The following is a 115,729-nucleotide window of genomic DNA, read 5'->3' as shown; positions in this document are numbered from 1 at the left end:
ACAATGGAAGGACTGAAAATTAGATACCTGCTTCTTTCATGCACAAAAAATATTGAGTATCACTATGTTTGTTATGAAATGGGTCATGAACCTTTCTCTGCCTTTCCCCAAAGCAAGCAGGCATGCCCTACCCATGAGAGCACAAAGTCTGTTCTTCTGGGTACAAAAGCATGCCTTTAAAACAGAACACATTTGGGAGGGATTATTCAAGAGGTAGACTACATATCTGGGTAATCTGATATTATAAATAATAGTAATAAAAACGCCTGTCAGCCAAAACCCTTCTCAGACCAAGCATGAACTGTGTGAGGGCTGGAGCCATTGTGCAAGACATCAGTGTGGTTATAGGGACCTAGTGCCTCTGTCAGTTTAAGGGGAAAGGCTCTAGATACCGTATGGGATTCAGGAATGGTTTTATGATAAGTGTATTAGAGGCTACATGACAGTTATTTAGGGATGCATTTAGGGACCACCGGGTGCAAGAGATATTTTTACCGAGTTCACGTGCCTTTGCTAGGAGCCTTTTAAAACTGGTGTTGCACGCTGGAATTTGCAAACAATCAGAAAAGTAAAAGCCACGTAACTGAAGCAGCCTGTGCAGGCTGCACATTTTCCACGAGGGCTGAAGAAAAGCCCCGTGTGTGTGTGTGTGTGTGTGTGTGTGTGTGTGTGTGTGTGTGTGTGTGTGCGCGCCCTGCGGTGCGGGTCCGGCTGCAGGTGAGAGCCGCGGGGCTGACACCAGAGGGGGGCAATTCGGGGCGGCGGCGAGGAGGAAACTTTTCCCCGACGGGGACAGCCCAGAGGCGGAGGTTGCCGATCCCTGCGCAGCCCGGAGGTCGCAGAGGAGCGGGGTACCGGGGGGGGCGGCCAGCCCCGCGGGGCAGCGGAGGGGCAGGGCGGGCCGGGGCGGCACAGGGGGTGGGAGCCGCTTTGTGCTCCGCAGACGGGTGCGAGGGGGCACCGCACCGAGCAGCATAAATACCCGGCGGCGGAGGACAGCGAGGCACAGCCGGGCTCCGCTCGCCGTGCCCAGCAGCGAGCACGACCCCAAAGACGGAGACCACCCCCCCCCAACCAGACCCGGACCTTGCTCCCACCCAGCGGGTCGCCCCCGGGGGGCTGCGGCACCCCCATCCCCGACACGACCCGAGCCCCCCCGCCCCGATCCGGGGCTGGGTCCCGCCGCCGCCCCGCTCGTTCCCCGCCCCGCCGCGCTCCCGCCCCGCCGCCGCCGCCAGCCCCGGCTCCCCCGGCGCCGAAGATGCTGCGGCTCTGCCTGCTCGCCGCGCACGGTAAGCGGCGGCCGGGCAGGGGGCTGGGGGGCGCTGCCCACGGTGGGGGGGGGGGGAGCGGAGCCCGAGCCCCCCCCCACCACCACAACCACCCCCCGAGCCGGCCGTGCCGTGACCGGGGCTGGCTTTGTCCCTTTGCAGCTCTGCGGCTGGCCGGGGCCGCCCTGCTGTCGCCCGGGTCGTGCGCCTTTGAGGACAGCGCCTGTGGATACGAATGGGACTTCGCGCATCTGCCCTGGGCGCTGCACGGCGAAGGTAAGGGCGCCGCCGGCACCCCGGCTCGCTGACACACCCCTCGGGGCGCTGCAGACCCCTCGCTGACGGTGCCAGAGCGGGGAAGCCCCCCCGGGGAAGCCCCGGGTCCCCGCTCGCCCCCGAGCGCGCTCCCGCTCGCCCCGTGTCGCCGTGCGCCCCGCGCAGGTCCCGCCGCCGCTCTCCGCGGGATGCCTCTGGAACAGCCCTGCCTCGGCTCTCGGTCCCTGCCGGGAACAGGAGGCTTATCAAAGACCAAAAAAACTCCCCCCCCAAAAAACAAAATACAAAACACCGCTGCCACCACCAAACCCCACGCATCTGTCAAATTCCTACTGAGCAGCACTGCTTTTCCCTGAGCGTATGTTGGGCTCTGCTCTACGAGTGGGTGCATTTTCAGGGCAGAAGACAACCTGTGTGAAGAGTATCTTCGCAGTATTAAGGCTTTAATCCAGTCTATGGAACCCACAGTTCAACAGAAAACACATGCATTACCATTTGAAGTTGTATTAGACTTTATTGAGACTGACTGCCATTCAAAGGAACAAAATTCAGTCAATATTCAGAATTTCCTTGCAACTGTAGCCCCTACCTGATAAGTTTTTAGTGTAGGCTCTTATTTTTGATAGAATCAATGTGAGCAGACAAGGCACTAGACAAATACAGACACAAAGTGGTTATAACTGGGCACTGTATTTTTAATTGCTTTTGATTTTATGGCCTTAATGTCATTCATAAAGTGAAAGTTGTTTTCACACAGTAAAAGGAGCTGTAGGCTTCAGATGTTCCTAAGCTCCAAAAGGGGCACCAAGAACAATGAAGAGGTGAGTACAGATACAAAAGAGGTCAAGACCCTTCATCATTGCTCATCAGTGCACCATTCAAAGCAGGATGGTCCAGATTGGTCGTTCTACCTGCCACTCAGCTTATAATGAGTTTTTTGTTTGTTTGTTTGTTTTGTACCCAGTTCCCACATATGCAAAGCAAGTCACCTTAACTATTAGTCCTTAGTGCTTGGGAATGGCCAGAGAGTGCCAACTTAGAACAGGCTGTGAAGATGTCTTGATTTGCCATTAAAATAATCCTTGTCTTCTTCTCATTTACTTAAGGATACATAGGTTTTCCTGCACTTTTGAGGATACTACTGAAAATTCGGTGCCCATCTCTGCTTTCCCTGCTGTTCCTGTTAACTTTATGCTCCTTCAAGCTGCCCAGCTTGGCAGCAGCACCGCTCATGATTAATGGGAAACCACACAGTCGTGGTACTGGTTCAGCTCCACGGGGCTGTGGGATGCTGGGAGCAGTACCTACACAGATGAGTGAGCACAGTGTTGTGCCCATTCATGCCACAGTGCTTCAGAAAACAGGGAAATTTTGTCAGAGGTTTGGATCATCAACTGCTGGCATTTTTTGGCCCGCAGAACCGTACTTTGGTTGTTGTAGTTTGCTTCTTGTGTCTGACCTCAGCATACCACTGCTAAGCTTCTGTCACTGTAGATCTTGTTTTTCAGAGAGATGAACTGTCATGCTCTGGGCGGACATGTGGTGTACCAGCACTTGTAATCGGTATAGTTCAGTCAGTGTTTCCATTATAAACCTTTTTTTCTGCAGTCTGATATTTAATATGTCATTTAATATTTCATATTTAGTATGTCATTCCATGCAAACCTTTGGCACACAAAGTATTAGCCTCTTTGGAAATGCATTCACATAACTCTAAACTCAAATGATGCAGATCTATGTGGCAGGTGTGCAAACCAAGTTTCTTTTTTACTTAGTAAAACTGTTTCTTTTGGTAGTGTCAGGCTCTGGTATTTGCAGGTCAGTGTATGTGCGTGTGGCAATCTGCTGGTACAACAGAGGAAGTTGAGGATAGGAGGGGCAGCTTAGCTTTGAATTGTTCCACGTCTCCTTGCATTGCTTCAACATTGTTTTATAATTTTAAAATATGATTTGGAATACAGTTATATGCAGCAAATTTCTTCTGGGGATTATCTGACTTGCAGTGTAAATTCTTTCATCTTATAAATCTCTCAGTATTGTGGTCCCATGCCAAACTGTCAAGATGATGTAAATATAACTAAAATCCTGCCCAGAAATTTCCACTCCATACTTGAAAGCTTTTTGCCTCATTGCCGAGGAAGCCAACATATTGTGAACGGCCAGGTACAGATAGGAAATAGGAGGCCGAATTTTGCTTTTGTTTGCAGCTGTGCATTCCCACTAAAACCAGCAGGTTTCTAAGGTTTTACTGTTTTTTTTATAAATATCTCTGGCTTCTCTTTAATATTCTGGTAGTAATGGGGAAAGAGACCTTTTTTTGTTTAACAGTATAGTTTATATAATTGGAAAGATTTTTTTTTAAATGTGTTATTTATTTATTTTTAGATGAAGCTTTGACACCTGTAGTTGACTGAGTTTTAAGGGTCCATTTTCGTGTAAGTGCAAAAAGAAAACCAAAACAAAAATGCTCAGTGCTAAAATGGATAGCTCTTCTGCTTTACTCAAAACTGTTGAATTGGGCCCTAACAAAGGGGATGTCTGTAGGATACCAGCTACACAAGAAATGATTATGACATCTTCCCTTAATATCTGTCCAATGGATATCTTCTCTTAATACCTGTTCCATAAACTCCTGCTTCACTGAAACCCTCTGTAAGCTCATGCTTTCTCATGTGGCTCTGAATTCAGGAAAAGGGCCTTCAAGTCTGACCATCAAGATACTGTCCTTAGCTGTTAGCTTTTTGAGTCAGTCATCTGCCAACATCTCTGGTGTTCACATTTTACAATGATAAAGGTTTTTAGCAGACAATCACTGTGCAAAGGAAAATGTAAAAAATTAGAAATAGCTGAGGATACAGATTTCTTGCAAGCTTATCTATGACTGAGAGGCATGCCCAGCTGAGGTCTGGAGCATGGGCTGGGTAAATATAGCACCATGCTCGTGGCATCTTGTTTCCTAATGTGCTAGTTCTGCTTTCAGTGTACGCTGTGGGAAGAATGGGGAAATCCCATGCAAACATGGTGTGCTTCATGAGGGGGTTTTGTAGGATACCAGCTACACAAGAAGCACGCTGATGTGGCTGCTCTGGAAAAGGGCTGCATCACATAAAGCATGGAACTGAAACCTGATGAGCAGCAGACGAACATGTGCATGTATGATGGATGGAGCAATAAACTCTGAAGACTTCAAGTCACTTGGTAGTATAGATAAACCAAGATGTCAATGGCCCACTTTAGCTTCAGAGAAGTAAGTATGATCCCATTCTAGCATAAATATTTCTTCATTCATGAGTCCTCTGAACAGGAAGTTTATGTACCAAAAACCAACCCAAAAAAATAATAACAGTAATAAAGTATAAGACAGTGAAAGAACTCATTGGAGTAAATTAAATGATGAGAAACTTAGAAAGCAGATCTGCATTCATCACCACTGTGCTATTTTAGGACAGCTGGAATAACATGCCACTCACCACAAACATCCATGGGTAAATTTAGCCCGAGTTCGTGCCCAGTTATGCTGGGGCATAGAGCTTTGCAGAAGCACAGTGGCCAGCTTCCACAGACACTTCTGTGTCAGCAGTGGATGTGTCAGAATTAGAGATGAGTTGTGAGGGGAAGACATAGTTAATTTTAATGCATCGTGTAAAACTTCATGTGGTAGGATATCATCACATGATCTTGAGATTTTGTTTAACCAGGTCAGGTACCATTTCAGAATGGAATTTATCCTTTGTGAATGTAATGTTCCTCTTCACCAAGCATAAGACTACTTTCTTTCATTGTGCTTTAAAACAAAGGAAGATAACATATGTAAAAGGCAATAAACCAGAGCAGAGCCGTAAGTAAAGCTGCTCAGCTCCACTTGAAATGGGAGCAGGAAACACAGTCTCCAGCCTGTCCCAGCCATTCTGCAGGGCTGGGTTTGACCTTTTTTACTTTCCTCCCACCTCTGTCCAGCACAGAGCAAGCCATAACCTGACTGTAAGTACATCCTGCTCACAGCAACATTGTAAATAAGTTTCATTAGACACAATAACCATGGCACATTTCTTTTGTGACTCTGGACAGTCTGTTTACATTTTTGCCAAGAATAGCTGTGCAGTATTTTGTGTGCCTGTGTCTGTGGGTATATTTTGTTCTCAATTTTCCCTTATTTTAATGGGGAACATTTTAATAGTGCAAGAATTAATTTGGACTGTCAGCTCAAATTTGCCCTCAGAGAGGTTGTTGTGCTACATCTGTTTGCCGGGATTTAAGCATTAGATAAGAAATGTGTCTATTACCCCTGCAAACTACAGGGAAGAGAGCTTTTTTATCCCAGCAAAGTGCTCTGAAAAGCAGGTGATCTTTGTCAAATGTGCCCCTGCACTGCCAGCTGCAGCGGACCTGGAGCTATTTTAGTAGTAGCGTCAGTAGTTTTTGTACAGTTGTCTCCTTATCACCTTTGCTCTTCTGCGGAGTGTTGTCAAACAGCTTTCACTGTTGATGTATAGTGAGCTATGTGGCACTGAGCCACTGAGGCTGTGACTGGTAGTTGATATAACCATAATTCATCTCTTAGACTCATTGACTACTCTAAATAGACATTGGTGTGTGTGTGTTGCTTTCCTTTCTAAATTCTGGAAGCGTAAATTACTTCAAATCTCATGTTTCCATGGACATATTTTTAATAACATGCACTTCAGAGTTTTGGAATAACATTTTCTCCTTCTGCAGTACTCCAAAGGGGGGTCCCATCCCTAAAAGAAAAGTTTTCATTCAGAAAAGTGTTGTAATAAATTACAATGTACTTAAAAATAGCCTGGTTTTCTTCTCCATAAATGGTCCCTGCATTTTGCTGCACCAGTCCAAGGCTCTGTTTCTGTGGTATACTTTAAATGTCAGGTAATGGTTTACAGTAAGCAGGTAAGCTAGCAACATCTCAAGCAACAGTATCAGGAAAGTGACACTGCCTTTTGGGACATACTTGTCATTTAGATACACTTTTAAATGGTTTTGAGATAGTGAATAATTTCAAGCAGCAGACCACTCTTCCAGGGCATCAAGTAACCCAGGCACGAGAGCAGCAGTGTACAGAATCTCTAATCCAAACACGGCATGCATACCATTTAAATACCTTGCATTCACAGCTGTGCCATAGGACTTAAAACTGACCTTTACTGACCTAAGCTCTGTTATCCTGAATGCCAGCTCGCTTGGATGCAACACGTGGAGTAATGAAGCAGGTCATCATTAGTGATCCTAATTGTTGTTGCACAGCAAACACAATTCATGTCTGATAAGTGCTACCTCTCGCTCAGCTACAAACCCAGTGGCAGATGCATTGGCACATCAGTAGTCTCAGTTTTCTCTACATCCACCTGCAGTACTTTCCTGTACATGGGACAGCATGAAATTTTAAGGTGTCTCTGTAATATCTCTGCCTTTATGCAACACTCAGATGAGACAAGTGGTCTCACGTGTTCATGATAACTGTAACTGTGAGGAAAGCAGGGTAATTTAGGGAGACTTGCACCAGCTTGTACCTAGCTGCAGCAACACCAGGATGGCATACCTTATGCTAGCTCACTGGCAAGGTTTTCAGCTGGTAAATCCACCCTGCCATGTGAGCTTGTTGTTTTGGGTCCCCATACATGTAGCCTGGATATCTCTTATCTCTTCACTGAATCACTGAATACTACTTTGCAGAGTGGAGAAGCTCAAAGACCTGGCACATGGTCTGTTTTCCCTTGACCTGATAATTAAAATGTTTGTCTTTATGGCCAAAATAATTTCATTTTGAGTGACAACCTTCCTTCCCAGTCAGTCTTGAGGGGAAAAAAAAAAAAAAAAAAAAAAAAAGGACACTCTCACATACTTCTGGCACACTCAGACTCTTCCATTCTTCTTATTTCTTCTTTACCTCTGGTGCTGTGTTTCCTGTTCATTCCACGTTGACTGCTCAGCTGCTACTCTTCTCTTAACAGCTCTCTCTCTCTCCTTTTTTTTTTTTTTTTTTTCTTTCCAATTTTCTTGCTCAGTCTGTCAACAGCAGATTAATAGTACTATATGTGAGTAGGATTCAGCCTTGTTCCAGCCTCACCCTTGTCTTGCAGACATGAGTGGGACATCTGACATTTTGCTCACCCAGGTATAACTTCCTGTCCCAGGCTTCTGAGTAACAGCATTTATGTTGGACTGTGTCCAAATAATGGTTATTAGTATACTTTTTGCTTGTCTTGTGGAAATAGATGGCCAAGTGTACTTCACATTCATGGAGGTCTTCATCAGCAGCTGGCTGTTCATGAGACTTTTGATAAGTTTTGGCTTTCCATTTTCATGGGAGAACAAACAAATCCTAAGTTGTTATCAGTGAATCACTGCATGAAAGATGAGTTTCAAAGCATTCCTCCTCCTCCACAGGACAGAAATGTCTTCAGAAGTGTATTTTTGCTTACAGCTGTTAGTGATTCAGCACTCAGAGAATCAACGAACTATTTTGGTGCATTTTACACCAGGCTGTGGAGGACAAGACAGGGAGGACAGCTGTTAAAAAGATCTTGTTTACTGAATATACCTGCAAATGCTGACAACGGGCTAGACTTTACTTAGCTTGGAAACAACTGAAAATAGGTAAAATATAACACTAGAATTTGGAAAAAAAAATAGAAACAGAAAACTGGATGAGGTCAAAAGAATGTTTAGGAGAGGTGATGTAGGCCAAAGCTACTCTGCCAAAAAATAATTGGCATGCAAACCCATAGAAAAACTGATTCCCTCTGAGTAAAAAGGTTTGTAATTCACTACTAGGATGGGACAGTTGGTATAGTTCTCTACCATTAGGACAGGACAACTTGTATGGTTCTCTACCACCAATGCAGCAACATAAACCACAAATATTACAAACTGCATTGTATCTTCTCATGTTTGAACAGTGAAGATAGACATGAAAAACTAGTCCCATGACTGCACAGCAGACACTTCAAATGTGACCAGCTCATTCGGACATTACCTGGGCTAGCTTTATGTTATCATGCAAGTTGCGTGTGTCGGTTGCACAACCTGCCCAGACAGACTGGTGTCACAGCACTTCAGCTTGTGTGTGTAGGCAAGGTGACCATACCCAGAGTTTATGCTAAGGGCTGCAGGGTCTGGGCTTGTCTCAGTTGAACATTGGAGGGTGAGGCATGACTTCCTGCCTGAAATCACAGCTGCTGTGGCTGACTGATGGGGAAGGACAGAGACCAGTATTAGGAAATTCATCTACCTTTGTGTGTTTTTGTTCTCCATTACTAAGAATATTCAATCTTTCTATATTAATAAAATATATTAATAAAATATAATGTCAATGCTTAAATATAGTATAATATAATATAATGTTAAAATATTTAAACAATATATTTTCAGATTCTGTAATAAGCTGGATATGAAATAGAAAGACCTGGGGGTCCTGGTGGATGACAGGTTGACCATGAGCCAGCACTGTGCCCTGGTGTCCAAGAAGGCCAATGGGATCCTGGCATGCATTAAAAGGAGCCTGGCCAGCAGGTCAAGGGAGGTGATCTTCCCCCTCTTCTCTGCCCTGGTCAGGCCTCACCTGGAGTACTGTGTCCACTTCTGGGCTCCCCGGTACAAAAAAAAGACAGGGATCTCCTGGAAAGAGTCCAGCGGAGGGCCACAAAGATGATACAGGGCCTGGAGCATCTTCCCTATGAAGAAAGGCTGAGAGACCTGGCTCTGTTCAGCCTGGAGAAAAGAAGAATGAGAAGGGATCTTATCAGTGTTCACTTAGTATCCTAAGTGTGGGAGACAGAGGGATTTGACCAGCCTCTTTTCAGTGGTTTGTGGGGACAGGACAAGTGGTAATGGCCACAAAATAGAGCACGGGAACTTCTGCACCAACATGCAAAAGAACTTCTTCACGGTGAGGGTGACAGAGCACTGGAACAAGCTGCCCAGGGAGGCTGTGGAGTCTCCTTCTCTGGAGATATTCAAGGCCCCTCTGGACACCTACCTGGGCAGCCTGCTCTAAGGAACCTACTTTGGCAGGGGGGTTGGACCTGATGATCTCTGGAGGTCCCCTACAGTTCTGTGATTCTGTGAAACTGGATGGATATTGACCCTGTACATATTGTTGAAACTGACAAAATACATACACAAATCTATAAAATCACTTGCCAAAAACAGCTAGAAATGTTTTCAGTTTTCTGAAAAAATGCATGATTTAAGCAATTTGAACTAAAGTTTCTTTCTAGCAGTTTTAGGGTGCATGTATGGCATGAGTTTTTATATACAGGCAATCAGTGAAACTGCTGACAGGCAGTATAAACCACTTTGTGGTCATTGAACTTATTACTCTACATAGGTAATTGTCTTGAAAAAGAAGAGAAAAGCCAACCATTTGCCAGTTCATTTTTTTTGTACGGAAAGGGAAGTATTTTCAGAACTCTCAAATTCCACAATAAATTATGGAGTCAACATGGGTCAAGATCTGTAGTGAGTGAGGAAAAAAGTTTGTACTTGCATGGACGAGTTACCACAGATTTTTCAGAAGCGTTTCTACTAGGAACAACAACAACAACAAAAATGTTCATTTTGTGTATGGCTTAGATTCTGTGCAGAATTGTAACAGAATCATCCTGAGAATGTTCTAATAGTCATATATGGAATGCTATTGAGTGGGAAACTTAAAAAATTGTTGAAAAAAATAAGCCAAATGCAGTGACAATTACTTGTCTTGTGTTCCCCTTCCATTCTTCCTTCCTTCCTACATCCCCTCTTCCTTCAATCATCTTTCCTTTTCCTTTCCTTTCCTTTCCTTTCCTTTCCTTTCCTTTCCTTTCCTTTCCTTTCCTTTCCTTTCCTTTCCTTTCCTTTCCTTTCCTTTCCTTTCCTTTCCTTTCCTTTCCTTTCCTTTCCTTTCCTTTCCTTTCCTTTCCTTTCCTTTCCTTTCCTTTCCTTTCCTTTCCTTTCCTTTCCTTTCCTTTCCTTTCCTTTCCTTTCCTTTCCTTTCCTTTCCCTTTCCTTTCCTTTCCTTTCCTTTCCTTTCCTTTCCTTTCCTTTCCTTTCCTTTCCTTTCCTTTCCTTTCCTTTCCTTTCCTTTCCTTTCCTTTCCTTTCCTTTCCTTTCCTTTCCTTTCCTTTCCTTTCCTTTCCTTTCCTTGTTCTGTAGTATTATGTTCCGAGATTTTTCATCCTCAGCCACCATTTGCAAGAGCAGTACAGGCAATGCTGTTTGGATGACTGATTAAATTTATCAAACAAGGTCAAACCTTCTGAAGTAGGTTACGTCTGAAGAATATATACTTAAAAAGGGATATTTTCCTTTAATCTTTTTGTTTTTATTGTCTTAATATAACTTTGTAACAGTAGTGTAACGGAAGGCCAGATAAAAGGGCAGTGTAGTCATCTGTGTAACTTCATACAATGCTTTGATTGCTTCGAAGCCTCTGTATTGTTCGAACATATTTTATTACTCTCATTTAAGAGAGTGAGCATCATTTGCCCTGTATCTCCCAATGGTTCCAGTCAGCCAAAGATTCAAGCCGGATTATTATAGCTCTTGCCTGAATGATAATAAAGCCAAAGATCCCTGAAATATTACATAACAATATAGTGCATGCCACCTTAAAAGTGTTCTTTAATAAACAGGTTATTTCTCCCTACACTGTATAGCTGTTCCTACAACACATTTTCTTTTGGCAGACACGGCTCAAGGTCAGCTTATTAGACAACTCCTGTAATTTGGGTAATTGTGTTGGTGTACTTTGGAAGCTGTTTTAAATAGATGTATTCTCTGATAAAGTGTGAGCTGCATGCTACTAACATGTTGTTCTGTTCTGAAAACCTTACAAGTCCTAGTATGAAAAGATCCATGAATCATAGTAATTAGATTTCCATTTGAAATCAGTCAAAGACTTTTAGAAAATACAGACTTCCCAGTTTTTAATTAGCAAACTATTAAAATACTTAAAGAAGATCTATTATGACTGTAGGTGTTTCTTCACATTTGCTGGACCTTAAACGGTATTTCATATTAAAAATTTTGGAAGAGCTTCAGAAAAGGGCAGATTACATCTGTTGTACAGAAACCCATAGTGAGATGTAGTTTTCAATGGAAGTTATTCTCCACCAATTGATTCTCAATTTTTTGCTGTTACATCATAACAATTGACCAAAACTGATCTGAAGGTACAACTGCTGCCTTGTGTAGTGCTCAGGTTGGACAAAGGTCAAAGCAAACTTCTGTGTGACAATGGTGTCGCAGTGTGAATGATATCACATTCAGTTTTGAAGGAGATGTATTTGTGGTAAAAAGTCATGTCTAGAAGGCCAGGAGGCCAGATAGTCCTCCTACCCACTCTGTGAATAAGCAGGATATTTCACTGTTTTCTGATAATAACTCTAAAGATCATGTTTTAATACACTGTATCTAAGAACAAAGTTTAGATTAACTATGTAAACAGTTCAATAAAGCTCTAAGTACTTCAAAAAGCTTTTAAGAGCACTTAGTCATGAAGAACACTTACTCATCTCTACATCAGATGTAGAGATGGATAAACTAAATTGTCCAGTGTCACTCTCTGATTCACTAGTAGATCTTGCGATGAGAATGTGTCTCCTTTCATAGGTCCATTTTACAGTTGCTGAGCCATATTTCTTCCAGCCTGGAACATATAGAGTTTTTTGTTGTTTTGTTTTGTTTTATTTTTCCATTTCAGTAGCTATCATGAACATGATTTGAGAAACACACTGAATACGGTTGTTGTCAGCAGGTAGGATTAATACTATTTGGAATAGGGGGCCATGAAATATGGAAAGGATGCCATTGTGATTTTATGGCTCTCTCTTCACTCCTGAGGCAGATGACGAGGTTTGTGCCTGGCTATGAGAATCCAGGCTAGTCTCATTTTCATATAGATAGCCATAAAACAAAGTCACTACTGAGTTAGAATAGAATCATAGAATCATAGAATATCCTGAGCTGGAAGGGACCCTTAAGGATCATCAAGTCCAACTCTTGACACCGCACAGGTCTACCCAAAAGTTCAGACCATGTGACTAAGTGCACAGTCCAATCTCTTCTTAAATTCAGACAGGCTCGGTGCAGTGACCACTTCCCTGGGGAGCCTGTTCCAGTGTGCAACCACCCTCTCTGTGAAGAACCCCCTCCTGATGTCAAGCCTAAATTTCCCCTGCCTCAGCTTAACCCCGTTCCCGCGGGTCCTGTCACTGGTGTTAATGGAGAAAAGGTCTCCTGCCTCTCGACACCCCCTTACGAGGAAGTTGTAGACTGCGATGAGGTCTCCCCTCAGCCTCCTCTTCTCCAGGCTGAACAGGCCCAGTGCCCTCAGCCGTTCCTCGTACGTCTTCCCCTCCAGGCCTTTCACCATCTTCGTAGCCCTCCTCTGGACACTCTCCAACAGTTTCATGTCCTTTTTATACTGTGGTGCCCAGAACTGCACACAGTACTCGAGGTGAGGCCGCACCAGCGCAGAGTAGAGCGGGACAATCACCTCCCTCGACCTACTAGCGATGCCGTGCTTGATGCACCCCAGGACACGGTTGGCCCTCCTGGCTGCCAGGGCACACTGCCGGCTCATATTCAACTTGCTGTCTACCACGACCCCCAGATCCCTCTCTTCTAGGCTGCTCTCCAGCGTCTCATCGCCCAGTCTGTACGTGCAGCCAGGGTTTCCCCGTCCCAGGTGCAGGACCCGGCACTTGCTCTTATTGAACTTCATGCGGTTGGTGATCGCCCAGCTCTCCAACCTATCCAGATCCCTCTGCAAGGCCTTTCCACCCTCAACAGAGTCCACAACTCCTCCAAGTTTGGTGTCATCAGCAAACTTGCTCAAAATACCTTCTATTCCTACATCCAGATCGTTTATAAAAATATTGAAAAGTACCGGCCCTAAAATGGAGCCTTGAGGGACCCCACTGGTGACCGCCCGCCAGCCTGACACAGCCCCATTTACCATAACCCTTTGGGCCCTGCCCATTAGCCAATTGCTCACCCATCGTATGATGTTTTTATTTAGCTGTATGGTGGACATTTTGTCCAGTAGGATCCTATGGGAAACCGTGTCAAAAGCCTTGCTGAAGTCCAAAAAAATCACATCAGCTGGTTTCCCTTGGTCCACCATACGGGTGATCTTATCATAAAAGGAAATCAGGTTAGTTAGGCAGGACCTACCCTTCACAAACCCATGCTGGCTGGGACCAATGACTGCTTTGTCCCCCAGGTGCGCCTCAATAAGTTCGAGAACCATCTTCTCCATGATTTTACCAGGCACTGACGTGAGACTGACAGGCCTGTAATTGCTAGGGTCTTCTTTCTGACCCTTCTTGAAAATCGCCACAACATTTGCCAGCTTCCAGTCTACCGGGACCTCTCCAGATTCCCAGGATCGTTGAAAGATAATTGAGAGAGGTTCCGCGATGACGTCCGCCAGCCCCTCTGATTCTAGCGTACCATCCCTTAGGTCTTCACCGGCGTGCCTGGTTTTGGCCCCTTCCCCCTTCGATTCTAGTTTAAAGTTAAAATCTTCATGGGTATTGGGAACACTGGGAAGTCCTTTGGGAACATATTTCAAGTTTTTTGTGCTGCGATAAACTGAACTACTCTAATTATTTTCCAGTGTGTTGCAGAGGAGTCATCAGCTCTTCTGGGCATAATCTGAGAATAGCAGGGTGGAAGGAAACCGTAAACCCAGGAGCTATAAAGGGAGGAACACAAACTCTTCATTGCATGAGATGGGGATAAGATATATTTGGGAAATAATGTGGAAAGTCTGAGTGGACAATAGATTTTTTTCTCTGTTTATGTGGCTATCGTGCCATACCACTAAACCTCACGGGAATCTCCTCCCCTCAGGAGAGAGAATGTTCCTGAGCCTGTCAGATTTACATGTAAAACCCATGAGTTCTGCCTTATTTTTTCCTTTCTTTATATATGTATATATTGCAAAAGAATGATAAAGTTTGTGGCATATTTTCTTTGGAAATCAATAATGCTGACTTTCTTGGGGAGTTATAAATAACATTCTGACTTTTCCCTGACTCTGTTTCCTGTTTCAGATGTTGGCAGATCTTGGAGGGCACAGCTTTATTGCTATGACTGGGTATAACATCATCCCAGCCAGAAAACTTTGGCTAGCATTTGGATTTTTGACCTGTTGCTGATATGCCTTTTCTGTTTCAGAAATATCTTGGTTTGCTTTAATTCATATACATGCTGTAGAGAAAATGCATATGTACAGAGTGGGGTATTAAGGGTTTATCTAGAAAATCTGAATGGAGGAAAATACAACAAGAAAAGACAGCAGGAAAATCTGCTTCATTTTCCTTTAAAGAAATGTACCCTCTCGAAAGGGAGGGTAGAACTAATCATTGTGTTCTGTATTTAAAACTCTGAGGCAACAGAGATTACTATTATTGTTTTTAGTACTGTTGATATTTGCAAGACTATGTTCTTAGAGGTGTAGTTGCTTTAGGGAAATAGTTGAATCACAATCCTTGGAGGGGTTCAAAAACATATAGATGTGGTACTTAGGGACACAGTTTAGTAGTAGACTTGGGAGCACTAGGTTAATGGTTGGACTTGATCTTAGAGCTCTTCTTCCAAACTGAATGATTCTGTAATTCAATAATTCTACATTATGGGGAAGGCCACAAGAGCTGCAGCCACGGTGTGGGGGATGTAAAAATAGATTTGCCTTGTGGCATGGCTGCTCTTCCACTGTGTGTGTGCTGCAGGTGAACAGTAGAAATGGCCAAAGGAATACTTCACAGTTTTTTTCAAAGTGGAGAAAAATTATTTTTCTCCCGGTGTACTAATGAACTTTAGTTGTAACCAGTTTAGAAATACAAAGTCCTGGCTTTTTTTGGTGATGAATTAACTAGAAACTTAGCTGCTGAGGCTGTGGCATTCTATGCAATGAGAAACTGGAGAACAGGGAAAGAGGGCTTCCAGTCTTCATTTGATACATTTTGAATACTTTTAGCACCTACTGCATATTTTTGCTCCAGGAAGTTCTGTGGTATTTAGTTTGTTTGTTTTGTTGCTGCTGTTGTTTGACTTTAAGTATCTTCACAGTTCTTCACAGAGGATTTCTTCACAGAGAAGCTGATGAAGTATGGGTTGGGTGAGCAGAAAGTAAGGTGGATTGAAAACTGGCTGAATGGCCAAGCCCAGAGGGTGGTGGTCAGTGGCACAAAGTCCACTTGGGGGCCAGTAACTGGAGCTATACCTGAGGGGTCAATACTGGGACTGCCTTAGTTGGCTTCATTAATGATCTGAATGATGAGGTAGAGTGCACCCTGAACAAGCGTGCTGATGACGCAAAACTGGGAGGAGTGGATGATATGTGAGAGGGTTTTGATACCTTCCACAGGGACCTTTACAGTCTGGAGAGATGGGCTGACAAGAATCTCATGAGGTTCCATAAGGGGAACTTCGTGCACATGGGGAGGAACAACTCCAGGCACCAGTACATGTCACTACTGACAAGCTGGAAGATAGCTTTGCAGAAAAGGGGCTGGTATTCCTGCTGTATTACACCAAGTTGACCATGAGCCAGCAGTGTGTCCTTGTGGCAAAAAAAAAAAAAAAAAAAAAAAGAAGCCAATGGTATTTTGGGCAGCATTAAGAGGAATGCTACCAGGATGTTGAGGGAAATGATCTCAGCACTGGTGAGGCCTTGGCTGAAGTACTGCACCCAGTTCTGGGCTCCCTACCACAAGAAAGACATAGACACACTGAAGAGACTCCAGTGATGGGCTACAGAGTTGATGAGTGTACTGGAGCATCTCACATGTGAGGAAAGGCTGAGAGATATGGGACTGTTCAGCCTGGAAAAGTGAAGGCTCAGGGCAGAGTTTTTTAATGTATAGAAATACATGAAGGGAGAATGCCTAGAAGATGGAGCTAGGTACTTTCTAGTGGTGCCTATGGACAGCACACAATGGGCATAAGCTGAAACATGTGAGCTTTCATATGAACATCAGGAAAGACTTTACTATGTAGGTGACTGAGAACTGGAACAGGTTTCCCAGAGAGACTGGATTTTCCCTCCTTGGAGATCTTCAAAAGCTACCTGGACATGGTCCTGGGCAACAGAGATCCCTCCCAGCCTTTATCATTACGTGACTCTGTGTTATTCTCACTTTTTCAAGTAAAAGATAAGAAAAGCCCTTCTGTAGTCATGTTTTGAGTGCAGAGATCTCCACACATATCAGGGAACATGAGAATTTCTGGTATTTAAAGGTAAGAACTAAACAGAGTATATGTACATGTGTATAAACTATGCACCCTCATTTGAGAGAGAATTAAAGTTCTTTGCAGGTACCCTGTTAGATAAGAGATCTCTCAATTGTTACTAACAGGATGTGGAGAATTTTTTCCTCATTGGTATTTTTCAGGATTGATTATCACGTAGCTGAGTTTTTCTAATGCACGACTGTAAGATTTCATGGGAAACAGATACGTTAAATGCAGCATTCTGCTGCATTTTGCAGAAGGGTCTGTTCATCATTTCCAACTTTTTAATAATTTCCATTTGAAGACTTCTTGGTCTTTGTTGCGTGCTGTTTTAGACATAGTTGTTATGCTGAGGAAGGTTTAGCAAAATACTTCTGTTGCATATCATCAGTCTTTGTAGATCATTCTGTAAATGAATCTCCTTGACTGAAAGTGCAATCTCATAGCTGTTTAGTCAAAGTGAGCTGAGTTCATTTAAGGACACACAACAAAAAATCAGAATTCAGACCATATGACTGAGAGCATAGTCCAAACACTTAAACTCTGACAGGCTTGGTGCTGTGACTATGACCCTGGACATTAATTGGCGTCTATGTTCAGTGGATGCAGCAGGGAGACAGATGAATGGGTGGGTAGGAGCTATGGGTTGCTCCCAGCAGATAAGCAAGTGACAAAGCAGATGTAGCTGTCTGTGCTGTCTGTCTTGCATCTGCTCTGGAAATAGAGGCCTTTATTCTCCACGGCCATCTATCGCCAAGCTAATTTGCATTATCAGTATTTATTTATTATCATTATTTATCACAGTTGTCTGCTTTTAGCGAGTCTGTTCTTTTCTCTTTCCCCCACATGCCAGATGCCAAGCGTACAGAGAGTATATTTCCTGCCTTAAATGTGTACACACTTCTGTCAAGCAGTCACAAAAACTTTTAAGGGGGGACTCAAAAAAGAAGACCAGAGGGGCTTAAAGACAAAAGCCTCAAGCCATGCTTCACTAACTTAGTGTTCTAGAGACTGAGACGTCCATCTCATCCAAGGAAAATCATAGCTGATTGCCCAGATGTCAGGTGGTAGGCAGTCTTGTTCTGCATGATTACAGCTGAAAAACAGCGGAAATTTGTACCAGAGCTGGGATAATGCTATTGTTTTTATCTCTTGCCTCTACTTAACACTAAGTGTCATTGGACAACCCACCTAGAGTACTGCATTCAGCTCTGAGGCCCCAGTGTAAGCAAGACACAGACTTGCTGGAGTTGGTGCAGTAGAGGGACATGAGGATGATCAAGGGGATGGAGTATCTCTCCTATGAACACAGGCTGAGAGAGCTAGGGTTGTTCAGCCCAGAGAAGAGAAGGCCCCAGAGATAATGAAGAGATCCTTTACTGTGACGGTGGTGAGTCACTGGAACAGGTTACCCAGAGAAACTGTGGACGTCCCATCCCTGGAGATGTTCAAGGCCAGGCTGGATGGGGCTTTGGGCAACCTGGTCTGGTGGGAGGTGTCCCTGCCCATGGGACGGGGATTGGAACTGTGTGGTCTTTAAAGTCCATTCCTACCCAAACTGTTCTATGACTCTATGACTCTATGATTTTCTATTCTAGAGCCCTGTAATTTCATGCCCTCCTTAAGAGTTCAGTGGAGAAGTTATTCAAAGCAGGCAGCAAGAAAATGTGGAGCTTTTAGTACTGCTCAGGCTTTGGGCCATGGCTTGTGCAACAGTGTAATTCTATTGCTGTTAACAAATTTGAGCCCACCCAGTAAGCAGAAGATCTATGGTTACAGTCTTCCTAAGTGCAAAACTCATCTCTGGTTGTTTAAATTCCTAAGTCTTCATAAGGGGAGGAAAAGGCTGCCTTGAGTGCAAGTGTGCATAAAGATACACAAATGCAAACTGGGAATACAAGCATCTAGGTTCATAGATTTTTAAAGCATACTTAACACAGCAACAATAAATATATTCAAGAAAAAAAACAGTTCACTTGATCTTTATCCACTAGAGATATGCCTTGGAGACAAGAAAAGGCCCAGGGCATATACAATGATAAACTCTGTCAGTGTGAGGAATAATGTCTATTTACAGGTCTGTGCCAGTTTACTGGCTTGCATCTGAATGTGCAGTTGCATATTCATCATCACTGTACTTACTGTTAGAAATCCAGTTATTAATGTCTTCATATGCATCATTGAAAACTTGTAAATAACTGTATGAACACTTCATTTTAAGTTGTTGCTTTAGTATTTCAAGTAGGATGACTTGTAACATACGAAATATGCATACATATAGCTACAGTGAGGCAATGCTGATGTAAGCTTTTGCTTTGTATAAGATTATTTGATGTTTAGTAACATACAGCAGGAGTTTAAATGCACAAATCTTAACTAGATCCTATTTAGTCATTGCTTTGAATTTTAATTCTTGTGAGGCCTTTTGCAGAGGGATTTCTTTCCTAGCCAAGAATATTCTTGTGTACTTAAGTGGAAACATGAGAGGATTTATATCAATACCAGATTGTTCTCTAAATATAGCCACTTCTACTGCTTATTTTAAACTAAGTGTCAAACTGGAGAGTTATTAGGGCAGTAACTGTAGTTTGTTTGAAAAAGAAGAGAGAACTTTGCACAGCAAAGTTGTCATATATGGAAATAAGATGAGTGGTATGTGTAGCTTGGACTGCCACATGTAGGTAAGAAGCAAAGAGTTGCAATCAGTGTTTGTTTTTGTATGAAAACACACTCACAAATTTGGAGTAGACTTCACATCTGACGGGTGTTGAAGCCAAAAACAGTTAAAATGATCAATCACCCCTAACTAGCAGAGGAATCCCAATAGTCTCCTCTTGTGCTGGGTCAGCTAGATCTTCTGATACACTTTCCAGACTCATTTATTTTTTGTGTCATTTCTTTATGACAGATCATTTTGAATTTTCTGTTAGTTATTCACTGCTATGCCATTAGTCAACTCCCAAGTTAGTCCACTATTCTTGAGAGAAATTTCCTACTTGTAAGAGAGGGACAAAGTGCAAGACAGAGGAAGAGCTTAAGCTGTGGAAGCCCAGAGCAATGGAAGTTTCAGACTAAGTCCATGGTTTGAAAACATTCAAATTGTTCTATGGAAAGAAAACAAAACTGAATCTTTGAAACTTGCTGGAAAATTCTATTGCTGCCTGCTGGACAACTGCTCTAGATGAAGTTCCCTCTTGAGGCCTTTCCTAATCTGGTTCTTGTACCATCCTAGTTTGTACAGCATATGTATGGTCCATACTGGACTACAAGAAACTCCCTGAGAGAGGAAGGTGGTAGTCTGAATGGTGCTTATAATAATGCTTTGCTCTAGGCTGATGGAAGAAGGCAGCCTGTCAGATCTTCTGCAAAGATACCCTTGCAAGCTGTACCTGCATGGTGGGTCTGGGTGAAACCAGTTCTCCCTGTACATTTTACTTGTGATTCTACGTGTTGCTGAGGGGGTTACAAGATGTGTGTGGGAAACCTGCTGCAGGGTTTCCATTAGTGCTCCTATGGTCACTGTTAGCCATTGGGCTACCTGAAAGCCACAAGAAATACAGCTCTGCAGGGACACTGAAGAGGGTGTAGAGCGACAGGCATTGTCCCAAGTCTTGAACATGTGAGATATCTAGATTACAGTAAATACATTGAGAGGGATGCTGAAGAAGAAGTTCAGGTCAAATAGGAATTGGTATCCACCATGAAGTATTTAAACTTAATCTACAGCCATGGCTCTGCTTTACAATTTCTTTAGCTCCTTCAACATTTTCTGGATGTGAGTTGCCAAAGGACAAAACTTAAGATTTTACCAGAAAGTTGAGAAAATTTTATAACTTATGAAATGTCCAGTCCAGTCCAGTTGCATCTGCTGCCCACCATCTTTAGTTTATAATATAGCCTGGTGTCTGCAAACATACATGTACATAGCCAAAGAGCGATAATTTGAGGATGGGGAGAGATGGATCCACTCTATGACATCTTCAGCAAGCATCAGAAATGAGCTTGAAATAGGATGTTTAACTCTACACTGCTATTCTGGAGTTAAGTATGTGAACTCATTCCCTGGTCAAACTAATGACATAAGTATTACTCCAAATAGCTGATATTGTGGTTGTTTACAGTGGTCACACATATTTTGAGTTTTCAACTAACATTAATTAAATTAATTGATCTTGAAATCTAACTGTAGTGAAGTACTCTATATTAATTGCTATTTTCCCCTGCTCCAGCAGCTTACTCTGCAACTATGTTTATACTTAATGTCAAAGATCGTACTCAATATCTGACAATTTTCAGAGGTTAACTAAGGCCGGCTAGTTAGGAAAGTCATAATAAACATTTAACTTATTTTGAATAGTCGCCGAATTTTATATTTTTGTACTCAGTTTTGCACCCATTTTTCTTTCACAGCTGGCAAAGAAGTGCAGTAAAACAGGTCTGTCTGATAAGTACAGCTTGGTTGAAGTGGAAATCACTTTCTGTTTATTTACATACTTCGTTACTCAGATTATTTTCTGTTTGCATGGTTTGTTGCCTGGGTTTCCGTATGTTGCTGCCAACAATTGTAATTTTATGGCAGCACTTTTACCAATGCACAATATACAAACTGATATCAAAGTTTTGGCTATCCTGGAGCAGAGAGTATACTTCACCTTTTCAATTAATATTTATTAAAAGACCATCCTGATGATGAGTTCTAGCGGTTAACTCTGCCTGAGCTGTTGTGGAAGGGCATTCAGAAAGGTGAAATTCAAGCTATGGAATCTTCTTCATTGTTGCTTCTGCAGGAAAAATAAATGATAATAGTAAGCAAACACTGCCAAACTGTGCCCAGTTTGGTTAATCTCAAGTGATGTATCCAGAAACTCAATACTATACTCCCCAAAGGAGGACTATTATCTTTAAAAAAGTGCTCCATATTTGCTTTTCAAAAAGGAGGATTTTCTAAACCATTTTATTGTCCCTTCAAACTTCTGTATTTCTTTTCTCCCTGATAAGAAAGGATATACATTTCAGAGGGAAAATATGCCTAGAAGAAACAGGAAATTTAGACGTGGAGAATTTTCTATCTCCTGGGGATTCAGCAAGCCAGTAAAGAAGGTAATTACCCTGATGGGAGAAGCTGCATTTGTGCAGATCACACTAGCAACAGCAAACTCGCTCACTGTCTTGTGTAGTTGTGTGCCTACTGGGGAGAACCATCATCAGTTGTGGCAACCACAAGAATTAGTCAGTAGGGAATGCATGTCTGCCTCAGATCCTGCACTGGAGGATTCCTTTCCTGCCCATATGGGATTGCCAGCAACTCTTGTGACACATTTCCTCCATGCCAAAGAAAAAGTGCTAAATGCCAAGAGATCTACACAGAGGTGCGGAGCATTTTGGTAGCTGCCTGCATTCCACCTGCGTATTTGCAGACCTCTTTGCCATATGTTATTTTCTCATGGCACCGTATGGCAGGCAGACACAGCTTAATGCAAGAGGTAATTTAGCTTGTGCTAACAGTTCCTATCCAGTGGTCCATCATCAGTCCCTTGGGCAGTGATAAACAAAACTTTGAGTTGACACCTTTACCTTTCTGCTCTTGTACCTGATACAGAAATTAAGCCCTTGCATATTACTGAGGTACTTACGCAGGGAGATACAAAGAAGTACCTACATGTTTATTCTGTCATGACATAGCTGTGTGGATGCTGGGTTACACAGTTAGATTTGTTTTCAGTGAGGCACTGCGAGTTTAATTCTCTCCTAACTGGGTTTCACGTGGCACAGAGATGTGGAGGAGGAAGGCAGGTTTAATATTCCTTGTATGCTTCCCCTGTTGGAACCAATCTGCATTTTCCTGAGAACAGCTGGAAAGCAGAGCCATTTTCCTCCCCAGAGGGTTTCAAGGACAACCACGGGTATTCCTTGAGGCCAGTTTCCTGACTGTTAATAGTCTTATACTTTGCTTTTCTCTGATATAAATAATCTGAGCCATAACAAGGAAACAATTTCTTTATTTGCAAAATGTAAAGGTATTGAAAACTCTGATTTTTTTTTTTTTTTAGCAGATTTTTTAAAATCTTGTGAAAATAAATTCCTATGGAAAAGAAAGTAGAACACTTTTAAAAGCAAGGAAATAGCCATGTATATGAATATCCCTGCTTGTATTTGTGTATGTGTTGCATGCTGTATCCATTGCTCTCTAAAGCTTTTTGTACATTTTTTCCTTCTTAAAAATCTGATGTGCACTACAGAAAAATTAGTTAACTCTTTACATAATGTACCTTATTCATTTCCCACCTTCATTAACACTTTTTAACTGAAAAGAAAAAAAAGTGCTTATTAACAGTAGTCTTATGCAATAACATCTACCTAAGTTCTGAATGTGAAGAGTTTTGGCCCTAGATCGCTTTCATATACTAGGTCAGCTTAGATCAGCCTCTTGGTAGTGTTAGAGACTAGACTTTGAAGGCTGGTGTTTGAGACCTTGTGTTTTCCTCTTTCAGAATACTCCAGTTATACGAATTCTAGCTCAGTACTTGGGGTTACTTCAGTATCACACATTGAAAAGTTGTCTTTTTTTTTTTTTTTTTCCAAGTTCCCAACAGTCATAAATATTTTCCTTGTTTTCCAAGATAAAACTTGGCAAGCAGCTGTTCTTGTGGCCTAGTTTAATCTGAGTTTTTGAGGTTTGGAGAAGGAGCAGAAAAAGTGGGAATTTCATTCCTGCTGTGCTGTGGAAATGGTCTTTTCTCTTGCTCAACAGTAAAGAGAGAGTCTGGGCACAGTGTAAGGAAGTTGATAACATGTTGACAAATATTTCTTGTATGTGAGTTGCAGAGCAGCTGTCAATGTTATTTGGGTTTATAGCTTGGAGCAGTGACTGGAAAAGACAATTCTACACCTTCACTTTTGAGAGATGGCCTGCAGCAGGGTTTTCGGTATATGTGAAAGTTGAACCTGAAATGAAATTGTGGAGTTAGTCTCATCACTTGTTAACATTTAATAATTAGTAAATTGCCTCCATAATCCCCAAGATGCCCATTGATATTTCTTAGGCAAGCACAGCTACAAAAGTCTTCAGTAAACAATGAGCTTTCTCCGCAGGCAGCACAAGTTTCCGACTCTGCAGGACAACAGGCAAAACCTCTTTCCCTTTTGGGATCAGCTGCCGGGACAGTTTGAGACTTGAAAATCTGTTTCTTGACATCAGAAACAAAGAAGTGAGTCACTGTCAGTGACCAGCCAGACACACCAGAGCTCCAGCCGGCGTTGTCAAGAGCAGAAAGCAATGTATTGGAGCACTCGCATGTGCCAGATGCTAGCTTTTGGCTTCATTTTCCCCCCAAATATATTCTGTTTGCATAAAATACTTTTCCAGTACAGAATTCACTGTTCCTGGGGAGACTGTAAAAAGTACAGAAAATGTGTTGAGACCGGTGATGTATGTGTATTTTTGCATTTGTTTATGAACTTTTCTAACACCTTCAAATATTCCAATATTCTTGTCTCAAGTGACTTCTGAACTACATTTTATGGCAAATACAACACTCAGAAATTGGCTTTCTTAGTAAAACTAGACTACGGGCTGCTTTTAAAAAGACCACACAAAGCTTGGCACATAGAGCAAAATAATTTCTGTAGAGTATATTATATACATGGTTTATTTTGATTTAGAATGTGTACAGAGCACATGCTGCTAAGTTGAGCACAGGCTCATCTGTTGATACAGTTGACACCACAAGCAGCTCAGCAAGTCTTCCAAACTAAAAAGTGGCTGAGACTGGGAGGGCACAGGCAGAAGTATAAGCTCGTTTTGCACTTAATTCTTTATCAAGTGTCCATCTGTGACCACAGTCAGGTTCCACCAGGGTGGGTGGATGCAGGGTTGGATCTGTGGGAGCCAGTCACAGCTCTTTTATTATGTTTTGAGCAATAAATCAGGTGCACACTTGCAAGAGAACTGTTCCCTGTGAGTGGTGCTCAGTGTCTGGTGAGGTTTGGCAGCCTAGGTGCACCAAGGTAGGGTCACCTGAATGGTGTTTTATGGATCACCTCAACTTCACTAATCTGTGTGACCACCCTAGGATACTTAAGGTGTCAAGTAGGTAGAATGAGGCCAATTAGCTTTAATTGTCTGCTAGGGGAAATAAAACTCTAATGAGGACCCATAAACTCCAATATTTTGGAAAGTTTTGCCAAACTTTTACTCACTTTTGTTGTGAAATAAGATTCAGTGAGGATATCCTGAAGGAAATGGTGTTTTGAACTGGCAGGACCAGCATGATATTTTTTTTTTCTAATGTCCAGTATATCTCTCACATGTTGTTTCTGTGTTACAGCTGAGATGACATATGCTAAATACCCTTGCAAACAATTGCCTCAGAATAATTAATACTGGCTATTCATGGAATGAAGTTGCAGTAAGAGTGTGCTAAAATTCATCAAAAGTTTCAGCATTTCATTTCCAAAGTCATCTCTATAGAAAGAAAGGGAAATATTTGGGGCCTCTGTCAAGAATAAAGCCTGAGCATCTGTGATGACAGGTGCCCTTGGGCAGCTGGGGGAGCGTGAGAAGGGACTGGTGGAAAGAATTCACACTTGGTCATCACCAAGACAGAGAAAGCACAGGGGCCACCATGACATGACAAATGTGTGAGTGGAGGGGGTCAGACAGATGGCAGAGTCCTCTGCGTGTTTTGGGTGATGACTGGTGGTCTGAGTGGACTTCAGATATCAGGGGATTCACTCAGTTGGATGCTGTCCCAATGAAGAATTTGATTAACTGTTTTAATTAAAATAGAAACCCCAAGAAACAAAAAATGTAGCAGACCTTTATTGGCTAGGGTCAGTAATTAAATACCTTGTGGAAAGCAAAACACTGGCTCTGTTCCTAAATCTCCTAAATTTCTGAACATTCATTGGCATCCATTTCTTCCTGTTCCCTCAGACTGGAGTTTGCACAAGGAAGTGTCTTTTGATTTTAGTACCAAGTGATGCTTATGAATGTGTTTCTGGAAAATCCAAATGTCTCACTGGGAGCCAAAGTTCTCTGACTGAGTCCCCTTCTAGTGGCACTGGAGACTGAAACCACAGAGGAAAAAGGGATGGAGTCGTAGGGCACCAGCCCCTGCCACAGAGGACCACACCATGCTGCAAAATGTTCTGGGGTCTTCTGAATTTTGAGACCAGCAGGGAATTTATAAATGTACAATTGTTTACAATCCCTGTAAAATTTGGAAAGTCATCCTGGGGTTCATAAATACATCCGAGTTTCATGAAAAAAAACAAAAAACATGGCAAGCTTTCAGTCATGCCTTTTGATGTGCAGTGTTTCATATTTTTAAAGCTATTCCCTTAACAAAAAGGAATAGAGAGTAATAATTGAGGGGGAAAAAAACAGACATGCAAACAAACAAACAAAAACCAAAAACAAACAAACAAAAACAAACAAACAAACAGACAAACAAACAACAAACCAAACCAAAAATAAAAACAAACACACAACCAAAAACAACCAAAGATTGCAGCAGCACTGACAGGTTGAATTCCAGTCTTCCTGGGCTGTTAAATCCAACTTTAGCTTAATTTTCCCAGTTTTAACAGTTTCTATTTCAGGACACTCAGCCAGAAAACATTACTCAAGTTCTTGGAAAGGAGCTCCCTTGCAGGAGCAGGATTGTGACCAGAACTCCCATGCTCTATATTTGAATGAAAAATACATTGTTAAACATCTTTGAACATAGGGGATTTGATACCCAAAGAACGTAATTGTACAGCAGGTTATATTTAAAGTTCAAATGGCAAATGTGCATTTCAGGATTAACTGTACAACTACTTTCCATTTATGTAAAATGTGCGTGTGCTCTAGGGATCACAGTTATCTAACCTGAAGCTATTTTGATAATCCCTTGAAAACTCTCGTTCTCTGATTTTGTGGATTTTGGCTCAGTCGGTCTGTACACATTCACAAACATCCTCAATTGCAAACAGCTGACTGCCAGACAGGATTCGTGTACAGGACTGTAGGAGTAGAGGCATCCCTGGTAAACTGAAGCCACAGATATTGATCTTTGAAGTGGATAACTGTTGGATGCAGTTTGGCAGAGCTTCAGGAAGTATTAGCAGTGGTCCTGGTGTTTGTTATGTTCAAGATCAATAGATATGTTCCTTGGCTGCAGGTTTTGTGGTTGCAGATGCTGAATCTTCACTGTTACATGCTCCTGGTCCAGGATGAGTCTTGCTGAGACAGAAAATGAGTCACTGTGGCTGCTTTCTCACTTAGAGTGGATTACTCGAGAGTAGCCATTGAGTAAACATGGCAGCAACTAAGGGACTGCCAACAATAAACAAGTCAGGAGCCAGTGACTGTCAGCAGCTTTTCAAAAGTGATGGTGTAGCGAGGCTGGTTTGCTTGGGCACCCTTCTTCCAGGTTACTGTTAGCACCCATCAGGATCTGATTAGCATACCTTTAGGCAGTCAGCTATTTCAAGGCCTGGATCTAGACACAAACCTGGTACATTACTAGTACCGTTTGTGTTTTTTGATGTGAGAGCAGTGATCACTCCACCAGGAGTCTGCCAATCATCCTAATGATCTTGGAATACACAAGAACTATAAAAACACTAAGCTTACAAAAAGCAGGAAACTGAACTCACAGGAGTTCAACTTCTGAAGCCAGTGAAACCAAACAAATATCTCAAATATTTCAAAACTAAATAATATTTCAGTCTTTGCAAAAGCAAGGGCCTGGGTGAACATCAGAGTAAATGTAATTTGTCTAGGCCAAGCACATTTACAACTTTTATTGGAGGGACAATGCTGTGAGCAAAGGTTACATTTTATTAGTTGATCTGATGTAGCTGGGAGAAACAGACAAGTACTTAGGCAGATGAGCAATTTCTTGGGGTAATGTAGTAGGCCAAGTGATTTGGCAGATGCTGAGAGAGCAGATCCATGCAGTAGAAAAGCTTTGCTTTTATAATCTCTTACTGAGCGCACCCCTGTGGTTTGCAGACGCACTCCAGGAGGCTGCCGGATGGGTTTTTTCCTTTCCCTGGGGGCGGTGATGTGATGTGGCCTGGCCCAGGACCCCACTGCTCGCCCTGACCCCACAATATCCAAGCCAGCCTGCTCTGCTCTGTCAGGCCCCAGCCCCGAGGCTTGCTTGTCCTCTCTCTTCCTGGGCCACTGCTGCCATCCCGTTGCTTGCCCTGTGGCCTATGAGCCAACAGCTTGGTCAGGGGTGCAAATCTGATGGCTTTTCCTTCAAAAAAGAGCCACTGCAGCGTGGGCTGGGGGTCAGTCAGCTGGCTGTAGGCACGCCGAGATGTGATGTGGCCAGTGCAGAACAGAGGGGGCAGAGCTAGTGACACGCCTTGGGCACACCCCAGTGCATCCACGGCACACATCAACAACGTAAATAAACAGCATAACTCAAGGGAATACTGTAGGAGCAAGATTTAATTCCTCTTTTTCTGAGGGAAGGCAGCCCTGCGCTACGCTCTGCCAGAAGAAACAGCTGGGCTGAAGGAGCTGTTGCAGCACTTTCCTCTGTGTTTGATCCTGGGGAAACATGATGGATGAAAGGGGCAGAACTCATAGCGAGGGAGGTGAGCGCTATCAGCAAATACATGCCTGATGATTTCTGCTTTACCTGGTTCTTGTCCTTGATATTCCCTGTGGAACAATGGAATGGTTTAGGGTGCCAAAGAATAAAAGAAAGGCTTTTCTAAAATAATTCTTTACAGTTCAGAAATTCATAGCAGAGTATCTTGTACCTAAATCTTACTTGTGTTCTGCTCAAGTGTACCAGCTAATGAGAATCACACAGCATTTTTGAAAGAGCTCATGCAAGTAAAAGCAGAGATACTAGACAACAATCTGGAACCCTTTATGTCAGCAGTTAAAGAAGTGTCAAAATGATATAATGAACAGTGTGAAAGGGAGATGTGAGTGGTTTGAACAATTGCTCATTGGAATTGGTGGATTGTTCACAAGCCTACAAGGCTGTGTTTGGAACAAGCAGAAAGAATACTTGAAAAGTGCATAAGCATCTGTGAGGTCACTGTGAGAGAAAACAAGCCCACATGGTTGTGCTTGGAACAAACAGAAAATCTGGTGTAATTGGTACATGATGTCAGGATCGTGGGACTCAAAGAGGGAGGGTGAGGAGACAACCTGTCTGTGGCCAAAAACTCTTGCAGTTAAAGCATCCCCAGTGAGACTACTGTAGTGGAGCAACTGCTCTAAATTAAAAACAGAAAACAGCAGCACAAGCTGAACCCCTGCCAGGAGCTTGTAGCCATTCTGATGGATCAAGACGAGAAGGCATTGCCAGTATCGTAGTAGTTGTGACCAGATGCCAAACGCACAGAGGGCTTCAGGGCTATTGTACTACTCTGACCTTTATTGACAGGCTCACTAACAGCTGCCTTTGTGCACTTTCTGGAGAAGCAAAGGACAGTGCAGGAGAAGGGGCTGGTAGTCATGCCTTTTCTCCCTTTCCAAGCTCTCTGCATGGAAACAGTTATCAGTGACAAGCCTTTGGAAACTTCTTTCCCCTGGTTTGAAAACCCATTGCTCTGACTGCTTTGGCATCCTTGACCACCAAAGGTCCCAGTAATCAGTTTCTCTTCTCAGAGACAGATTCAGTCTATAAAGCAGAGTGAGCTTGTGCGCGAAGAGAGCTGCTGGGGGCAGCTCCTGCTGCCAGGGCTCCTGCTGTCAGGGTTGTTGGTGCAGTGGAGGAAGGTGTGTGGCTGCTGGGAAGAGCTACCTGTCTGCTTATCACCCAGGGCTGTGGTTTCCTACAAAATGCTCTTGTTTTGTGTAAATATTACTCGCTTTTGCAAAAGTTGCCTGGAAACCCCATTGTTCCTCCTGAAGTGGAATAGTACAGAGGTAAATTTAAGAGGGTCCTCCTCAGGTGCCCTCCCTGATGGGAAACAAGAGGGATGCCAGTGGCCAGGAAGGACCACAAGCTTTTGCTGCAGGAAAGTGGCAGCCTTAGGCCTAAGGCGCCCCTATGGACACACAAGAGGGGAACCCTGTGACAGCAGCTGTGCATGAGTACAGCCAATGTTGTCCAGTTTTGTGGTGAGTGCTGGTCATCAGTCCCTGCAGAGAGCAAACACAGACCACCTCCTGCATCTCTTTCCCTCAACTCTTTTCACAGAGCTGCTTTTAAGAAACCACAGATGAGACAAGGAGGTTTAAAGACCAAAAGTTTTTTCCTGCAGCAGTAGGTCCCAGTGGAGCAGTGCATTTCTTCTGGTGCAAATCTAACAGCTTACCAGAAATGAACTCCACTGTGGCTTAGCAGGAATGGAAATAATGATTATGTTCTGCTTTGTCAAGTAACTTTAATCATAGATGTTTCAGACATTTTGGGACTGAACCTATACCTTTGTGAACATGGGCTGGCCTTTGCTGCTCAGCCCAGTGCACACTGTGTGAGCTTTTGTCCACCTGTGCCTGAAACTGCGGCTTCAGATCCTCTGGGAACCAGGAAGAATTGGTCAAACACTGTCCCTGCCGCTGCTCTGCCTCATCTGACTGCTGTGGCCAAGGCCAGGGACATGAGGCAGATGGACAGACCTCCTCTTCTTTCTTTACCTTCTCCTCCTCCTCCCCTGGCCAGGCATCGATGGTGAGCAGTGCTGCTTTCTGCAGCAGCCTGTGTTGAACTGATGCTGACACTGCCCAGAGATGCTGGTCACACGCGAGGCCTTGCTCACAGGAGACTGCCATAGGGTAACACCCTGACCAAAGCTTTTGTGTGGTTGATCAGTCTGAAAGTTTCTTTGACTTTTTTTTCATAGGATTGTAGCAAGAAAAGTTTTTCCTCCTATTGAAAGATGACTTTATCATGCCATTTTTTGCTTTCCCAAGACACTACATAAAAAGCTCGAAAAGCTCCTCTCTTCCACTTTTCTCCAAAGAGCCTTACCAAAATGCATGGTAACTCTTCCTGGGAAGAGGAAAGGTTTTCTCCAGAAAATCTCAGCTTTTCATAGGTTAAACAAATTAAACAGTGATCCACATGCTTCTGTTTTTCAAAACAACTGCCAGGTCAGCAAAAAATGCCCATGTTAGTTGAAAAGTTTCCTTTATATTGACAAGGAATTGACCCAAAAGCAGTGTGTTGAGTCTGAGGCTTTTGTATCCAATATCCACAACCCTTCTCCTTTTCAGCCAAAATTTAATTCAAATATATGGGAGAATTTCTGTGTTCTTACCTCAAAGTCTGATCTAAACACAATCTGCACCCAAGGATAGCCTCTGATTAAAAACTTAATGTGCAAAATGATCATTAATATAATTTATGTTGTTATGATTAATATTTTAAACTAATTTTTCCTGGTGATATAGTAAGGAATAATAGGTCATAAAAAACTGTTTGTTTTCTTTCTTCTTTTTTTTTTTTTTTTTTTTTTTTCTTGGAGTAGAATATAAAAAAAGCCAGCAACAATAAACAAACAAACAAAACACCCTAAAGGCACTCCCCAAAATCCAGACACTGGTATTCCAAAGAAGTATCAGTTTTTGTTGTAAGAATCCCTGGTAATATTCTTTTCTGTTTCCATAGGGAAAGTACAGAGGAAAACCAAACATAACTGGCATTTCTTGCAAATTTTGTCTATAAATAAATGTCTAATCAAATGTAAATTTCCAGACTTTTTCTGCTTCATATTTCCTTAATAATGTTTCTCTTGGAACTTGCTGTTTATATACATTTTTCTTGTAAAGCTTCACTGTTGCTGAACTGAGCAAACAGCTGTGTCAGACATAAGCCCCATGAAGGGTGTAAAATTTCTGTGGTTATGCTTCTAAATGTGAAAAGCTAGTTGGTGATTTTTAGTTCCGCCCTCCTCCTTTTTTTTTTTTTTTTTTTTTTTTTTTTTAAGTTTCTTAATGGGATTTGGTTTAGTTTATTAGCCAGTGTCTGGCTTTGTGCTTTGTTTGTGTTATTTACAGGGAGAGCAATCACTGTCATTTCCTTACTGAACTGGGGGAAAAAGTAGTATTGCTGGTCTCGCACCAAACCCCCACAAGCCATTGATATAATTGCTGCTGACTGATGTAGAGATGGCCATTTAGTAAGTAAATTAAAAAAAAAAAAAAAAAAAAAAAAAAAAAGTTAAATATAGATTAGGAAAATCTGAGTGAATGATTCATAGAGTTACAATATAACCAACTGTAATTGAGAGACTTTGTAAGGAACTACTTATTACAGCATCAAGATCAGAGACTTGCACACAGAAGGATTTTAAAGGTCTCATTTTGCAAGTCTTACAGATGCGATGCATAGTCACACTGATTTGCAGTATTGGGTCCTAAGCCCCCCTGGGGCTCAATATTTTGCTTGGGCAAGCAGAAATGTAAAATGAGCACATTCTTGGTCCTGTACAGAGTTTGATACAGCTGCCAGGCAGAAAGCAGACAAGTTACACAGTAGGTAAGCAGTCATTACAGAAACCTGGGTTGGAAAGTGCACTACTTGCCAGCTGGAACAGTGAGTGCATCACCAGAGAAATACATCCGAGACTCCCCTTTCTAACAACTCTTCTCTCAGCTGTACATGTTTGCCATCACCAGGTAATTGCTAACTGCCAGTAGTTAAATGTAGGTAGCCATCCCTGTCTGTTGTCACCTGTAAAATAGCTTGTAAGTTCTCTTCACCATAACAAAAAAAAAAAAAAAAAAAAAAAAAAAAGGCATTCCATAAACTAGGAAAACAAGAGCAGCTTGCTTGTATTTACAATACTAATTATACTGATTAGGGCTGTATCTACCCCCTAAGCAAGTCATTGCCAGAAATTGCAAGAAATAATATGTTTGTGTTTCTGCGTCATCAGACTTTTCCCAGCATTTTGTGACTTTCTGTGGTTTGGAAAAGTAGCCCTCTTCTGACAACTCCTGAGTGAATTCTATAAATTAAGTGACTGTAGGTGATTGGAGGGAGGAGGGTTTTGAGGGAAAAAAAAAAAAAAAAAGAACAAAAACAAATCCATTATGACATGCTGCAAATGAAGCTGCATGTTGCATTTTTAATGAGAGATTTCTGGGTACATCAATGTGCATTCATCCAGTTCTCCATAGACTGCTAAATATCCTTCTGTTACTCCCACAGACAAGTGTGGAAAGTTATCTGCTTCTTTACTCCAAGGAGCCCTCTCTTTGCATTGATTTGCTCTCACAATCGCTCTGTGTCAGTTCTTGAGGTCTGCATTGTGGGACCTTCCCTTCTGCAGCAGCAGCACATCGTAGCTATTATTGAAACACAATTTAGTTTAAAGGGCACTTAGTCAATGGCAGCATTCATTTGTACGAAGTTTACCATTAGCATTTTCTGTGCTTGATTCTGCAAAGTGCCAGGCTCTCTGATCCTCATTAGCAAAGCATTTTAACATACAGATAAAACTCTATCAGTGGTCCCATTGATTTCAGTGGAGGCAATCACACTCTGATCCTTCCAGAATAGGCTAAAAGGATTAGTAAATTGGGGGTGAGAGCACTTTTTCTGGAGACTTTGATGAATAAGTCAAATTAATCTTTAAAATGAAAAGAACCAAGAGATTCTGATTAAAAAGAATTCATGATCTTTACTTTCGTATCAGTGGGGATTCAGACCAATCCTGACTGGAAAGTTTAAGAGGTTTTCTTTCTTTTTTAAATGAGTACTTCTGTAGAAGAACATTAGTCTACTTATAATTAAGCCTTAAAGCCAGGCAGCCATTTGAACCTCACAGCTGGTAGTTTGAGGTATTCATGGGAATATTTTTCTATGTCAACATTAATTTATTTCTGAAAAAGAAAGAAAAAAAGAAAAAAGGTGAATATTATAAGAATGTTCTGTTTCCTGTGGGGTTTCTCATGATGTCTAGACAAAAATAGGGTTGAAATCTAAACTGAAATTGCCAGGCATGGATTCTGAATTACAGGTTTCTTTGCAGGCAAAATTATCCAAATTCATGCTAGCTTAAAAACACAGATTTTGTGTCTGAACTGGATAATTCCACTTAAATCAATGTAAAATAAGTGTCGTGTGAGAAGCATTTGACTTCTGGTAGAGCCTTAGTAATCTCCCTGTATCACCCACCCTCATGAAAAAACATGCACACCCTGGACCAGATCATGCCAGCAAATAAATACAAATAAATCTCTTGTGGACTAACTTGGTAGCTGTGTGCAGGTGGATGCTTTATACACTCACATTGCAGTTAGTGGCAGATGAAGCATATGGAAGGCACATTAGGTGCCTATTTCTAAATATGTACTTCTTTATTTTTTTTCTTTGATGTGCTGTTGCAATAATGGGTTACTTGCACTTGACCAGTGATTTTGTGTTTTCCTTCAAGAGACTAAAACCAGGCACAGCAGATATAAGAAGAAATTCTGGTAAGAGGCAAAAATAAACATTCCATTCCCTAAAAAGGGAAAGAAAATGCAGCTTTTCTGTGTCCACACAGCCCCTTATACTGCTTAGGGCTACATTTATCCCATAAGTAAGTAGCAATCATTTATCTTACATCTGCTAAACAAAAATGCACAGTACAAATGTGTTAGGTTGTTTCCTATGCAGTGTCCCCAAGTAAGAGAGGGAGCAGATAAAGTGGGATGTTGTAGCATACACTGCTTAAGGAACCAGGGATCATCAGAGCTCCTGCCATCATCATGCACTGGGCAGAGGATTTTGGGAATTGCATAGACCAAATCTGTGTCTGCTGTTTGTCTTGTGGGGTGGTGACTGTCCATGCTTATGATTTTTTTTCACAATAGAGAAAATACTTGTGAATATGAGAGGCAATAGGAGAGCTTCTAGTAAGAAACCTCAAGGTAGTTTTGTTGAGCTGGAGAGTTCAGGTGGGAATTCAGAGAGGAGAGTGTGCCTTAAAGGCAAACAATGTATACAACATCACTCTAATTCCTGCTGTGTCCAAGTTAAGGAAATGCTTACACATGTGTAGGACCTAAGAATGGGCTCTGTGGTCAAGTAGAATAAAATTGAAGAAATATATGCCTTGAGGAGAGAAAAGAGTGTAGGGTGATGCCCTGCTGTGTGAAGGACTGACATGACACAGTCCTCAAGAGCTCTTGCAACTCCAGCTTTCTATGATTACTGTATGCCATTGCACACTCTCAATCTTGGTTTTGATGTGTTAATGAACTCTCTAAGAACAGGCATCTGTTCTACTGTGATTTATTTATCATTGTCAACTTTTCCTACATATTGTTTCTTTGGTATGTTTTTGCATCTTCATGTCTTTTTAGCCTTTCATCACTTCCTTTCATTTGTTTTTATAGAGAAGCTGATGTTTTAGTCCCTGCTCCTAAAATATCCATCTGGAAATTAATTTTGAAATAGTTCCATTGACATCGCTGATACATTTAAATATAACTTTACATTGAGCACTATTTCTGAATCAGTATAGTTGTACCTGCTGGTATTGCTGCTTAAGAGTGTCTAATCAAATGATTTGTCTACAGTTACCTGTTTTGGAGGGCAATGCTTAATTAAAAATTCCGATGTGTTTTGTTCCTAGGACATTACATTTCCGTGGACACATCTTATGAGGGTGAGAAAGCAGTGCTTGTCAGTCCTGACCTATATTCTGAAGAGTGGAGCTGCATCAGACTGATTTATCAGATAGCAACTACTTCAGGGACTTCATCTGATCATGCCAGGCTCAACCTGTATCTGAGGCAAGAAGGAGAGAGCTTTGATCGTTTGATGTGGTCAGCCAAGGAGCCTTCAGATAGCTGGCTCATAGCTAGTTTAGATTTAACAAACAGCACAAAGAAGTACAAGGTAAGCCAAATTTTGGAAGATACCACAAGCTTTCTTGTGTATGCATTATAGTGCATGGATTAATCTACAAGCATTTCCACTCTTGGCCTTACTCTTCCTATTCTGACTCCATGGAATATGTGGTCTTCGGTATGCACTTCCTGGACAGAAGAGAAATGCACTCCATACTGATGGGATGCTGAGTGCTTGTTCTAAAATCTCTGGGTTAAAACTGATGCAGGCTAGCAGCATGTGAATCACTTGTCCCCTTCTATCCATAAAGTCGGTGAGTAATGCTGTTTTGAGTCAGGCAGTTAATACTCTTCGAAGCAAAGGCATCTGTCTCACTGGAAATCACAGCTGACTGAAACCAAGCAGCAAAGATACCTCACTTCTTGGCAGCCTGACATAGCTGCAGTTGTCTCATGGGAGATACGTGACCTGCCAGGTCTTAGTTCTGCAGATGTGCTCTCTCATTGCTGTCCTCTGCACCCTTCTGGAAGAAGCAAGGATCAGAAGCTTAGGGCAGAGTATTTCTACCCAAATCCTCTTATGATGCATTTCTCACAGTAACTTCCTGTATAGCCAAAGATGAGGAATATAAAGGTATCTATTTGCAGTGAATGATATGAAGTGCAGGCTATTTTGACCTCGTCTTATTGTCTTTCAGTGTGCCTTTTTTCCTCAGAGAAGGGCATTAACTGTCTTTAATACATTCTGCCAAGCCTTTCGTCAAAAGTACTTCTGCTGACTATAAGGGTGTTGAGGTCCCTACATATGTTCTGTTAGTTCACCTTTTTAGCCGGTTTAAGTGTTTAGGTTGATAATGGCCATTCCGACACCCTAAAATCTACAATTTGATTTATATTGTGCAGATTGTACTAGAAGGTGAAATGGGACAAGATAAATCTGCCAGTATAGCCATCTTTGAAATTAAAATAACTCCTGGGTATTGCATTGGTAAGTAATGTCTGCTCAGCTCTCATATTCTCTGCATAGCACAAAATGCCTCCTTGGCTGCTTTAAAACTGAGTTAAAGATTCCGTTTTATGAAAAAGGCAAGGGGGATTCTCTTAATGAAAACTTGACGGTCGCATTTGATACAGATATTTCATTGTTTTTAATTTAAGACAGTGCACACTAAAATGCGTATGTATGTACCTATCTCTCTAGTATATATAGACATTTCATATAAATTCATGTGGAATTTCAGTAACCCATTCTGTTCTTAAGCTACTTATTGTTTGAACAGGACCAAGTGTTATATTTTCACAAAAATAGACGTCTGCAAACATTAAGCATAAGAGCTGCAACATTATGTCTGCTGGCTGCTGCCTCATGTTTCCTTACAGAGGCACCTTTAAGGCCACAGAGTGTCAATATTTACACTGATTTTATTTCCTCGTGACATTTGCCAAAAACTGCTAAGTTAAAAAAAATGTCAGTGGCTCAGATGCTGGGAGACCTTCCCATTTCTGGGAAGCTCTGGTGGAGTCCAACCAAACAGTTAAAATTCTTTGGCTCTGCAAAAGAAACAGTAACTTTATCACCACTAGGAAATCCTGTTGTACTTCCAGCCATCCCTGTCTTGCAAGTGGGTGTTCTGCTCTTATAGAAGGTGTTATCTTGTAAATCTATTGTATTTGGTTCTAAATTACAGCAGATGTGTATTACCAAATAATGAACAGAGAGATTGGACTAATCAGGACAAAAATGAGGATAGCAGTGATCAGGAACTGTGTCTTAGCTTGCTTTTGTTTGTTATAAGCTGTTAAGCAATGTGTCCATTTTTATAAATGTAGTGTTCTTTGTGCTACTGTATGTAAAACAAGCCCACTGCTTAGCCCTTCTTTTAGTTTCTGTAATGAAAATGTGTGCATTGAACTGGTGTTTGCAATTGCAGAGTGTGACTTTGAAGAAAATCATCTTTGTGGCTTTGTGAACCGCTGGAACCCCAATGTGAACTGGTTTGTTGGTGGAGGAAACATTCGCAATTCCCAGTCCATCCTTCCCAAAGACCACACACTTAACAGTGAATTGGGTAAGCAGCAAATATAAAACAGAAATATAGTGGATTCATATAAGACTCTTATACTGTTTATGTATACGTATATGTTATTTCTTTTATCCTGGCTTAGGTGGGGGAAGAATGACTTATGTGTAAATAGAGATCAGAAAGAGATGGGGAGAACTTGCAGAAGGCCACACAAAATTTCCCATATGCATTATAATAAGGTTGCTATGCCTTTCTCTCTGCTTCAAAATAAGGAGAAGGAGCTGGATGCTGAATGCCCTGAAGTCTATAGGGCTTTATTCATCCCAGAATACTCAGAGATCTGCCTGAGGTCATTGTGAGACCTCTCCCAATTATTTTTGTAATGGTCTTGGGAGTCTAGAGAGATCTCAGTCCGCTGAAAGCTGGCAGTTGTGCCAGTTTTTAAGAAGGGTAAGAAAGAAGACCTGATAGTTACTGGTCTGTCAGTGTCACTTCAGTGCCTGTTAAAATGATGGAGAAGATTATTCAGGGAGTTACTGAAAATCACTTGAAAGACAGTATAGTCATTGCACAATATGGATTCATAAAGGGAAAGTGCTTTTTAGCAAACGTAATTTGCTTTTATGATGAGGTTACCCATCTAGCTGGCCAGGGGAAGCCAGGTATAGTATTTTGGATTTCAGCAAAGATTTCAGTACTGTTTCTCACACTAAGCTTCTGGACCAAATGTCCAGCATACAGCTAGACAAATACATAATGTGATGGGTGAAAAATTGGCTGATGGGTCAGGCTGAAAGGGTTATAATGAATGGGGCTACACCAAGCTGGCAACTAATCACTAGTGGGGTTCCCCAGGGCTCCATTTTAGGGCCAGTCCTCTTCAATGTTTTCATAAATAATCTGGATGCATAACTCAAATGCATACTAGGTAAGTTTGCAGATGACACTAAACTAGGAGGAGCTGTTGATTCCTTCTAGCGTAGTAAGGAATTGCAGAGAGATCTTGACAGACCAGTGGTAATCAACAACTGTATGTAGATTAACAAGACCAAGTGCTGAATTGTACACCTGGCTATACATATGGACTGAGACTGACTGGGGAATGGGAGGATGGAGAGCAGCCCCACGGAAAGGGATCTGTGAGTTCTGGTTGGGAGCAGTGTGCCCTGGCAGCCAAAAGGGCCAGCCATACCCTGTGGTGCATCGGGCACGGCACTGCCAGCTGGGGGAGGGAAGGGATTGTCCTGCTCTGCTCTGAGCTGGTGCAGCCTCACCTCAAGGGCTGTGTACAGTTTTAGGTGACACAATATGAGAAGAACATAAAGCTATTAGAGAGTGTCCAAAGGAGGGCTACAAAGATGTTGAACGGTCTAGAGGGGAAGACGTATGAGGCACAGCTGAGGCTCCTTGGTTCGTTCAGAGCAGGCTGAGGGGAGGCCTCATGGCGGCCTGCAGCTCCCTCACGAGGGGAGCGGAGGGGCAGGCGCTGAGCTCTGCTCTCTGGGGACAGCGACAGGACCCGAGGGAACGGCATGGAGATGGGACAGGGGAGGGTCAGGCTGGGGGTTAGGGAAAGGCTCTGCATCCAGAGGGTGGTTGGGCACTGGGCAGGCTGCCCAGGACACTGGTCACAGCACTGAGCCTGCTGGAGTTCAAGAAGTGTTTGGACAACACTCTTTGACTTATGGTCTGATTTTTGCATGGCTCTCTGTGGAGACAGCAGTTGGACTTGATGAACCTCGTGGGTCCCTTCCCACTTAGGATGTTTTGTGATAAAATTTTGTATGGTGCAGGGAAGGTGGCCTCTAAAAGTATGGCCTACAGTGTGTCAAAAACTTGTACCACTGGCCTGTGCATCTGGCAGGGATTTTCTTCTCAGTGGCCATTGGAAGTGAATAGGAAAGCTAAAGGATTGAAACATGTTTGGGGAATTTTGTGTTAAATTGCACGGGGTTTAGGAGTGGTGTTTCTTTCGGTCAAATGGGGTGCTGTTAATGCTGTCCAGCACTCTGTAAAGGCTTAAAGTTTTTTTTAGCATTGTCCCTATGTGAAATACTTGCTCTGGCCACCTTACTGACACAACATTTAAAATCATCATGGAGAAAGTCTGGTGGATATCTTAGTCTTTGATGTAGTGTTTGTTGTATGAAATGCCACAGCAGATGACACTTGGGAGATCTGGCTTGCTGCAACACAATGTGCATCTCAGACAATGTGGAGTTTTTGATGGTGCAAGGAACTGCATCATGAAAAGTGGGGTTGGTACTCTTTCCTTAACTCATGCCGCTGTGCCTTTTAATTTTATTTCACAATTGTGTGAGTTGAGTACAGAGTGTCAGCCTAGCCCTGCATAACCCCAAGTCACTTAAATACTGGTAAAATTTTGATGGAAGTTGAACTTGCCACAGCTTCAAACTCTGTAGACAGTGGTTCTACACATTAGAAAGTGCTAAATGAGAGCAAAAGCTGACAGCTGGCAGTGATTTTTTTTCTTGTAGCCACACTGTTTCTTGTTCACACCAATGCCTCACTGATGACCATTGTCTGAGAAGACTCCAAGAAACAAAAATTCACAGGAGAGCTTTCATTTTGCAAGAAGTGTGTTATGAAGATACAGCAACCATTTGTAAGGAAAACTTTAACTGATATATGAAAACTGCAGAAGAAAATGAAGCCCAGAACTTCTCAGGCCAGTTTCACTGAAGTGTCACTGGTCCCTTACAGTGGCCAAGCTGGAGAAGACCCACAGCCACAGCAACCCTTTTCCCTTTTTCCACTGGAGTGAAGTGAGAAGTGACAACTCCAGGACTGGGAACACTATTAGATAATTGGCTGTAGTTGTGTAGATAGAAGCAGATACAAACCTAAGAGCAGAGTTTGCAGTGTCCCAGCTGATGCAACCTGCCGATTTAGCATTTCACTCTCCTATGAGTTTTCTTCTTGTGAAGAACCATTTTTCCATTGACAACAGGCACTGTTTGATCCTGTATTCTTGACAGTAGAAAAGGAAAAACTACAGATGCGCAGCATATTCATGAACACGCACATATCCTTCTTACATCAAGATAGCTCTCCCAAAATCACAGTCTGTTCCCTTTGAAAATCCTGCCTAGTACATCATATTGGCTGTTGAGGGGAAGGGTTTTTACCCATCTGTATTGCTTATTTCTGTTGATGAATCTCTCCTAAAAGTATTTTTAGGGATTTTGAGAAAACAACAAACAAACAAACAAACAAAAAAACAACAACAACAACAACAAAAAAGAAAACACAACAATCTATACAGTAAATATAAAAGATTTAGAAACCAAATCTTAGGTAGATCAAACAGCTTTATACAGGCAGTGAAATGTACAGAATTACAAGATGTTTTCCAACCCATTTGTTACATTAAATAAATGATGTGCTGTATAAAATATGTGAGGAAACACATAGTTCATATTCTTGTTCATTTACTTAGTTTACCTCAGCAAAAGTTGCACTTGGATAAACTAAACCCCATACCAAGCTGTTGAGGGGCAGAGAATTTGCTCAGTTGTAACATTTTTTATCCATTTATGAATGAATCTCAAAATTCAGAGTTTTTTACTTTCTTTGTTGTAAAGGTTTTGATTAAAGACTTAAGAAAGAGATGAGCTGTTTTGCCTGTGGTATCAGCCAAACAACTTTGGGCTGTACGTAGAAGGAAAGGAGAAAAGAATTATTTGAACTACTTGTTTTCCAAATCACAGAGATACATACCTTGTCCCTGCCCATCTCTTGCAACGTGTTTTAAGTGGTGTCCATTAAAGGGTGTCCTCATGCCACGTTTCTTTTACACTTTTAGGTCACTACATGTATGTGGACTCTGTTTACGTCAAACATTTTCAGGAAGTGGCGCAGCTAATCTCACCAAAGACCACAGCCCCAATGTCTGGTTGCTTATCATTTTATTATCAACTTAAGCAGGAGAGCAGCATTGTTTTTACCCTTTACTTGAGAGATACGAATGGCTTTTATGAAGAGATCTGGAAAACAGACAGTGCCTTGTCTGCAGGCTGGGAGTTAGCAGAGGTTGACTTTAGCGCACCGTACCCCATGGAGGTAAAACAATCATTCCTATCCAGTCCAGCTACGAATTACAGGTTTCATCAGACATCACTGCTGACTCAGGCCAAGTTGGGAACATTCCAGTGGCCTTCCAGTATCTGAAAGATGCTAATAATGATGCTCCTGTTCTGTCTCTTCCTTTGTTGTTTCCTTTGTCCACTGTATAAAGGTCAAGGAAAAATCACTTTTCATGCTGCTCTTTGTTTTTCAGTAAAGATGAAGTCAGGTGGTGAATTGCTTGAAGCGACTGTCATGGGAGGTTGTAGAGTCCTACTAACGTGAAATCTTTTTGTTCCTAGCAACTAATGTCATTGCCCTTTCAGTCCCATATTTCTGTGAATTGATAATTCACTTTTTAAGATGCTGACTATCATAAAATTATGCATGCCTCACACTGTAGAAGAAAAACTTAAAAAAAATGTTCTAAATGTCTGTATTATATAATCTGTTTTTGCTTTTATGAGACAGAATCCAAACTTGGGTCTAAATAGTACAATAGCCCTTAGATGTGAAAGCTATCTCTCTATGGTAGCTATAATTAACGATCAAATTACAGAAAAAAGTAGATTTTTTTTTATTCCCTAACGTTTACTGAAAAACAAATACCTTAGAAGACTGGAATAAACAGTGTGTATGTGTGTGTATACATATTATATATAGTATATATACATATATAAATATCTAAGATGTTTGGAACAAACAGTGGGCCATATATGCATATATGTACTTACAAATAATATATATATATTACACACATTATACATATGTATCTATATATATAGCACAGATATTCATATATCTGTATATGCTATAGATATATAGATATATAATACTAAGATTACAGAGAAACCAGATTTAAATGTATTTGCGTTAACTCTACATAATTTATTCACCATTCAGTGTAAACCTACAGATTTTCAGAAAATATTAGGAGTAAAGCTAATTTTCATTAAATGTTACATACTTGTTTCATACACAGTAATGTCAGTGACCAAGTCATCTGTTGAAACTGTCAGACTTCATATGGTAAGGGAAACCAGATGAGATCTGATAGCAAAGTGCACGTCAACCCAGGACAATAGGAACAGAAGATGTATAACATTTGCTGATATCACGGTCATAATTTTAAAACACTATATTTGAAACTAAGAACAAATTACTTAAAAAAAAAAGGTCAGAAAAGATTAAGAGGGTCAGAAAATTGGAATGATTAAACAATGAAGTGAAGAGAGTTAGAAGATTAAAAAAATAAAAAACATTCCACAAAAAACAGGAGTTGTGTGCAAATGGGAAAAACAGAAGAGACCACATGCTCTGGCAGGTAGAAAAGAATGTGTGGGAATGTCATTCTGCATCAGTGATATTAATTATAAAGCCTTTAGCAACATTGGAAGTTGAAGATATGTTTAAGTCTCTGGCAGTCCAATCAAGGTGAAATAGAGGAAGTGCATGAATACTTAACCACAGCAGAAAAAACAAATGCATCTTTTGCATGTGTGCCCTGTGAAGGAATTCCCGCACTGCAGTCTTCCTTTAGAATCTTAATGTGTCAGTGCATGTGTATGTAAAAAAAAAAAAAAAAAAAAAAAAAAGGCAGAGCAGCTTTCCTGGGCTCGGTTGCCCTTCAGAGTGAGCCAAAATCTGCTCTGCTGAAGCCCAGGGTCTGGCCCTGCTACTTGCCTTCCTCCCTCCCTGCCTCCTCTCACATACCTGACTCCACTGTTTTGTGGCCCCTACAGCATCACTGGCTGTAAATTTGTTAATGATCACTTAGACCTTGGAGTTACTGTGGTTAGTCTTATGAAAACATTACCTCAGTTCTTACTGGCCACCTGGAATGCTGGAAATTGTTTAACAGGAATATACAGCAAACCATGGGATGTCATACCACTAAACGAATGAATGCTCAGGGTATCCCTGCCTTCAGGAGAATTCACAACTCCAGTCCTTTCAGTTAGCAATGAATATCCTCAAAATTACAAGAGGGAGATGGGGATAATCAATTTAAATTAATAAAGTAAGAGTTCTTAGCCTCCAAAAAACATGACTAAAGTAGAATGTGTTAGAAATTTATAAAAATCATGACACAGGAAAGTTTGACTGTTCACTGTTTCTCATAATTTGGATTAGTTTCAAAAATAAACCCAAAGGGAGATTTTTTATACGTATCATATCTAAACCGCAGAAATCAATGCCACAACACACTATAGATACCATTCCTGTGACCTGTTCAAAAGCTGATTAGACAAATATGTGGAAGAAAAGAAACCACTGGGAATGCAGTGTGACAGAAGAAGTGGAAGCTTGTCATCATAAACAGTTGTTCTGTAGGTGACCTCTGCTCAAAGCAAGATAGTGGGAAAACTGTGTGTTTATTCTGTTCCAGGAATTTTTATGTAATCCATCATTCTCATTATTTTAGATATAATTTTACAGAAATAAGATTAAACTTTACATATATTTTTTTTTCAGTTGCTTCATGAGGATCCTTCTCTTTCTTCATCTGGCTCAAGGAAATGTTTCAGGTTTCTTACACAGCTCTTCTAGTTTGGCTCCCATCTGTAGGCAACACATCACAGACATTGCTATCACTAGAGAAGATCTCAATCTGGAAGCATTTGTCTATATATGCTTGTTTTGTCCCTGGGGTTGTCTTGTGATTCAGGCTTTTTCTCAAAGTTTTCCTGTATCTCAGTGCTTTGATACTTCAGATAATTTTTAGCACACTTCCTGAAGAGTTATGGACTGTCCTCCGCTTACTAGAGGAAATAATTTCCCTTGGGAGTGGCAAAGTACACACAGTGTTTGATTTTCTCGTAAACAAAATACAGGGATAGCTTTTCTGGTTCTTAACTGATTTTTTGAAAAGGAAAACTTCCTTTCCTGCTGATTCCAAGGCATGGGTTTCAATGTCTGAGGATGTTTAGTGAAAAGTTAATGTGACAACAACAATTCATGCAGGATAATCCATGCAGTTTTGTTCTAGCTCTTGATTAAGATAGATGCTAGATACAGTGATAATGAGGCAGCATTGGAGTTATGGCCAATAAAAGGTGATGACCCTGAGTATTATCTTGGTATGGTATAATTGGAGGAGCCTGACTGCATCTTTAAAATCGATGGTTCATAAAGCAGCAGAAAAGCTCTGTTCTCTTTGATTTTTCCTTGACCTTAAATGGACAAAGATTTGGTTCAAGAGTCAGACTTGGACTTATATCATGAATCATGACAATTCAATTTGTCCCAACACCTGTAATGCTATCTGAGGTACATGAAGTCTGTCTGGGAGATCTGGTCAGAATTCTGTAATAGGAAGGTGTGTAACAAAATTATTGTTGTGTAGATGGTAAATGAATAACAAATTATTATTATTTCCAGGTAGTATTTGAAGTTGCTTTCAATAGTGCCAAGGGAGGTTATGTTGCTCTTGATGACATTTCCTTCTCTCCGTCTTACTGCAGCAATCAGACAGGTATGAGTTCTTATTGCTATTTACCATCCTTATTTTCTCCCTTTGCTCTGTCCCTTTGACCTGCCTGTGTCAGTACTTGAAATATTTTGTAGTGTTGTGAAGATGCTGCCTTCTTAGCTGAGCAACACCATTGGCCTTCTTGTCCTACTAGTGACAAAATAGCAGTGTAAGGCAGATAAAGACTAAAGCCATTCACTTGATCAGTTGATCTAGAAACCAATCCCTAGTGCTTCCTTTCCAGTTACCTTGCCTCAGGGATCTGCATCTACTGTGCTGGACTGAATGCTCCAATTGCATCTCCCCAGTGCTAAAACAAATTATCATACCTGTACCAGAAAGAGAGAGGGATTTCCCAAGGTATGAGGAAGCAGATGTCCAGGGCTTTCCACATTTGCCAATGTAGGGAATATCTTCCACCATGCCACATGTCCTGAGGTGTTCTTGAGAACCAAAGCAGGAGCCTTGCCTTCCTGTTTCCATTGTTCCAGGTAGTATTATTTGTCTCAGACAGAGACAATACCTGCCGCTTATTTCTCTGTAGGCAGAGAAAAATACCAGTGCATAGATCTGGCTTATTTGAGGACAAAAGATAAAATTAAAAAAAGAAGCATTTCTCAGAATTTTTCTTGTCCTGAAGCCTGTATCGCTGCCCTTGCATGAAAATCCTGCTTAGCCTCTGTGCACAAGTGTCATGTGTGCTGTTGTAAACTGATGCTGATCCTGGCCTAGCCAAAAATCACATGGTCACTTTGGGTTGTGTCCCTTCCTTCACACAGTGTCTGCAGCAAGTGACTGATGAAGTTTTTAAAGTCAAGATATTTTACTTAAAAAGCACCCTTTCATCACAGGTCAGGAGAGAGCTGTCAGTAGGACTGAAGGTTAGATTAACTTTTAATAAACTGTGCTATAAATGATGCAGTTTTCCTCGTTGCAGTGCTAAAATGAGTCCATAGCCATAAGGCGGTACACAAAAGCTATTTGACTTACAGAATCAGAGTATGCATATGCACACACATAATCCATTACTGCAAAAAGCTTTTGAGAGGTGCTGTTTTTTAAAAAAAATACTGAATTCTTATACTAGAAAGCTATCCCCTTGGAAACTGAAATGAAATTATGACAACCACACGCACACACACACTCATTTTGTCCAAATATATTCTGAGCGAAGGGAAGGATCAAAAGAATTACTTCAATGTCTTCATGCATTATGTCCTGAAGGAAGAATCTTCTTTTAAAGTTTGTAGCTTATTTGTTTTTTATAGGGACAGAGAGGGAGGATTTTTTTCCCCCTTCAGCAACAATATAAGAAAATAACATCCACTTGTGATAGAAAAATGATAGCTTGATGTTAGTGTGACTTTGCATCATGTATGCGTAACATCTTTATATGTTCTTGTCTTCTGTAATGCAAAGAAAGATGAAACAGAGTATACTTTGGCATACTTGTGCTTCAAATGCCTGTACTTGTCATACTGCACTTTTCCTAACAGAACATATGCATTTATCTTTTAGGAATATCCTTCAATCCTGCAGAAGCAAGCTGCAATTTTGAAGAAGATCTGTGTAATTTTTACCAGGATCACAAGGATGGCCCAGGATGGAGCAGAGTGAAAGTGAAGCGCAATGTGTATAGAGTAGGAGATCACACTACTGGGTTCGGTAAATCAAAACTTTTCCCTAGAAGAACCAATCTGCATAAAGCTTAACCTGTTGCATAAATTTTTACTCAGTTAAATAACATCATTGTCATGCTGGTTAGATTGCCTCACTATAAAACCCTGCAGTGAGAAATCAGGGCAGGCTGCTGAGCCCTAGCTGGGACTCAGACTGTACCTGCGTGTGCAGGGGTAGTGTCACATGTGGAATGGCCACACAGGGACATAAATAGTGTCACCAGGCGGCACTGATCTGCAGTCACTAAGGACATGACTCCATGTCCTGGTTTCAGTTAGGACAGAGTTAATTTTCCTCCTAGTAGCTGGTAGGGTGCTCTGTTTTGGATTAGGATGAGAAGATAACTGCTGATAACATGCTGATGTTCTAATTGTTGCGGAACAGTGCTTACACCAAGCCAAGGGCATTTCAGCTTCTCACTCTGTCTTGCCAATGGGCAGGCTGGGGGTGCAGCAAGAGCTGGGAGGGGAGACCCAGGACAGGTGACCCAAACTAGCCAAAGGGGTATTCCATACCATCTGACGTCATGCTAAACAATATATAGGGGTGGCTAGCTGGGGTGGGAGGGCCGGACTGCTCGGGATTAGGCTGGGCATTGGTCAGTGGGTAGTGAGCAATTGCATTGTGCATCACTTGTTTGTACACATTATTGTTGTTGTTGTTATTATTATTATTATTATTATTATTATTATTATTATTAACACTCCACAAAAACATGCAAGCAAATATGATAGTGGCTCAATGAATTGCTTTTCATATAGAGGAGAGCTGGGGTTCCTAACTCTTCCAGGCATAGGACTGTTGGCATTTTAAGGGAAAACTGTCAAATTTTGCGTAGTGAAACCACATAGTAAAAGGCCTGCTAATAAGCTCTGAAAATGTCTTTTGCACTGACGTAGTGCTTCTTACACATCCCCTTATGTAGAGTATTTGTGGTTATTAATCATGTGTGCTAAAGCCTGATCTCTTTCATACTCGTTGCAGGGAATAATGTGCTTGGTGCCCCATTCTCCATTCTTTGTTCTCAGAGCAGTACCTTTGAAATAGTGAGGGATCCAGCAGGCCAGAGAGTATTTCCACGTGTATTTGAAAAGTACTTATTTCTAGTAACTTAGCTGTGTGCCAGTTTAATTTGAAATAGCAGGGATGTTTTTAGAAAAAAATTCTTACTTCCTTTCAGTATCTGTTTCCTGCCAGTAGGATTTGCTTTTACAACCAAAGTCTGCTGCAGTAATGGAAGCTGCTTTAATAGCAAATAAGCTGTGCTAATTGTCTATTAGAAATACTCAATAACTGCAATGTCTTGCAGGTTATTACTTGCTGGCAAACACGAAGTTTACATCACAGCCTGGGTACATTGGACGTCTGTACGGCCCAACCCTGCCAGGAAACCTGCAGTTTTGCCTACGTTTTTATTATGCCTTGTATGGTTTTTTCAAAATGAGCGGCACCCTCACTGTTTATATTTTTGAGGAGAATCATGTGGTTCAAGAAAAAATCTGGTCTGTGCTGGACTCTCCGAAGGGAGTTTGGACTCAAGCTGAAATCTCCTTCAAAAAGCCTATGCCTTGCAAGGTAAGATCCAGTTCTTCACATCTGCAGAGTTACAGATGGAGGTTTTCCTTGCCCCTTCCTTTCAGGCAGCTCTCTTATCCAGTGAATAATCCTATGAGTCATACCTCCAAAGTGAAATAAAGGTCCCTGGGCAGTAGAGTGGGTAGGTGCCTTCTTTGCAGCCTAGCTCCCAAGTGAGCCCCAGTAAAGCGGCTTTGCATGGGGCACAGGGCGGTGCCCTGAAGCACAGGCAGTATTCAGAGACTTCACTGGAGGACATGGAACAACAGCTGGTTGTATGTTGGTTTCTCAGTGCTATGTTTATATATTTCTGTGTTTATTTCCTGTGTGATTCCAATTAGCTTAGTGAATTACAGATTGTAATTATTTAAAAAATTCAGTGACAGTCAAAGTTCTGGTCAAAATGGGGAGTTGGTCCAACAGTAAGCTACTAGGTTAAAATATAAAAACAGAAGTCAGTGTAATTTAGAGCAGTAGACTTTAAACATTTGCAGTGTCTGGTTGGAGAGGTCATTTTAATAGCTCACCAAGTTAATAATGATATATTTTATATCAGCTCCTGAATAAGTCTTCAAACTACTATTGTTCCACATCTCCACTCTTCTTACAAAGACTTGCTTTTCTCAGGTGACTTGCTCAAATTTGCATAGGAGCTACTTTGGCAGTTATCCCAATATCTGTAATGCTTTTTTACTATCTTTGAGTCATCAGAAGAGGACCAGATAGATCACTACCTGAGAACACTGAGATAAATACAGTTTTTTTTTTTTTTTAATTATTATTATTATTATTATTATTATTATTATTATTATTATTATTATTATTATTAGCTGCTTGAAGCACAGGAAGTTCTGGCTCAATATGAGGGGGCACTTCTTTACTGTGAGGGTGACAGAGCACTGGAACAGGTTGCCCAGAGAGGTTGTGGAGTCTCCTTCACTGGAGATATTCAAAACCCACCTGGATGTCATCCTGTGCGATGTGCTCCAGGTGATCCTGCTCAGCAGGGGATTTGGACTAGGTGATTTTCAGAGGTCAAATAAAAGTATTTCTAAATTATAGATAAGCATCTTAAGCATTTTTCCTCACAATAAAGTAATTTTTGAAATGACAGGAATTACTTAGTTTAACTCCTTGGGGAAACAAACAAACAAAAAACAAAACAAAACAAAAACAAACAAACAAACAAACAAAAAAAAAAAACCTTTTTGTCTGGAAGTAAATGCCCTGTAAAAAAGAAAAGTTGCTAGAATGTGTTAAAAAGGAAGTTTACACTAAAAGTTTCAATCCTAATTGTTGGGTAGTTTTCTCTAGACATCTGTTAAATAATAATAAAAAAATTCTTGTCTATATTTTTTACACATAAAACTTAAATTCATTTCTAATGCCCTTTCAACTCATACAGAAAGAAGCAATTTCTGAATTTTATTACTGCCAAGAAAGTGAGCAATAGAAAACTCTCTTAGTATCAACCCAAAATATTTGCAGAAAAATATATTTTTCTTTTCCTTAAAACATGAAAAGATACTGGTCAAAAAGGCTAGTTTATAATATACTTCCGCCATCTCCTGTTTCCATATATTTTTATTACTTCTAAAAAGGCTCAGTAGCTTGAGCAGTGTAACACTGTGTGAGTAGTGATGACAGCTCAACATAACTGCTTACAAATGGTTTATAGCCGCGGAGGTGGCAGGTTTTTTTTTTAGTATCTGACATTTGCATGGAAAATTTCTTTCAGTGTGGATTTATGAAGAACTATTTTTATGTTTTCCTAGAAATTAGTGTATCTAAAAAACTTGCAAAGAAGCTTGCCTAGGATTGAAAGCTTGTAAAACTTTTCTTGAAATTCAGCTTTCATGTCTGTAGCCACTAGCCTGCCTGTGGGCAGTAATAGGGTACAGGAGAGAAGAAGTCAAGGGAATATACTCTCTGCTTCTGAGCCTGAAGGTCTGCTGGAGGGGCTTTACGAACTCCATGCTCTGCAGAAGGGGGTTAAGTTGGCATCTGACAATTCTCAAAAACCTTCAGTGGTTTCATAGAATCACAGAATGGCTTGGGTAGGAAGAGACCTTAAATTCATCCAGTTCCAAGTCCCCTACCATGGGCAAGGACACTTCTCACCAGACCAGGTTGCTCAAAGCCCCGGCTTGGCTTTGAACTCCTCCAGGGATGGGACACCCACTACTTCTCTGGGTAACCTGCTCCAGTGCCTAACCAACTTTTGAGTGAAAAGTTTCCTCCTAACCTCTAATCAAAATCTCCCCTCTTTTAGTTTAAAACCATTCCCCTTTGTCCTATTATTTATCTGTCTGAGGAAGAAGTTACCTTCCTTTTTTTATAAGCCCCCTTTAAGTAGTGAACAGCTGCAATGAGGTCTCCCTGGAGTCTGCTCTTTTCAGGCTGAGCATCCCCAGCTCTCTCAGCCTTTCTTCACAGGAGAGGTGCTCCAGCCCCCTGATCAACTTTGTGGCCCTCCTCTGGGCCCACTCTAACAGCCCCATATCTTTCTTTTGCTGGGGGCCCAGCCCTGGATGCAGCACTCCAGGTGGGGCCTCATGAGGGCAGAGCAGAGGGGCACAATCACCTCCCTCCACCTGCTGCCCACCCCTCTGCTGATGCAGCCCAGGACACAGTTGGCCTTCTGGGCTGCAGGCACACACTGCTGGCTCATGTCGAATTTTTCATCTACCAGAACCCCCAGGTTCTTCTCTGCCGGGCTGCTCTCTGAGTTCTTCTCCCAGTCTGTGCTCATGTCTGGGACTGACCTGGCCCAGGTGCAGCACCTTCCACTTGGCCTTGTTGAGCTTCATTAGTTTCACATGGGCCCACTTACCAAGCTTTCGGGTAGCATCCCTTCCTTCTGTTGTATTGACTGTACCAGTTTAGGTCTTGTGGTGAGAAGGCCCTCTTTTCCATAGAAACAAGTTGCAAAATATCCTTATTGAGTTTACATTCTTTAAATATGTAAAAAAAGTGAGATCTATTAGGCTTTAGAAGACTACTGTGTCCAGCAATCCACAGTTCAGACATCCCTTAGCCAAATTACGTATCTGGGGGAGATGAAGCCTTAACCTTGATTGAAATGTATTACCTTACAATTTTTTTTCCTGGATTGGAAGATTAAATTAGGTTTAGAATAGGTATTAAGCTGCAGCTTTAAATATGTAATAGAGGCCATTGGTACATAATCAATCACAAACACGCTGTAACGTCTTGAACTTTGTATAATGGATTGTCTGTTTTATGGTTTCTGTGATGGTTGCATATGTATATTTACGATTAGTTTAGTAAGTCTTCATTAGACAATTTGTACATGGAAGACAATGGGCAATCTTCTGAAGCAAAGGCAACTATGCATGAAAAAGTACATGTATGAAATATATGTAGGAAAATACATCCGTATATAATTTAAGGCTGAGAAGATAGCATGAAAAATACAAATTATGCCAAAGTTTAAGTGTGTGCTTTCTTGCCATAAGGTGAGGGTGAAAAATTGGTGTAGTTATGGGTTGTCCAGTTGTAATATTCACAAATAGGCTTGAATTAAGTTGCACGATGAGCCTGATTCTTTCTTTTCTTTTCAATCTCATGCCCATCTCTTCCACTTAAATCCTTTAAAAAGTCATTTTGTGCTTAATTTTGTTGTTTCTTTTTTTTTTTTTTTTTTGAAAGCTGGCAGAAGGAAGTGAAGAAGCATGCTGTGGCATTATATAAGCATTCACTTAGTTATCTGTAAGGATATCTGCCAAGGACCTAATGAAATATCTGGCAAGGGATAGCCATTTGCCATCTTCAGTGTAGGCAGCTGGTGGAAGTGCATCACAGCACATTTGCCTGACTGTAAGGAGTGGCGTGAGACAGCAGCTCAGGGATTACACTGCAGGTTCTGGGGGGAGATTGAATCCAAGACCCTTATCTGCTCAGTGAAACTTGGTATCTCTTGTCTTGTCTCCTCTAACCTGTACTCATGTCTCTTGGTGCCTCGTGGGGGCCTCTTTGTGTTTTCTGTCCTGCCCCATAGGCAGCAACACCCCACTCATATTCCCCATTTTACTTCTGGCTCCGCAGCTCCAGTCGTTTCCTCAGATCCTGTCCATGTCCCACTCCCCACTGTCCCTGCCTGTACAAGTTCTTACAAATTTTAGGTTTTCTAAAAGTAATGAATTGACAAAAAGCGCAATTCTGGTACAAAGACCAAACCCAGAAACTTCTCATTGTCCTACTCCAAAGTCTCAGAGTGACCAAGCTTTTCAAAGAACTTTTTAAATAGGGGCAAAATAATGCCTTTTTTCCTAGCCCTGTTCTTGGAAACGATGGAACTGTTTTGGCTTAAATCTTCCAAAACAAGCTTAAAGCAAGCACCCAGAATGGAAAGTCTGAGCTAAAATAATTGCAACTTGGCAATGTTATAAACAAGTGAAAATGCAGTCTTTTAATGGAGCGAGGTGTTGCTAAAATAAGGTGGAGCTACAACATTTTCTCTGGGAGGCTGATGTGACTATCACATTGTTTTCTGAGGTGCATCAAATCTGGATGTAAATGATATGAAGCTGTAGGCGTGCACAGTAGTTTGGCTGATCAAGTTCTTGGTTACTGGTGACTTGTAGGTTGGCTCAGTGTCTGTGGAAAGAGCAAACAGTCTCCTGGCTGCTCCTTAATGGCCCGCTAGGTCAGCGAGGCAGACGTTATGTTCCTTTGGCTGGAGAGTCCTGGAGGTCATAAAGATTTTGCAGCCAGAAGACAGTTTTTCTAAAATACCTGAATATGTATTTCTTTCATCTTTCTTCTCACTATGAATATTACACTCAGAGCTTTGAAAACAATACTTTAAAATCCATGTGATAAGTTTTAATTTTTTTTTTTTTTTTTTTTTGTGTGTGTGTGTGTGTCAGGCTAGTAGAAAGTCTCAGACTTTCACCCTTTGGTTCATGTAATGGTTTTTGCAAGTTCTTCTGGAATTAGCTAACTTCAGTCTGGCATAGAGTTTTGGCTCGAGTTCTTTGAGCAGGAAATTTGAAGCTGGCCAACAGGCTTTTATTTTACACTTTCAAAATACCACATTGAAAAGGTTGGGTGGGTATGATCCAACTAAGTAAGTCATAAACATTTATATTTATATATACTTTTATATAATTATACATATATGTTTGCATATGTATATATGTAAATAATGCAAATATACATTTTGTATGAAGCTAGTGAAAAGGCAGGAAATTTAAATTCCAATTTTTCCCTTTGTATTTGAGACACTGTTTAAGTGAGTGTATACACCTATAGTCCTTTGCATAAAAAGTATTTTTATACTCTCTATACCCAGCAAATAAATGTGAGACAATTAATGTAAAATAAGATATTTCTATCATTTATTAAAATAAATGGAAGGGCAGTATAAAAATCTGACTCTGAAATATGTAGATTCTTTCCATCTCACTGAATGAACTGAATCTAATCTTCCAGGTTAATACCCAGCAGGGAAAGGTCAGTGCTAACTGAAAGATCAATTTGCTTATGCCATGTGTAAGATGGAGATGCTCACGTGCACCATAGAGCATTAATTTTATTTTTAATATTGTGTGTGTGTGTGCTTGTGTGCATAAGCAACCATGGAAAGATTTTGCTTCTGTGAAACTACAGAATAAATCCCTAACACCTAGATTAAAATAGAGGTTTGAGTGCAGTTTGGTCTGCTCACATCAGTTCTGTTTATTTCTGTTGGATTGATTCACCATTCTCATCCCCTGGTTTTACAAAGCAAAAATCTCGTGTTGTTTATCCTCCATTCATACAGATTTGTATGATGCCACTGTAGTGTCTGAATACCACCCAAAGAGTTAAGACAGAAATCCTCAAGAGGGTAGCTGGCATCATAACCCATCTACCTTACTTTCCTCAGACCAGTTGTGGCAGCATTTCCTGGGCTTTTATTCTTTCTATTTTTCCTCCTCTTCAGTGTGTTTTTCTTTGATGTCATTTTTTTTTCTCATCCTCTTTCTATGAGTTCATCTGTTTGTTTTCACCCCTTTGCCATAACTAATTTTAGTTACAGTTGTGAGAAAGTGAAATTGACTGAGTGTTACGCTTCAATATTTATTTATTTTTTTAAACAAACAAAAGGAAGGACTTTTTCAGGAACAGCCAGACAATGAAGTTTCTTGCCACAGGATGCTATAGAGGCGAATAGTATACATGCATTTCAGAAGGGATTGGGCAAATTCATGGAAAATAGACATTGCAGTGACCAGCAAACACAGTGGTATATGTGTGACCTCCAGTTCAGCAAATTCTTCAGATCTCTAGGAGCTGAACATGCTACAGTAGGAGACAAATTCCTTTATGGTTGATTTGTTTCTTGTACTGTTTTCCCTAAACATCCTTTATCAACCCACTCTCCACCATCATCGGGCTTGATATGAGTGTTTTTGGACCTTGTTCTCACTTTTTCCCTGTGAAAATGCTCAATGAAATGAGTAGTCTTTTAAAATCTGTAGTAATTAAATTAATTAATTCTGAGATTTATCTTTACTACTGATAAAAGCATGCCTCCTACTTGTCCACAGAAGTCACTGGTAAATGACTAATGTTGTCTTGAATACCATAAAAACCTGTATCACCATAGCCAAGTCAACAGTATGGGAGGATACAGTTTTCCAGCTAGGTACCAGGTGGAGGAGCTGACATCCTAGTTCTCACCTGCTCCTCTTAAAATCTCTCACTTGTGTCAAATAAAGGTTGATTATTTTGTTTGAATCAGCTGCATTTTATATTTTGACCCTTCTCTGTCCTACCTTCTGTGATGTCTAAAACAAGAAACGTTTTAAAGAACAGTCACTGGAAATAACAATATTAGGGTCTGTAAATAGTAGCATTAATACTTACAAAATGTGTACCCCGCTGTCTGTGGTGTTTGATATACAGTTACGGAAATGATATATTAGAAAGAACTGTAAAACTTACTCAGAAAATATTAGAAAGTTCTTCCTCAGTGGCCTGCAACTTCACAGTAGCTAAGCAAGGGAATACGTTGCATTAAATATTACACAATTAAGTTTGGTACTTAATTGATATTCTTTTTTTTTTCTTTTCTGTTTTTGTTCTGGGTACTTAATATTGTGATATTACTGCGCCACGCCATCAGAAAAGACTCTTCAGCCTAAAAGCAAGAACCTTTGCCTCTAACAGAAAGAGCCAAGGAACCAATTTCATTGAAATAGAGCAATAATAGGACATTACTGGAAATCTAGGAAGGATCTGGAGGACAGTGCATGATATTAGTGTCCTGTATACATCACCATGCAGGCAGTATTCTCTACTAGGCAATGCAATCCATTGAATATAGATGTAGCAATAACTACAATAAATATTGAATCACCTTGTTCTCTTAGTATGTTTCTCTTTCATTGTTTGTTTCTGTAACCCATTTGGCCTTGGACAGGAAAGGTTTTCAAAAAAGTTTGTCTTAAATATGTATCTAACTGCCAGAATGAGTTTTGAGTCTAGGCAGATATACAGTGCATAGATTAAACATAATACTCAGTAGAATAAAATCAGGTAAATTAATTTGCTGCAGAGGCATAGCCTGCTGTTCAGACACCAGATTTGACTGTTGTCCCTATTTCTTTCCTTTTTTTTCTTTTTTTTTTTTTTAATTATTATTATTATTTGTTCCTGCTCTTTAACTGAGCAACAGCTGTACTTTCTGGGATAGACAAGCAGGAAAGAAAATGCACTGGACCCATAGGGATGTAGGGACATCTTCTATCCTTTTCTCCTGTTTTCTGTTTTCAATCCAAATACCCTCAAGCTGCTGTTTACAAACTTCCCTATTTCTCTCTCTGTAATTCTCATGTCCTACTCCTCCCTCCTTCAAAAGCAGATGCACACTGATACACACTTCATATGCATACCTTTAGCTCACATCAACTCACAGAGATGCAGAGGTAAGGATGAGAAGTCCATTCCACTTGACTTGATGTCTGAGGCACAAGCCAAAAGCAGCTCATAGGAGAAGTGAAATCTACCAGTTCTCATTTGGTGCTACTCATTACTGATATATATAATCTTGGATAAATGATAAGACCTGCTCATTTTTATTTTTGAGGCTGCAGGTCGGGAAAATTGATTAAGCACTGGAAAATAAACAAATCAGCCTCCAGAAATCAGGGTAATGATATGGAAGGAGACTAATGCCCTGGCAATGTCTGTTTGTTGAAAAAGAGACATGAGAGAAAAATACGTTTTATTTTTCAGTGTTCAGGCAGTCTCAGTAGAACTGCCTGCATTTGACAATGTTTTTAATTTAGCCTCCAAGATAGCATGCTAGTCCAGAAAGATTTGTTACCTAGTTTGAAACAATTAGCATATTGTTCGTTTGGCATGGTTTGTGAAAAAAAGTGTGAGCTGAGCACAAAGATCCTGCTGTTTTCTTCTCCAAGGCATGAGATAACTTCATAAAAATTTCTTTTGGAACAATTGACCCAGGAAATATTTTCATTCAAAATAAGAGCAAATGTAAAGCACCATGAGACACTAGGGCTGTTGAGAATGTAGGAAGGGTTGAGTTCTGAGATAGGGTGAAAAAGACTGGCTGAGTGCAATCCAAACTGATGGAATTTTGGTAGGTAAAGTTCAAGTACCCCAAAATGGTCATTTAAGACAAAAAATGGGACATTCAGGACAAAAGAAGAGTGAATAGATGACCTGTGAAGAAAAATATCTTCTACCCCATTGCTTAAAAATAAATCAAGAACATAACAAAATAAGCCAAGAGGAAAATGAACAATTATAGCATATAATGCTATAGCTCATATTGGAAATTCTGCATACTCAAGCACCGCCTCCCCCACCCTGTGCAATTATAAAGTCTGCTCATGGCAATATGTCACCCAGTACCACAAAAAGCAGGCAGAGAATCAGTAATGCTAAAGGTGCAGATGACAAAACTGAATGAGTTTACAAATGTCACAGAAACAGGTCGATCCTTTGTACAAAGGATACTTGTTCAGTGGCCTTTGTCAGACCGTCTTATATGGTTGTGATGCTTTTAAAATGGAGCGCTTTCTGCAGGATCCAATGGGTAATTGCATACCTTGTATGGAACAAATTATTGCAATTTAAGAATAAAGAACTTGATTCTGGTCCCAGTGATGTCAATTGGAAAACATTGCTTAGAACATGATTCCACAGTGCGGAAATGTTGTTTCGCAAATGAGAACTGACCTCACCCTTGCATGTGTGGTTTTCTGAATATTCTTGGTTTTAGAACTGTAATATGTCTTTAGTTTATTACAAATGTTCACCAGAATGCATTTATTAAAAATACAGTGAATGACGTCCACTCAACGTCAGTATTTATTGTATTCTTTATTCAAAGAAATGCTACCACTTTTTTAAAAAAGTGCATCTGTTTCTTGAGAATGGCCTTATAAATTAGGAAACAATTTTTGCCCTGTTAAACCTTACGATTGAGAGAGCAGCTCTACATAAAAAAAAACATCTAAGACCACTCTTAGGCTACTACACACTGAGCACCTCTGTGTGCTATGAAGAGGCAAATGACAAGTCCATACCTCTAACATTTTGCAAGATTGATAATCCCTGCTACCAGGATTGGTATGTAAAATGGTTTGGAATGAATCGTTTGGATGATTGGAATGTAAAATGGCTTTGAAAAGTGCTCCATGCTGGGCAGTATAACCCACACATTCTTAAAAGACTGTTTTATAAGCAGATAGATAAATAAATATAACTAAGGAAATCAGTCTAGAAAATTACTGTATGATGACTACATTGAAGATGTTACTTACACTGGTAATAGAGGATATAACAGATAATGCATTAAGTGCTCTTAAAAATCTTTTTCTATCAGCATGAAACTGTCAATCAGCATTCAACCTCAAATATGTACCCAAGGTATTTACAGTTGTTCCAAAATATTAAATTTTAGAAGTGACATTTACCTGTCACTAGTCACTAGCTCAGACCTCATCACAAAAGAATTGTTTTCAAAAGCTCCACACAAATTATGGTCATAACCTGAATGAATTGACAGTTGTTTGCAGTAGTTAGGCAGAGTAAACTGTCAGCAGTATTTTCACAAAATAGACTTTATTGTGTCTTGTGTAATTCGAACAGCTCTGTGTCAACCTTGAGAGAACAGCAGCTAGGAATCTTACGGTTTCAGTGGTTTCTTTGTATTTTATTTTGCCATCCTGGGAGTGACTTGGATTTTCCATGGCAGAATTAATGTGTAGTCAAATAAAACATCTTGAGATCTGTTCTTAATGTTCTAAAAAGCCAGATAAACACTGTGAATGATGCTTAGCGTTTTCAGTCTCCTGCCTTATGACATCGTGGCCTTGTGTCATTTCTGAAGAATCAGTAGTTTCATCTTCGCCTTGTTGTTCTTTGCTTGCACTTTGCCTGGGCCATTCCTGTTGGCCATCATGCTGCACTACTCCTTAAAATTTATGTTTTCATAGATAAAACTTCCTGGATATAAGGATGGGTTGGCTGAGGATGCTTAACTTTTAATGGTGTTTCATTGGGGAGGTAAAAAAAAATAATTAAATTAAAAAAATCCTTTAGTGAGTCATCCTTTGACATGCACTAAAAATGCACTCTCCTAGTAAAATGGCAGCTACATACAGATACATCATTTGCCTATAAAAATGAAAAAACACTTTCTATTTAATGAAAACATCTAAACCCACTGGATTTAAATGTCAGTCATTGGCAGTATTAGTATGTGCTGAATCAAAGTTGGTTCATCATTTCTGTACTGTAGATGTTAAATCAGTAGCGTAGTTGGAAAAATCTAAAATTTCAGGCCCTTAGTAGTGCCAGTTTTTGTTGGAGATACATGAAACTTCCTTCATATATTGCAGGTTGTCTTTGTGAGTTGGTGTAAAAGCTTCTGGGACTGTGGACTTGTGGCACTGGATGATATAACTCTGAGCCTGGGAAGCTGCGAGTCTGCTGGTAAGACCATGTGTATTTGTTGTTCAGCAGCTGCTACCCCCCTGTTCCTTTTTCAATAAGGGCACATCTTATACCTTCATTTTCCAAGCCTTTCCAGTAGCTGACTTCATTCCACTGGGGTGTCTTTTCTTTTTCCAATATGTATTGCATTAATCCTATTTTTGCAGTATCTTGCATAGAGTGAGAACCAGGTTTTGTTCACAGGGGTACCGGCTAACTCCTAATTAACTTCACTGACTTCAGTTGTGTATCAGGGTTCATTATTTTTGGGGCACACCCATTTATAAAAGAAGTCAGACTGACAGTAAAGTGGCTTTAGGAGACCGGGGATAGACTCAAAAGCAACATTTTCAAAACACAGCATTGTTCTTTTTGTCCAGAAGCACAGTTGTGTGAAGCCAAGATGCAGTCTCTTATCTGAGCTGCAGCTCTGAAATGTACACAGATAAGACAAGCCTAACTTCCATAGTGGGAGGAATTCAGTGTTTCTGAGACTTTACACTCTGACATGCACAGGCTAACCTCGCTGAACTCACCCAAACTCTCTCTTCTGTTTTTTTTTGAGGTTTGACAATGCAACGATTGTATCTTAATTTGGAAGCCATTCTCATAAGACAGGCACGATCCCATTATTTTTTGGAACAAAACCATGCCTTTGAAATGGTGATGAGGCAGATTTACCATGCCATTTATATTGCCATGTAATAATAAGTATTTTATGATCTCTTCAGGCTGGATTTCGTGCATTCAGGCAGCTAGCCATTACTGAACAGAGAGAGAGAAGTCACACATATAAAGCAACATGCCATTTTTCTAAAGTATTTCCATAAGTTGCTGATTTTGCCTCTTTGTAGTTCCTAAGGGGTTTGTAAATGAATGAAGAGTGAAGAACTGGTATTTAAATGTATAGTCATACTAGGGCTATGACTTTGACTTTTTTATAATCATACAGTGACTGTTGTCACTGATGGCAGCAAAAAATAGCTCCTGAGTGAGAGATGCTCAAAGGCTTCCTCTTTTTCAAAAGGGGAACACATTTTATGGTGGCAACTCCTGTAGTACAAGCTCAAATTGTAGCAGTCTGTTGTATGTGACAGTGGAATCAGATGCCAAGGCATATCTATTAATATGCATGTTACACGTGCTGGGACTCGTTAAACTGCCTTGGGTGCTACAGTAGTGAAGAAGACAAGGCTGGTAGAGCCATTTACAGAGTCAGAGCTACAGTAAACTATACAAGATGTTTTAAAGAATGTTAGTAGATGTTAGTGAGCTAGACTAAGGCACAGATTTGCCCAAAGCTGTGAAGAAAATAAAACTAAATCTTGTACTTCCGTTTTAAGCTAATTTTTACAGGCTTGTAACAGCCCTAAGTATTGCTAGGCAGATGTAAATGATCTCAGCAGGTGAACAGACGCAATGTATTGTTTGTGTAATCTCTCTATACGTCTATCTAATATATTTACAGTTTTAAACAATGACATCTCATTATAGATCTATTGCCACCCTCTCCTGGAAAGTGTACTTTTGAAAAAGATGAGTGTATGTTTACCCAGAAGAAGAGAGGTCGTGGAATTTGGCACAGGAGAAGGGGCCCAACTCCCACTTCTTACACTGGACCAAAAGGAGACCACACTACCGGGGTAGGTGAGTTAAGCTTCATATTGAACTTTCAGAACAGATATTAAGAGTTAATCAAAATACTTCGACATGATAACCTGGAACACAGAAACATTTTTTACTCTTCTGTTCAGAACAATTATTAACCAAATGAAGTAAGTAAGTTTCTTAGGGAACCACCAATAGTTTGAGAATGTGGTGTTTCATCAGAATTATCTGCAGGCCAAGTGAAGAATCCAAACTTCACATCTCAGAGTAGCTCTTTCCCTTGGGAGAAAAAGGACAGGGTGACTCCCTGGGTCCTACAAAAAAGCCCTCTCCCAAACCCTTAGATTCTGCAAATATTCCCTAAAACAAAAATGCGAACAGTTGGGTGGGAGCTCATCTCTTCCACATAAACAACTTCCTATTTGAACTTCGAACAAAACATGGGTAATACAAAAGCAGTCCTGCAGAGCTTTTATCTTGAAAATCTGTTTTATCACCTACTTATGCCATTTTATTCTTTGAATGATGTAGGTGAGTAGGGCCCCCATTATCATGAGTGAGTTCACACAAAACTGCATCCAAATTCTCCCCCACCCCTGACTCTCCCAACCATAGTACCTGCTGACTTTTGGAAATGAATTGCTGTGTTGGGCACTTGGGTTCCTGCAGAAGACCTCCACATCAATTCCACTGATGCCAGTATAACAAATGAAACTGCCCTAAGGGTTGTGAACTTTAAATGCTTACATGGGTTTAAAATTATTTTTGCTGCCTTTAGATTTGCCCTCATTCACAAGGGACAGTATCCATTCAACAAGCCATTCAACAAGATCATTGCAGACAAGCTAGCATACATACTGTAGCAATCTAATGCAGTCTGCTAAAATTTTTAGCTGGGTCATTAAAGCAGTTGACCTGTTTAAAAGTCTCACCAAAAACTATTATTATTATTCACTATTATTGTATATCAACTGTGATTGAGTGTAAACTACATTATTGTTATAAGCTACCTATTGTGGAAAAGGATTTTCTTCTAGCTAAGGAAATACATGTTTTGCCCTGCTTCTGATCACTTTATCTAAAAGCATGGCTTTCTGCACGTTCAGCAAAAAGTCTATTTAACATTCCCTAGTAAAATTTATTGAATATTTGCATGCAGAGCATGGAGATTAATTGCAGAGACAAATTTGTGGTTTGTGGGACTGTACAGACAAAATCCTGCACATTAAATTAAGAATGCAAATTGAAATGTTTCATTTAGGAACGAAATATCAGGCTGCAAAGAAATTACATTCTTCCACTGTTGGTTCTAAAAGGTGCAGATTCTAGGTAGAAATATGAATAGCCTTCAGAGATAAGGGAGTTTTAAAGCTTGAAATTCCTCTTACACGTTCTGAAATAAAAAACAAGAAGCATTTCTTACAAACCTGAGCAAATTCTGACCAGTTCTATCAGTTAAGTTATGCAAATAAAAAATCAGTCTATGTACAAATCAAGAACATTTTCCCAGTAATGATACCTTTGTGCTGTGGAATGATTTTCAAAAGGGATAATTTAAATTCTTGTCCATTTTCTATTTAGAAGTAGAGAAGAGGTATAAATGTAATATTTGAAAAACTTATATTTAGGTAGTTAACTAGATGACAAATTGTCTCTAAGTCTTCGTTACCCTTATTGTCCAGTTTTTCTGCATCAACCAGCCTTAAAATAGGTGAGGATTTTTCCTAATGTTTTTTAAAGTTTATTTGGGAGGTGTTTTTTGAAATGTGGGTAACAATGTTGGAGAGGCCTCTGTAGGCTAACTCTATACTATCTGCCAGACTCTTCTCCATAATAAAATCTAAAAGGAGTACATCATATTAAAAATGCAGGTTATTTTGGTAAGAAACTAAGCTCAAATCTATCATAAGATTCAACATTCAAGCTCATTTGCTGCTTTTTTTTTTTTTTTTTTTTTTTCCTATGAACATTCCTGAGATACTAGCATTTTTTCTCCTCTTTCAAATACTCAGTTTTTTGATTCTCATGTTTCCAAGGACAATATCCCTCTACTCGTAGAAGGACTTCAAGAGTTTCTTGCCAAAGAAAAAGAATAGGATTTTAGCATGTGTTTCTGACTTCAGATCCATTTTCAGTTTATGTACTTTGCTAAGTATTCTGAGATCTGAGACTGACAGTTTGCGTTTCTGGTGAAGCAAGAGAATCCTTTAAGCCTGGCCTGTGACAGGAGAATATGTTTACAGCAATGTAAACATTTATTCCTGGTAACACACATCTGTTTGCAGCAAAGTGTGTTGAGAAGTAATGTGGGTTTGAATTCACAAAATCAAGAGATAATCTAGTCTTTCCAATACATTTCTAATATGATTCAGGCCTAAAAACTAAAGGCAAGTTACTTTATGCTGCAGTGTAAGCTGCAGGTTTTGATGTCTAACTGAAGTAACTTTTGAGCATAGTGAATAACAAAATTCTTGCAGTCACTTGCACTAGATTTGGAATAAACAGCCTCAGGAATTCTCCAACAGACTGCACCAAATGATCTTTCCTTTACAGATCTGCAGCTGTAGATAATCATCCTTATCACCCTTTCTCTTTAGTGCTGCAGACCGCCAAACTGCAATCCTGGCTAGAGAGGATGACTTCAGCATGGGTTTGTTTAGGTAATAGGGCTTTGAATATTCTGAGAGACACATCTACCAGCTGCTCTGGCTGCTCTCAGTCTGTCTCTTGCCTCACTGATCCCCAGAAATCCCCTCACCCTCCTGGGGACCATCCCACCTCCAGTACTCACAGTGGCAGAAGGGCAGCTTTCCCACTCCAACACCACAAATAGGGAGTGATGGTACTGTATCAGGGGCTGCAGCAAAATCTGGATCCACCACATGCTGCAAAACAGCACAAAACAGCTGATACGTGCAGCAGAGGGGATGTGGGGGTGTTTCTCAGTCTTCTGATTGAGCTTACTCCAGTTGGAAATCTCTAAATGATGGATCTCAGGGAGGTGGGGGGAATAATTTTTCCGCCACCACTTAATGACTGATTTTTCCACAGATCTGAGTTCATGGCAATCTCTTGTTCATTGATGGATTCTAGATAATCTAGTTTTCCTCACTTGTGTCACAGAACAGAAATGTCAATGATGTCATATGTGATTTAAAAGAGGTACTTTAGTTCATTTGCTTTGTTAATAGCATTGGCTCTAAACATAGCCTAACCTGTACCCTCAGATGTATGTGCAACTATCCTTCTAGATCTGCAAATAGACCACTGTCAGAGTGCATTCCTTATTTAAGAATAAATGTAATTATTTTTTCTTACTTTGCATTGCTTTCTATTATGTATTTCATCAGATATACATGTACATAGCTTTTTTCTTTGTCTGCGTTCCTGTATTAGCATTCACAAACTTACAATAACTACAATACACAGCTATTATAGTATCACTAATACTGCAATTTACAAACATAAAAAACCAAATATGTCACTTACAAGGAAATATTCCTTATCAAGAGTTTCAGTCATAGGTTTGTATATTGGTGAGTATGTTGAGCATAATGAACAGATTGAGAGAATGTATTTTACTTTGCTAATAATTTTATGTCTTTTTAAGGATACTACATGTACATAGAGGCATCTGACATGGTCTATGGACAGAGAGCGTACCTAATTTCAAGATCACTAAGAGGGGTCTCTGGAAAACAGTGCCTGACATTTTTCTACAACATGTATGGAGCTGGGACTGGATTATTAAGTGTTTATCTAAAAAAAGAAGGTGATGATGAAGAGATTCCTTTGTGGAGAAGGACAGGGGAACAAAGCATCTCGTGGCTAAGGGCACTAATAGAATATGAAAGTGATAGAACCTACCAGGTAAGAAAAAACAAACACAATGCAGTCAAAGTGGTGATTAAGCTGAATATGTGCTAGAAGCTAAGTTCTGGGTTGCATAAAAAAACACAGACAGCACTAAATGGACATCTGAACAAGCTGAAGTAATGCATAATTTATTACAAATGGAATGGAATGGGATAGAATAGATTAGAACAGAACAGAATAGAATAGTTCAGTTGGAACGGACCTTCAGAGATCATCTAGACCACTCCATGAACATAGTTCATGAATTCAGTAATTCAAAGTTATTATTTTTTAAATTACTTAAATGCCATTTTCTCATACTTCTTGCCAGTAGCAGTAGTTTTCATTTAGGCCACTTGTGCATTTTTTTCCTTCTGCCGTCTAAAGCCTTGTCTAATTTTGATATTATCAATAAGCTGTGATAAAAAAACCTTTGTCTTGCAGGCTGATCTTTCTGAGGTGGCACCAAATGCAAGGAACAATGCAAATTTAGAGCTTTGCCTTTGATTTCATCAGGGTGGGAATCTCAGTATTGCCAGAGCCAAAGTCTGCTTCTGTTTCTGTCAAAGAGAAAGCTAAACTGCTATTGACTGAAACAGCACTGGGTAGAATACTGCAATGATCGCTAACCAAAGATGTATTTGTATTTATTTTTTTCACTTTGCCTTATGACCCTGGAAAGTAATTAAAAACCAAACCAAAACAAAACTTTTTCACTAAAAGCAAGTTTAGCTTCATCAGTAAGACCACAACAGAATACTGTAATTTTATTTTTTTTTCTCCTCAAGTCTTGCTTCACTTGGGCAACACCTGACTATTTAGGCCAAAAAGCAAGACAGACATACTAAATCATTGGAGTAAACTTATCAATGGTCTATAACACTGTCTTATGTCTTATCAAATTGTGAAAGCAAATCTGTTCCCTTCATCAGAATACATCTCCAAATTCTCTAACCAAATAAATCAGTCCAGTGATGGAATCAGTCCAGTGATGAAGTATAAAACTTTTTTTTTTTTTTCCCAAGAAGCAGGCTTTCAGGACACACTAGATCCTTGAATAGACTGCATGGTTGGTTTTCTTTTTCAGCCCTTCTTTTGAGGCATGGGATCCATGAAAAGCTATATCTTATCTTTACAGATTATTTTTGAAGCAATCCGTGGGGTGTCGATAAGAAGTGACATGGCTATTGATGATATTCTGTTCCAAGCAGGACCCTGTTTAGGTAAGTTTAACTTTACTTTTCGTAGGAGACGTCTAGCAAGTCACATAGTACTTTTTGTACTTACACAGGTGATATGTTGTCCCTTGAATCCCCACTGGATGATCTGCTTTTAATATCATGCTGCTGTGTTAGTGCAGAATTTCTAGTTTTTACTAAGATGTGAGACCATCCTTCAGAATTCATACTAGTAAAAATCATACAGCACTTTTAACTGTATGGCAGTTGCATTTAAATCCAACAAGATAATTATACTCTGTTATGTCTTTTTATGTGTGATAAAAATGAAAGAAATTACAGTATTTCTCTTCCCCCCCCCCCCTTTTTTTTTTAATTCTAGAAGTGGAAGAAATTCAATTCTCATCAGGCTATCCCGACAGCTTAAATGAAATTGAGTATTAAATACAATACAGTCTGCTGAAAGGAATGGAGTGCATAGAAGGTTTTTACATGAGAAACTGCACGAACTGCTTATTTTAAAATGTGTTTTAAGTGAATACTGGACTGGTTTGGATATACAATGTATAGGAAGAACTCAGAGCACTCATGTTCCTTGCCTTCGCAATGAAATTATTGACTCAGGGCTTCTTAGACTGTTTTTTGTTGTTGTTGTTACTGTTATTTTTTTCTCTTTTGCATGAGGTATCAATTATCATATAAAGGCTTCTCATTTTGCACAGATTGTTCAACACAGTATTTTAGTGCTTTATTTTTGTGTGTAAATCTTTCTGGTATATAGGTAAAAAGGGGAAAGCAAAGGTACACAATTAAAACCCAATATTGTGTTATCTTAAATCTGCATTCAGTGAATGTTTTGTGTTGGGTACAGAATGGATTTTTGTTAAGGAAATTATAAATATTTTTAAATAATAAAGAAAATTGTATAAGATACTACTAATATCCTACAGGTTAAGTGCAATTATTAATGAGACAATTCCCTCTGGGAAACTCTAACACTTTGCAGGCAATTTTTTGTGTTTTTGTATTCTTTTACTATAACAAATATCTTTGTCAACCTTACCAATAATAAGCTCACCTTTAGTACTCCAGTATAATTCAGTGTAATCTATTGCCATTTTGAACTATATGAAACAAAACCCTTTGAAACCATGTGTTTTCTGGCATACAAATCTTCTTTTCTAAATAAATTCATTTGTACACGCACAGAGAATGTACTTACAAGTTACCCAACCACAAATGCCTTGCAATTATATTGATAAGATACTGAATTCACACAACGTGTTAATTTTTAAGATTTTTTAATGTGTTTGTGTTTAAGGTTTTGTTTTGAAACTATTAAAACTTCCTAATAAAATATAACTTTGAAAATTGTCTGCTTCAGGCTTTCGTTATTGGTAAAACGAAAAACAACTGAACCTCATGTAACAGCCTGAATTCATTATTTTGAATATGAAGAAAAGGGGTCACTTCATGTAAGACATCCGACAGAAAGCAGAAGGAAGCACCAGTATTGACTCATACAGGTGGTGCTTGCAGCCACAACATTCAAGCAGTTTCTGCAAGATGTGAGCCCTGAAAAATAGGAGCAGCCTTTGATACTTTGAGAATGAAGGATGCAGCATTTCTAATGGGCTCTAAGAATCTACAGCACCCGGGACATGCTGGATCAGGTTTCACGTTGATCTCAGGGTACTCAGCCTCCTGACCTGGAAGTCTGGGATGGGGAGCAGGATAAATCCCCCATGATTCAGGTGGAAACAGTCAGAGTCCTACTGCTCCACATGCACTGTCACAAGTCCATGGGGCCAGATGGGATCCACCCAAGGGTGCTGAGGGAGCTGGCTGATGTGGTTGCCAGCTGGCTGGATAGCTGGGCTCAGAGAGTTGTGGTGAATGAAGCTTTATTCAGCTGGTAACTGGTCACAGGTGGTGTTCCCCAGGAGTCAGTGTTGGGGCCCATCCTCTTTAATATCTTTATTGATGATTTGGATGAGGGAATTGAGTATTCCCTCAGTAAGATTGTAGACGACACCAAGCTGGAGGGAAGTTTCGATCTGCCGGAGGGCAGGAAGGCCCTGCAGAGGGACCTGGACAGGACGGGCAATGGGCAGAGGCCAATGTGATGAGGTTCAACATGGCTAAGTGCTGGGTCCTGCACTTTGGCCACAAAAACCCCATGCAGTGCTACAGGCTTGGGGCAGTGCAGCTGGAAAGCTGTGCAGAGGAAAAGGATCTGGGGTGCTGGTTGCTGGCAGTGTGCCCAGGTGGCCAAGACGGCCAGAGGCTTCCTGGCTTTTATAAGAAACAGTGTAACCAGCAGGACTTGGGAGGTGATTTTCCCTTGTACTCTGCTCTGGTCTGGCTGCACTTTGAGTACTGTGTTCAGCCATGGGCCCCTCACTACAAGGACATTGAGGCCCTGGAGCGTGTCCAGAGAAGGGCTACAAAGCTGGTGAAGGGCCGGGAGCACAAGTCCCATGAGGAGCAGCTGAGGGAGCTGGGGGTGTTTGGTCTGGAGAAGAGAAGGCTCAGGGGCAACCTTACTGCTCTCTACAGGTACCTGAAAGGAAGGTGTGTGGAGCTGGGGGTCAGCCTCTTCTCACAGGTAACTAGTGATGGAACTAGAGGGAATGGCCTCATGTTGCACCAGGGGAGGCTTAGTTTGGAAATTAGGAGACATTTCCTCTCAGAAGGAGTAGTCGGGCATTGGGATGGGTTGCTCAGAGAAGTGCTGGAGTCACTGTCCCTGGGGGTGTTTATGGAAAAGTTGGACATGGTGCTTAGGGACGTGGTTTAGTGGATGATAGTGGTGGTAGGGGGATGGTAGGACCAGATGATCTTGGAAGTCTTTTCCAACCTTAATGATTCTGTGAATGCTTTATATTGGCTTCACCCTGTACATTCACCCTGTACATTCAGAAGGAAAAATAAAAAAAGATCCAACCCTTTGCATCACTGTTAGGTTTTTCATTTTGGTGACACAAACAATTAAAGAGGTTGTTCCATTAAATACATTCTGTAATAACATCTATGTTTGCTCATTGACTGACATAGGAGGTTTATTATTTCCTAGAGACTGAGAGAGAGCCCAAAGGAACTGACGTTTTAACTGCCTGTCCTAGCTACCTGCTGGTTACCGTCATTCTTCATATTATAGTATCATATTATAGCTTCAGTTGGACAGCTCAAGCTAAGCACTAAAAGACCTGGCATTTTATCAGTCTAGATCTGAACACAGCTGAAAAGTGTGAGTACCAGCACATGAGAGACCCACTGCTCCAAAAGGACTACCATGTAAGGTAAAATGCTAAGGACAGCACACTTTTCATGCAGCACGGCACACTGTCAGAAGCTTCTACCCCTCACACTTTGAAACAGTCTCATCCTCCCTCAAACAAACACTAGACATGAGATGTAAATTTTACTTAATCTTAACATTTCCTTTGGAAAGACAAAGCAAAAGAAAACCAAAAATCATCAGTTTGTTATTTCAAGTTTCTTAGTTACTTGGGAATGAATGAAGAAACCTTAAATATTCCTTTATGTTACTTTGGTTTGTGTTCATCTCCTCGCTGTTTTTTTTTTCCCCATTTCTCTGCATGTTTTCTCTGTCCTTTTCCTGTCCATCTCCTGTGCCACTCCCACCCACCCAATGCCCTTTCTCTTTTTCCACCTTGCATGTGGTCTTTGTGAATATCGTGAGCATTTTGCTCTCATTGCTAGCTAACTGCACATACTTGAGAGAGGGAGTTAGGAGAATCTTATCAAGTAGTGATAGAGAATACGCTGTGCAAACACAGATGGGAGGAGATTATGGAAAAGACTCCTTGGAACTAATTTTAATATGAAGTGGGGACAGGTTATGAATACATATAGGCGTACTGGGAAACTTCATGCATATGTAAGTCTTTTCTGCATATAACCAAGGCATGTTGCTGCGTCAGGTGTGCACGACTTTGGCGGGACTACCCCCTGTGTGCCCAGTGCTGAATAAACACACCTACTGTACAATCTGACTGACTGTGGAGTGTGTTTTCCGCAAATCATACTTCTTACCACCAACTACTGTGTCCCAGCTCACCGCTCTTACATTTTGTATTGGCCCTTAAATCTTCCCTCTATTCTTTGAAGAACTCCTCTTAGCCCCAAGCACTGCCTACCTTGTGGCCTTCAGAGGCTCTTTTTTTCTAGCTCTTACTAGCATCCACTCTCATCAGACCCTTGAAAATGCTCCATGACAAACTAGGAAAAGCAGATTTCTTCAGAAGAATCTGACAGGAGTTATGTTGAAATCATTCCTTATTCTAATGCCTCCTTCTCTTTCAGCCTTAACTGTTCATTCATGGGTCCAACTCTATCTCTCTAGACTGCGAGCTTGAGACATAACTAATTTAAGAGACACTTTTTATTATACAGAACATTACCAGGAATTAATAAATCAACAAGTAATATAATAAGGAAATATACCAGTGTTACAGGTTTACAACTCTGTCTTTCTGCACTCTGTTACACAGAATCACAAAGCTATGAATTACCACAGATCTTACGAATGGCACAGAAATACTCTCAATTTGGTTATCCTTCCCTAGATATGTCATACTACTAGTGTGTGCTGCTGCTGGTTGTGCATGTACCCTCCTGGATATGAACCTGATGGAGAGTCCTGCCCCACATCCTGGGGTAGGCAGGTCAGCTGCACCGACAGCCCGTGTATCGGTGCTCTGAGCAGTTCCACGTGAGCACAAGTTTATTTCATTTTACTTTTTTTTTTTTAAATTTTATTTTAGAAATGTATTTATTTCACTTTTTTTCCATTTAATTTTTTAATTTATTCATTTTATTTTTTTTCATTTTTTTTTTTTTAATTTTTTATTTATTTTTTATATTTATTTCGTTTCATTTCGTCTCCACCCTCCAGCAGCCTCCCTGCTGCCTGCCGACCCCCATCTCCACAGGCGGTGCTGAGGGCAGCGCCTCACGAAGCCGCCCCGAGGCCGCCCGGCTGTGCCGCCATCTTGCGGGCGCACGAGGGGAGCGCGCGTGCCGCGCGGGTGGGCGGGGCCCCCCTCCCTCGTACCGCCCCCTTCCCTCCCAGCCAATAGGAACCCTCCCGGCGCGCTGCGGACCAATGGGAGGCCCCGCGGCGGCTGAGCCCGCCGGTGAGCGCCCCCCGTGCCCCCGTGCCGGAGCCGCGCTGCCCGCGCCGAGCGGGGGCCCAAGATGGCGGCGGCGGAGGCGGTGCGGGAGGAGCGGAGCGCGGGCGCCTCGGAGCCGGGCACCGCCGGGGCGCCGCGGGCTGCCCGGCAGCGGCCGCGCTTCATAGAAGGCTCCATCGTCAGGATCTTCATGAAGAACTTCCTGTGAGTGCGCGCCGCCTGTCGCGACAGAGCCGCGACAGAGGCTGCGGGGAGGGGCGGTGTGGTGGCTGCGGGGGCCGTTGGGGGGGCGGCTGCGGAGCCGTGAGGGGACGGCGGCGGCGGCCTGGTCCCGGCCGTTGGGCGCCCTCGGCCCTCGGTGAAAATATACATGCGTGTTTGAATGTCTGTTTGTGTATTTATTCCTTTATTTGGAGCTGTTGTGGCGGTTTTGTGCTGATGGGTTCTGGCCAGCCTTGCAGGCTGCTGTCCTTAGCCTCCGGCGCGGGTCCTGCCGCACCGAGACCGGCCCAGCCTCGAACCCCTCCGTTGTAAGCCTCAGGGCTAGGCGCGCAAACGCGTCCTTTTCCAGCAGGACTGTCGTATTGTTAACACTTGAGTTTGTTTTTTTTTTTTCTTTTGGTGCTGGTGCCCGCTAACGTCCTCTCTGCCTGGTGCAGTGTGTGAAGAGAACAGCGAGCGGTGGGTTTTATTATAAACATATGGAGTTAAGGGTTATGCCAATGCTGTTAGTTTGCCGTGGTATTTTTTCTGTGGTTACTGAGTATGCTGTATGCACGTGCAGAAAGCTAATGTCTGATACAAGGTTAAAAAGTGTAAATCACTGATTCTGGGCCAACATTTCAGGTGCTTGTGAGTAACAAACACTAGTGCACACTGTCCAGCCTATCCGTATGAGGTACCACAGAACCCACAGACCTTGCAGAGCTGAAAACCCGTTTGCATCATATGGTTTAGGCTTGAATCTCCTGTGCCTGCAGTGCAGGTGGCAGCTGGCATCAAATTCAACAGACTTGACCGAACTCCCTGTGTGTGGTTGGTTTTAATGTCAGATTATATCAAGTCCTAAAAAGTCAGTAGGAATTGTCTTTTTGCGTGTGTGTTGAGGTTTCATTCTTTATAACTATTTGTTGTGAAGAATACTGTTGTAAATGCTCTGGCAGGTAGGAATTCCTTCCCAAGTGTTTTAATGGAGTTCCAGTTTTCACTCTTCAGGTTTAATTACAGTATAATGGTTGAGAAATGAGTCTAGATTTGATAAACTCGTAATCTCTCGTATTTAATATAGTCGAAAAGTGGTTTTGAGGTGATTTATTGTGTATAATGTTCAAGAAAATACTGTGTTTTCCAGAACTTATGACATCTGTGAAGTACGTCCAGGACCCAACTTGAACATGATTGTAGGTGCTAATGGAACAGGAAAGTCTAGCATTGTTTGTGCCATCTGTCTGGGACTGGCTGGAAAACCTTCTTTCATAGGACGAGCTGACAAGGTGACTATAAACTTTCTTAATTTTTGTGTTTAATGTAAATTTCATCGAGAGCCTTGTCCAAAGGGAGGGATGGATGGTACGTTTTCCTTGATTTACTTTGTTTTGTAAGAATATGAGGTGTGGGGATTGTGGAATGGCTTGCTCCAGGGACAAAGGCTTTTACCAAAGTGGTGGCCATACTTGTTGTTTTGTCTGAATTATCAAATGGAAACACCTGAATTGTACCTGAACATAGAGTAGATTAGATGTTATTTCTGAAGATGGCTTCCACAGTAGCGTGGGAAAATGCCACCAATAGAAATAACATATTCCTGATGTGACTGAGAGTTTTTATAGAGCTATGCTACCTTTATGAATTCATCTATGATTTAATGTAGCGACTTAAATGATTTGGGGGTTGTGCTATTAGTTTTTTCATTGCATCTTTTTTTTTTTTTTTTAAGTTTTTCCTTTTGTTTCTGTGGATATTGTGGTTAGGTGGAACATATTTTGGTAGTTCTTTGGAGCTCTAAATCTGGTTACCTAAATGATTGTATGTATTCTGTGATTGCAGCTCTGTCTTGAGAAAATCTTAAGTATGGAAATTGCCTGGATGGTATTTTCATGTTTATATACTATTATCCAATGAGTATGAACCTTTTAGTTGAAATTGATGACAAACTGTTAATCTGTGGAGGAAACTCTAATGCTGCTAGTTAATGAGGAAGTTAATACCATCCTCCTTTATTCCGAGGTAGTAAACTGATAAAACAATTTTTTGTTGTTATTGTCAGTTTTCAGTAAAATACACCATTACTGCAACTCTATAATACAAATACATGTTTTTGTAAGAGATTACATCTTAATACAGAGTTACTTTGCAATAATAACTTACATAATTCATTTTGTAGGTTGGTCTCTTTGTAAAGCAGGGGTGCCTGAAAGGTGTGGTAGAAATTGAACTGTAAGTAGTAAAATTATATTTTCTTATTAATTTTTAATTAGATTATTTCCCCACACAGTTGCTCACAAAACTCTAGAACAAAATCTGTACAGAGTATGCGGAGATCTTTATTTAAGCTGATGATTTTTGTTTTTTCTTTTTTATTGTTGTTTTCCCTGAACTTTACAACTTTAAGCTTTTAAAAAATCACTCAAAAAAAAAAATAAGCAGTGATAGTTTGTCCTGATTTCACTTTCTGAAGCATTTTACCTTTTCTTGATGCAAAAACAATACAAGGACAAAGACTGATGCGTATGGTGTGTTTAGCTTTTGATGATACTCAAAGATCAGGTGATTTATGTGCAGTCTGTACTGCTGTCATGTCGTAGTGGTTGGAAGTGATTTAAAAAGGATAAAAAAGAAGTCTAAATTCTTAAAAAAAAAAAAAAAAAAAAAAAGTTCTGTCTTTGCTTTCTTGTACTGATACCCCTGATGTGAGTGGTTCCTCTGCATTCTTACTGCAAATGTTACTGAAGCAAAGCAGAAGAAAAAAGTAGATCTGATTAATTCCAGATAATGTAGTCTTCTAGGTAAGATTAATGCATAAGATTAATCTATTTTATACAAGATAGAGAAACTGAAATATCATTTGGAGTTAGCCTGTAAAATCAGGTTAGTAACTTGCATTTATTTTATGGTTATAGGGTAACACTACATGGTTCCAGTATTTAGTGCTAAACTGAACAGAAAAAGCTAAAGAGAAACTATCCTAACAGAGTTTCTCAGTATCTGCTTTTGGGTAGAGATCTTAATTTGAAACTGCAATAGCAGTGCAATAGCGTAGGTTGCCTTGATAAGCCCTAACCTGCTATGTGGCTACACTAAATAGAATGTAGAGCTAATAAAATGACTTAGATCCTTAATTTGTATAAAAGTTGGCCACCTTGATCAAATTGTATATAAAGTAAATTGTGGACAATTGATGCTTTTTTACTCTTCTTTAAAAGCAGAAAAAGGAATTATTTTTCATTCAGTATGATATTGTTCGCATTTTCAGGTGGAATACGTATACACAGCTTATTGATTGAGTTCTGTACATTAATATTAAACTTTAAGAACTTGGTGCTGGTACAGTTCCTGCATACCAAGTTTAAAAGTATTTTTAATTTGAAAGAGGAAGCTTTATGTATAAAACTACTCCATATGTAACAACTTTTAAATGATTCATGCATTCATCAAGAATATGTTATATATGTAAATAGCTACGTCTGAGTTAAGATTTGCAGATATTTGTGATGCCATCAGTGTTGCACAGGAGACATGGTGGGATTCATTCATCACTAAAATATTGTACACTATGTGAAACAATATGAATCTGTCTCTGCTGTTCAGTTTTTAAATATTTAAGTATCAAATAAGTTTTTAACACGGTAACTAATGTATTCTGACATCTGGTGACCCTTGTATACTCTCAAAAAATGTAAATACTTTTTTTATTAATCAGGTCTAAGGCACCTGAGAATATCATTATCACACGGGAAATGCAAGTGGTGAACAACACATCAACATGGTTTATCAACAGAAAACCAACAACTCTGAAAACAGTAGAGGAACAGGTCGCAGCCTTAAACATCCAGATGGACAATTTGTGCCAGTTTCTTCCTCAGGTATGAAGGAATTTTGAGAGGCAGTGTAGTTGCAGTGAGAGGGTTTTGTAATTTATTTCCAAATCCTGCGTCATTTCAGCAATTTAATTGGACCACACAAAGGATGAGCCTGGGGACGTAGCCATACTGGTGGGATGTTGAAAGAAGGAAGGAACTATGTGGCCTTTAGGGTTTCTTAACTGGACAGTTCTGTACCTGCTGTCTGTTGACACTGAAAGGGAAGCTGCTGATGTTGTTTGGGTAGCAATGATACCAGTATTACCTCTCTGTCCTGCCACTAATGCAGCAACAAATCTGTGGGGAAATTTATTTAAATAAGGTCTTGAGATCTAGCACCATTTCTGTGCCTTTATCTGCATGGTTCCTGCATCCCTGCCTTCCGCAGTCATTGTCTGCATGTGCTTTTCTTTAGTTACATCCAGACAGTTCCTCATGACTAGGTCCTCTACTTGGCAAGTGAAGGCAAAGAGTTGTCTGGATTTCTCTCTCAGAGATCCAGGAAGTAGCCCTATTAAATGATCTTGTATTTACAACAGAGACTGCTGCTAGAGCCTTCCTATAAGCTCCTGTGGCTTAAACTGTTTCTTGAGCATAAGGTAAGACTTACTGGTATTCAGAATCAAACTTGGTAAAAAATAAAATTGTCCTGATGGAAAATAGCTCATGAAGGAAGGAGAAGACTAATGAATGCCAGGTGCTGCTTTGACAGCTGAATCCATGCATGGGAAGGTTAGGGTTTCTGTGCAGATAGCTATGTTGGATCACAGTTACACGCTTAAAAAAATTTTTATGGTGGGTTGTTTCTGAAGACCTTTCTAGCTCATGGGGATCGTCAGAGATAGTAGTAAAAGGGAACCCTATCAGAGCCTAGCCAGTCACGACTTTTTTTCTCCTCTTCAAGGAGAAGTGTGTTCATGAAGAAAGGCTGGAAAAAAAGTGAATTCTCTGAACTGAGCTGTCTCATTCGGAAGAATGATAGCCAATTCAGAAACAATGAACCAACCTTTGTCCTCAACAGGTACCCTCAAGCTGCTGAAAAAGCCAAGAGCTAAGGTTTAAGCTCAAATCATGCCAGAACAGCTCCAGGAAAACCTTGTATGAAATTTTACGAATTCCAGAGGTGGTTGTCCTATGCTTAATCATGTCAGAACTATCAAAGAACTGTACATCAGGTGTTTGTGAAACTATTTAAATCCAGTATTGCTGTCCTTCACTATTATAACTAAAACTGTATTGTTACAACTTCTTTATTTCATAGGACAGAGTTGGAGAATTTGCAAGACTGACTAAGGTTGAATTGCTTGAAGCCACTGAAAAATCCATTGGCCCTCCAGAAATGTACAAATATCACTGTGAACTGAAAAACTTCAGAGACAAAGAAAGAGAACTAGAGGTAAACATGCACATTGTACAGACAGAATTTACATAATAAAATTTTATGTGAGTTCTTACTCACGTGAAGTTTTTTGTCCTTTAAGAGTTGTCAACTGTTAGGAGGTGTTCCTTTGCTTTAATCTTGCTTTCCATAAATTATGGGTGAGATTGTTGCCTGTTACTACTTTTTCCTGGTTAGGAGTAGTCACATATTAAAAGGAAAAAAGATAATTGTAAGCAGTATGGTGCAACCTTGTTGCTGTCCTTTTGTTAGTATGCAGGATCTTTCCCTGACACTCAGTTGTGCTGTGAATTTACCAGGCTTTGTAATCTGTACAGAGATGTTACTGCTGGGAATGGTGTCTTGGGAGCACTGTTCTGGGAACACTGCCTGTCGTTATCAGTGCAGGCCATTTTAATTCTTTGTTCTGCTGTTCCTTATATTTGTGCAAATCCATGTATTTCCACTTATACGTACTATATTCAAATACCAACCTTAATATTTCTGTTACAGATCTGTACAAGAACTTTCAGAAGTATTTTTACAACTTGTATTTAGCAAAATCAGTTATGGTTGTTTCGAAACTTCTAGATTAATCAGTCCATGAGCTGTAGGGATGATATTTTTTCTTTAAGTGTTTTAATCTTTCAGTGAAGAAATTTTTCCTAATATCCAACCTAGACCTTCCCTGGTGCAACTTAAGGCCATTTCCTCTTGTTTTACCAATTGGTGCTTAGGAGAAGAAGAGACCAATTCCTGCCTTGCTATAGCCTTCTGTAAGGCAGCTGTAGAGTGTGATAAGGTCTCCCTTGAGCCTCCTCTTCTCCAGGCTAAACAACCCCAACTCCCTCAGCTGCTCCTTGTAAAACTTGTTCTCTTGGCCCTTCTGCAGCTTTGTAGCCCTTTTTTGGACACACTCAAGTACCTTGATGTCCTTGTAGCGAGGGGTCCAGGTATGGATAATTTCTGAAAAGTGTTTTCATAGAGTAGATGCTGTAAATTATGAAATGCATATTCTTACAGAATTTGTGCAAAGACAAAGCTTACTCATTGGAGAAAATGAAACAGAGGGTTGAACGATACAAACAAGATGTTGAGAGATACCATGAATGCAAGCGCCATCTAGACCTAATTGATATGCTTCAGAGAAAAAGACCTTGGGTGGTAAGATTTAATTTTATTTTCAGTGTTTCTCTTACCTGACGTGTTTTTCTTACAACTGCAATACTAGAACTATGTCGTGTTGAAGGGATTTTTTAATCTTAAATTGGATTACCACATCTTTCTCAGAATATTTTTCTGCTTTACAAGAAAAGATATATCAAAGAAAGAATTTTGACAGAGTAGTCTAAGTAGATATATTTGTGATTATTTTTTTATGTTTACAAGTGTGGTGATTTCCTACTAACTTATGTTTAACTTTATGTTTACAAGTGTGTGTTAACTTTATGTTTACAAGTGTGGTGATTTCCTACTAACTAGGAAAAAGTGGCTGTGTTGGTTTCACACTGATGGGCAGCTAACTCAATCACACAGCTCTCCCCTCCTAAAAAGGAAAGGGGAATAAAATATGGTGGAAAAAAAGGCTAATGGGTTGAGATAACAAGGAGATCACTCATCATCACAGGCAAAGCAAACTCAGCATAGAGAGATTAATGTAATTTATTGCCTGTTGCTAACAGACAAGAGCTGTAAGAAGCTATGAGTAAACTAAAAACACTTTACCTCTCTCCTCCTGAGCAGCTCAGGGGAATGGGGGTTGTGGTCAGTACTTAACACTTTGTCTCTGCCATTCCATCCTCCTCACTGTCTTCCCTGCTCCAGCCTGATGTCCCTCCCACAGGATGCCATCCTTCCTAAATTGATTTTATGTGGGCTTCCCACAGGCTGCAGTTCTTCAAGAACCAATCCAGTATGGGTCTGTACCATCAGGTCAATCCTTCAGGAATTGACTGCTCCAGTATGGGCAGCAGCTCCCCCCCAGACCCCTGCTCCTGCGTGGGCTCCTCTCCACAGGCTGCAGCTCCGGCCTGGGGCCTGCTCCTGCGGGGGCTCTCCATGGGCCGCAGCCTCCTCCAGGCCACATCCACCTGCTCCACCGGGGGCTCCTCCACCCATGGGGGGGGCTGCAGCCTGGAGATCTGCTCCATGTGGGGCCCATGGGCTGCAGGGGGACAGCCTGCTCCACCAGGGGCCTCTCCCTGCACAGCCCGCAGGGGAACTGCTGCTGCCTGCCTGGAGCACCTCCTGCTGCACTGATTTTAGTGTCTGCAGTATTCTACAGCCTTCCCCCCCACCTCCTGCTACTAAAGCCTTGTTATGTTAACCCAGTACAGTGGCAGATAGTGCAAAATGGACAGAGCTTGCAGGCAATCCCTTTTTTTTTTGTGTATGTTATTTTAAAGCTCAGAATAATTCAGGGCTCCCTAGATAGTGACTTGTTATTGTAGTGTTTGGTGGGAGGATTTGTATGCATGTGTTGTCTTTTTTTTTTTTCTCCCCGAAAGTTTTGTTCTTCCCTTGTCCCCTTCAGTTTACTAGTGTTATGTATGTTCCTAGCTCTGATCGGTCTAACTTTTTCTTTCTCCTGAAAATTTCTGTGCTTACTTGCTCCTTCGCTTGAGGACTTCTGCCTAATTAATGCTCAAAGTATAGACAGAAGGGGCTAAATTAGTTTTTGGATGCTGATCCAAGATGGGTTTAAAGGCAAAGCTGTTGGTCATATCTTCTGCTACTTCTGTTAGTTGAGAGCCACTAACTGTGTGCCCTGTTCAGTGGGGATTGAACAATCTCTGTGTCTTCGATAGTCACTACTAACAGGCGGATTACTTAAGTAGTCATGCTAACACTGGTTTCTGTATGAGACTTTTCTCTTAAAACCTGTGTTCAATTACATAAAACGTTAAAGCAGTATAAATAATACTGGAAAGGAAGACAGAAGTCTTTAATTATTTTACTTGCAACTTTTCCAAGGAATATGAAACTGTTCGTCAGCAGCATGAGGAAGTAAAACAAATCCGAGACCAGGCCAGGGAAGAACTGAAGAATCTGAAGGAAATGCAGGCTCCACTTGTGAAAAAAATACAAGAAACTGTAGAATCTTTTAAGATTCTGGATAAGAAGATAAAATGTATGGTAGGTAATTTAAGTTCAGTTATAGTATTCAGGTGTTCTTTGTTCAGATCTGCGAAGAGTGTCATCTTTCTTTCTAGCGTGGGAGATGTCAATAAAAGTACTGTAATTCTCTGCAGGACTATCATGTACGGTTCAGGCTCCAGTAGTCATTGTAAAAATTTTTGGATGAATAATCAAAGTTAACTGATCACATGAGAATATTTACAGTAGTGAGTTCTACTTGAAGATGACTGTAATTCAAATCAGATAACCTGGTGTAAAGGCACCTGTGACACTGCTGTCATGATGCAGCTTGTAGAATCAGGCTGAAACTTTACTTGAATGTAATTTAGTGCACTGTGAGTTACTACACTCTCCATGTGCTTTCTTTGAAAGACAAAACAAATCAAAAAACCCCAAATTGCAATCAAGCAAAAAAACAGATTGAAGAGTGGTACTGGTGTGAACAACAGAAATCTTACCAAGAACAGTTGTAGTCAGACTTTGGATTCAGAGCTCCACAGTGCTGCAAGAGTTTATTACACTGCTATATGAAATACATGTATATAAAATTCTTACAAAGTTGGTTTTATTGAAGTGGGGTGTGGCTTTTTTGTTTATTTTTGTTGTTACTGTTCTTTGTTTTTAAAAATTAGGTGCTTTTCCTTAGAGGAGAGTTAATGGATGGAAGCTTCAATTGATTTTCATAATTTGGAAAGGGCCTTTGTGTTTTGTTTTCATGGCTTAGTGTCTGTGTTTTAGTCATATCTCATTTTTACCTAATGTTATACTAAGGCTTATATATATATATGTATATGTTGTGAACAGGAAGGAGTTTTGCTGCTTCCACAGTTCCTAGAGGTATTGGTCTATCTTCATTTAGAAGTTACCCCCTGTTTGCATCAGAAGCATATGGAAAAATAGTGAACACTTGAGTTTTAACTTGCAAAGAGTGTTCTTATATAGGCTGTTCACTACAGAACTGTAAAAGTGGAACTGGGGGAATGTGCTACCTGGTTGACTCATGCTCTTGATGGACTAACTCTTGAATCAACTTGTTTCTACTGAATCTAAACCTGTGAAGTGTTATATAAACAATATACTACATATTCACAAGGTTAGCTTTATTCTGAAGTCATGCTTCTTTTGGGCTCAGAGAATGTATTAGGTGCGTTTTGATCTATAGAATTCCAGAAGCCAAAAAGCTGCAAAGAAGGAGAGATGTGACATTTGAAGTAAATTAACCATAGAAGACTGACTGAAATATTCTAGTCTTGCTCTCTAGTTTCTTTTGAAGCAGGGTGTGTTCTGCCAGTGCTGTCACTAGTTTTAACCCAAGGCAAAACCTCAATGACTTTAAGTACCATACCTTCAAATTACTTTGATTGCTAGTTCTTCAGAAACTCTTCACTTCTTTAAAGACACAGCTTGAATTCATTATAGCTTAAAATTTAGTCCTTATAGATGCAAGGATTTGAGTATTTCAGGGATAATTATACTATCAGCCAGCATGAGTTGAGTGATTTTTACTATGAAAGCAGTGTAACTTTATTTGTGTAAATTTCTTTTTTTTTTTTTTTTTTTAATTAAACATTTAGTTGGGCATTAAGGGAAAGCAGTGTAGCATTTCAAGTTGACTCTTTCAAACACAGACCTGTAAGTATGACTGTCTCCAGGCCCTTTGGTCCAGGCTTATTTCTGTTATCAAATAACCGTAATCCTGACTACCTCTTGAGATTTACTCTTGGCTTGAAGATAAGCATGTGAGACCAAAAATCTTTGGAATGTTTTGTTTGCATTTTGTTAGCAGAAAGCCAGTCATGGTGTTACAGGTTTCCTACAGTATGAAAGTAAAGACAGTGTTAAATCTGAAAAGAAATTAAAGTACCCAGAGAGTGCATGACTATTTCTGTTGTTTGTGTTTAAACCCTTGTAAGTGTTTGGTTAGATTAAGAACTGTGAGTAAAGTTTTGTGCTTAGGGTGGGTGGGGTGTGCAGATTCTGAATAAAATAAATCTACCCATTTTGGAGGAAGAGGTTGATAAAATTGTGTGAGAGAATGCTGGAATAGTTTCTGCTCCAGACTCTTGGACCTTTGAAAAGGGTGCAATGCAATTTGGGTAGTACTTCGTAGTATAAAGCAGAGTTTTTTTGGTTGTACCGCAAAAACTTTAAGCAAGATTGTTGTTGTTAATCTATTCAGTAAGTTGGTACATATAAATACATGATAACTGAAAATGTAATGATAATTGAAAAACTGGATTCCAGTTCTGTAATACTCTCCTGACTTTGAGATGCTTCAAATTTTTTCTGTGAACATTTAGCATCAATTTCCCAGGAAAGGCTTTCTTCTTCGTAGTGCCAGCCTGTGCACTTTTCAGACAGCGCTGTGGAGTCAGTACTGTATCGCGATCAACTGCAAGACCAAGGCATGCCATTCCATCTCGTCTCCAACTGCAGAGTCAAGGCCTTTAAGTTATGTTCACCTTTTAGGTTGCGAGATGAGTTGCATAATCTTATTTTCTGTTCTTTGCGCATCTTAGCTTTTCAATGTGACATATTTTGTAGGAAGAAATTCCTTCTGGCTGGAGTGCTGTTTTTATTTACCTGTCTGCACTGTAATTTACCCACAGGATTCCCGTCTTTCGGCCTTTTTAGTTCAGGAAAGGAGTTGGATTTGTTCAGAAAGCACAGTACGCTTCCTCTGTGATCATAATTCTATTTGATTATGCAACTTGCAATTAGTAGCTTTTTCTAACTACTTTTTCCAACTGAAAATCTTTTAAACCTGTTAATTTTAGCCACACCACAACTCAAGTCTTGTAATACCGCATTGAGATAATGTGAGGAGTTTGAAGGTTGCCAAGTTCATGTCTTTTCCTCTCATTGCACTTCCTAGGTAGCCTCCTTACACAAATGGGCCTTCACTGCTCTTATTCCTCTTGCTATGACAAGTAACAGAGACAATTTGTAATTCGGGAAGGTTTGGAGGGTTGGGAGGATGGTGAAAGAGATTGACAGAGACTCAGTTAGTTACTTGGGCATTGGAGACTTTCAGTATTCAACTGGACATGTGCCTTAGTAACATGGTTTAGTAAGACCTGCTTTGAGCAAGGGATTGCACAGGGTGACTTGACTTCCAGGAGTTCCTACCAACCTGTATTGTTCTAAGTCAATTTGGAAAAAGAGGCAGTAACTTTTTCAGTTTAAGGGTCTGAATGTAACTTTTTTGTTTGTTTAAATCAAAGGTGGAATTATTTTAATAAAGATTAGGTTCAGATGCTTCCTCTGTGCCAGAGTTTGCAGATCCATAGCTGATCTTGCATGATTGTGAACAGATTATATGTCAATGTTCAGTTTTGTACAAATTACTGAAACTGTATGTGTTACAGATAGAAGTAAGAGTAATAATAAGATGATGAGCTTGTCTTTGTCAGTCATAAAAATTCACTTACAGCTTTCTGTAAAAATCAGTCACACTTGAAGGAATTTTCAGTATATACATAACTAAGCATTTATTCCGCATTTTATTACTATCTAATCTAAATATGTTGTTGTATGCAGGCTGGTGAAATCAAGGAGGTTTCCCAAAAATGTAAACAAAAGCAAGATGCTTTGGAGATGAAAGATAAGCAAGTAAGAGTCTTGATTTTTGACTTTTTGGTGCTTTTTTGTTTAATACATTAATTTGGTACTAGCTGTGGCACATCCTGTGTGCAGGTAGAATTCTACTCCTTAAATTCTGCAGTAAAACTTTTTTTGTCTATTCTTCAGTCAGATGTCAGAGATTTCTCTACAAGCACTAGCAGCATTTTTATACTCCACTTCTAGTATACAATGAATCTTTGCACCTTCTGGGCAGAACAGAATCTCCTGAGAATCAAATGCCCATTACTTCGAACACCAATTGCTGTTAGATAGTTATAGGATACATAAAATCAGTTACTTTGATGCAACAAACTTTTAGAATGGATGGTGTGTATATGAGCAATATTTTGCAGACTTTTCTTGAAAAGTTACAGCCTTGGTAGTACAGTAATACAGCATTAAAAACTCCCTGAAATACTCTGTGCAAGAGACTTTGGTTTTTGCTTCTGCTAACTAAAAGCATTTTTAAAGAAGGCGCTGCAAAAATCTGTTGCAAAGAAGAATTGCTGTTCTTCACTTATGCACTCTGTCAGGAAATTTCTGAGTTACACATCAAGGCGCAGAATTCAGGTTGCACGCTGTTTTGTGATGTAGGCTTTATGTAATCTAGACTGGCTTTCAAATGTGTTAAAGATATGTTTTAAGCTTCTGCTTTTGTAGAAATAAAGGATCTTTGAAAATGATTTAAAAATTTGATTTTAGTTTAGATTAAATGTTCTTAAACCTTAACAAAATCTTTTCAGCTTTTAATTTGTCATAGGGGTATTAGAACTAGAACATATGGTTTTAATGCATGGTTACATCTGTATTTAATACCTGTCTCAGCGATATACTAGTTATTTGTCATAATATTGCATGCTAAACTCTCTTAATGTTGAAAATATTCAAAATTCTTAGATTGAAGAAATTAATCAAGCTTTCAGAATGAAAAAAGATGAAGAAATGGATAGACGAAAGAAAATAATAAGTGCTCATAAGATGATAGAGGAATGGAACGATGAACTCCATACAGCGAGCAACTGTGAGAATCTTCAGCCGCAAATTGATGCTGTTAATAACGAACTGAAACACTTACAAGGAGAAAGGGCAAACATTGAGAGTGATATTAGTGATGTAACAACAGAGAAAAATAACCAAGAACGGGAAAAGAGAAGTAAGTTACTTGTTTTTCTTTGTTTTATTTTTTTTAAGACTGCTCCTACAGCATCTGCTTGTTGTCCTGCTATAGTAAAAATAATTTGAGACATTTACCTCAAGTCTCAAGAGGGTTACTTTAGTAGCCCTCTTGACTGTTTTATTAAAAGTAACAAAACCAGCTGTAGAAATAAGAACACTTAATGTCAATTACTACTTTTGAATTTAAAACTACTCTTACAAGAAGTTAGCTTCCCTTGATCCATGGGTAAAGAAACTGGTTTGCCAGTTTTGTTTGTAAATGGAAGTGTGTACTTGCAGGATGAAGAGGAGGGGAAAAAAAGCTTGTTTTAAAGATATGTTGCTTAAAATGATCTCTGTGGCAGTATATTAGCTATTGATGCTGATTTGTCCTTTTTGGAAGAACTTCAGTTAACATTAATTTCAGTAAATTACTTTAAAGTGTCCTGGAGAAAGACCAAGTGACCTAGAGGGAGAGAGGCTATGTACTGTATTTCAAGAGGCATAGAAGGTATTCAACCTCTGCTTCTCCTCAGTACCAAATGCTTTCTTACAGTCTACAGTCATGTCTTCATTTTTCTGCGAACATGAAATATCACTCAAATTTCATGTTGCTAGTCCCACAGTTTCTTTTCTCTTGGGGTATTACTGGTTCTAAATATAACAGTAGAACATGAATTGAAGAGATACTTCTAGGACTAAATTCTTATGTTCTTTAATTTAAATACTGTACACATTTCATTATGCTTTGGACAATTATAATTTTATTCTAAATTTTAAGTTTGAATAATTCTTTAAATTTCTTTAGAATAAGTGGGATTTTGAATGTGGGAATAGAAACTCTAAATTCTTATATTCTCCTGTCAGCCCTATTCCTGTGGTAACATAGTCAATAAATATTGAAAAATACTGAATATAATGTATTCTTACTATGGACTCTGTTTAAGAAACTGTCTTAAATCACAGGAATAATTGATCGCATTGAACAACTTAATAATATAATGAGTATGAAAGAAGAGACTCTTAGAGGGAAATATCAAGATACACACTCTGCTCTTATGTGGCTAAGAAAGAACAAAGACAAGTTTAAAAAAACAGTTTGTGAGCCCATAATGCTTGTGGTAAGAAAATTTACATCTATATCACTAATCAATTAATTTCTATTTATGCTTGCAAGACTTTGAGAATTAGTTCAGAACTTGCAAGACACCTTAAAGTTAGCTGCCAATTGCATGCAGTATATATGCAATACATATGGTAAGGTGAACTCTGTATTTTTCATTCCTTATGTAGTGTACTGATACTCTTTTGAGTAAGATGAGATCATATCTTCTCTCTCCCTCCCCAGTAAGAAGTTCTTTCTTAAGGTTCATGCTGCAGATTTCCTCAAAAGTACATCTAATTACTTAAGTTTAAGTGGCTTCGTAAAAATACAATGGTAGTTGCAACTGAGGGCCCACTCCTTAAAGCGCAATCTGCTCAGCAAATATTTCATCATATCACAGTGCTCCTCAGATGTTCTTGTGGTGTGCTCTGCATAACCAGCTACAAACACAGGAAAAGCCTACTCCTAGTATTTCCTCTTATTACCAGATATTCCAATTCTTTTTGTAAGATCACATCAAATTAATTCTGTAGATACCTTGGTATGATGGCTTTTGCTTTTACTTTAAGGCCTCATTAATATCTATAAATGACTAATATCTATAAAATCCACTAATGTTTGAACTTTCTTCTGTGATAAATGTAAGTTGGTCTCACATACTTAGATGCTTTAGTTTTCAAATTGATAGTAAGTTTATACAGCCTTTGGCTGTCTTGAGGCTGTTAAATTGTGTGGTTCTGTGTAATGTCGTCTTCATTTATCATGGATGTAATATCTTATACTGGTGAGTTACTGCAGAATTCTAATATTAACGTTTTATTCAGTTATTAAAAGCTTCATTCATACTTCATTTTTTAACTTTTTTATTTAAGAATTCAAAGATAGTCTTTGTCTCTCTGGGGCTTCACAATTCTTTATTCATGTTTGTCAAAGAGAACTGCATTTGAATAATTTGTAAAGCATGGAGTTCTGTGTATTTGTTTTATTAGCCCAGTTGCTCCTAAACAGTATGGTATCTTTACTAGCGCTGGAGCAGAGCCACCAGACACGAAATGGTGGTGGCTGCAACTATTAGCTGGAGAGAAGAGGAGGGCAGTGTGTTAGAGACAGTGGCAACTCCAGGGATGCTCAAAACTAAACACAGTAATGTGAGGTGGTGTAGGTTCCATCCAGAGAAAATTCATTGCAGAAAGATCAGGGATATGCTTTAAAGGCACTTAAATATTTTCTTTTGTTTTCATTAACAGTAGGCTTGGATATCAGCTGACTGCTGGCGTGGGAAGGGTTGTTAAGTTCAATTGCATTAAAACAGTCTCTTATCATTACCTTTTCTTAACTTTTTTTTTTGTATGCGAGCAGATCAATATGAAAGACAGTAGACATGCTAAATATATTGAAAATCACATTCCGGTCAATGACCTGAAGGCTTTCGTTTTTGAGAGTCCAGAAGATATGGATACGTTTCTTGTGGAGGCAAGTAGGCAGTAATTTTAAAAGTTGATTTTACTAATATGCAGCTATCAAAAAGGGTAGTAGACTCCAAAGTATGTCTCCTAAATATTATTCAATCTGTATTTATTGTACTTCAAGCATCCTTGAAAGTATCTGGATGCTTCAGCTAGTTTGGAGTATGACCAGGCTGGGAGGCATGAGACTTCTGCTCTTCCAAGCATGGTTAAACTAAACATCTAGAACCTTTATTGGAAAAGGCATCCACTTGCTTGTGTGTTTGTGCCATGTTGGCTAGTAGACATCCATCCACCTTTGCTGCTGGTTGCAGTAGCTCCTTTTGTTAGGAGTGCTGTCCTACAGACCTAAGTTGGGAAAGAAAGCATGATATACAGTTTGATTAGTTTTTCTTTTAAAATTAATAGAGGGGTTTAGGATTGCAGAAAGGTACTGAGTCTTAGTTACTAAACATTGGTAAGATCACTGCAGTAGCTAATACAGAATATTCAAAGACTTTAATCTGATTAGTAAGTAAGATTTTCTTCAAAACTGGAGGAATGTGGAAATATTAGGAAAATATTTCTCTTTAGAAAAAGCTCTTGTCTTCCTTGGCAATATAATAATCACTGCAGAGGCGAAAAAGTGCTGATAAAAGGAAATGACCAGAGCAGTAATCTGATAATTAAGTACCAAGTATTTCCAGTACCTCCTGACTAAAATGGCAAGAGGATATCTTTCTTGAAGATAATGGTCCAAGCAACAAATCAGGCTTACTATTTTTCTAATGTTGCTCTTTCCTGGAGCCATGGGGAAATTGTGCCCATTGAGAGCCAGACAGATGACGTAGGAGAAAAAAAAAGTCACAAGACAGGACATTAACTGTCATAGTGCTTCCCAGCTACACTCCTTAGAGTAGTTTGATGACAAACTACTCTGCAGTTTTTGAAGACTTATTGGCTCTTCTCAGAAGCTAGTCATTTTTATATGTGAGCCATTTTTGTCTGAAGTTCTGGGCTGCTTTAGGTAGCTAAACCGATCTTTCATGTGTATACTCAATCTTTTCTGCCCCATTAAGATCAAAGCCTCTGTGGCTAGTGATCTGCCATTATCTGTGCAAAATGGCCACGCAGCCTGAAAGAAGGGTCTTCCTTAGTACATCCATACAGACTACCACCTAGCTTAGCTATTAAGAATCAGCACATGGCACTGGATTTGAATGCTTTTATTATAACTAATGTGTAGTATTTTTACATATAAAAATAAGCTTTTGTACGTCATGGTCATTCTTGAGCAGGAGAGTTTTTTGTAGGTTCTTCCATAGGTTTAAGTAGTTTAAAATAATTCTGAGTTAGTGAAATCCTTCTGAAGAACAATATATGGTCTTCACAAAGCAATTTTTTCCATTCTTTTTAACCAAATAATGTAATCTATATTTATAATCTATATTTAGACACGTGATCATCAGAAATTAAGAGTGAATGCTGTGTGTGCACCTGCTGTATCATGTGCTGGAAACTTACCTTCAAGACCTATTGAAGAATTACAGTATGTATCAGATTAAATCAGTGGGAAAGGGTTTTAAATGTAGTGTTCTCGTGTCATTGCTATGTATTATGGTTTTTCCATGCAAATCAAATTGTTACCAATTCAATTTGGGATTAGTGGGACTCCTCTGACCCTTTATTAAATTCAGCTTGCTTTTATGTCTTTTTTTTGGTGATGCTTGCTTTTTTTTCCTCCTCTTTAGCCAATATGGATTTTTTTCATATTTACGAGAGTTGTTCGATGCTCCACTTCTTGTGATGAGTTATCTTTGTTACCAGTATCGTATTCATGATGTCCCTGTGGGAACAGAGAAGACCAGAAACATGATCGAAAAGGTGAGTTGTACTAAATAGCACAAACGTGCCTGTCAACTAAGTTTTACTTCAGGAATTATTTGGCAAGCTAAAGTGAATATAACAAAAAAACGTTTTGCCCTTTTATTTGGAGTTCACAAGAGAGAACAGTTCATGATATACAAGCAGTTCATGATACTGCAAGACATTTTAACAAATCCAATAAGCTTACTGCATTACTTTGCAGAAAGCTCAATGTCTTCCACCCAGGTGTTGTTCTGAGTCAGTTATGTGAAGTTGTTCTTATTATAATAACTTCTACATTAAGTGTCCGAAATAATGTGGGCAAAATTCTAATCAGATAATAGTACATAACAAAGCTGACCTAGAAAGAAAGTGGGTGGGTGGGTGGAGACCTGAGGTTTGTCCTGACCTCTTCCCCTTCAATCCCTGAGATGGGGTCTTAAAGCAATGATTAGGAAGGTGCTTCTTTCTTACTTTTTCTACATCTGATGTTCAGATTCTGGCTGCTACAGTTGTGCAACTTCAGTCAGAATTGATACGATAAATAGGATAAAGAGGTTTCAGATTCAGAGTAATTTCACAACCTTACTCTTACATAGTCTTCCAAGCTCATAATTGCTGGATTGTAATGAGTAACGTGACTGGTTTCAGCATTAATCCTTATTCACTTATCTGTCCATGCTGATCTCCTGTTTTCTGTCTTGTATAAAGAATAAAGTCTCCCAGTGGAAAAGGAATTATTTGGGCTCTCTGAGAACAATGAAAGTTGTATTTTTAAGAATCTCAGGGAACAGTCTCTTTAACTAGAGAACAATTCCTACCTTTTTTGTTGGGATAGCTGTTGCTCCTTCCTGTCTTTTTCGTTTCTCAAATGCTAAGAATGAGGAAGAAAATAAAAGTGGAGGGAGACCTAGATTAGAAAAAGCAGGAAGAGAAAGGGTGTTTTTTTTTTAAGCATTTCCTATTTAGAATGTCACTGTTTTCCATTTATTACCTGATGAAGCAGATACCTATGTAATAGGTCTGAGAGTTATATTATGTAGATAATTCAGAATTACTTGGTTAGATACTCTGTCGTTTCCTGAGCTCTGTGAGCAAGTGTAAAATCACTGATACAGCAGGAAAGATAAGCTAATATTATGAATGTTTTGCATGTGGCATTTTCTCAGTTAAGCTGTGTGAAGTTTTTTCTGCTTTTATTACTTTTGATTGAGAAATGCAGTGTTTCAACATTTTATTTCATGCTTCTCAGAAAGTTCCAGTTTAAAAGGAGACCAATTTTTGTAGAGCTGAACATGTGGAAAAGAACTATGGTGGAAATGTCATCAACCATGGTATAAGCTGTAAAGCAAAATTAAAACAGTTTGCAATGTCTAGGAGCCAAGTGAACACAATATTGGAGGTGTTTCGTGTATAATCTGAAAGTAGCATTAGTCAAATTAACTTTTGTCTCATGGAGTCTCTTTTTGCTCTTCTTGGTTTACTTGGCACTCTACATTCTTTTGAAGTACTGTGTTACCTTGTGTTATGGTAAACATTTGGTTATTTATAATACCCTGTTTGACACAACTAATCTAAAAACAGTTATTCAAGTATTTTTATCCCCCATAATTTTTTTCTATGAATATGCTTGCTTAACTGAAGTTCATGCTTTACAGGTCACCTCATGGTTTCCTCTATTCATTTAGTCGTGTACCTAACAACTAAAGGCACACAGGCTATGTTTGCATGTATTTACATGTAGTACAATGCATTTGTTCATTGTACCATAAATAAGCACAAGTGCAAATGTTAATAGGTTTCACCAAAGCCCGTTCTTATAATATTGTTAGAGAAACCCATAAAAGCACGTAATAGGGTTAGAAGTAACATATACATCAGAATAATTGGAAGCTGTTTGATTGTTTATGGTAGCATAGGCTGTGTGATGGTATCTTAAAAGTTCTTTGCTGACTGTTCTGAATTACAAGTATAAAAATGCATTAAATGTTACATCGGCTTTTTGCAAAAACTTGTTAACAAATCAGAATTTTGCATAAGCTGACATTCTTTACTGTGGATTTCATCTAGTTTATTCCTTGCTCTGAAAAGCATTGCCTTCATTAACATTTTTGTCAAAAGAGTATTTTTCATTTTTTAGGTCATTCAGGAAACCAAACTTAAGCAACTGTACACAGCAGAAGAAAGATACATTGTTAAAGTATCTGCTTATACAAACCTAACCTTCTGTAGTAATGTGTCTCTGAGAGCAGCCCAGTTTCTCACTAATTTGGTAGATACAGATGAAAGACAGCAGCTGGAAAAACAGCAGCAGGTAGGCATTTGTTTTCAAATTGTGTATGATGTGAACTGCTACCCATTTTATTGTGCAATAAGCATAGCCTGCTTCCATGTATTAGTATGGTACGTTTCAAAGCAAGAATGCTAATGTTGTTTTTTCTTATTTCAGGGTATCAGTTGCACGTTACAGTCGTTAGATACGCAGTTGACAACATTGCTTGAGAGACATAAACATCTGGAACGGAGAGACAATGAGCTCAGGCAACAGAAGAAGGAACTCTTAGAGAGAGGAAACAAGAGGAGACAGTTGGAATCAAAAATTGCTGTGAAGTATGATAGGTAGGAAACAAATTGTGTTATGTGTGAAATGAGAACAATTTTAATAACAAATGTATACTGTCTTCCACTTACTGAAGCGTGCTTTTAATATAAAAAAAGTACTTAAGTGTCAGATATAGGTCATAATCAAGATCAAGAGGGTGCTTAGAAATAGGGATTAAGATAGTAGTTGAGAAGCCATATAACAATATCCTAAATAATTAATAAAATCATAGGATTCCAGTGAGAAATCATTGCATTCATTTGCTTAAAGATTGCCATAGCCTTCTCTCTTGGTAGCACACATCTTGGCACACCAGAAGGGATTTGCTGGTAGTATGAAAGGCAAAGGCAGCTTTAAGATTCTTGAGGCAGTGAGTAGGGCACTCAGCATAGATATATGGAGGTCAGTACTGACCAGCGTATACCAGGGGAGGATTTTGCAGGCCAGCAGTGTGCCGTGGCCAAGAAAGCTAACAATATTCTTGGCTTCTTTAGGCAAGGTACTGCCAGCAGGTCAAAGGCCTTACTCAAGTCCAGGTAGACAATAACCACTGCTTTCCCTTCATCCATGAGGCTAGTCATTTCATTGTAGACCTTATTAATTTTTTTAGAAGCATATCAACATTCCTGTCATCTCATCCTTAGATCTGCACATGTAAGTGTGGGTTTTACCCCTGGAGACACCTAACCCCATGGTCTCTCTGGCAGCTGGCCTGGATTCCCCTGTTCCCTCTGATATCCAGCTCCTGTGGTCTCATCCTTAGAGACAAACACATGCTTGACTTCCTGGCCACTTCACCTAGTTGCCAGCTAGTCTGGCTTGATCTTCATTAAGGAACAAAAACTCACTTATGTGCTAGCACTGTGAACTCGTGAGCCCCCAGTCTATGGTGCTACACCTGTGGCTGGTATTTAAGTCCACGATCTCTGGTCTTTGTAGCTGCTGGTACCACAGATCATCTGGTCCTTTGACTTGTGATCCTGACTGTAGTTGCTTGCAGGTAGGCCCCTCATATTGACATGTGAATGCCAAACAAATAGTCCCTCAACCGAGGAAAAGTGACAAATGGAATTTAATGACAAGAAAGAGCAGACTGTGCTGAGTGGGCATGGGACATGACTGTACAAGTGTATCAACCTGCCAGCTGTTCATGTGTAACCGGCCCCTTGGTGCCCATATCCCTCTATTTTTTCACACTTCATCCTTCCCAAGTCACCTAGATTGCTTGCTTTCCTTGCCTTCAATTTCTCCCCTCAATATCGCATAATAAGTCCTGTGCAACTGTGAAACGCTTTCTGCTGCACCATATAAGGTGTGCCGTAACCACAGGCATGAACTTGTCACAGTCTAGGGAGTGCTCAGACACTGACTCATCCTGATGGGTTTTCACACCTGGACGATGGGGTTGAGGTTGTCCTGGAACAGGATATCCTTTCCTCCTCATCTTTAATTTGGGTTAGTGCCAGGTGGGTTGTCCCTTGGCTCTGGGCTTGTGGAGATGGGCCTTTGATAGATAGGAGACTTCTATGATGGGCCTGGGAGTAGCCAAGATAGGGCATTATTTGAGCATCCCCTATCCGCCAGCATCTCTCTCTACTCCTTTATGGGCGTGCAGGTGAGCTTTTATTATACAACCTAAGAGAAAGCATGCCTAGATTGAGGTAAATGACATTCCCTTCATCTCCCGTCATCCAAAATCTGGTCATTTTGTCATAGAAGACAATCAGGGCGGTCAGGTTAACCCTTGGTTAGTGCTTGCGGACTGTTCTTTACAGCCTTTTCATGCTGCTGGGAGTGTTTTTGAAATGGACTTGCTCCAGCAGTTTCTCAGGGATCAAAGTGAGAAGACTGGTTTGTAGTTTTCTAGATTGTCTTGATGTGTTTAGCCTTTTTTTGAATGTCTCCATTTGGAGCCCTCTGCAGCTACCTAAACAGCATGATTATTTCATTTGAAGTTTCTTTGTAATTATGCAGTTTTGGTATTTAAAATGAGTGAAAATTCTAATTTTCTGCAGTACATGCAGGAAGCTGAAGGTGCAGATTTTACTTACTAGTATGTGTAGCAAGAATTAAGTAAGCCTCTACCTCTTGTATGTTGTATTGTTGTGAGCAGGTAGTAGCAGAGGAAGAATGTCATCCATGTACTGACACTTTTTTAAGTCTGAAATTTATAGAAACCATATGGTTGCTGAGAGATGCCCTTAATAATCTAAATTCAGTTTTCTCTAATTATGAAAGTTTTTGTGTTTTCAGTTTCTTAGGCATAAAGTTCATGTATGGGGAATGCTTCTAATATGTTTGGAATGTTTAGAAACAAAAATTCCTATTCTTGCTTACTGTTGGTATATTACATACAAGATTTAAGAATTTTGGTATTTTTCTGCGATTTATTTTAAATAGGATTAATCATGTATTGGTTCCTTCCATAGTATAAAACAGCTGGAACAGGATGCTATCAACCTAGAAGAGGAATCTCAAAAGGCAAATGTAAAGATCAAAGAAATAAATACTCAAAAAGCAAGACTTGTTTCTGAATTAATGCATCTCATAAAGGTACGTGTTTTTTCATGGTACATGTTCCACCAGTGTGAAGATTCTCCTTCATGTAAGAAGGAGTTACGCAACATTTGGATGTGTTACTGTAAATGTTTACAAGCTACCTTGCTTGATGATAAACTCCTAAAGCTTTAATGAACGTGCACCTGTTTATTTGTTGGTGACAAAAGTCCTGTATGGACTGATCCAGTAAATACAGAAATGAACTGTGTAATCATTTCAGTCTGTACTTTTTCAGAATACTGCTTGTTCGTGTGAACTGTTTCTTCCTCATAGTTAATAACCTACTTTTTTGTATCGTTGTTTCTATTGAAAAAAGGAACAGTCATTAGACTGCTAAAAGTCTGCCTTACTGCTAAAACCAAGGAAAATGTGAACTCTTCCTGTACCCACATAAAAAAAACTGTCCTGCAACTGTAAGGACCCATGACTGTGAAGGAGGGCTAGAATCAGGAAAGTACTCTCAGGCTCTAGTGTCATGAGTTATTTGTTTTTTGTTGTCTTTTTTTTTTTTTTAGAGTTCAATATTAAAAATAAACCCTGTGTGTTTAATTGTTACGTTAGCTTACCTTGTAAGCGTGAATAATGGGAACTGCCAGAAGGTGAATTACATGAGTTTGTTTTCTGAATAACTAAGGGGCAAGAAACAATTACTTCCAGTTCTAAGGGAATCTGCTTGTGGCTTCGCACTTCGCAAGAAACGGTGCCATTTTGACTACAATTTTGATCCTGTATGCTCTTTTGCCATGTCTTAGCGACGTTGAAATGTTTTCTTGCTTACTCCTGAAAAGAACTAAATATTCCCTCTGAAATAATGATGATTTCAGTACTCCTCAGTTGCTGGTATTTATTTAAAAAAAAAAAAGTTTCCAAATAGATGAGCTGTTTGATAGCCCTGGACAGGAATGATTGGTGTGTCTGAGAGAGCATCTTTCAATCAGCTAGCCAGCAACTTTGAAAATGTGAAAGAATGGCAGAAAACATCTGCCATGTTAAAAGGGTTTTGACACTCTTCTATTTAGTGCCCATTTTCCTCTATGTAAACTGTCCCAAGTGTTTTCCTGTTGTTAAGACAATTGAAGTAATTTATGGACTGTTGTAAAACCTGTGTGAAGGAGTGTTTTAAGTCTCTTTTTCCTGGTATAAGAAACTGTATTTGACACATACTGTATGATTTCTTAGTATACCAGGGTGTAGGGCAGAACGGATGGTATTTGCTTGAAGTAGTTATTGACCACAAAAGGTATTTTTGTATCATTTTGTGTATCAGCTTCATTTTTACAGCTTGTGTACTCAAGGAAGTATGTGCTAGTGCCTATAGAAGAGATTAAAATGATCTGTTTCAAGAAAAATGTTTTGGCATATGATTTATTAAAATTACTGAAACCCAGGCATTTTTGTTCATTCCCAAACCAAACTTTGTGCATGTTTCCAAGTTTACAGGAATATTTTCAATTTTGTTCTGTAGTTTTTGTAGTTGTGCTAGCTGTAGGCTATTCAGGTGACAAGCTTTTTTTTTATTCTTACATTTAGGGCATACTCACTTCTGCTACAGAAGGAAATTTAAAATGTTTATGGGATTTTTGTTTGCATGGTAGCAATGTGATCTGTTTTTTAAAGAGATTCTGTGGGTTATGTGGAACAGTCAACAAGAGTGATAGTCTGCATGTATATTTATAGGAATATACAAGGCAGAGTAGACCTGGTGCGAGTCAATTCTTTACAACTGCTTGACAGAAACAGAGTTGTTCCACTGTTTCAAATTCTGGCTTAAATTTTGCATATAGCTCTCTTGTGCTATTATCTTAAATAGGCTTAACTTCTATTTTTCATCATCTTTAATTAAAACTCTCTTCTCAGTTGGCTTCTCTGATAATTTTAAAATTATTTAAGTGGATTGGAAACAAGGAAACTTATTCTGTGTCTAAGTTCACACTGTAGAAACTTTGTGTTGAAATGACAAGTAGTAAAGAACTCATACATTTGGCTCACTATTAGGGTCGGAAGCTAACACTGAAACACTCATTCCCATAGGTCTACAGTGGGAACTTTGTGTGCCCTTACCTTAAGCGAAGGGGGGGTCCTCTCTAATATGCTGATTATTTTAAAAAAAAAAAAAAAAAAAAGAGCCTGGGTTCTTAGTGCTTTATACTTGAAGCTATTCTTTACATAGGCAAGAAAATGTTGGTGATTTTGAAGTCTTCCAGACCATTCCCGAGGCTATCTCACTTACAGAAATGATCATTTTAATGTCAAAGTTGCCTAACCAGAGAATGAGGCTCACTAAAGTCTGTTATAAAACTTCCAAAGCAGAACCTCCATCTGTACTTGTGCATTTGTTCAAGGTAGGACACTCAAGGACCCCTTCTAAATGCTTACTGTACTAACTGAGGAGCATCCAGAGCTTTTATGATACGTAGGATATTTTGATTTTGTTAAGACCACGCTCTTACATTCATGGGTAAAAGAACATGAAGGGAGAATGTTACAGCTCCTGCCATGTACTTCATGTTCACTCACTCTTGCGTTGCCAGTGAGAGGGGCATGTATTTTATGTGCTTATTTCTTGATTGTTTTTCCATCTCTGGGTGTGACATGTGAAATCCATCAAACTCCACCTGTTGGAATTTGTCTCTGAGAAAGATTTGAGATGGCTTTACCTTTTCTGGAACTTCATATGGAAGTATGTGGTGTAGGGAGGGAATATATGCTTTTTTGGTATAACATTGTTTAGTTGCAAGTGATATCTGAATGCCTACAGATTAAAAACGTGTGTGGATTCTGTGTCTTGAAGAGTTTGAGTCACCAAAAAGTCACCTTTCTTTTTTGTGTCAAATCTTTCAAAAAGGTGAGCATGGTACAGGATTGTATGCTATCCCTAAAGAGAAAATGCATGGTTTTTGAAGCTTGATAGTAATTATTATTGAGTTTCTCCTGGGGATGTTAAAAAAAGACATTTTATTTTTTCCTATGCAGCATTGTGTATCACTGAACATGCTCAAAACAGATTTGGTTCTTCAGAGCACTGCGGTGGCTGCTGAGAAGAACAAACTAGAATTGGAGTATAAAGCAGCAAGTACACAGCTAAGAGCTTCAGAGGTAACTTCCTATGAATGATTGTTTATCTTCTGTGGAAACCTTTATAGTGTAGAAGAGCATGCTTCTGTGCCATTCTTTAGGAATGGACATTAATGTTGTTAAATACTTAGCCTTCATTTCAGCGGTTTGATTCATTACTTCAGCATCTTCATTTAAAGCTGAAAAGGAGGTTCTCCTTCCTCAATTAAGATGTCTAAACTGCCATGAAAACATGATAGACAGTCGTCATGTCCTCCTTCAAGCTTTTAGTTCTAATGCTTTGCCACGGTAAAAAAATCTAGCTATTTTTTTTGGAACTGTACTCTTTCTTCTGAGCTTATCATAGATAACAGTACTCAATCCACATGGTAGATGCAGAGTAAAGATAGCTCTGCTGGACCCTGACACAGTACTTTCTTTCATAGCTGACTTTCTCATACTGCAATTAAATGCCTTTTGGTGGACAGAAGAGGTGATAACTAGTCTTTTTATCAATCATATTAGGCAGCTATGCAGTATTCTGGTTTAAAGAAAGTTTGAGTAATGGGTTTCACAGGAAAGAGTAATCTTACAGAGGATATGGTTCTTTTTAGTGGATTAGCATTTAGAGGTCAATTTGCACATTTGTTTAGTAAACACACAATTTTTCAACGTACCAGGGGAAAAAAGCTCTAAAACTGCAGTATAGTAGGTTTATTCCTTATCTTGAGAGACTCAGGTTAACAGTAGTTTAATGCTAATTCAGCTTGATAGACAAAGTAATTGCAGTTAAATTGGAAAGCAATTCAAAAGGTAAATGATTTTCATTTTTGTTTGATAAGCAGTTTCAGAAAAAAATTACCATGGGAATTTATTAGAAAATATTTAGAAAACCACTTGGAGGCATAGCTTTCATCACTTGCAGGACAACTAGAAAAAAGAGAGCTTGAGCAAAAAGTGTCTGGAAAGTAGAGACAACCCAGTATGTTGCTTGGAAAGTCACAGGTTGCATCAGACCTCTCATGCAATGCACATGTTGTTCAGACTATGAAAAAACAATGCAAGGTGCTACATCAGTGGAGCTCAGTAATCAGTAAGAATGTATTACAAAGCCATGAATTGTGTAGGAATAGTCTGTGTCATCACTGGTAAAAATATTTTTTTTGTTCTGTCTGTCCCAATCTTTTTCACCCTTTTAGAGATTAGCTTTGGGTTGGTGCATAGGTAGGTGTCTGGTCGGATAAATACACAGGACATGTAAGATGAACATTCTGATAATTCTTAGTTAAACAAAAATTGCTTCCTTTCTTAGTGAAAAGCTAGTTGGATCCATTGAGGTTCCCTTAATAATTGTTACTGCATTATATTCAGCCACTTACATAGAGGAGACGCTATATTAGAGCTAGTATTTTTGATGGGTGCTTTACTTGATGTTAGGAACATTAAAACAACAATAACAAAAATCTAAAATTATTAATCCCAGTATTAGAACTTGAAGTGTAACTGCTCTGGAGGAAAACTTTTTTGAATTTTCATATGCATCTTAAGTTTTCTCTTACACTGAAGTTCAAAGCCAAGCATCCCCATGAGTTTTCAATTAAGTCTTTGGCCCCTTTTTTAAAAAAGGTTCTCTTTCTTGTACTGTATTGAGCTATGTATGTTGTGCACACTGTTTTTTCTCATTTTGTCTGCTTCACTCTAACTCCTTAGTGGCTGGCTGTGATGTTTTTTTCTGCATTAAAGTAGTCTTGCTCCAAAGCTGTCACAACACTGTGTAGAAGTCTTGCTAACAGTTGCTTTATGTTTTTATAAAATAAACCTGCAAAAAGTATGGAACCAAACAGAAATAGAAATAAGTATGATGAACAAAAGCTAGGAAGTGAAACTAAATCGAAATTTAAGTGTTATGGTTATGGGGCTAATAATTCTCTGTTTGATCATCAGACACTTTCTTAGATCATGTGCTGATTATAATGCATTTGTTAAAATTGAAATGGTGAGTATCAGCCAAAGAAACCGTGAAACTTAGCACTTATTCATGGTGTTTATCTCTCAAGCAATTTTGAGTCTCTGTAATATGCAAGTAAATATCTGATTAAGATTTGAAGAAAGCACAACCTCCCCCCTTACATCTAGAAGATCACATATGTTCCTTTTGTGAGGGCTTGACACTGGGATACCATGGAGAGAGCAGCATGTTTGTTGCTTTATGGGTGTTTTTTAACCACTTAGGTGTAAAGGCCAAAACAGTAAATGTTTTTGAACAAGTCAAGTTAGCAGCAACAGATTTCTAGCGTATATATTTTGTTATTGCAGTTCAAATGGGAACCTTGGTGTTAGTTTAACAGCTTCTTGTATTTAATCTATTTAATGAGACTAAGAAGCAAATCTGTTTTGTGACCTATATTGAATGTTAGGGAGAATTGTTAGCCCCATCTGCTTATTAGATAATTGGCACAATTGCCTGCATGTTTATGGTGATTGTTTGAAAGAGTCTTGCTAATTGACTTGCTGTGATAGCTTGCTAATTTTTTAGGTTCATTTGGTGTAAATTTAAATAATCAGTATTAGTACTCAGTATGTACATTGCAGCACTTGGTCCTTAAGCCAAGTTTTAAGAAAATGCAAATTCTGTTTTCCTGTGTATAAATTTGCAAACTTTAAATAACTAAGTACTGTCACCAGGCGTGTGTTCAAACACTAATTCATGAGAAAATATTGGGTGCTGGTGACTGTTTTTCTTCAACCAGCTTCTCATTTTTCACAAAACCAACTGCACTACTGGTAAGTGCAACTGCATATGAAACACAGAATGTAAGTGGGTTCTGCTGCTTGGTAAATGTTTCAGTAAGTTCTAATCACAGCCCTGTGCTAGGATGGAATTATCCTGAAAGACCAGGATACAGTTCTTTCCAAGCTGGTATGCTGTTGGCTGAAGCAAATTTGAAGTTTTGTGTAGGCTACATTGTCTTTTGTGGTGTAGCCTCTCTGTTCAAAGTAGCAATTCTTTCTACTTAACATTTTTCCATGGGTTTTATTGAGGCACCTTCAGAAAGCGTACAAGAACCTTTACATTGCAGTGCACTTCTGAGTATATAAGAGGGTGCAGGATTCAATGCTTGTATTTTTTTTATATTATTTAACTTATGTTTAGCATAGGCCTATGACAACAAACAGGAAAAACTGAACGAAAATTGAGACTTTCCTTCCTGATGAGCTGTCAGTGCTTTTATTCTATCCTCATAACCACATCACGTCTGTTGCTTTCCAGTGTTCCTGTTGAATGTTGAGTTTTTTTCTGCCTAAACGTGTTTTCCTTTTCACGCCCTGAAAAAATTTACTTGCCTCAGACTTCAATTAGGCCTGTTCAATGTTAAGTATATTTAAGATTTTCAGTGCCTAGAGTTCAACTCAAAATCTTGTTTTGAGCAGCTCTGCAGGATTTCAAGTGTGAGCAATACGTGCAATTGAAACTGAGATTCCTCACTTCAAATTTTTTCAGAACTGACTTTGGCTCTGAATGATCAAATGCTTGAGTAAGAAATGCTTGGCTCTCATTATTAAGAGGTCAAACACAGTTTAAATGAAGTCAGTTGCCTTTTAAATTTCTAGGGCCAAAAGTACAGGCTAGTTTTAATTCAGAAACTTATGAAATATTCCTGAAATATTTCTTTGAGTGTGTTACAGGTCACATGCCGGTATGTAATGGAACGTAAGTGTTCTGGTGTACAGTTTTGCTTTTGTTAATTCAGAAGGGCATAAGATACTGGCTGTGACCAAAATGAGGGCCATCCTCCGCTTACCCTTGTTTTATCAGTGTAGCTCCAATGCCAGCCCTTCTTGCCTGCAGGACATTTCCTTCATTCTCTAGCATGGACTTTACAGAAATTGAGGAAAGTAAATGGTGCTTTTTTAATCTTTTTGAAAGCATTAACACAGTGACCGTGTCCTGTGTTTGAAAAAACATTCAATATACAATTGAATTCAATTGAATATTTATTCAATTGTATAATCCTGAGATGAAAAGTCATTTTTTTTTGCCACTGGAGGGCTCCCATATTTAGCTAAAACACAAAACAAACAAACAAAAAAATACAAACTGGGGAGATAAAGCACTCCAAAGTTTAGGAATAAAATTAAACGTACCAAACTGTCAGAAGTAAGTTCTGAAGCAAAATATTGTACATACGGATTTTAAGTTAGGATTTTAGGTTGGATGTTAGGAAGAACTTCTTTACCGAAAGGGTTGTTAGACATTGGAACCCGGCTGCCCAGGGAGGTGGCGGAGTCACCATCCCTGGAAGTCTTTAAAAGACGTTTAAATGTAGAGCTTAGGGATATGGTTTAGTGGGGACTGTTAGCGTTAGGTCAGAGGTTGGACTCGATGATCTTGAGGTCTCTTCCAATCTAGGAATTCTGTGATTCTGTGTCTCTAAAAAAGTGAAAATGGTGCGTGCCCACAGTGTAACTGCCTATTAAAAGGTACACTGCATGTGTGGTCAGTCACTGAGTAAGGGCATGGTAAAATAACTCGGAGTAAAGTTCCAGTCTCTTGGTACCTACTCATTTTCACTTCTAAGTTGTTGGCAGCTCCCAGCTTTCTGCATCTGAGTGCTCACCTGAGCTGGGCATCAGTAACAAGCAGTTACTCCCAAGCCTGTTCTGCTCCATGTATTGAAGTGGCAGGCCTGAGGCCTGGGCTGCGTGTGCAGAGAGAGGTCAGTAAAACTTTTCTCTCTCCAAGCTTTTTAGCCTGGATATTGATGTTGCAAGATAAAATACAATACCGAGAATATGACACGTTCGTAAAGCACTGTCCTGAACGAGAACTACGGTTGCAAAAAGTAATAGGACTTAGCTGTCCATTTACCTGTAGTGAATTCCAAAAACTTTAGTTTCAAGACAGCTGTTCAACAGCAGAACCTGTTTTTCACTTTTTTTTTCTGGTGTTGGTTTAAAAATTGTGGATGTTCCTGTTTTATATTTTGCAAACTGTATGACAGGAGGTAGAATACAAAACAGCAGAGGAGGACTTCTGATTTGTAATTAGTTTACTCTGTACAATTTCAGATAATCTCCACCATGTAGATACATACAGTTAAATGGGAGCTAATAACAAATAAGGTTCACAGTAGTTGTGCTTTACCTTGTAGGAAAGTTGCTGTAAAATTGTCTGGTTTTAAATGTATGTTGAACCTACAAAAAATCTACATATAGAGAAAAAAAGATATTATATTACTAAAGTGTGCTTTTGATCAGTTTACCTTGACATCTGTTGACTTTGAACAGAGAAGCAGAAGGAGTTCTGCGTGTTGAAATGATGAATTTTCTGTCGTTAAGCAGTATGATTTCACCTATATTCCTTGATTTGGAAGTCATTTGTTGCTTATATGCTCTTATCAACTCTTGTTGGAACCGAAGTTCAACTGTGTGAAAATGACTTGCAACATTTAGATGTTCAGCACATTTCTTAAGGAGTCAGTGAAGTGTAATGCAAAATCAGAGACCATAATGGAAAGCAATAGGAAATCTAAAGTAAAAAAGTGTGTATTTTTAATATCTTTTCTAATAGCAAACTTTTTGTGAGCTGGATGAGAAAAAGCGGGTTCTTACAGAAAACTGCAGGGCATTGCTGAAAAAGGCTCGACAGATGTGCAAACTGGGTCCGGATCAACTTCTTCCAAAAGAATTTCAAACTGTATGTACAAAAATAAATCTCCATATTTCTCTTAAACTTTGGATGATCCACATATCATTCTAATTTTTCCAGCAAAGAATATTTAAATTTAATATTGTAAGGGTACTAGCAAAGGATCATCTGTATTTCTGTTAGAATTGGCTTGCGTCTTATCATTTAACCTTTAGAAGCACCTTTCAGTATTTAGATTATAAAAGATGGGATATCCCCTGACTGTGCATAGGGGAAGAAAATGTGATCTGAAATTTAAATTGAAATGCATATGTTTGTATTTATAAAAATAATTCAAAGCTATATTCTTCTAATTTGTTGTTTTAATGGAGTAACACGGAAGTATTGAAATCTGGGCTATCTTCCTACCTACTTGGAAGTCTTCCAATAGTCTAGAAGTATTTGTATGGCTTAACTGGAATAGCCCTGGTGTATGCCATGTCTGAGTATCTGTACTTACACAGAATAGGCAAGTATGGAGCAATTGCTTCTGTATCTGCAGTATCGCTGTAGGCAGAACTCTCTGTCCTGGATAGCTTGTGAAGGAATGTTGCTGTGTTAAATTTTGAACATGTGACATCCTGAATAAAAGTAAGCATTTTCTGGCTCATGGGATTTCTTTTCAGCAAACTTGAGTTCTTCATTAGCATTGCTGTAAAACATACGCATCTTTGCTCTTGTAGGCTTTTCAGGATCTTCCAAACACACTGGAGGAAATAGATGCTCTTCTGAATGAAGAGAAATGCAGGGCCTCCTGTTTCACAGGCTTGAATGTTGTGGTATGTTCACTGCTTTCTCTACGCCCTCCCTTCCTCCCCCTCCACCCGTATTGTACTTGCTTCCCACTCTGTACTAGATCTCTTAGTATAATAAGCTAGACAGCAGGAACAATGTTCTGTAAATGCCAGATTCTGCATCTATTAGAATTTTAAGTAGGTTCTTCCAAAAGAACAGTGTGTTCTGTGCCTTTTAAAGAAAAAAAGTTGTAACCTGAAATAAAAAATACTTCAGTTTCTCTGCCTTAAAGCTTGGAACAAGTCTTGCTTAGTGTACAGTGCAATAATCATATAGTTGTATTTGAACAGGATCAGTGTAGTGTGATATTTTCACAATCAAGCTTAGAATTGTGAAACATTGTGGTTAGTGACTGATTTTTTTAATTCTGGCAGGTTGTTGAAGAGTACAATAAGCAAACTGAAGAAATACAACAACTGATTGAAGATCTAGAGGAAAAGAAAAAGGAACTGGATAACTATAAGCAAAACATTTCACAGGTAATAGCTGAAATTAGTATTTCTGTTTGAGAATACCTTCATTAGAACAGAACACGTACAAAAACAAATGGTAACATTCAAAGTTTTCTTGAGTGTAAAGTGAAATCCTAGCTCCTGGAATTATATATTTTTAATACTAATTACTATCTCTGAAGAGAAATTTGCTTACTAAAAATAGTTTTACCTGGATGCTTCTACTTCTAGGTCAAAGAGAGGTGGCTAAACCCTTTGAAAAGCCTGATTGAGAAAATTAATGAGAAGTTCAGTAACTTCTTTAGCTCTATGCAGTGTGTTGGTGAAGTTGATCTTCATGTGGAAAATGAGGTATGACTTAGCTTTCATATAGAATACTGAATTCATATCTTCATACATCTTATATGTTGGCAGAGATAAAACAACAAATTGTCATTTGGATTGTAGGGAAGATGTTCTTTAGAAGTTCTTCATTTTTGTAACTGTCGCACAGACTTTGTGCTAGAGCTGCCTGATTGGTTTGACTAAAGGAAAATGAGCCTTTGCCCAGTTGCATAAAAGTTCAGCTCGTTGGCTTTTGGAACTTTCTTGTAACTGAATTAACTACTCAACTTCTTCAAACGCTAAATTGCTGTTCTTCGTCTTTTTATGAAAGATTGGTTTTAGGAATGCCCTTTTAGACTTTACATTTTTGGAAATGCTTACTCTTTCTGCCAGAGCAATACTCTTCAAGAGAAGCAGCAACTCTGAGTGATGCATGATCTGAAATTTCAAATCATTGTCCGTGTATCCTTCTTTTTCTTGTATTAGATGAAAGTGTGCATTTAAGTTCTGATTTTTCCCTCTGTTTTCTTGTTACAAGGCATAGTTTGAAGCACTGGGTTCACTTCAGCTGTAATTCACATTTGTTATGTTAGTAATTTAATTTTACTTTTTTGACTAACTTGTGCTATTTTATTGCCATATAGTGGCTAAAAGCTTCTATTAATATTGTAATAATTTGGTTTTACCTGTAGTTTCTAGTCAAGTCTGTTGGTGTTTCGGCTTTTCTGGAGCAGTAGCAGTCACCTGGACCTGCCTGTTACACTATTAGTAATGGTTACAGGAAGAGTTTACCTCTGAGGGAATTACCAGTAGTAGCTTGAAGAATGATGCTCTACACAGTGGGCTGAAGAGAAATTAGTTATTTTGTTTTAAACTGATCTCTGTAATGATGATCTTAAAGACTTTTAAGTAATGCATACATTCCATTACACTGATAGCTGACAGTTTTTTCTGTAAATTACTCAAGCTGCTTCTAAAATACTTACAGTGGTAGTTATTACTGGGGACAAAATAGTAACAGGGAAATCTTGGTATGGGAACAGTGCATTAAAATGTTAGTATAGAAACTAGTAGTAAGAAACAATAACACATTAAAACATGGCCTTTTGATTTCAGAGTCAAATCTATTTCACAAATCCTGTCTTCTGTGTAAAACTAAGTTGGGAGAGAGTACACATGAAAACAGTAAATAAGTGGAGGGCTGATCTTACAGGCTAGCAAAGCCTCCAGGATGAACCTTGTACACTTTTCCCATCCTACTTTCAGCCTGTGCCAGTGCATCTGAAAATACAGTGGGCCTTGGAGACCTTAAGTCTTGTTTTGTTATTTCTCCTTACTTCAAATGGTTGTGTTCTTCATGTTCTACAGGAAGCTCAGTTACTTTCCAAAGAGTAAAGCTCTCTAAGTATCTGTTAGAGAACAAACAGGAACTAAATTGTGCACTTAAGTATATTTTTCCCTCCACTGTGATAACAGTTCCTGATCATAAGCAAGTCATACTGTGGGTCTGTTGAGATGGCTCCTGATAGTCAAGTACGAAATCCTTCTGAGATGGAGCAAGACTATCTAAGCAATAGTGCTGTTACCTCCACTGATTAGGAGAGCCTTGTATTAGCTCTCCTTAGCAAAACACCTCCTTCAGGAAGGTCAGTGCAGCTGCATTTGAGTATTTTGAAAGTATGTCCCTTGATTTACCTGCTTAGGTTCCTGACTGTCAGGCATAGCTATTGAAGTACAATCTGAAAATCTGAGAAGCTAATTATTCTTCTGCTAAGCTGCATTAAATGCTAAATTAAATACTTCTTGCATAGTGGGAGAGATTGGAATGGTAACCAAAAAGAATTTGTAAATGGTTTGAGTTGCAGTAAGTATTGCTTTGTTCCAGCATGTCTGTCAGTCACATAGCACTCCTCCTCAAGGCAGGGCTTCAATTTGTCTTTGAAGTGCCAACTGATTGCCAGCAGGGGAAAAAACACTGAGGGTAAGAAAGGTGATCTGTCTTCAAAAATCGGAAAAAGAGAAAAAGCTTGCAGTATTGCAGTTGTGGGTGTGCAGCTATGCCAGGTCACCTCCAGTCTCTCCCAAAGTACATATGGGTTGACCTCAGCCTCACAGTTCCATGTTTCTACAGTTTTGGTATGCCAGTAGCACCAGGGATTTGTAGTACGTGAAAGTAAATACCAGTATAACGTACACATCTCAGTCTTGAAGATGCTTGTCTGTCTGCAGATAGAGTAACACACCGGGAACACCAAAAGGTGTTTTGTTGTTCGGATTTAGCAGATTAGCATGTAAACAATAAATCCTCTCAAATGTTAGATGCAGTATCTCATCTATGCATTATATATGCAAAACCTGAAGGTATCAAAGAAGCCAACCATTGTTCCTACAGTCTTCAAGTTCATTAAGACAGTTCTAAGATTGAGTTTTAAGAGTGTCTTGTTTCCTTCCTAGCAGTTTTTAGACCTTGCGCTTCACAGAAGCCAGCCCTACGCTGTCACTCCTCTCTGCTGGGTCACTTAGGTTCTGTATGCCTTTTGATAGCTGTGGTACGTGGTCTTCTAAACCAATCTGGTGTGTGCTGGCTTCTGTGGGAAGGGCTCCTCATTGTCTCTTTGCCTCACCTGTCTTTTCTAATACTAGATGTATTCTGCGAGTAACCATCAGTGCATCACCTCCACTCCTTTTTTCTACCTTAAGCATCACTGCTGTGTACTATTACGAGAACAGCAGTTGGTGACCTCCAGGCACAGAACTTATGCTTCCATAGTGAATACAGGTAGACCTCTTAGAACTCAAATTCCTGAAACTTTTGAATGTTCCCTGTAGGATTTGTTAATATGATAAGTACAGATAAGGAACGTGTCTTGTGTACATTGAACAGTCTACATAAGTAGACTACATAAGCAGTCAGTATAGACTTTCTTCAGTGTGAGGATCTCTGAAGATTAGCAGGTACTGCCAAAGATGTTTTTTTCCTCAAATAATGAATAGATTTCATTGGATGGGCCTTCTTTTGAACCATGTTATCCCCCACACCCGTGTCTCATTAACTCAAATTGTTGACGGGTCAATTTTCTCTTGAAGATGCCAGTGGGAAGCCTCGTGTTGTTTTCTGGACTGTGAATGAAAGGGAAGTTTCTGTCATGGTGCATTTGGTTGGGGGATTTGGATCTCATTCTGCTAGTGGAGGAAAAGTAGCTTCTGTTTTTACTTTAGAGCACAGAGATTTGGATGGATATACTTACAGTGCTTGCACTTGGAGAACATTAGGTGGGGTCAGAGCCAAATGTGTGGCTACAGGTTTTCACCTCACTGTTTAAGTAGGTAACATCATGCACCTGAAGTTTTATTTTTTTTCTGTAAAAACTGAATTTTTAGGGTCATTGATTTCTCCTGTTTCAAGCAAAGACTATTTTTTTTTTCTTGTCTGTGTCCTTATTGTGCACAAAGTCTTTCTTACAAGCAATTCGGAAATGAACAAATCAATATTTAGTGACAGAGTAGTATAGAGGAACTCTCTAACAAGAATAAATAAGAATTAAAGAAACTGTATGAAGCAGAAAGAATATTAAGTTGAATCTGTGCTGTTTGTAAACTCCTGTAGAACATTTCACATTTCCTTTCGTTTGCATGTCATTGTCAAATAAACTGTAATACAGAGCAACTGAATTTAACAGATACTGACTTTTATAGGATGAGTATGACAAGTATGGGATTCGCATAAGAGTAAAATTCCACAGCAGCACTGAACTTCATGAATTGACTCCCTATCATCAGAGTGGAGGTGAGAAAAGCGTTTCAACTATGTTGTACCTGCTGGCTCTACAGGAACTCAACAAATGTCCTTTTAGGGTTGTAGATGAAATAAATCAGGTGAGGATCTAGTGCAGTAAATAATCACATATTATATAGAAGCTTATGAAACTGTGGAGAGAATAGCCTTTTTTTTTTTTTTTCTCTTAGGGAATGGATCCAGTGAATGAGAGAAGAGTTTTTGAAATGGTTGTGAAAACTGCTTGTAAAGAAAGCACGTCTCAGTACTTCCTTGTTACACCAAAGGTATGTGGCTGAAAAATGAAAGTTTCTGTGAATGGTAGTTGAGTTTTCTGTGGTGGAATCCCTATAAGCACAGTATAGCTTGAGTCTGATTTGTTTTATGCCAGACCATAATATTAAATGGATAACTGTAACATAATTTGCCCATTGTAAGGATGGTCCTGCCAGGAATTAATACAACCTATACCAAGGCTTATGCTATTTTAAATGCGTTCTGGAATTGTGGCTTGTGTGGAAGAATTCGCAAGTTAAGGACCAGTGGATAGGGATACAATTTAACAAGACTATAAAATGTAATGCCTCTACCCCACAAAGAATTGTAGGTATAGCAGAGACAATTTCCAAACATGTCAGGTAACCCTAGTGGAAGAGGCTAGTTTTGCTGGCATATGAAGAACCAGAGGAGTTTCAAGGGAATGGAAGAAAATTGTCAAGAAGTTGATTGATGGAAGCTTATAAGCTTAGAAAGGATCAGTGCTGTGTTCCATGGAGAATGGTTTCATGAGGATTTTTCAGTCAGGAGTTGCCAGTGCATAATCATGTGTGTAGTATGTAAAAACAACAACAGAAAAAAATTAGTTGACTTAATGAGTTAGGATGATGTAGCTTTAGGGGACTAGTGAGTTGGATGGTAGTTCGGCTGCACCTTTAATGGAGGTGAATGTTACATTCAACCTGACGCAAGACAGCTAGAACAACAAAAAATTATTTGTACACCAAGGAGGCAAATGATCAGTACTTGCATGCTTTGTTAAGGTATCACTTTTCTTACATCTCCTACTTTACTACTGCAGAAAACTTGTAGAAAATCTGGTGGTATGTACTATACTTTTATTTAAAGAGCAGTTGAAAGACCCGTGAAAAGCCACCCACAGCATTTACCTGACTGAAAGTAGCAGGAAGGTGATGCTTGCTGTTATTCCTTCTGCTACTGCAGTTTACTTACCTCCACGCAGTTTGATTGTTTCTGCTTTGTTATTGTTCTGTCTTGTTTTGTATCTGTCTCCTTTTGTCTTTTGTGATTCATCTCCTTATCACTGTCTCTGCTTTTCTTTCCTCTTTCCTGCTTTAAGAAACAACAGAGTCATTTGGATATTGAAAATATCCAAAATGGGGCCTTAGAAGATGACTGTCAAGGAGTTCAGAGTTTCTTTTAAGGGTTGTGCATGCTGTCTAATCAGTGCTTTAATTGATAAGGAGGAAAATTGTGTGTGGAGAGCCAGACAAATAAATCAAAGCAAAAGCGAGAAACAAGTAGAAAGAAGCTTCACAGGCTTTTTTTTTTTTTTTAAATATATATCCATTTAATATTCTTGATAAGAGGAAGATCAAAGAACATGTTGGACCCCTATTCAGTGGCAAGAGATGGCTTTATGAAGAGATTACTGAAAATAATACCACAAGTAGGAGTTAACCATGCACACAGTTAACATGGTAAAGTTGTAGTGACCTACTACAACGAATAGTACTGAAATAGTACTTCACGTAAAGATTTTAGCAAACGAGATTGTTCAGATAGGCCTCATCCAAGGGTGTGCAGAACAGGCTGAGGAAAAAGCTGGAATCTGCACCAGTGCTTTCAGTGGCTTACTTGCAGTTCCTGAGCACAAGCTATATATAATTACTTTATAGAAAGTAAGCAGTTAATGTCATACTAAAAAAAAAATAATTGCCATATTAAGCTGTGTTCCTTTATGTGTATCTGTTGTACACAGGAAAAATAGTCTTGTTTTTTTTTTCCAGTATGTTTCAGTTTGTTGACACCTTTCCCAGCTATTTTTTATGCGAATTACGGAAGAGAAGGGGCATAGATTAATATGCAGTAGAGTTGTTTATGGAAGTTTGTTTTCTGAATTGTTGTGATTTGTTATCAGAATAAGTAGATGAACTGAATGCATTCTTCAGAAGTGAGTCCTGGGTTTGAAAAGCAGCATTTTTTGATACAAATAACCACTATACAGGGAGCGAATGTGTCGCTGCTGGAGAGCAAGATTAGAATTCTGAATAATCTTAGATTAGATAATTGTATTTGAAAACAGGATGTGTTTCAGCACACATAAACCTAGGACTTGGGATTTAAATGGCAATAATTAACAACTGTAACTGGTCTAAGGTATAAATTACAGCAGAGAGAGGAATTACTGTGGGTGATGAGTTGTAAGTTAATTGCTAGAAGTTATCCTTAGTGCTGAAGAAAGCCTTATGGCTTGTGAGATGTCTCCTGGGCTTGTCACTGACAAAACTTGTGAAAACTTGAACTGTCATAGGTGTCCAGCTTTGGTTGCTACACATCAAAAAAACAGAACACTGGCTGGATGTATTTCAGAAGACATTAATGTAACTTCTAAAAAGTTTTGAAAGTTCTGGGTTCTATGTAATGGGAATTGCTTAGCTCAGAGGAGTGTGAGGCTGAAGAGAAGGATAATCTATAATAACTGTCCCCAAGTAATTCTCCCCTTCTGCTCTCCTTAGCCCTGGCTGGAGAAAAGCAAAAGCAGCCAATATTCTCTGCCTGTAGTGGATTGGGCAAAAAAGTTATGGCCTCATTTGCAGCAAGAAGGTACAGATTAGGCAAGAAGAAACACTGTCATAGTGAGGATAGCAAAATATGGAAACTATCTGAAGGATGAATGCGTTCTCTCTGGGGGCATCTGGGAACAAATTACACATCATCTGCCTGAAAGGTTATAAAATTGATCCTGCAGGATTGACCTTTCAAGGTCTAAGGCTTGATGTTAACCTTCTTAACTTCTTTTAGATAACAGGCAACATCATCTTTTATAGCAATTTTGACTTCGGATTTTGTTTTTTCCCCAGCTCCTACAGAATCTCACTTACAATGACAAGATGACAGTGTTGTTTGTCTACAATGGACCTCGTATGTTGGAAACAAACAAATGGAACTTAAAGTCTTTCTGTAGGCAGCGGCGGCGACTTGGAAAGATGGATGAACAGTGATACGTATATATGTATATTTATATCTGTGTATGTACATGTGTATATGAAATACATTATTTTTTTTAGAACATTTTGGAACATTAGGCTTTCAAGACTCACAGAAATTGTGAAAGATGAGAACCTGTAAAAAAAAAAATTAATGATTGAGAGCTTTGTTTTTTTTTTTAAAAGCTTATGTAAAAACACAACAGATTTCAAGTATGTATTTTTTCAAGTCTTTTGTAATAGTCTATTTCTTCAAAGAACCTACTTTTTAAAAATAATATGTTTAAATAAAAAGGGAGTTTCTTGTATTTTGCTGTTATACCAGTAATGCAACATCAAAAATACAGTTAATTCTTCTAGGTTATATTGGATTAAACCAAAATATATTTTTTTTATCTAAACCTGGAGTTTGCTTTTGTTGAACTGTGTTCCCCTAACACAGTTTAGGGTGTTCTCCAGACTTTTCGTATTGAAAGGGGGGGGAAACCTTTTTTTGTAATGAATGAAGCAGAAGATGTATGGGAAGAGAGTGGTTTGTAAGTAACTGTGTATTGTTTTTTGTTTTGTGAAAGTACACCTGAAGTTGATACAAGGAATATATTATAATTATAGTAATATACTTTATTATTGTGATTATTTTTAGCTAGCCTTCCATTTTGTTTTCCTGGAAGGATAAGATATGTATTTTTCTATGGCATGGAGGCAGTGACAGAGAGCCAGGTGTTTAATAATTAAACAATGAGATAGTTATCTTGCAGTGGTAAAGCTAAGCAATGTCTAACTTTTTAAAGTAAAACTGGATATAATTTTGGTAATAGGTGACCAGAAGGCTTTTTACACGTCTTTAGCTGCGTTGAAGTGATAGTACACAATAGCTTTTTAACAGGGTAGCTTTAAAATTCATTAGTAGAATTTTCTCTATAGCTGTTAAATATTTCAAAGTAGATGTTACCGATAGAATGTTGAATACAGCTGTTTAATAGTTAAGGAGATATTATCAATAGACCGTTAAATACCTAAAATAAAATCCTGGGTATTTAGTTAACTATTCAGTGTTAGGTTTATTTTTTTGAATTGTGAAGAGTATGATCTGTAAAGAAGTGGAAACTATGGTTGTTATCTAAAATATATATAAAAAATAAGAGTCCCAGGACAGCATCTGAAAATATACAGTAACCTCTTTTCAGCAGGACAGTAGCTCTCAATAGAATTTTAGACATAATTCAGTGTCTGCTTTATTCTGAGTAGGAGTTTTTCCTAACGGCATCCTGCCCAGTGAACTTTGTCAGTGAAATCGATATGTCAGGCTTTTTACATGAGAATGAGATGTTAGAAATACAGTTACACACTGCAAAACTTGAGCTAGAATATGAAGCATTTCACATATTAAAAGTAAGCAATTCTTGTTTTTGAATTAATGAGTCTTTAAGGGAAGAACTGCATACTCCTACCTCACTGGCCAGAAGACTGGCTGCTGTTGATCAGTGAAGCTCCTTCTGTGAAATGAATTCCTGGAATTAGCTCCAGGAGGATTAGTGTCCTTACAAAAATATTTGACAGAAGAAATAAATAAGTGTGGAAACTCAGGCTCTGGTCCAGATACGGAGTGGGCTGGTGGAATATCCTTGACTTAATTGAGGCTACAAGGCCTATCTGTCCACTTTATTTTAAGATCTGTGTTTTAAATGTGTTTGATCTTCAGAATGCTTCGTTTCTCCTAACCCCAAACTTTTAAGGTTAATTTTGTAATTATTATTATTATTAAATGGAAGCATCTTCCATTTAGTCTCTGAGGATTGCTGTATGAGAAGTGCAATTTGTTTTCCAATGTTAAGCAGATGAAACTACTTACATGCACACAAGTTGGGAAGTCAGTTCATCTGTGTCTAGACAACACTGATTATCAATTCTTAATGTTGTCATCATAGAACTAGTTCATGAGTTTTCTTCCTAGAGTTGTGTTCCTTTCTCATGTTTCAGACTAAGTGAAGTATGAAAAGCAAATCTGACTTCCTTCAAGAGAATATTACTTCAGATCCTGTCTCAAAAATCCCACTTTCTGGGTATGTGCCTGTCGCACTGCAAAAGTGAAGAGAACGATGGGCTTGTGAGTGTTTGCTTCTTCCTTAGATACATGTCACTAGTGACCAGAGGTTCTGGTTTACAGTCCTAACATGACACTGTCATTCATACTGCTTTTGTGCTGACATTGTAACAAGTAGCAACACTGTTATGTTACAGACCAATCATTATCTAGGATCTTTGCTAGCTAAAGGCTTTAAAAAGGGCCTATAACACATCTGTGTATATGTACAGTATAGCCAGTGCCATTTGCAAACAGGCACACAGTCAGAGCCTGACTGTGTGCCTCCCATACACGTTCCCGTTGGTGACCTGCTCCTTCATGTGATGTCTGCATCCTTGTCTGTGAACAGAGTTCCTCTGGCTTATGAAAAAGTTTTTTGGACTGGGTGCTAATCTACACTAAGTGACTTAGGGTAGCAATAGCCTTTCTTAGCATTCCTTACCTTATGTATTGGGTGTTTCATTGCTGTCAGCTTTTTTGCTGTTCTTGTTTTGCCGCTATTCAGCTCCTCAGGCCCTCTTGCTATAAAAATGGGTAAGATTTAATTTCAGTATAACTGAGGAAGAGGGGATGAGTGGAAGTGTATGTTAAATATACACGCAGTATCCAGCTTTTCCTGGTGACTAGACAGTACCTCAAATAGAGAAGTGGAAAGTCACTAAATAGTCCTTCCAGCTGAAGTATAAATTGGGCGTTCTCAGAAAATAGGTTGTTTAGACCAACTGAAGACTATGGTAAAGATCCTTTTCCATAATCATCCACAGTTTGACACTTGTGTATCCTCAAGTATTGAGACAAAGAAGTGGCATGGAAGTTCTGACTTACTGGGAGAAATAAAGCAATTTTGAGAAACAAAATACTGAAAAGCTTGTATGAATCAGCTTTTAGTAGTGTATTTCCTGACTGAAAGTGTCATTTGTGTCATTTGTGCGTGTTTGTTGTTAACTAGGAAAGGTGTAGCTGGATGGAGTAGCAGGCTAGAACAAAGAGCATAACTTGCATAGCTATAATGCTTTCTTGGTACTTGTGTTTTTATTGGAAGAAAAATTAAATGAAATATGTTAAGGCTCTTGCTATCAGAACTTCTATTCTATGGTCTCTGGAGTTAGTGAGAGGTGGTGAGACAAACAACTGATCTGTGCTGCAGCATTCTTACTGACAAGTGTGGCAGGTGCCCACTAGAGGCCAGAATATGCATCTGCTCTAGGCCTGCTGGCAAACTTCGTTCAGAATTAACACTACTTAGTGTTACTACTTAATTAACGCTACATTGTTTTATTATATGTTGGGGGGAAGGAAATGGGGGAGGTAGATCTGTAGTGAAGATACTCATTGTTCACTAAGCTGAGTAGGGGTTCTCTGGCTGCTCCCAGGGAGTGGCTGATGCAATTCCCAGGCAAAGCAAATTCCCAGTCTTGTCACTGCATCCATCACGTTTAACAGTGCCTGTGTTGGGAAAGGAGCACCACACTGAACTGAAGGGCTGTATTGACTCAGCAGTATCCCAATAAATACATAAAATTCTTTTGTAATTTTATGGAAGCTTTGTGGTTCTGTGCATCAGTTCCCCATCTTCTCCTCCGGCTTTAGTTGCCCTGATTCTTGAAAATCTCACTGTAGTTTCATCTGATTTGACTGGCGTAATACCTGATGGGAGGTGTCTAGGGAGAGCCTACATCACAGGCAGGGGGAACCTTGGCAGTCCAGCTTCACTGTAAATAACTCTGAGCCAAAATTACTCTCTTAGGTTTTGACTCACTGAAACACAATGTCCAGAATAAATTTTCCTAGAACTTTTTGTTACAGAAGCATTTTTCCCAGTGCCTTGCTGAATCAGAGTAAAGCCGGGATTCAGTACATCACAATCTGGTGAGGAAGGAGATGGGGAAGAGAATTAAATCCATCTCTGTTCTAAAAAAAAAAAAAAATAAAATTCCTTGTCCTGGCCTCAACATTGGGAAGTAGCAGGAATATTTCTCTTCTGTTGCATTCATAGATTACGTGTGCTAAAAATCAACTTTCTTCTGTGTGTCTCATTTGTCTACTATAGCAGCCTGCTAGCCATCATCTCTTGTGGTTCAGCCATGATCCCATCAGCATGATCCACAGCAATTCCCATCTCTCCGGTTTCCACCAAATTCACCACCTTTTCTTCATTATTCTGCTACACACACAGTTGCTCCCAAAGTAATTCTCTAGTTATCTGGTATCGCTTCTGTTGGTC

General features: G+C 39.5%; 2 protein-coding genes across 3 annotated transcripts; both read left to right on the top strand.

The window, feature by feature from the left end:
- The first annotated feature begins 725 nt into the window (after positions 1-725).
- Positions 726-67,364, top strand: MAMDC2 (MAM domain containing 2). 2 transcript variants are annotated; one of them, XM_068666703.1, is made up of 14 exons: positions 733-1,292; positions 1,434-1,547; positions 35,322-35,587; positions 36,442-36,526; positions 37,470-37,607; positions 41,389-41,645; positions 45,030-45,123; positions 46,639-46,785; positions 48,110-48,375; positions 59,259-59,352; positions 60,847-60,999; positions 64,571-64,830; positions 65,954-66,038; positions 66,376-67,364. In XM_068666703.1, exons 1-14 carry the CDS (start codon positions 1,262-1,264, stop codon positions 66,435-66,437), a joined length of 2,052 nt encoding a protein of 683 aa, XP_068522804.1. In that variant the 5' UTR covers positions 733-1,261; the 3' UTR covers positions 66,438-67,364. The 2 variants fall into 2 exon arrangements, with proteins under 2 accessions (XP_068522805.1, XP_068522804.1); XM_068666704.1 differs by lacking the exons at positions 65,954-66,038; positions 66,376-67,364 and having other exon boundaries at positions 726-1,292; positions 60,847-60,995; positions 64,571-64,735.
- Positions 67,365-71,150: 3,786 nt separating this feature from the next.
- Positions 71,151-111,727, top strand: SMC5 (structural maintenance of chromosomes 5). Its single transcript, XM_068667873.1, has 24 exons — positions 71,151-71,356; positions 72,504-72,645; positions 73,536-73,588; positions 75,072-75,234; positions 76,493-76,627; positions 77,633-77,773; positions 79,583-79,744; positions 83,288-83,359; positions 84,269-84,524; positions 85,493-85,647; positions 86,991-87,104; positions 88,531-88,625; positions 88,828-88,960; positions 91,083-91,256; positions 91,392-91,561; positions 93,974-94,097; positions 97,077-97,199; positions 102,730-102,855; positions 103,530-103,625; positions 104,016-104,120; positions 104,325-104,444; positions 108,114-108,293; positions 108,384-108,479; positions 111,294-111,727. The coding sequence occupies exons 1-24, from the start codon at positions 71,217-71,219 to the stop codon at positions 111,432-111,434; spliced, it is 3,216 nt and encodes a 1,071-aa protein (XP_068523974.1). The 5' UTR covers positions 71,151-71,216; the 3' UTR covers positions 111,435-111,727.
- The last annotated feature ends 4,002 nt before the right edge of the window (positions 111,728-115,729 follow it).

The sequence above is a fragment of the Anas acuta genome, chromosome Z (genome assembly GCF_963932015.1).
Source record: "Anas acuta chromosome Z, bAnaAcu1.1, whole genome shotgun sequence".
NCBI lineage: Eukaryota > Metazoa > Chordata > Aves > Anseriformes > Anatidae > Anas > Anas acuta.
Note: the sequence above shows the minus strand (reverse complement) of the source record. Positions and strands in the feature narration are given on the sequence as shown.

Coding starts and splice junctions, on each gene's coding strand:
- MAMDC2 (XM_068666703.1), top strand. CDS start 1,262: ATGCTGCGGCTCTGCCTGCTCGCCGCGCACG. Junction 48,376..59,258: donor AAAAGCCTATGCCTTGCAAG/GTAAGATCCAGT, acceptor CATATATTGCAG/GTTGTCTTTGTGAGTTGGTG. Junction 64,831..65,953: donor AAAGTGATAGAACCTACCAG/GTAAGAAAAAAC, acceptor TTATCTTTACAG/ATTATTTTTGAAGCAATCCG.
- SMC5 (XM_068667873.1), top strand. CDS start 71,217: ATGGCGGCGGCGGAGGCGGTGCGGGAGGAGCGGAGCGCGGGCGCCTCG. Junction 97,200..102,729: donor CACAGCTAAGAGCTTCAGAG/GTAACTTCCTAT, acceptor CTTTTCTAATAG/CAAACTTTTTGTGAGCTGGA. Junction 103,626..104,015: donor TCACAGGCTTGAATGTTGTG/GTATGTTCACTG, acceptor TAATTCTGGCAG/GTTGTTGAAGAGTACAATAA.